A 144,179-nucleotide genomic window follows, 5' to 3' on the forward strand; every position below is an offset into this window, starting at 1 on the left:
AAATGCATAGTCATACCCTTTGGGAAAAACAAGGCTACCCCTAGCTACCATATAGGTGGCAATCCACTGAGCACAGAAAAAGTCATCAGAGATCTGGGGACCCAGGTTGACAGTAGCCTTTCGTTTGACACTCATGTTGCTAAAGTAGTTAGGAAAACCTTCTATATCACCCACCTGATCATGAAGGGATTCACATCTAGATCAAGGAGGTCATCGTCCCCTGTACTCATCACTTATTAGACCTATGATTGAGTACAATGCCCGCTCGAATGTATCTGACCAGACACCTGCTGCAGCTTGAAAGGCCCCAAAAGTTCCTCACCAAAAGGATAAAGGGTCTCAAAAATATGTCTTATGCTGCCCGACTGAAAGAACTCCAGCTCTATTCAGTCTCATACCGCTTGCTCAGAGGTGACCTGTGCCTGACATATAAGGCCATGTCAAACCCAGATTTGATGAATATGCTTCACCTCAAAAATCTAGATCCCTCAGAACCACAAGGGCGGAGACTTAAACCTTGACACGGTTATAAATAGAACGTGCTGGAGGGACAGATTCATCACCCAGAGACTCCCTATGCTGTGGAACAAAATCCCGGTACATGTGAGGCAGAGCACCTCTCTGGTCTTGTTCAAGAGGAATCTTGACCAATGGATGGGAGATTGCAGATATACCCCAGGGATTACTTCAGCGTCACTGCTTGACAGAGGCACAGCAAAATGATAGGCATAGTTTTTATTCAAACTAAAGGGGTGGCGAAAGCCACATAACTATGGGCTAGGCTTATAAATGCCCTTGGGCAGATAGCCTAGTATGAACCTATGAACCTATGAACCTATGATTATTCCTGTACAGAACTTAAGAAACTAGCTTGTTGTTTTTGTTACTAACCTGTATGCTATATGTAATTTAATGTTTTTTTTTTTTTAACATGATGTACCATGTGGAACTTTTCTCCCTGGGCCTCCGCTGAAAACCAGCAATTACTGCCCAGTTGGACTTTCCCGGTAAACAAATAAATAAATACAAATTACAGATCAACTGCCATTATTTATCTAGTATCAAGCATTCTTGCTAATTTTTAGACAAACACTCCGGCTCTGCGGCATACATGAATAAATCCCTGACTACACTGCAGGTGATGAGAGTGTTCAATTGATAGCTTGGGTGTCTGCAGAAGCTGGCCAGGGAAGATGATACTGAGAAGGCATAGCTGGAGGTAAAGAAGGTGGCTCTGACTTGCCGAAGGGTAGGCACCTAGCAGGAGCAATAGATGTTTACCTAATGAAGCTCCAAGACAGCTAAGCTCACTTCACCATTTGCACAGCTAGCATGTTGAAGCATGCTTACCTCAGGAGGTAACAACTGTTTTCTCATAAGTATGACCAAGGCTGAAGCATACCTTACCAATTGTAGGAGTTGAAGTTGAAGGTAAGTCACCTCAAGGACCATCAAGCTGACCTGCTTCCTAAAACATGATTCTTGTTAGGGATTGAAGGACTAATGGGGCTCCTGGGTATGAACAAATCACCCACAATGACCTCATCTAACCCAAGAATACCTGGCTCCTATTCTCCCAAAATGAATCGGCCAACTGATAAAAGCAGGGGAACCATCAGGCAGGATACTGGAGAGGGTGGAACTTGTTACAAGCAAATTCTGATGTTTAGTAAGGAAAACCAGATTTTAGGCCATTCAAACTGGATTTGGACTTAGATTTACTACTACTACTACTGCCTTATTTCAAACTACAAACCATATTTAGAATAATATCAATAATGCCAGTTAACAGAAGCAAGTTTAGTTAATCAAAATAAATCTTTTGAGCTTGGTTAATATTTCCCTTCTTCCATCTCAAATTTCCAGCTATGGATTTTACAAAAATGTCTTCATCTTGTTTACACATTTCCAATGCACATACTAAATTTTCTTTATAATACAGAAGTAGATGAGAAAATGTTTCCAGACAAATGCTCCTCAAGGTGCTGTTCTTGATCCTTTTCTATTTGTTTTTCATTGATAACCTCCCTTTTAATCTCTGCCCTCTAAAATACTGCTAATAAGATAAAAAATCTTGCCTGACCTGCAATCTTCTGTTGACAATAACTTTCATTAAACCTGCCACTAATTTTCTAATAATAAACTCTATCCAAGTGCTTCTAAAACCATTCTACAACATTCAGAAGACAGCAGCATCTAGCCTTGTCTTCTATATCCCTTATAAACATATGGTGATTCTCAATACCCTCTAAACCATGATATCTGACACATACTATAATTGAGTCATGTCTCCTTTACCCTTTATCTGACCATAATGATTATATTAGTTCTTCTGCTGAAACTGAAAATATCTACAAATATTTTTGTATCCCTCCCTGCCCATTTACAATCATATTGATGTGTCCTTTTCTCAACAAACTAGTAATAAAGAACAGCCACCAGTTCCAGGCACAAATAAATCAGGTCCCAAATGAAAGTAACAAGTTTAATATTCACTGAATCGCCAGCACAGAAAAAACAGATAACGTTTACAGAAACAAACGTTTTTGTCATCAACTTCCTCAGTAGTGACCACCATAATTACATTTTGCCTTATATAGTGTATTTTGCCACAATTAGTGTATGAACTGTCCAATCATGATGAACAGAGTTGAAATAACAAATGAATAATAAATGAATTAACTAAATGCACCAGCTAACCATGTGCTTTTCTCAACAAAGGATACTAAATAAAATCTGACGTCTTACTTGCCTAAATAACTCAGAATTTACCACTAGTTAGTCCAATCTCCCTCTCAATAAACAGAAAAAGCTACCTTCTTGTTGCTACAACTACTTATAAAATACTTCCATTACACTGCTGTCCTCTTCTTTTTCAAAAGGTAACCATTACAACTAATATCCCTTAACAATTCAATAAACTGTCTCAGCTACCTTATGAAGACCACATTTGTACCTTTTTCTACTGAAACTCCCTTTCATAAAACTTGCCCTAGTCATAAATGTTTTTACAAAATTGGAAATCTTTTCTCTTCCTCTCGTTACGAAAGCACTCAAGACTATTCCCATTTTTATTTTGTTATCCCTGTTCTCTGTAGCTACCCCCTTCAGTTATTTTTTACTATCCTACCTTCCTTCTAATTACATTACTTATACTGTAAATACAATATGTCATTCACATCTGTATGCATTATGTAACCTGCTCCCTCACAATATAATTGCAAGTACTTTGACTAGGTCATACATGAAAAATGGTTTTCAGTGTAGCTTAAATTCTTAGTCAAACATTATCAATAAAATACATTTAAAAAATTCCACAATGTGCTAAGAATCATTGTGCAAAGTACGGATTTGGAAGTATCTGCAGTTCTTAGATTTAGTACAATCAAAGTTTGTTTGATTTTATACAATGGAGGTGTCTTGACCTACATTAGCAGCAGGTATACCTCAAGGTTGGTTAAACAGGATGATACCATTGAGTTCATCCATGTGCAAATCACCTTAGAACCCACTATCATATCTTAATAAACTACAGGTCACAATCTATGTCTCAAAAATGCCACAACCCTTATCTAGACCTACTGAAGGCACTTTCCATTCAACCAAACACTCTCGTCATGGTAAACTTTAACAACTACTCTACAACATACACTGACAGCAACTTGCAGGCACAATGTTTCCTTGAATTTATTAACACAAACGCTTTTGATCAGTTTGTGTGCACTTCAAACAGAGGTTCAAACATACTAGACCTTTTTCTCACAGATATGAGAGAGCAGTTAACCCCCCTCCCCATCCCCCACCTCATGTCATGTCCTCACTGGTGAGGTTGGATCAAAAGTTGTCTCATTCAAAATAAAAATCAACTTGGAAAAAACAGTAAAACCTGTTACACTTAGAAACTATTCTAATGCAAACTACATCCTATTAAGCGACAGTCGGTCAAAATTCAATGCTGTACCCAACCCAGAGTTCACAACAGATTATGAAGAATTATTCACAGAAACACAGTACAAACATGTAAATGGCTGCATACAGGCTGCTGTACTTATTAGAAGTAAGCCCAAAATAAACCCCAAAAAACAAACTACAGTGGTAGAATTATAATCGTAACAGTGTATATAACAAAGGGAAAAAAGCCATGGCCAAAGTCAGAAAAAGCAATTCTCATAACGACAAAGAGCTCACTAATAAAATTAAATAGGAAACTAAGACGACTAATTAAATCCAGTAAGGCCAATTGCAAAGTCAAAATAGCTTCTCAGGCTAAAGACAACCACAAGACCTTATACAGCTATGTCTGAAACCTCAAAGGTAAAAAGCAACAGTGTGCAAAACCAATAGTAAATGGTACCATCTTCACTGAGCAGAGTGACATAGCAAATCTGCCGGGTGACAAATTCAGCTCAGACTTTACCCTCCTGCACCCCTTTTGAAACCCCTACTACCATAACCTCTCTGACTGTCAGCAGGGAGCAGGTCAGTGCAGCACTCACCAAAGCTAAAAACACTGCTTCAATGGGGCCCAACAATATCCCAGGATGCCTCCTAAATAGCCCTGAAACAAGACCTATCAGGACCACTTGAGTTACTGTTCAACTACTGCCTCAAGCCAGTCTATGCTCCAAAAGAATACAGGACAACAATGGTTAACCCCCATTAACAGGGGTGGGCCATCAACTGACCCCATAAACTACAGACCCATTAGTCTGACTAGTCCATTACTCAAAGCCATGGAACAAATTATCACGGAATTGATCAACAGACATTAGCAATCAACAGACACAGGACCCAGTTTGGTTTTGTCAAAGGAAGGTCATGCCTACTTAACCTGGTAGACTTCTCTGAGAAGGTAGCCAAGGCGATCGATGAAGGGAAAACAATGCATACCACTTACCAAGACCTGGCTAAGGCACTCAACACAATACTCCAGTCAGGTATTGTATACAAACTCAATGAACTAGGCATAAATCCCTAAATGAATCACTGGATTCTCAGCTGACTCACAGATAGGAAGTAAGAAGTCAGGATTGGTGAGACCACTTCTACCAAGAGGCATGTCACCAGTGGAGTACCACAGGGCTCTTTGCTTGGCCCACTCATCTACTTCTCAGAGGTCAAGGTTAATGTCAAGGGCCTCTGATTCACCAAGTTCACAGACAACTGCAAATTGGGAACTATCATAAATTCACTCCATGGCAATAACATCCTGCAACAGGGTCTAACACAAACAAATGACTGGTGACAAAGCCACTGATTAAAACTCGGTGCAAAGAATTGCATCATAGAGCTATCTGGGAAAATGTCTACCCAGACAAATGGGTCCATCGGTAAGACACCACTAAGAGTTAACCAAGTAGTTAGAGATCTGGGAGCATATGTAGACAGTAATCTGGCCTTTGACCAGCACATAGCCAAGGTAGTGAAAAATCATTCTGTTGCCCAACCTTATGTAAGAGTATGGCATCCAGGTTCATGGAAGGTGTAGTAGTACTCTACTCATTCCTTATCACACCCATCTTTGAGTAGAGTGCCCCATTCTGCAGGTACCTGACTAGGCATATGCAACATTTGGAACACTACGCAGGTTCCTCGCCAAGAGTATCCAGGGTATTAACGCACTATCCTATACAGATCACTTTACAGCCCTGTCTCTATACTTACTCTCTTATAGATTGTTGAGAGGTGATCTGTGTTTGACATACAAAGCATCCTTAGTACCAGCCTTGAAGTCTTTGCAAATACGCAAAAGGAGCAGCACCAGAAACACTAAATCCAAGGATATGAACTTTGCTTGCAACATAAATAAAATATGCTGGCAAGACATATATGTGACTCCAAGAATCTCCATGCTCTGGAATAGACTCCTCATCCACCGCAGGCACAGCCGATCCCTAACCCTATTCAAATGTAACCTTGACCACTAGATGGGAACTCACAAATTCATCCCCAGGTTGGGTTACAGACAGAAGCAGATAGTAAACATTCTCTAACATTGGGTGGGTAAACATAAATTCATCCCTGGACTGGCCTGCATGTTTCTTATAGACAGAGGCAGACATTAAAACATTTCCTAACTAATATACCCCCCCCAGATTAACATTTTAGCAACCTCCTAAGTAACATACCCCTCCTAAAAAACATACCCCCCCCATTAACATTCACAAGTTACCAGGTGATGCAATAGGGATGGCTTGTATGGTTAGGCTTATAAAGGCCATAGTTGTGTTTACCCTGGTATACCAATGAACCTATGAAAAACAAACGATGATTATGACTGACAGCAAGTTTTATTCAAAGTGAAACAGCAGCTTGTCTGTTTATCTGCAAGGAATGCAAAAAAGGTGCCCGCCACCTCATATTACTCTTCTCAACAAGGAGAAGCACTGGCCATACTCCAAGGTCATCCTGAACTGCTGTGCTCATCTTTCTGTCACAAACACTAAGCCCAACTACTCTGCAAAAGAACCTCCCACTCCTGCTATATTCATCAGAGAACTCATTCATCCAGTCACTACCTAAAGCTCATGACCACAGGTTTGAATAGAGCAAAGATTGACCAGAAAATTGCAAACTCTGACCTGTGATTTAGCCCTTGCTTCACCGCCACAGCCTAGCATAACATCTGCAGTATGTCTTGCTGACACATTAATTCCCCTCTACTTTCACTTATGAACAAGAACCTAATGTACGTAAAAGCTCATCCACTTCAGGAAACTGACCTCCTCCCTACCTATAAATGCCACGCCACACTTTTCCAGGACAAAACCATGACTACTTATTTTCATCTTGTATCAAACTTCTCAACTGTCCCTGATTTTTCACTCAAATTTTAACTCTATCCATCGTAATTGCTCCTAAAACTGTAGACATTTGGAGAAAAGGCAGTGAATTCCACTTAATAAATAATGACAATAATTACAGTTATAGAGTTATGTACTTCAGAAAATGTATATTAATTCACATGTACTTATTCTATGTCTAAAGTTAATAGTACTGATACTTTAAAGGTGTACCTGATTATTTCTGGGTTTGTCTCTGATTCTGTTGAGATTTGTCCCAGAATGGTTTAGAGCTATGTCCAAATACTTCAACACTGCAGCAAATCACTCCAGTGTAAGTTGGAGATAATGGTCACTAGAGGCTAACACGACATGGTCATCTCCAAACAACAAACTGCATAGTCTGATTTAGTCCGATTATACATTACACATTTAACAGCGTCACATAAAGCGGAACTCATTCTGAGTAAAGTGTGAGAACTGTCTTGAATAAACTTTGGCATCATGACAGTTTTGAGTAAATCCCACAATAATTTCCCCATTATATTAATACATAAATTAACTCCTGTAACAATCTCCCATTGTAAGTTATAGTTCTAAAAAGCATTCGGGTAATAAACAAAAAGTTCATGTGGACTCAAGAGAATATGCCCCCTTCAAACATTCCCTTTTCAAGAGTCACTGTCTAGGGAAGAGACAACTTTCAAACAGAGCAAGCACCATGAAGCAGTTATGAGAAAGGTATTCAAAATTAGGGTTACCACCTGCCCCTCTTTATGAAGGACAGGCCCTCTTTGGGCAGATGTGGCGTGAAAAAAACTAAAAAATCGCAAATGAACTGGGAATTTAGGACAAAAATATTTCCCAAGTTTTCTTTAATAGTTGCATAAAACAGTTATGTATCTGAAGCACCTAAGGATGCAATGATGTCTCACACTCAGCCCTCATCAAACCAATAATTCAGTACAATGATCCCTTTTGTATGTAACTCACCAGACACCTGCAACAACTGGAGAGACCACAAAGGTTTCTCACCAAGAAATTACAGGGTACACAAAACAAGTCTTACAATGAAAGCCCTGTCACTACATTCTGTCTCCTATAATTGGTAAGGGGTGACCTGTACCTGTCTTACAGGACAGTCTCCGGAAGTCCAGCCCTGACAGAAATGCTAAACAGTCATAAATCAAACTGCATGAGGGTCAATTGATCAAGGGATGCACAGGTCATGCTGGAGAGATGGATACATCTCCCAGACACTGCCACTTCTCTGGCACAAGCTTCTAATTCATGTGAAACAGAGTATCTCCATGCCCCTCTTCAAACACAACCTAGATCAATGGATGGATGATCGCAAATTTACTCCTGGGGTGTTGCTCATGTCCCTCCTGGGCACAGGAAGTTAACTACCATAGACTTAACTGTGAACTTCTCACCTTACCACTGAAACCGGGGCAATTTGGGATAAATATGGCTAGGCTTGTAAGGGCTTCAAGGTTGTTAGCCTAGTAACCTTCTATGAATCTAAATGTTATATGAAATGGTGTAAGCAACTCAAAGAATAAGTCTTTATTTTTGCAAAAAAAAGTGAAGTTCTGTACACCATGGGTATGTTTTTTTTTCTGCAAAATCTCACCTTTCTACACAAAATTTTCCACTCTTGGAATTTGAAAAGGAGGCAATCCTATGGTCAATTTCAAGTTGTTTTGGGGAAAAAAATTAATAAAACAATATAAATGTGACAGGGTTAGCAGACACAGCTTCAATAAACCTGCTACATATTACTCATCCTCTACTGTTAAAGCTTTCACAGCGAGAAATTTTGTTAGCTGCAGCAAAATGAGCTGCCAAATAAATTGTTTAAAAAAATCGCTCATTCCGAGTTGTATTTCATAAAACTAACCAACCACACAACAATTATGTCTCAAAAGGTTATCCTTCGCTGAGCTCTTAGAGGAAGTACATTACCGTATACTCATTAACTTGTAATTACAATTTGATAATATGTCGCAAAAGGCACGTCCTGCTTTCATTTTATATTGGAAACCCCTTGGAATACTGTAAAAAAAAAAAAAAAAAAAAGAAAAATCTTCAAAAGCTTCAAAGTGCCGGCCAAACCCAGCACGTCACCCACACAGCCCGCCCTTCCATAAATAAATGAAAGGAAAGTTCCTCTGCTGGTCTCTTTAAGTTATAAAAATGCACACAGTTTACCTTTTTAAGACAGTCACAGACAGGGACACGCTAGCCGCGACTTTACTTCACCAGGGTGAGGCAGTAATTTTGAAGGGGCATCCCCAGGTCCACACTCTAATCCATTGAAGCGTGTACCCCAGTTTTAAAGCGTGTTCTTGAAGTACCCCGACAGGGTTCACGTTTGTCACTTGCAAGTCGGAGGAGGTAACATGCACGCTATTTCTAACCATGCCAATGTTTGTTCTTCCTCAAGTTCTGCCCTTCCTCTTCAGCGTAGATAGAATTCATTTTCCAAAAGTAGGAGGGGTCGAAAGACGTTAAAATATGACACTTTGTTTATCACTTCTATGACTGTAAATCAGTGTGTGCCGTTCTGCGGATGTTGAATGTTAGGAAGCAAATTGGCACCTGGCTTACACTTCCTACACACTCACACACACCCAGAAAAGTACTTTTAAGAAGTTTTCTGGATCTGGAGCACGTTTACCCATTATAAACCAGTTCAGCCCTAGCAACAGAGGCTACTGAGTTACACATGGCTTACCACCTGTCCCACTTTATGAGGGACAGTCCCTCTTTTGGCAGTTGTGTCCTGCAAAAAAATTGTAAAAATGGCAAATGTCCTGAGATTTTAGGGCAAAATTATTTCCTATATTTTACATAATACTTGCATAAAACACATTCTGTATCTGAAACAGCTAAATGTTATAAGAAACAGAATAAGCAATGAAAATGCTACAAGAATAAGCTTTTATTTAGGCAAAAAAGTGAATTAATGTCCTTTGTACTGGCTGTGGATATGTTTTGTGTTGCAAAATCTGATGTTTGTACCACAATTGTCCAACTTTGGGCATTTGAAAAGGTGGCAACCCCAGCACATGCTCATTACATAAGTGTATTAGTCTGCTTTGAATGCATTTCAGTCAAGTACCTCAGATTTTTATTTGCCTAGAAACACTAATGTGATGTTTCTATTACAATTAGTGACTTGTGAGGAAAGTGATAATACAAATCAGTATTACAGCATAAACACACACACACACACACACACACACACATATATATATATATATATATATATATATATATATGTATATATCATAGGAGATTACTAGGCTAATGGCTCTGGAACCCTTGCAAGCCTAGCAAAGAGTTTATCCCAAAAAAAGAAACCTAAATCAGCACCTATCACCCCTGTCAATGAGGGACACACCTGGGACAAATTTGTGGTTATAGGATCATAGGAGATTACTAGGCTAATGGCTCTGGGGCCCTTACAAGCCTAGCCAAGATTTTATCCCCAAAAAGAAACCTCAGTCAGCACCTGTTTTATATATATATATATATATATATATATACACACACACACACACATATATATATATATATATATATATATATATATATATATATATATATTATGCATGTCCATGCATCATGTATAAAATATATATGCACATATATATTAATTAGAAATATAGGGATTCCCATTTAGTAAGCTGCTAACATTTTTCAAGAGATGGCATCTATGGAGTTTAGTCAATCCACAGCAAAGTGAAGAAAAAATCACCACATATCATTGCACACTTGCAGACTTGCTTTTGACTGTGTCCTGAATGGGGAGAAGTACCAAACTGCATTCTCTGGACATCACAAACTCCTAAAATAGACTATAACATGGGTTCTACAGTGAGTTTGGGGATTAAAGTTCAACAATATGCAATTAGTTGTCATTCATCATAGGTTCACAGATACCTACTAGGCTATTCAACTGTGAGGATCTGAAAAACCCTAGCCTTACATTCCTATGGAAACTTTTAGCCCTTATATTTTGCTTGCAAACAGCCCTAGTGATGTTGCCTGATATATCTAGATTGTCTTGCTCAGGTAGCCTAAGACAATCTCCACCTAGGTATCAGAATACAATGGTTCATAGGTTCATACTAGGCTATCTGCCCTAGGGCATTTATAAGCCTAGCCAGAATGTGTTTGGCTTTCACCACCCATTTTAAATTAATTTTGCTATGCCATTTTTCGAGGTTAGTATACTGTGCCTCTGTCTAACAGTGACACAGAAGTGATACCCGGAGTAAACCTACGATCTCCCATCCACTCATCAAGATTCCTCTTGAAGAGAGTCAATGAGGGACTCTGCCTAACCTGGACTGGGATTTTATTCCAGAGGGAAGGCAGCCTCTGGGTTATGAATCTGTCCTTCCAGCATGTCCTATTTATTTCAATGTTGAGGTTCAAGTCTCTCGAGCGCGTAGCTCGATGGGATTTGGATTTTCTGAGGTGCAGCATGTCCACTAATTCCGGGTTGGACATGGCTTTATATGTCAGGCACAGATTGCCTCTGAGCAGGCGGTATGCCACTGAGTAGAGCTGGAGTTTCTTTAACTGGGCAGCATATAGCATCTGTTTGAGCCCTTTGATCCTCTTGGTGAGGTACTTTTGGGGTCTTTCCAGTTGCTGCAGGTGTCTGGTAAGGTACATCCCAAACGGGGCATTGTACTCAATTATGGGCCTAATGAGGGATGAGTAAAGAGGCACGATGACCTCCCCTGATCTAGATGTGAATCCCTTCATGATTAGGTGTGCTATATAAAATGTTCTTCTAACCACTTTGGCCACATGGTTGTCAAATTAGAGATTGCTATCAACTTGGGTCCCCAGGTCCCTAATTACTTCTTCTGTATTTAATGGATTACCACCTATGTGGTAATTTGTGGGCACTTTGTTTTTGCCAAAGGGGATGACTATACACTTTTTGGTGTTTAGCTTGAGGCCATGGCTCTGGCACCAGTTGTCTGTTTCTATGAGGCCCTTTTGGAGGATGCTTGTGTCAGCTGGAGAGTCGATTATGGCGCCCAGTTTGCAGTCATCTGCGAACTTGGTCGGCCACAGTCCTTCCGTGTTGACCTGTACCTCCGAGAAATATATACCGAACAAGAGAGGTCCCAGGACTGAGCCTTGTGGGATGCCACTTGTAACTTGTTTGGAGTCTGACATGGCTCCAGCATTTCTAACCATGTGGGTTCTGTCCTTGAGCCAGTTTGCAACCCATCTAGTGACATAGGGGTTTATATTTAAGCTGGTGAGCTTATCTATAATGCCCAAGTGGGGTATTGTATCGAAGGCTTTTGCGAGGTCCAGGTAGGCTGTGTGGACCACCTTCCCCTTGTCAATGGTCTTGATGACTGTTTCAAAGAAATAGACCAGGTTTAAGAGGCAGGATCTACCCTTAACAAAGCCGAACTGGGTAGGATCCAGTGTCTGTAGGTCCCCAATATCTTTATTTATGAGGTCCATGATGATCCCTTCCATAGCTTTGCAGACCAAGCTAGTCAGGCTTATGGGGCGATAGTTTCCAGGATCCGTTGAGGCACCACCTTTGTGGAGAGGGATCACTGTTGCTGTACGCCACTCTTTGGGTACATATCCTGTAGTGAGGCTGAGATTGAACAGTAGTTTTATGTTTGGGTTTAGCTTTTCTTGGAGTTCATGTAGGACGCAGCCCGGCACACATTCTGGTCCCATTGATGCTGTGTTTTTTGCTTTGGAGAGGGCGGCTCTTACCTGAGCATCTGAGATGTCAGGGGGGCAGCACTCTGCTGGGATAGATATTTGCCCTTTTGGTGGGGGGGGGGAGTTTGCACTGAACCTGTCAGCTAGGGTGTTGGCAATGTCTGTGGGTTCGGTGTATTTTTTGTCATTTTGGACTAATTCTGAGCATATCTGGGAATTCCCACCCAGGTTTCTAACATAACTAAAGAAAGCCTTGTGATTATCCTTAGTGTCCTCTGCAATTTTTCTCTCGAAGCTGACCTTAGACGATTTTATGAGTGCCCTTAGTTTTTTGCTAATACTGATCAGAGATGCCTTCCCTTTTTGGGATTTTGCTCTATCATGTAGTAGCTTCCTCCTTCTATTGTACATTTTGTTTATGGCTGGGGTCCACCAGACAGGATGTCTGCCTTTGTAGGATTGGGTCTTGGTTTTATTTGGGATTGCATGATCCATGCATTCCTGAAGGTGTTCATAGAATATGTTTATAAAGGATTCTGCGGTCTGGGCCGTATTTTCCACAGGCCCGGGGGCTTTGAAGGATTCCACCTCGGTTTTGAGGAGTGTGAAATTTGCTTTAGAGAAGTTTTTCACTGTGGTTTTCTGGGCAGGGGGTGAGGCCGGGATGTGAATATCCAGTGAGATTAGTTTATGGTTTGATCTTACCAGTGAGGGATACACTTCTGGTCTGGAGCATAGAGTCCCCATGTTGGTGATGATCAGGTCCAGTATGTTTTCCCCTCTTGTGGGAGTGGTAACAAGTTGTTCCATAGCATTTGAGTTTATAAATTCTAGGAACCTTTGGGCTGGGGTGTTGGAGCTAGAGTAATGCTCCCAGTCTATGTTTGGGTAGTTGAAGTCGCCCAATATAATGGTGTTTGGAGAGAGACCTTCATATTTTCCAGTGTTCTCAGGAAGGCCGAGTGGGGTTCCTGGGTTTGGGAGGGTGGTCTGTAGCAGGCTATAAACTGGAAGGCAGTTTTACCCACTGTTAGTTGCACATGGATAGTCTCTGATGCTTCGTGCTGTGCCACCAACCTGGAGGTGTGGGTATCTTTGACGAATATTGATACTCCCCCTCCTTTTGTGGTTCAGTCCAAGTTTTGGGGCCGAAAGACATGGTATGAGGTATAACGTGATAGTGCTGGGGTGCTCTAATGGATGTAACTGGTCCCACTGTCTTTTCTTAGATGAGGGTGAAAACCTCTGGATGGACAGCAGATCATTCCTCATCTCCATCTGAGTAACACCCATTAAAATGTCCTCCAGATAACGTATGGTGGATTTTTCAGGAGTTGATCTTTTCGCAGCACATCTGGTTTGCCAAGCTAAAGAGCTCAGAGTGTGATCATTTTATGGACCAGCCTATAGACATTGCTTTGTCACAATATAACACAGCTCCTGGAGAGAAACCAAGTAGATGCCAATCACTGGAGCTTTACTGTTAGTGGGAACCTGTACACTGACTTATTCCTGATCTTTGCCAGTCAGAGCCTTTCATTTCCAGTTATTATGCCAACAGATTAATATAGGGTGGACTATCACATGTGATGACATTTGATTAGGATGGTTTTAATAATTTTAATACTTGACACTATTCAACAGAAGCTAGTGAAAGTCTAATTAATTTGAAGCTGCCTGGCTCTTTTCCTGGCACCAGACCTTCATATCAATCTCTTTCTATTAATATTTGCAAATGTGCTTCTTTTTACAACCTAGATTCTAAGCCAAGACATTTTTGCATCAAAGACTGCAACTTGAATATTGTAGAAAATGTTCTCTAATGAGATGAATCATCTCCTCCTTTTCACACTCTGCCATCTCCAAATGGCTTATACTAGCCCTCACATTTATTGGAGTTCATCTTTGCTTATTGTAGAATTTACCTGTCCCTCTGGATTTTGAATGCCTGGTATCATTGTTCCTGGCTTGCCCTTTATCTGCCATTCCCTCTACCTGTTACTAATTTTGCTGGATAGGAGAGTAATTGTTCATCAAGAAACCTCTTTTGAGTCGAGAAGTTGGTGCAGTACTGTATCTCTAGCTTCCTTTCTACCATGTGTAGATATTTGGATATTATGTAAAAAGCACAGTGTGTGAAGAAATGAGCAGACATACACAATGACCATTTATATTTAGCAGTGCTAATGCTCAGCAGTGTCTTTAACTGCCTTTTTTGAGTGCTTCAGTAAAAAAAAACATCCTCATCCCCCCTGAAATCTACATAGTTATCTTGGCAAGCCATGTTTTGTTTGCCTTACATCCATTTGCAGGCCTTTCCAGATAACTGTAAGCTCCATTAACTTTTTTACAGAAGTTGTATAAACAAATATCCATATTTACTGTAAGCTTTTCTGATTATCAGTATATATAATATGAGAGAAATGCTATTTTACTATGAGCAAGACAATGAAACACATGAAAGTAATGGAGCCATTTCTTTAGCCTTCAGCAACATTTCCCCTTTAAATATAAAATTGTGGCCAGTCTGACAGGGAGGCTACCACATTTTTTTCACTTGCTTCTCCTTCCTTGGAGAACAATTTTGACACATCCTTTTTTAAAATTTGCTAACCAGATAAGTGAACTGGTCATTAACAGGAATGACAGATACAATATGTATGTATATATGTATATGTATATGGGTGTGTCTACCTATTGCATCCCCTGCTTGTAGAACTCCCATGAAATTTCTCCTTTCTTCTGATCTATATCCTTCCACATCCTCAGTGCCTTTTTCCATGGATCCTGTGTCTGCTGGCATCCACAGAACATATGCATCATTCCTGCCTCTGCGTCTCTATTTCAACATCAGCAATTATTTTCTTTCATTCTATTACTTTTTTAGGAGTTGAATACCACATCTATCAGGTCTATAGTCTCATGTATCTTAGGCATTTGATGGTTTATTTGCATTACTCTTTTCCATTTCTCTGGACTAATGTTCCATCTTTCTCTTTTCTTTCCCAGATATTCCTTAATTCCTTAACCCATGCCTTTCCTTCATTTCTTCTGAAATTCTAATATATCATTCTGCATCTTTGTTTTAGCTATTATTGACATTTTTTCCATTGTGCTTCTTTTTCCACCATTTTCTCCATCTGCTTCCTATTTTCCCTCTTCCTCCTCTTCACTTTTTCCATTAGTCCTTCAGCTGTAAGTAGTTCTACAATTGTGTTTCTGATATGCTTTTTAAATTCTTTTTTCTCCACTTTCAGTCTGACAGCTGTCCCAGTGCCCGTCATTGTTTGCTGGATCTACTGGGTCACCAATCAACCCCTGGGCCTTTGCACAAATATAAACCAGGGCCACCAAGGAGTTTAGGGACATCCTGTGGTGTCACTGCTTTCCTGCTTCAAGCCAGGAAGGGTTTTCATATTTTATGAACTACCTTGTTTCACCCTTCCCTTGCGAATCCCGTGGTTGCGTGCAATGTACACATGTGATGTATTGCCACACCTCCATGCATCCCTCAGACAACTTTAGTCTCTCGTACAACTATTCCTGTGCTGGAATTGTTTGCATATTGTTTCAGCACAGCTTGGTAATTTGTTGTATACATATTATATATAGTGACTTTAAAAAGTAATGTGAGAGGTAGTTTGTAATACATCTGTCTCTATGTTAAGGCTTCGTTCAACAGGTTTATTTACTAGTAAGGAATGGCAGATGGCATTGAAAGCTTTCACTAGATTTAAAGCTATTGCAACAACAATTTCTCAGTGATTATGTTTACTATGGACATTGTCCAGAAAGGATAATATGGTTGCTGCTGTACTAGGACATGGTCTGAAAACATGCTGGGGTGTAATGAGGATGCCATTTATATTTAGGTAATAAAGGAATTGATTCTAAACATCTTTCACATATTTCTGAGAGCGAGAGTTGTGATTCATCTGTAATTTGTAAGTTGCAGGGAGGTACTACCTTTGTGAAGGGTGATGAAATTTGCCAGAGTTTTGGAAAAGAGGATTATTGGCCAGAACAGTTTTTGAATCTTAATATTGTATATAATGTCACTCAAAGATATTCAGAGAGAAGATTATCATGTGCTAATCAGGTTATTATAAGTTTCTTTAGGATTTGTCTAATAGTATTAGTAGATACTAAGAGGAAAGTAAGACAGCTTAGGACTTCCAAATTTCATTATTTTGGGTGCTCCTGAGGGTTAATGAGGGAGCTGTACATGGTTAAATAATGTGAGTTTAATTTACATGCATCATCACAGACATTTTAGTTTGGGGAGGGGGGCAAGACTGGGACATTTTCCTGGATTTATGAGTTTATCAACAGAAAACTAGTTTGTTTTGGAATATGTCTTATAATTCCATTGAATGTCAATATAATATGATATTTGGGCATCTTGAGGTGATTTTCACCTGGTTTCATAGCTGCATATAATGGCCTTATAGGGGCATAGTACCTCAGCTATATACACAATCTGCTGGATAAGCTGCACAATGTCATTTTCTATGCCAATTTAGATGTCATGAATGAAAATCCACCACTGAACCTGAAATCCACCGTCTAGGACCAGTAAATACCTCAGCAAAAAGTTATTTTTTCATTTTCCTCACACTATTGCTACTTACTGTGTCTGCTTCCACCTACCCACAGACCATGGACAGTAGGGACAATTTAACAGTTCCATCCCTTTGGAAGTTAAGATCATAAGTTCATAGGTGTATACTAAGCTAATGACTACTAGGGCCCTCATAAGACTTACCTTGAAATGCAAATGTGACCTACAAATTTGGTTTATATAGGGGGTGGTTTGCTGACTGCCTCTGTCCATAACAGGCATAGGCACCAGACCAGGAGTGAATTTCCAATTACCCATCCATTGGCCCAAGCTGTGCTTAAATAGGGGCAGGCAGAAACTCTGCTTTAAATGGACTAGGAACTTGTTCCAGAGAATGGGAATTCTCTGAAAAACATATCTGTCTCTCCAACATGTTGCAAGCAAAATTTAGGACTTTTAATTTAATAGTTCTGGTGCTATTTGTTTTGTGGATGTGAAAAAAGCTTCATCAAAACAGGGTCCAGTTACTCCTTGCATGCCACCGAAGACCACCTCTCAGAAGTCTGTATAATACTGAGTAAATAAACAGGGCTTGGAAGTGATCATCATAGGATTTTGTGCTTACTCCATGTATTCTTTTTCTAAGGAACCTTTGTGGCCATTTCAGTTGCTGCATGTGTCTAGTCAAGTACACACCAAAAGGGACTGTTATACCCTATGATAAGTCTGATGAGGGCTGAGTACAGTGATATGATGACCTCTCTGGTCCTAGATGCTATGCCCTTGCTTATAAGCTGAACAACATGGAAGGATTTTCTTACTGCCTTGGAGACATGTTGGTCAAAGGCTAGGTTACTATCTACATGAGTTCCCAGGTCCCTAATAAATGAGGCAACTTTTAGGGGTATTTCATTGATAACGTAGTGACCAATTTCACAAGGGGTACTATAACACATTTCTTGGTACTGAGTTTTAAGCCATGGCTTTGGCACCAAATGTTTGTCTGTATTAGGCCTTCCTGAAGAGTGTTCTCATCTTGGTGGGGCTTCAATGACTTCTTCCAGTTTGCAATCATCTGTGAACTTGGTTAGCCAGAGATCTTTGACATTGGATTTGACATCCAAGAAGTAGATGCCAAAGAGGAGTGGGCCTAGCACACAGCCCTGGGGACTTTGCTGGTGATTGGCCTCTTTTTGGAGGTGGCTCACTAATTCTAACCTCCTGGGACCTAACAGTAAGCCAGATGGCTATCCAGCGTGTTATAGAGGGGTTTATACCTAGTTCCATAAGTTTGTTGACAATGCCCAAGTGAGATATTATATCAAAGGCTTCAGCCAGATCAAGGTAGGTAGTATGCAGGGGATTTCCAAGATGGCTGCACATTGAGTAACAGCTTAATTTCAGCTTCCCAGTGTGAAGACAGAAACTCAGAAGACAGAGCCAGTAAACTCATATTTTGGGGTAAATTTCCATAACTGGCTAGTAAATACACTGCCTGAATGCCAGTAAAAAAGAAATTCAGAGAACATGAAAGAAAATCAGTCACAAAAGGTGTGGAAAAAAACACTGACTGAGAAGAATTCTGCAGATGTTCAGCAAAAAAGCAAATGCAAACTCCAGCTTTGGTGCAAGACATGACTTCCAGTAACCTACAGGAAAATATAAGTCAAATGTACTCAGATCTGATTCAAATAACCCAAACATTGAAGGAGTATATCAACTCATATAGCAAAAGGCTGGAAAATGTAAGAAGCTTTACAATGATATTCAGATGAGGTGAAAAAAATGCAAAACTTAGAGGTCAAAATAAAGAAAAGGCTGGCTGAACATGAGACTGCTCAAGAAAAGATGTTTTAAAAAATAACAGAATTAGAGGACAGAACATGTAGGGAAAACCAAGATTTTCTGCTGTAACAGAGAAGCTGGAAGAAACAGACTGTATTAATTTTATGAAAGTACAAATAAGCAACTGGACTGGTATTCCACATCAGGAGTTGTTAATTGAAAGGGCACATCATGCATATGCTCCAAACCTGGAAATGAGAAAGCAACCTAGACCTTTAATAGTAAAGATGCAATCCTGCAAGCAGAAGGAGTTGATTCTGACAAAACTGTGGCAAAAGAACAAAGTACTAAAAGTTGGAGATAGTAGTGTGTTTGTGGAAAATTATTACTCACTGTACACCAGGCAGAAGAGGAGTAAATTTATTTCACTAATCAGGGAATGTCAAGGAGAAGGTGTACCCAACTATCTTTGAACATTGTATCCTGGAGAGACAAAATCACTTTTTGATGTAGAACATGCTAAGGAGGAAATACAAAAGTTTGTCTTGCAAAAATTAAGTTGTGAAACAAAAGGAAATTCTGATTTTTGTTCTTCTGGTCATAAAGGCCACAGAGAGGCTGTGACAGTGAAATCTTTTCCACTGTTTCAATGGAAAACACTTCAGAGCCAGAAAAAAGTGCAAGAGTTGATTAGAAGAACAGAGAGTATGTTGGAATTGAAGCAGAGACTGGATTTGGGAGATGGAGATAAACAGGAATAAAACCAGCAACTTGGAAATTGTCAACTAAATGTGGGATCACAAGGTATTAATTATATTTATGAAATATGAGAGAACAAGAAAACCTGGAAATGTTGGACTTTTTTGACTTTGTTAAATTTGTAGGGGACTCTAAAGCACATGCCCTACTTCATGTCATTAATGTTTGGAAGAACACTCTGGAGTGGGGAAGCGCAGGGATAGAGTTAACTGTAAGCAAAACAACATTTTGTTCTTAACAGTAGTATTTTTATAATGCATGCTATAACCTGTATGGTATAAAGTAAAGTTTTCTCAATTATTGCCAAGTGTAATGGGATACTAAAGAAAACAGTTGCCTCTGTTGTTTTTCCTTCTTTTCTCTTTCTCCTTGTTCAGTTATAAGTAATGTAGGCACTGCAACATAAAAAAGTAAAATAAGAAAATTCTGATCAAAAGAGCATGATACAAGAAAATGTGATGTGCTTTTTCTCATTTTTGCATAGGGCAATGGCTGGATTAAAGCTCTTAGCTTGACCTAGTAATAAGTTTTAAGAGAAAGCAAATAAATAACTAAGAACATTGAGTATAATAAAGCTTTCGCCTAGCAAATAAATGCTTGTAGAATTAAACCTGCATCTGTTTTTTATGTCTCCATGGATTCAATCTGATAAAGATCAATAAAAACAGAATACTTATTTATTTCAATGGCTAGCAGATTATATTTTCTAAAAGCATTCAAGTGTTTTCCCAGTCTAGGAGAGCAATAAAGATAAAACAAAACCAGATACCACTTAGTAGAAGCACAGGCTGTAGCATGTGTCTTAGCATGGATAACCTTCCCTTTAGGCTAACCCAAGTCTCTGAGTGTGGCTGTCAGTTTGGGACAATTTGAAGATGTACAGTTTTGTGTGCTAGTATAAAGTTCATTTATTTATTTATTATTTATTTTATTTTACATTTGTTGACCATGATAATCCGACTGGATACATGTCCATTTTCAGCGGAGGACCGGGGAGAAAAGCTCCAAACTTACAAACAGATAAAGACAAACAAATTACAGTATTTGCACAAACATACTGCATTAACATACAAGTTACAGTCTCACATTTTAAGCTTATGAAGACTACAGTTTATATACAGAAATATATACAAATGTGTTACAGTTTCTCTTATCAAACGTATAGGTTCAGCTTATATACAGAGTATCTGCAAAGATATTACAGTTTCTCTTTTCAAACCTTTCAGTGTAAGAGGTTAGTTGCTATGAATAAGAAATTACAGGGATATGGAAGTAGATGAGGCTTTAGTCAGGGTTAGAGCAAGGACATAACCAGTGAGTTTTAAAATACTGGGTTATATATATTTTTTTTAACTGATAAAGGGAGGGGTTCAGAGTAAGGTCAGATGGGAGCGAATTCCAGGTTTGCCTACTGAATTTGCAAACAAAGATCCTTCAGATAGGTTGTTAGCTTTAACAGATTGAACCAAAAGTTTTGTAGTGGAACGAAGAGGCCTAGCATTTTTGTAGGGATGGATAATATTTTTAAGGGTGTGCATTTTTTCTGGATGGTTAATAACCTTGAATGCTACAGAAGTTTATTAAATTGAATTAGCCTGGGGAGTTCTAGCCAGCCTAAGAGGTGTAGGTTTTGACAGTGGTGTGTCCTGTAGGGAGTTCCTGTGGCAAGCCTGGCAATTTGATTGTAGCAGCTAGAGAGTTTGCTGAGATCACTTTTGTTCAAGTTAATGAGTATTGGTGAGGCATAGAGTAGAGTTGAAAGCAGATGGGTACAGGCAATGGCAATCCTAGCTAGAGGGGCGAGAAAAGGTCTGTTTTTCTATAGGGAGCCAAGTTTTTTATTAACGGTTTTAATAGTTTGGTTTACATGCATATCATATTTGAGGTTGAATGTCGCAGCTAGAGAGTTTGCTGAGATCAGTTTTGTTCAAGTTAATGAGTATTGGTGAGGCATAGAGTAGAGTTGAAAGCAGATGGGTACAGGCAATGGCAGTCCTAGCTAGAGGGGTGAGAAAAGGTCTGTTTTTGTATAGGGAGCCAAGTTTTTTATTAACGGTTTTAATAGTTTGGTTTACATGCATATCATATTTGAGGTTGGTGTCTGTTATAACACCCAGGAGTTTAGTATACATATCTGGTGAAATTATGGTCCCATTGTTAGATGTTATAGTAAACAAAGGTTGAGAGGATTTGTGAGTAGGGGAGAAGAGCAATAGCTTTGTTTTATTAGGGTTTAATATCAGCTGTTGATTAGAGATCCAGTTTTCTACTGTATTAAAGGTTTTCTGGGTTAAACTAAGGAGATCTGTAGGGGTAGAGGCTGAGCAGATCAGGGTGGAGCCATCAGCATATTGTATACAAGTTGCGTCTGGGATTACAGTGTGGAGGTCATTAGTAAAGAGGGAGAAAAGAAGGGGACCTAATATGGAGCCTTGTGGGACACCAAGGGTAATAGGGAGATGGGTGAAGAGTTTTTCTTGCCAAAGGACAGCCTGCTGTCTTCCACTAAGATAAGATTGAAACCACTGTATAGCATGGTTGTTTAGGGATATTTTATTTAGAGTAAGTAAGAGTAGCTGGTGGTTAACCATGTCAAAGGCTTTGGAAAGATCAAGAAACAGGGCAGAAGATAGTTTGTTGTTGTTACTGTTGGAATTTATGACATTAGAAAAGGAGAGGATGGTTGAGGAGGTACTGTGCTGTTCCATGCTGGGAGTTGGTCAGAAGATTATTTTGAATAAGGTAGTGTAAGAGTTGTTTGTGGATACACTTTTCCATAATTTTAGCCAGATGGGAAAGGATAGCTATTGATCTATAGTTTGACAGTTCAATGGAGCTGCCACCTTTATGGAGTGGTATGACATGGGATATTTTCCAGATAGAGGGGGTAGAGGCTTCGGTTATGGTTCTGTTTATCAAAATAGTGACAGGGTATGCTATGACATCAGCAACTTTTTGCATGTAGTCTGCAAGGATGAGGTCAGCTAAAAGGGTGGTTGGTTTGAGATTTTAATTAGAACTCTAGAGTGAAGTCATAACTTTCTGGAAGCTAAAGGAGAAATTGTGTTTAAGGGTTTCAGCGTTAGGACAAGTGGGTTTAAGTTTGCTAGCCAGGGCCTGGATGGTTTCTGTGAAGAAACTGTTGAAGGTGTTGGCAGTGGACTCTTGCGATTTTTTGGTAGAGGCTGAGGGGGTTGGAGTAGTGGATTGCCCTGGGTGGAGGAGTTTGTTAATACCTGCCCAGAACTTATGTGGCTTGTGGTGTTTCTGCTGTAGATTGCAGAAATAGCATTTTTGTCTACTAATATGGATTTTTTTGTATCACTCCTATATTGTTGAAATTTGAGTTGATCGTGTGGGGCTTTAGAGGTGTGCTGGGTGGTCCAGGCATTATTTCTATTGATGATCTTTAGTTTGGTTTCCTTAGTGAGCCAGGGGGCAACTTTTGTTTTAATTCTAGTAGAGAGTGCAGGTGCACAGTTGTCAAGGATGTCCAGGAATGTGTTATTAAAGTGTGTTACTGCCTCATCTAGTGGTAGTTGTTTTAGAATTGAACAATTGCATACTTTAAGTTCTTCTAGGAATTTATTAAGATTGAAGTTTTTATTATTTCTTATTGTTTTATATGTGGGTAGATGTGGACATTCAAATTTATGCCTAATAGTATACATTAAGAAATGGTCACTTAGATCTTCAGGGAGTGTACCTGATTTGTACATGTGGTGGGGGATATTAATTATTATCCAGTCCAGGATACTTTCTTTATTGTTAGGCTTGCTGATCCTAGTACTGGAGGTTATAGTTTGTGTAAAACCATGTATGTTTACATGGGTGGTTGGGGTATCTGAAGTGCAGGTATTCCAATCTATATTGAGGTCCCCTAGAACAATGGTCACTTGGGGTAGGCATTGGATAGCCAGTAGAGGATATATTTTAGGGTCCATGAGTTATTACCTGGGGGGAATATAGACACAAACTATGTTTATACATTTGTTTTTATTTATTTGTAGTTTGGAAATTATAATTTCTAATTTGTTAAATACAGGTGGCTGAAGGTTGTCTAGAGTAACATTTAGGGTAGTTTTATAGAATACAGCAACCCATCCCCCTTTCCTGGTAGTATGATCTAGCCTGAGTATATTACACCCTGGAGGTAGAATTTCATTATCTTGCATAGTTGGTTTTAACCATGTTTCGGTGAGACAAAGTATGATGGGGGAATAGGTTGTCAGGAGGGCATGGAGGTTGTGGACCTTATTGTTGATGCTTCTAATGTTTAAGTGGCAGGTCAATAGTGAGTTTGGAGGTCTATTTAGGCTTTGTCTTATCTTTGGGCTGTTATGATTAGAGTTGGTGTTGTTTTGGGGATGGTGTCCCAGGGTTGGGGTGGATATCCCTATCAATAGTAAGGGTATGGGGCAAACTAGCTATAAGCTTTAGAAATGTACTTATTAGTTTTTTGTAGTATTTAGTTTTTGTGTTAACATATCTGGGTATAACAGGGTGGGTGTTAGCAGGGGTAAAGGAGTTGTTGTTGATGGATATGACTGAATGAGCAGAATGGTTTGAGAAAATTGGGATGATAGCAAGGTGTTTGGGATGGTTGAATTCTATAAGAGATTGATTTTCATAGATGGTGAGAGAATAAAGGGTGACTAGTGAAGGTAGGGTGTAGAGCAGAGGTGATATTTTAAAAGACTTGGTAAGTATTAGAGCCATAATGGGAGGAATATACTCCTGGTAGGTAGGCAACTTAGGTGTAATAGTAGGTGGGGAGATAGTGGTAGGGGTGGGTTATACATTAATTCCTGTTAATGGTTGGTGAGGGAGGAGGAGGGGTGTGTATGAGGGGTTATAAATTTAGAGGTACTGGGGCCAGGTGGGAATAGGGGGCAGGGAGGGGCATGAAGTGAGCCCGGAGGGTGAATGGAGTAGGGCTTAACCACACCAGAGGAATCCTCAGAGCCTGTGATTAAAGTAAGAGTCTTTTTTCTTGCTTTTGTACTTGCTTTAAATTCTAATCTATGTTCTGTTTTTAAACACAGAGAGCAAATTTAACAGTACAATTTGGTGGAACTTTTTAGCATTAGGAGCTTAACAGGTTTTATGAGTGTATTGGGGTGTATTTTTGTTTGTTTAAGGGATTTCCATAAAACAAAATGTTTTGTAAGATATGACATAAGGTAAAATGGGTATAACAGGAAAAAGAAACAATTGCATAAAAGAAGAACTTGATAAACATTAGTGTATGCATGTAACACAAAATCTGTAACTAGAAATTTAACAAAAAAGCTGTTACACATAAAAGTTGGGAATAATACCTTTTTAACATAACATTTTTTATACTATGTTTAAATGTTAATGGACTCACAGATATATACAAAAATGAAAGAGTACTGAACTATATTAAAAATGTACAGTGCAAATAACTCTGCTGCAGGAGACATGTTTGTAAAAATGAACGTGAATTTAATAAAGAAAGGTTTCAGGATGATTATACAGTGGAATACATATGACAAAGGAAAAGGTGAGTACTTATGTCAGCTGTAAGAGGAGCTTCAGTAGTCATAGAAGAGGATAAAACATATAACAATGGTACATTTGTAGTACTAAGGGACTACTTGCAAGGGTGGAGGATTACAGTGGAATGTATTTATTTTCCACCTAAAACTGCTATAATGGAGCTTAAAAGAATTCTGGAGAAATAATCAGCTTTCATCAGGGAATATTACTTATAGATGGGAACAGGAATTTGATTTGCAGTAGTGAAGATGTGTCTGGGGGCCCAGAAGGGAAATATACCAAAGCAGCATAGATTTTTGAAGAAATTTATGAAAATAATTGCCATGTAAGATGTGAATTCAGCAGTAGGAGTTTGGACTGAATTTGCCTAATATTCTCCAAGATACAAAAACTGGGCTAGGCTAGATAGAAGATACATTTCACAGGAACATGTGCATTTAACTGAAAGTTTTGATACACATCTAATAACTATTTCCGATCCCACAACAATAATAACTAAAATAAAAAATACAGAGTAATGAAATAAAAATGAGACACTGTCTCTTTCCTATCTATGTATTTGTTAAAAAGAGAGGAATTTAAGAAACGGGTAGTTGAAATTAATGAAGAGTTATTAGAGAAGATAGAAATTTCTTCTGAAAATATAGCTAGGGGTGGGATAAAATTAAAGCAGAGTTTAAAATAGGGTGGAAATGAAAGAGCTATATGGTTAAGAAATGGCAAGAATTATTTAGACGGACTGACAAATGTAAAGTATTGCAAAACAGAGGGAATCTCACAGAACAAGAAGAGGAGCAATCGCAGAATACTAAACAGAAAATAAGATATTACCTTGATAATGTGCATGAGTTTATAAAGATTTATGTAAATCAACTGTTTTTTGATGATAACTCCTGTGATGTCCCCACACTGGGCCAGTAATCAAGGAGCTTGAATCCTCACCACTGACACTGGAGAGGGACGTGCACTTGGAATACAAATGGATACACTCAGTATTTCCAGATGCAGACATCTCTGCATCAAACACAATTTCCCTTAAGAGCACACAGGGAGCACACTCAGCCCAGGATCTGGATTTCTCTATATCTATCTCCCTCCAGGTCTTCAATAAGACTCCCCATTGGTACAGCTGTAGGGTTAGGTCATCAGCCGACTGTCCAAGCCAAGTCCTCCAACACCCTCTCTGTGAACCCAGTGCTTTGTGTCCATGCCCCAAGTAGCTGACACACACACACTTTAAGATTTAATTTCGCACACACACACACACACACACACACACACACACACACACACACACACACACACACACACACACACACACACACACACACCTGGGAAAAGCTGGCACAGATTACCCACTCTACCAACTGTGCCCAGACTATAAGGTAGATTCACTGCCACCAGTCAGTTACTATAAGACTCTTAAAAGGGTATCCAATTATGCTAAGTAAAGTTAATATTAATACAAATGATAGTAGCTGACCAAGACAGCTAGGTCTTCTAGAGTGGCCCACACAGTGTCACCAAGTAAATATAAGTACTGTCAAAGGTTAGATACCTTCTACAAGGACCAGACACAATAAACATTTTAAATATATTTAATAATAAATAATAAAAGAACATGGAAATATTGAACATATATTTACAGTAAACCACAGAGTTCAAATCACAGAAAATATTGAAATTAACATTGATGGACAAACTCGTACAAATAACGAAAAACACTCTCTAAACTAAACTTCACTATATTCTTAACTGAATCTAAGAGAATTTTCTGTTCCCTAATAACTTACTTAGACAAGACAAGATGAAATATGTGAGCAGTCTTTTTAGTCAGGGCCCTAGACAGAATACACAATATTCTGAGATTTCTCTTTGTAATATCTAAATTATAATTTCCAAGAGGACTGGCAGAATGAGCTCATCTGGTCACCTGACTCTAAGTTCTTGCAGTATTCCACTTTGTAGCTGAGGAATTTAGCATAAATGGCTACAATACACATCTAAATGTTTATGGGAGTGCTTGGAGCTTCCTTTGTTTTTACTGAGCTAATGAACAAAGGCTTTTTCCCAGAACCAGAGTCTTCAGTACTATTCATCACTGTGGGGTACTGTTTTAATGGTTTAACAGTTCATTTATTTTTCTTAAAGTAAGCTAGCTGGTACATTTAATTCAGTTGCAATATGACATGTGCATTTCTTTTCATTCCAGCAGAGTGTACTATTGATATATTTTAACATAATTAACATAAGCAAAGCTCACAAATACATTTTCAGCAAAAGCATCTGTGCAAACCAATTTGATATACAAATGACATACAGTTTTAATACATTTGTAACACAAACATCTGGTATAAATCAGTTTGATATTCAAAGGACATATCATTCTTTACAAAACTCCAGCTGGCTATGCTGGCACTTTCCCATAACATCACAACTCCAGAGAACAAAAACATTTAGCACAATGACTCAGGAAACAATAAGTAGAAGGGGTTGTCATCAAGCTTAGGGAACATATAACAAGGAAGATAACAAGAGATCCAGTAGAGGTACTAGAATATTCATAAAATTTTGAAAGTCTGTATAAAGCAGAGAAATATGAAAATGAAGAAAATGTACAAATGGAAAGGTTTATGGAAGAATTAAATATGCTAAGGTTTGAGGTAGATGAGTATCAATTACTAACAGGATAGGAGGAGATGTGATAAAAATGATGATGCATAATCAATCCACAGGAAAGTCCCCAAGAATAGATGGTATTACTATGGAAGTGTGGAAGCTAGGAGGGAAAAACTGATAAAGATGTAGAAGGTTTTGTTTTACAGTATTTTAAGAGGAGGAGAAGCACCAACATCCTGGAAGAAAGCAATGGTGGCTATAATACCTAAATACGGTAAAGACCACATTAGATCCAGCTTCATACAGGTCTTCATACAGGTCTATTTCAATCCTAAATCATGATTATAAAATGTTTATGTCTATAATGGCTAAAGAATGCAGGACTGGCCTTTGGTCAACTGGTGCTCTAGGCAACTGCCTACACCATCTGATGCCTCCATCCTAGTCTACCTACACCATTCAGATTACTTTTTCTTCCTTTTTTACACAGTTTGACTTTTCCTGTATTCATTCAACATATTTTAAAAAAGCATTTCTTCACTACAAAAAATAAACAAATAAATACTGGAAAAGCACCCATGCTAGAGTGGAACCCTAGGTGGCTGCCTAGTTGGCCAGTGCCTAAGGCTGGCTATGATAAGAATGGTAAAGGTGATGCCAAAATTGATAGATATGGATCAATGTGTTTTGTGGAGGGGAGGCAAACATTTCAGAATAGTAACAGAACATTAATGATCCAGATGGAAGCAGAATGCAAGAAAATACCACTGCTCTTAGTGGGTCTTGATGCAGAGAAAGCATTTGACAGAGTACGCTTGGAGTTTATGAGCAGGGCAATGGAAGCATTTGCATTCCCTGGTAAAATTAAAAGGTTGATTAAGAGGCTATATGAGGGATTGGAGGCAAAAGTTAAAGTGGGTAGGCTCCTGTCTGATAATTACTGATTGAGGAGATGAACCAGGCAGGGATGCCCTCTTTCCCTTTTGTTTTTTTGCATTATATTTAGAACCATTGGCACATAAGATAAGGGACTCAGAAATACAAGTATATAATTGTATGGTAGTTGTGACTCTCCACCACTGGACCAGCAACAATGGAGCCTCAATCCTCACCCCTGGCACCAGTAGGGGATGTACACTGAGAGGATGACAAGTACACACACAGTATTTCCAGATGCAGCTCTCTGCATCAAGTGCTATTTCCCTGAAGAGCACACAGAGACCACAGTCAGTCTGGGGCTGGTTTCTCCCTCTTTCTCCAGATCCCCAGTGTGACTCCCCACTGGCACAGCTATAGAGTTGAGATCTCAGCTGAGTGACCAAGACAAGACCTCCAGCCCCCTCTCTGTCCAACCAGTGCTTTGAGTCCCTGCCCAAGTAGCTGACACACACACACTCTTTATGGTTTGACTTACACACACACACACACACACACACACACACACACACACACACACACACACACACACACACACACCTGGGAAAGGCTGGCACATGTTTTCTAGCTATGCCCCCTTCTGCCCAGATTATAATATAGTTTCCACTGCCACCAGTCACTCCTTATCAGCTACTTTAATGTGTTTAACAAAGGGTGTCCAATCGTACTGTGTAATGTTACTGTTAATACAAATGGCAGCTTGACCAAGAGCAAGGCTATTAGGAGTGGTCCACAGTGTCATCAAATAAATATGCAAGTACTCTCAGAACTTAAATAGTTTTAGAAAGATCAGCTACAATGAAATGTTTAAATATATGTAATAATAAATAATAAAAGAAAAAGAAAATACTCAGTATATAATTACAGTTATATTGAAGTTCAAAATCATAGGAAATATTTAAAACAATTTTTCAGGACAGTCTTAAATAAATAAATAAAGAAAAACATATTTAAACTAAGTGTTGCTATATTCCTGACTATATCTATGAGAATTATACTGTTCCCTAGACTTACTCAGAGCAAGGCAAATGTGTGGTGAATGGATTTTGATGTTGTCAGGACCAAGACAGAATACAGAATGCTGTCTCTCTCTCAAATTAATATCTCAAATATTACTGCTAAGCTAGCTTGCAGAATGACATCATTTCTTGTCATCTGACTCTTAGTTCCCAGGCGCCAAAACAACCATTGTTGGCAGCTGGTAGCATTTAGCATCTGCCTGTAAAAATACATAGACAAGGGCTTTTCCTCATATCTTTAGCATGTGGTGGAAGTCATAAAACAATAAAACACTTCCAAGATAATACAGAAAGCTCCCTAGTTTTAGACATTGTGTCTCTTGCTACACTGAAACTGAAAGATAACATCTTTTTATGGCCTGGCCATAAAGTAATTTAATTTCAGTTATTTATTTTAAGTTTTCATCCTGTATTCCAATTTCTACTGTTAAAATATACATTTAAGCAATTATAAAAGTGCATATACATTTCTGTTCTATTCCAGCAGGGCATGCTGCGGTTACATTTTAAGCACAAACACTTTAAAAATTTCTTTTCAACAAACATTTCTGTACAAACCTAGTTTGAGGGTCTATATTAAATCACTGAATCCTTAAAAAAGCGAACGGTGATTGATCGACCCTATGTAAGCAAAAGTTTACAATGTCGAAGTGTCATAACAGTAATTTTTTTCCAAGGGAAAAAGTTGCTGTTCCAACAAAAAAATAAATAAAATCAATTCCAAACATTACAGTAAATGGGGGGTTTCGCCCTCACACCCCCCTACTTAAATATACCAACTCCGAGACTGCACTACAGTGCTGAAAACAGCAAAGTACCAATGCGGCCAAGCAAATTCTTTCCCAGGGAAAGAATTCGCTTAACAGCCGCTTCAGTATTTTGTGTTTTCAGCCTTTTAATTTTGACCAAGATGCATTTGAAAGAATGCATCTTTGGTCTTCTAATATAGACCCTAGTTTGATATATACATGGCATACAGTTCTAATACATTCGTAACACAAGCATCCCATATGAATCATGATGATATTCACAAATGACATATAATTATTTACAAAATTCCAGATAGCTGTGCTGGCAGTATCTCCCTTTGTCACACTTCTCTATAAATCATGTTGATATTCACAAATGACATATAATTCTTTACAAAATTCCAGCTAGCTGGGCTGGCATTATCTCCTTTCATTCACTCCCCCACCCCTGAAGACTCAAGCTAGGTTTTTCAAGTGACCGTTTAGAAACATTGCTTGAGAGAGATGAGCCTATCTGTCTTGAGATCCCAGCTGACTTGGCATTGTTGACTCCTGTACAGTGCTGCACTGTCCTATCATATTCCTGCAACCCTAGGTTCCACCATTGTAATTTTGGATTTTGCTGGCTGGCTCCCTGTAGCAGTAGATCCCCCTCAGACTTCTCCTGCCTTGTACTGCAAATAATTAGCACCAGGGACTCCCTATCATGGTAAGGTTTCATCATGTTCACATGATACAGTTTATGCCCCTGCCTCCTGCCTAGCAGTTCTACCATGTAGTTAACATCACTGACCTTCCTTACCACTTTGAAGGGTCCTTCCCAAACTGCCTGCAGCTTGTTGTGTCTGACAGGAATGGGAACCATAACCTGCTCCCTCACAGCATACTCTCTAGCTCGAGCATTCTTGTCATACCAGACTTTTTTCTGCTGTTTGGCATCTGTCAGGTTCTCCTGGGAAAGTTCATGAGCTCCCTGAGCCTTGTCCTGAAGTTTAGGACATATGCCACAACAGACTCCTTGTGGGATTCATACTTACCCCCCACTCATCACAAATCAAATCTAAAGGTCCCTTCACCCTCTGCTCATACAGTAATTCATAGGGTGAAAAACCTGTGGATTCCTGAGGTACCTCCCTGCAATCAAGCAACAGATGGGGCAAATATTTGTCTCATTCCTTCTTAAACTGGTCTGCAAATGTCCATAGCATGGTCTTGAGAGTAGAGTTTAAACTCTCCACCAGACCATTAGTCTGGGGGTGGTAAGGGGTGGTCTTTAGGTGCTTCACCCCATAGTACTTCCACAGACAAGCCAGCAGGTCTGACATGAAATTGGCACCTCTGTCAGTTAGTATTTCTTTTGGGAAACCTACCCTGATGAAACTCTCTAACAAAGCATTTGCCACCTTTTCTGCCTCAATGGAGGACAGAGCCACCACCTCATGGTTTCTTGTAGCATAATCTACTACCACTAAGATATACTTCTTCCCTGTGGAACTTGGGGTACTCAGCGGCCCCACAATATCCATAGCTGCCCTCTGAAATGGCTCCTCAATCACAGGCAAAGGCATCAAAGTAGCCTTGACCTTGTCTCCTGCCTTGCCTACTTTTTGGCACTGCTCACAGGTCCTGCAGTACCCTGTTACATCCTTGGAAAACCACGGCCAATAAAAGTTCTGCATCATACATCTCTTTGTATGCTTTATGCCCATATGACCTGCAAAGCAGGGACGTCGGGAGGCATACGCACTGTACTGATTTCAGTACAACTTTTGTAGAAGGGGGGTAGCTTTTTTGAAAAAAAAAATGTACGTATTTAAAGGGTGTTGGCTCCTTTAAGGAGCATACCAGCCAGTCAGAAGTGAGCTCACATCATGTCCGGCTGGCTGCGAGCGGGAAACAATCTGAGTTAGAAGGCAAGCAATGGTTTCACGAGCAGGAAACTGGAAGACAAGGATTATCGGAAGGAAGGCAAGGGCGTGTTTTTGAAGGCAAGGCAACATTTGAAGTGTGTAGGGCGTTCGGATTATTATCACAAGGCAAGGGCGCGTTTTTGAAGTAAGTGCATTTGGAAGGCTGTGTGTGTAAGTGCATTTGGAAGGCTGTGTGTGTGTTTTTGAAGTAAGTGCATTTGGAAGGCTGTGTGTGTGTGTAAGTGCATTTGGAAGGCTGTGTGTGTGTAAGTGCATTTGAAAGGCTGTGTGTGTGTGTAAGTGCATTTGAAAGGCTGTGTGTGTGTGTGTGTGTGTGTGTGTGTGTGTGTAAGTGCATTTGAAAGACTGTGTGTGTGTGTACGTGCATTTGAAAGGCTGTGTGTGTGTGTGTGTGTAAGTGCATTTTAGAGGCTGTGTGTGTGTAAGTGCATTTGAAAGGCTGTGTGTGTGTGTAAGTGCATTTGAAAGGCTGTGTGTGTGTGTAAGTGCATTTGAAAGGATGTGTGTGTGTGTGTGTAAGTGCATTTGAAAGGCCGTGTGTGTGTGTAAGTGCATTTGAAAGGCCGTGTGTGTGTGTAAGTGCATTTGAAAGGCTGTGTGTGTGTGTAAGTGCATTTGAAAGACTGTGTGTGTGTGTGCGCGCCCCCACATACTACACCTGCTGGCTATAGGTGTTCAGGCTCAAACCCTGTACCTTTGCTTCAGGGTAAGAACAGCCTAAAGTCCCAAACCACCACCATTTCTGAACTTTGTTCAGATCTGCTTTTCTAATGGTTGTGAGCTATGGTGAGAACTGAAGTTGCATTTCTCCCATTATTGTTTTTGAAGTTTGTCCAGATTTTTTGTGATAAGGTGTGAAGTGAGAACTGAATTTGTATTCCCTCATTATTGGCTTTGTTTGTCCAGGTTTTTTGTGCTAAGAGGTTGAGAGCTATCTAAATGATAGCCATTAAGTTTGTCTTCCTATTTTTCAAACTGCTGATTTAGCATAGTGGTATGTTGCACTGACTATAGTGCATATGGTTCTAGGTTCAAGACATGTATGGTGAAAACTTTGCATTTTATTCTAGCAACCTTTCAAAATTATACAAGCAATGTTTAAATTGTGTCCCTGTTTTTTGGGCTTTTGTCCCCCCCCCCAATAAATGTTGGATATTTCCAGATTTCTTGTGCTGCAAAGTTTAGAGATACAGCTGAGTGTCAACATTTTACAAGGAGCTGAGAGCTGCAGGGGAATTTAAGTTTAGTGCTGCTTATGCAGAGTCTGCTTGTACTGTTAATAGCACAACAGGTAGTGTACTTGCTTTTGATGCAGAAGGCTGTGGGTTCTTCTCCCACAGTAAGTAGATGCATTGCTGATACTGTACTGTGTTGTAAAAGGGGGTGGATGCTGTAGTCTGTTTTGGCGTAGATATCTAGTAGTAATAGTAACTATGAACCTGTTATCAGTTTGCCATCCATTCCCTATTGCAATATTACTAGTGCATCATTGTTTTTAATGCAACATAGGCAATTTATTCCTCAAGGGCAACAGGCACATTATTTGTAGATGAAACCATGAAATATAAAGTTGTTTGCTAGCAGCAGCCTCTTCATTAGTTACAGATTTCTCTAATGTGGAATTATGTAGATGGCTTTTACTAGTTCAGAGATTGTGCATATTTACTGTAGAAGTTTGAATAGACTTTTATGATGGAAGGTGTATCAAAGAGCATGTGTATGTTTCATGTGCAAGGGGCCTATGATTTGAAAACAGCCCAAAGTTAATCTTTATCTGCCACTGGCAAAATGTATTTTCTTTGAATGTGGGTTTCAATGCTGTTTCAATGAATGTGAGTTTCAAGGGCAGAGAAGTTTTAATGCTAAGTCTAGTTTCATTGTGAGACTGCATTGCTTTGTTTAGCAGATATTTATTGGTGTTTGTGCTGTAAAATGCAAAATAAAACTTTTTCTGGCAAATCATTTAGGAATGAAGTCATTAAATAATGACCGATGTTAAGTTTCAGACATCATAATCTTCAGAAAAATGCATGCTAAAGCAAGACCTGATATTCTAGCAACTGTTTTAAGTTTATACAAGGTCAATTTTTAGTACTGTTTGTATGTTCCCCCAATATATTTGGCCTTGTCCAGATTTCCTGCATTAAGAGGTTAAGAGGTATGTGCAAATAAATCACTTTATAGAATTAGGAATATCCAAACCTCTCAACTGTCCCCAATTTTGGCTCAAAATGTTGCTCTCCCCCTAATAATCTCTCCGCAAAATAGCAATTTTGGAAGAAAACGTGGAGGGTTTACAATTATAAATAACTTTAATGATCAGAGTTATACATTACTTTTATTTCAGAAATGCATGTAGATTCTCTAATTTTGTCAGCTGCTCTAAGTTAACTGTGCTCATATTAAAATGGTGTCCTTCTTTGACAGGTTCCCAGCTGTATTGTCTGGCAATTTTATATTTTTGCATCACATTTTTGGTCCGTTTTTCATAAAATTGCAGTTTTCTGGCAAATTAGTGGGAAATTGTTAAAGACTGAAGTTAGAAAATAATGGCAGACATTTGAGTTTCAGATTTCATACCTTTCAAAAAATTCGTACTAATGCAAGACCTACTACTATTCTATTATCTTTCTAAGTTTATAAGAGCAATATTTAAAAAAAAGTCCTTATTTTTGGGCCTTTGCCTCAGTTTTATTTGAGTTTGTTGCTCTAAGAGGTTGAGAGGTGTGTGTGTGTGTGTGTGTGTGTGTGTGTGTGTGTGTGTGTGTGTGTGTGTGTGTGCTAGGTAGGTAGCATACCTCTCAACTGTCCAAATTTTGCAGAATGTCCAGATTTTTGCCCCATATTTTTTGTCTGTTCCTCATAAATTTTGTGATTTTTCTAGAAAATCATTGAAGACTGAAGTTGCTAAATAATGACAGACATTTGAGTTTCAAACGTCATGTCCTTTAGAAAAATTCATACTAGCACAAATCCTGTTATTCTAGCAACTTTCTCATACTAGCACAAATCCTGTTATTCTAGCAACTTTCTAAGTTCACGCGAGCTTTATTTAATATCTGTCCCTGTTTATTTTAGGCTTTGTCCATATTTCTTGCACTAAGAGGTAGGTAGGGGTGTGTGTGTGAATGAAACATCCTAGTTAGGGGTAGCAGGTGGTTAGTAATTTACTCAAGCTCAAAATCTGTACCTTAGTTGCAGAAAACAAAAGCATAAATTCTCTACCCCAACTACCATGCTGCATTTTTCAAAGAACTGACATTTCAGGTTAATTTTCAATTCAAGGAACAGAGTTTGAGTGAATTTATATTATATTACTGAAGAGGCATTACAGCAAATGCCTCTTCATTGACACTAAAAGAGCGAACCGTGAATTACAAGAATGTCCGTAGCTTGGCTGGGGAGGGGGCTGACAGTTTGAGAGCTGTGAGTACAAATTTGAAAATCCTAGCTACACCCCTGCTGCAAAAGGAATGTCATGGGCTATGGCTAGAAGTGACAGATGGTAGGGTATGGGCAATACCAACTGCTGTATTCTGTCCCTCTAGCCCTCCCTCAGAGGTCCACTGTCTATACAGTAATCTTTTGTCCCAGTATACAGATTTCCCTTTTCCTTGAGAATCAGGTACCTCTCTGGCTACCTCCCGCAATCCCTGTAATGTAGGATCTGAGAGCTGAGACTGTCTCAGCTCTCTCTTGTTAACCCTTCACAGTTCTTCTTCCACAGGAAGTCGGGTATACTCTGACAGAGATGCCTCACTGTCAGCCTGGGTACTACCACTCCCCTCTGCCCTTACAGTCACTCTGTCCAAGGGAACATCAGTATTCACCAGCAGTTGTGTCTCACCTTCAGTCTCACTGTTACAAGGTAGCTCCCTCTCTGAAGTAACCATCACACCAGTCTTGGCTTCAAGTCTGCGGTTTGTCTGGGTGCCCCCAAGTTATCAGACCCACATGCTTGTCTCCAAGCCTGAGTGCATGTAACTGCATGCACACAAGGTACTGCATTATCGAAATCATTCCATATCAGGACATCTACAGGGATATCCTCAACCACAACTACTTGTTTGCTTCCTTCCTTTTCCACCCTCCCAGTCAAGGAGAACCCTAGCCAAAAGTATTTGGAATGGGGTCCCTCCTAAAGCTAAAGAGTCTATGCTCACAAATATTTTTTTCTATAAGCTTCCGGTATTATCTTAAAACACTCTAACAAACAATTTTAACAGTGTTGTGATTTAATCAATCAGCATCAGACAATTTAGAAATAGCAGTTACAGTTTTACCATGGAGTAAGGAGGTCAGGAGCTGTACCCAGAGCCCTTGGTCAGTGTTATAGTGTTTACATACCCTTTGAAACATATGAATAAAACTATCAAAATTATCACCCTCTGTAAATTGCGGAAGAAATTTACTAGCCTTTGTTGCTTCTGGGGTTCGATTACTTCCTTCCTCATTACTTCCATGACCCTGGCGAAGAGTCAGCATCTCCTTCTCATGTTGCCTCTACCTCTCATTTTCCTCAGCTTCCAGATGCCTTGGTCTCTCTGATGATTCTAATTCTATTTGTTTCTGTTTCTCCTTTTCTTCAGCCTCCAAATGCTGCAGTCTCAATGCTGATTCTTTTTCCAAACATCTGACCTCCAGTTCAAGTCTCTTTAACTCCAGATGGATTTTTAAGTCCTCTGATGCAAAGTTGAACTGTCCATTTTCTGAGAGTTGTACATCTCCAAGGCCAGTTTGGTTGTCCTCCTGGTTGGTGGTCTGTGATGCAGCTGTGACTAAGGCTGCAATCATTTCAAGTTGGCATGCACCAGTCCTTTGTCTTGGCACATCTCAGCCAACTGGCTCCTTGTCAGCTTGCCATACTCCTTTGCTGACATCCTTGCCTGCTCTCCCTGACTAACTAAACTAACAAAAAATAAATACAACTATTGTGATATGAAACTCTGAATTTTCACTGTGTGATGTTTGAGAGTAAAAACACCTTCTTTAGTGATCACTGTTTACAGGCTACAATAATTCAATATCCACACCACTGAATCCTAATATGTGGATATCCCACCACTGCCGACCAATAAATGTGACACCTCATCACTGGACCAGTAATCAAGGAGCCTCAATCCTCACCAATGGCACCAGTGGGAGACATACAGTGTGAGGATGACAAGTGCACACACAGTATTTCCAGATGCAGCTCTCTGCATCAAGTGCAATTTTTCTTATGAGCACACAGAGACCACAGTCAGTCTGGGGCTGGTTTCTCCCTCTTTCTCCAGATTCCCAGATAAGACTTCCCACTGGCACGGCTATAGAGTTGAGATCTCAGCTAAGTGACCAAGCCAGGACCTAAAGCACCATCTCTGTCCAACCAGTGCTTTCTGTCCCTGCCCAAATAGCTGACACGCACACACACACACGCGCACACACACACACACACACACACACACACACACACACACACACACACACACACACACACACACACACACACACACACACACTCCTTGTAATTTGATTTACCAACACACACACACACACACACACACACACACACACACACACACACACACACACACACACACACACACACACACACACACCCAAGAAAGGCTGTCACAGGTTTGCTAGTTATGCACCCTTCTGCCCAGACTATAAGGTAGTTTCCACTGCCATCAGTCACTGTTTATCAACTACTTTAAGGCCCTTAATGAAGGGTGCCCGATCTTACAGTATAATGTTACTATTAATACAAATGGTAGTTTGACCAAGAGCAAGGCTATTAGGAGTGGCTCACAGTGTCACCAAATAAATATGCAAGTACTCTCAGAACTTGAATACCTCTACAAAGGACAGCCACAATGAAATGTTTAAATATATTTAATAATAAATAATAAAAGAGCAAAAAATACTCAGTATATAATTACAGTGACATCAGAGTTCAAAATCACAGGAAATATTTAAAACAACATTGCAGGACAGTCTCAAATAAAGAAAGTATCTAAACTAGTGTTGTTATATTCCTAACTATATCTAAGAGAATTATACTGTTCCCTAGGCTGACTTACTCAGAGCAAGGCAAATGTGTGGTAAATGGATCTTGATGTTGTCAGGTCCAAGACAGAATACAGAATGCTATCTCTGCCTCAGAGAATTCTCAAATTAATATCGCAAATATTGCTGCTGGGCTAACTTGCAGAATTACATAATTTCTTGTTATCTGACTCCTAGTTTCTGGACCCCAAAACAGCCATTGATGGCAGCTGGTAGCATTTAGCATCTACCCATAAAAATGCAAAGACAAGCGCTTTTCCTCATATCTTTGGCAAATGGTGGAAGTCATAAAACAATAAAACACTTCCAAGACAATACAGAAAGCTCCCTACTTTTAGACATTCCCCATGATTCAATAAACTCCTTGCAGGAACAGTGCTATTCCTGCAAGGAGTGAACCGTGTCCATTTAGCATTAGCATTAACAGCAGCATGCCTTGCATATTCATGAAAGTACGCTACTGCTAAGGCTAAATGGACACCAAGAATACTGAGTGCAGGGGATATGTTTAAGTAGTGCGTGCACATATAACACATACCATGCACACAGAAAGTGCTGTATGACACTTTCTAAAAGTATTTCAGTGTTCACTGACACTGAAATGAAATATAAAATGAGTATTTTAGTGCCCGCAGACACTGATATAACTAGGGGAGCAATAAACAATGCAGGGGGTATGTGACAGGTTCTGCCACACACCCCTGCATTGTGAAAGTGCCATATGGCCATATCTGTCAACTGTACAGGTTTCTGCAGATTGCCCAGATGCCTGCCTCACATACTTCTCACCCTCCTAGAGCAAGAAAGCTGTACAAAGCCATAACTAGTGTTGGGGGGGGGGAGAAAGGCATAAAAATAGGGACACTTTCTAAATATTGCACTGACAAACCCGGAAAGCCAATAGAATAAAAGGTTTGCAGTAGCACAGACTTCTTGACCAATGGATAGATATAGGATACCCCCAGTGTCACCTTTCTCAAGAGGCACACAGCAAAAAGGTACAGCAAGTTCTGTTTCAAAGGGGTGGCGTGAAGCCATTAAACTAAAAACTAGGCTTGTAAGCTTGTAAATGCCCTCGGGCTAATAGCCTAGTATGCTTGAAGGGTATGAAGACTGAAACACAAATTTGTGCCATCTGAAAGTGCCGTATGGCCATAGCCATCAACTGTACAGGTTGCTGCAGGATGATCAGATGCCTTCCTCACATACTTCTCACCCTCCTAGAGCAAGAAAGCTGTACAAAGTTATAAATAGTGGGGGGGGGCATAAAAATAGGGACATTTTTCTAAATATTGCACTGATGGAAAGCCAATAGAATAAAAGGTTTGCAGTAGCAAGGATTTCATGAAGGGTATGAAGTCTGAAATCCTTAAACCCCGAGGGATTTGCAATGATTTGCTAGAAAACCACAGTCACGCTTCCTAACTTTGTAAGGCCAATAATTAAAATCTGTCCCTATGTGTCCCTTTACAATGTCCCTTACTGTGACTAAAAAGGAATAGAGATACATGTAAATAAAGTGGTTCTATGAATTTATAATTTATTTTTCCATTGTAAGGTATATTTAAGCATAGCTGAGCAGATGTGAGTGTCATGGCCCTCTGCACAGCATTGCTAAAACATCTCATAGGAGATAAATAAAAATAGACAAGTGAAAATCCCCATGCCGAGATAGCCTAGTGGTCAGAGTTCTGGCTTTGCATGCAGGCATTCACAGTTTGAGTACCAAGACAGGCACTTTATTTTTACATGGAAAATCAGTGTTAAAAGTATTTTAATTTTAAATTATGTAGTAATTGATATCTGTCAACCAGGGTAGTGTAGCTGGACTAAAATGTACATGTGAGTGCATATAACATGTGAAATCACCCATGTACACACAAGTGTCCCATACAGTATAGTCACACCCTATGATAATGTAATGAAAGCACATAGATGAACGTCATGTAAAGTAAATCATATACACTTACTAATATGTCAGTAATGATTAATGAAGTCATAACTTGATATTTTTTTTTAAATGAAAAGTGAGTGATGGTAAGCAGTGCTCAGCTATGCTTAGTTGGTGTAAGCATTGCTTAAATGTGAATGCTAAGCAGCAGTCAGCTCAGCTAAGTGGATTTGCACACTGTTAAGCAATGCTCAGCAATTACGCCTTTAAGCACTGTTCAACCCAGCTTAGCAGGTTTTTGCACTGCTTAGTTGAGCTCAGCAATTTCAAAATGGTCCAATTATGGCAAAGGGTAGGAATATGGCCTTATTTAAACTGTGCAAGTGGGAATACTGCCATAACCTGTTTAGTTTGATCTCTGCAGGAACATGTCTGGTGTTGGAGAGGGAGCGTGCTTTCGGGCACAACGCTGGGGCATCCTGGAGTCCAGGGTCATGGCTGGACTCCTCATAGAACACCATGATGACAGACTGCTGCCGGACCAGTACCAGGGCTCTCAGTACAAAGTGGAGGCCTGGGACCATCTGGCACATGACCTCACCAGTGCCACTGGAATCCCCTAAACTGGTGGGCAGCTACAGCATCATTATGCCAACCTAAAGCATAGGAAGGGGCGCTCTTGGCCCAATGGATCCAAGATACTCAGGACCGACATGCTCCAGCAGTTTGTAAGTATCCTAGATAGAGCTGTACCAAATCCTAGCCTGAATATGTGATAGACAGGTATGCACAATGTTTGTTTCTCTCCCCTACTGCTGTAGAAGTGAGGGCTATGAACATCGAGGCCCATGCTGACAGACTGACAGGGATGCGCCGACATGCTGGTGAGTACAGATCTATCTTTCAGTATATAGTGCCATAAAGTAGAAGGAGTACATTGTTTACTGCCAGTAGGTATATTGTGTATTGTGTCTAATGAATAAAAAATGTTTGTCACACTAATACTTATCCACATGATGTCTATTAATAAAAGAGTCATTTCACTATAATAAAAATATACAACAAGCTGTTATGTTTACTCTGGTATGGACTCAGCAATACCTGACAGGACAACATCATCTCCCTCAAGGTAGGGTAAATGCCCTTCGTGGATGGCAGCAATACACAAATACCATTATAGTTGGAAATAATTGCTGGACAGGCCAAAAAGGAACAGGTGCCTCATTGGAAGCAATGTCACCTTGGACTGCACAAGCAAATAAGGTCACAGGTGAATTACCCTAAGGCTATCTTTGAGTGCAAATTGGACACATCCACAAAGGCCAATCACTAGGCCTTCCACATGTGTCTGCAATTCCAGAGATAACACACAAATCTGCTCTGTAATGGTGGTCAATAACACCACATACACATATGGCATAGATATAGGCAACTGGCTGCAGACAGGTGAAGTGTAAACATCACCCCACTGTCCCACCATTGGTACACATGTGCATGCACAGTACCTGCCCCCCTCGCCTCATCATCAGTAAGCAGGTCCATAATGCCCTCTCAAAGGCAACACACAGAAGTCTCCATAGGCCTGATACCATCCCTGGCTGCATCCTACATGAACACAGGCATGGGATCTCAGATCCATTCCACACTGTAGTCAATAACAGCCTGAACACCGGTGTCATCCCTTCTGCACAGAGGACAGCCACTTTCATCCCTATACACAAAGGCAGTGCAATCCACTGACCCAGGCAGTCATATGCGCATCAGCCTAACTAGCCTGCTCTGCAAGGGCATGGAAGGCAATATCAAGGACATTATAAACAGAGACATTGGTAACATTGAAATTCCTGAGCCCACAAAATATGGTATTGTCAAAGGGAAATCTGACCTGTTAAACCTAGTCAATCTCTCTGAAGTGGTCAACAAACACAAGGATGAGGGGAAGATGGTGAACAATGCCTACCTTAACCTAGCCCAATTCTCTCACAATAATCCTCAGGTGGCCAGGATACATACGCTTACACAGCTAGGCACCAACCTGTGTGTTACCAGATGGGTAGTTAACTGGCCCAGTGATACTACCCACTTGGTCAAAGTAGTGGAACCCACCTCTAGTAGTAGATTCTTCCAAAGAGGTGTACCCCAAGGATCAGTCTGGTGGCCCCTACTGTTTGAGATATGAGTATCTGAGGTACAGGGCAAAAGCAGTGGTCTTTGGCTGCAGGTGTACAGATGCTTGCAAGCTGACCACTGTCTTACATTGCCCTACTGATGTGAGCATTCCCCAGGAAGACACTCACCCAATTAATGACTGGTGCAAGAAACATTACCGCAAACTGAATGCCAAGGTGAGGCATCATTCTCTCTGCTGTGGCAGATGTTATCCACACTAATATGACAATAATAATGTACTGAGCATGCAATCAGGTGTGAGGCAACTTGTGCACCAAGGTTGGTAGCAACCTGACAGTTTGCCATCATGTGAGCACCCTTGTACAGAAGGCTGTCTACATGGCCCACCTCACAAATATGGGTATGTCATCCAGGAACCAGGAGGTCACAACATCCCTGTACTCCACCCTCATTAGACACATTACCAAGTACAATGGCTCCTTTGGCATACCTTGCCAAGCAAATGCCATAGTTGCAGAGACCACAGAGGTTCCTGACCATGCACTTCCAGGGTATGCAACACCTATCCTGTACAGGTAGGTAGAAATCCCTGTCCCTGTACTCAGTCTCATACAGACTAATCATAGGTGACCTGTATCTGGCATACAAGGCCATGTCCAAACTAGCCTTGATGACATTCCTGCATATCTGTAAGACAAATTGCACTCATGCATTATGCACACAAGGCACTCACCTGGTCTGTGACATGTATAGTACTTGTTGGAGGGATAGTGTGGTGTCCCACATAATACACTGTTTGTAAAATACACTCCCTCCCCATGTCTAGCAGAGTACATGTATAGCCATATGGAAGAGGAAGCTGGACAACTGCATGGGAAATGGATGAGACACCCCTGGTATCCTGTGTGTATCCCAGCTGTACAGGAGAAACAGGTGCTGGCTTGGATGGGGTATGGGTGAAAGTCTGGGCCAGCTTATGAGGGCATCAGGGCCAATAACCAGGTATCATCTTATGAGGCTATGCAACTAGTACTTTACATATGTCCTGTATGTATTGAAGACTGTCCTACAATGTTAATTAAACTGCGCTATCTTCTCTTAACAACAAAATAAGAGGGAACGCAGTATCCACAGTATAAACAGCCAAGAATTTATTGAAACACTCACAACGATAGACAGTAAATCCACATAATTCACGGTTTAGCGCTTTCACCTAGCTAGTAGGCTTCTTCAGAACAAGGAAACATTTCAAATTGACAATTTAAATAACTTTTTTGGCGCGAAACAGTGTTGCTCTGTTCAAGGCTTAAAGCTATATTCATCATAAAAAGCCTTGCTATTTAAAATACTATTTAGTTGTTATTTGTTAACTAAATATATATCTTAATACTTTAATAACTGGTCTAAATGCTATTAAAATATATATGAAATTAATATGAAATGTAAAATGAAATGAATAGAATATGAAATGTATTACAACATATCCTGTGTTAGCTCATGTGGTCCAAGTAATGTAAATATTAATTATTAATAAATTCAGTACTGACAATTCGTAAACTCATTATTCTTTCACTTTATAAAGATAAAATATAGAAAATTTTTTAATAGATAGTTGGTTTTGAATCAAAGTTTTTAGGCATACATTTATACATTATTTATATATTTATGTATTTATCACAAAAACAAAGGTCATTTTCTATATTTTATCTTTATAAAGTGAAAGAATAATGAGTTTACGAATTGTCAGTACTGAATTTATTAATAATAAAAATTTACATTACTTGGACCACATGAGCGAACACAGGATATGTTGTAATACATTTCATATTCTATTCATTTAATTTTACATTTCATATTCATTTCATATATATTTTAATAGCATTTAGACCAGTTATTAAAGTATTAAGATATATATTTAGTTAACAAATAAGAACTAAATAGTATTTTAAATAGCAAGGCTTTTTATGATGAATATAGCTTTAAGCCTTGAACAGAGCAACACTGTTTCGCGCCAAAAAAGTTATTTAAATTGTCAATTTGAAATGTTTCCTTTTTCTGAAGAAGCCTACTAGCTAGGTGAAAGCGCTAAACCGTGAATTATGTGGATTTACTGCCTATCATTGTGGATACTGCGTTCCCTCTTATTTTGTTGTTAAGAGAAGATAGCGCAGTTTAATTAACCTTTTAGTTTGTTTTCTCTCGCAACTTTCTACTTCAGCAGTTGTCCTACATTGTTGTCTGAAATGAATCCCTGTGAGTCTGAACTGTATACATACTGCAGTGGTAGTGTATAGTCCTGTCCCCTCATCAGTTATCATCACATATTGTTACATCTTGTCAGTGTGTGTGGTCTGTATAACAGTAAGTCAGCTCTTACAGTACGTGCATATGCACTTGGTGACACTGTATAGCTCACTCCAATAGCCTTCGTCTTGGCCACAGTTATCATTCTTCTACCAGGCCCATCACACAGTAGGATTTGTCAACCTTTGTTGTGCGCCAAACAGTAGTAGTGATAGAGATGGATTGTGGCAGGCAGAACTAATATAAGGTCTGTGCTGAAGGGCCCATAGGTGTCACAACTGTGCCAGACTGTACCAGGAGTGTGTGTGTGTGTGTGTGTGTGTGTGTGTGTGTGTGTGTGTGTGTGTGTGTGTGTAAATATATATATATATATATATATATATATATATATATATCAGCAAACATAATACTGTAGGGTATTACTTTACATATGTTGTGTTCCCCTCGCAGGCGAACACAGGGGTTGGTGTCCCTCCCCCTCACAACCTGATGTCAGTGTCTTAGCAGACTCCCATGATGATGGTGGCCATAGTGAGGCACAGGTGGGGTCATTGGTGCCTGGACTCGTGCCAGTGTTTTGCATCCCACTTTCACCCATCATGTCCCTGCACACAGTTAGTATGCCCACACATGCCCAGTCCCCAGCAGCCATGGATAGTGGACAGGTTATGGGTGGTGGCATGGAAAGGCTAGTGTGTTGAGTATGGTGAGTGTGAGTGTAGACACCAGCCATAGACAGAGAGCAGGCAAGGTCACACACAGGCAGATGGACAAGGGTGCTCAACCAGGGACTGCTACTCATCACAACCCTGTCACAACTGCTATGGCAGGTGTCACCAGATGCATGTTATGATCCATCATGGAGGTACAGGTGTGTGTTGACTGCAATACCAGACAGATGCTCAGGGTCATGCATGCAACACTCCCTGCCATGCATGGCGATCTCCATGGAAACTGTGATGCCATACATCATCCTGGCAATATTATCGATAGACAGTGGGCTGAGACATTATCAGTGCTCAACTGTGTATTGCCTGTGCTCGAGCATGTGGTGGGAGAAGGTTATTGGCCAGGTGGATGTAGGTCGGCAACATGATCAGCTGTGAGCCCACATGGCCATGCATATTAACAGTCCCATAGTGGCAGTACCAACAGCACTACTGGAGAGTGGGTGTTGTCCACACCACACTGGAGCAGGCCATACCCACATTGTCCTGGCCAGTCCCATCAGGGATGCAGAACCAGCAGACAGCAGTCACCATCAGGGCATAGTACCACATCTGGTATGGGCCTAGCAATGCCAGTGATACTCCTGGCAGAACTGATTACCGCATCCCTGCCAGGAGACAGTGAACTGTACATCCTGCCATGTACGGTCCACAGCTGTGCAACATAGACTTGTGTTAGACATCCACATTGCTTGTAGGTATGCAGATGAACACCCACACATCCCTATCCCAGGCCAGTCACTACCAGACATGCACAGCTCCTCTGCACGGCCCAGTTGAGCATCACCCCTCCAGACACAGAGACACACACATACACACACACACACTCGCAACAGATTCAGCTATCAGCACCTGTTGCCCCTGCCATTTCTGTCACATCCACTCGACCGCCATGCAGTTAATGAGGGTTTGCCTGGTACTGTGTATGACAAGTTTGGGTTATGTATTCCTGACACAGGTCAGCCTGTATTGCCTAACCTAACAATCACCAGCGTGTGCATGTGCTATTTCATATGCATGTCTGGCCTCTCATGCTGGTAGTGCATACAGAGTCATAGTCCTATACATGGGGCAGCTGATGGGCTGAACACAGCCCCTACCTGCACAGTCTTATGAATGATAGCACAAGATACATAACACAGATAGCACAGTGGTACTGTAGTGTGGGTGACAATTGCAGGGACTGTTAGGATTGGCAATAGTGGGGTCAGAGACCCTTAATATGTTAGAGTCATCTCACACACACATGCACACCGCTGCATGGGGGCATGCATTGAGGCACACATGCGCATGGAGTTGACACTTATCAGAGTAGATTAACTATCCATCTATTAATGTACAATACACAGTGATATAACCATTGCATCACAGTGGCTTGGTGTTAGGAGCTGTGTAACTGTGCTTGTATCATGGATAACATCTGTATGGGCTGACACTAGTTTACCAATGTGGAATTCACTCGGTGGAAGAGGCAGACAACATGGTATAGCCATCACATGCACACAATGCAGACAGCCACAGGGGCTGTGCATATAGAAACACATACACAGTTGCCAATAGACATATTAGTAACCCTACATATCCACTTGTATGTACTATAGTGCTGCATACACATGCCATGCTCCACATACATTATATGCCTGGGACTTAACACAGATCCTCTTACAACAGGTAATCTTGCAAATGCAAGACAATGGTCTTGTCTACTGCTCCTACATACCTGCACAAGTGATAGTGTGACAGACTTTGTATCAGCATGATGTGTCAGTCAGGTATGATGTCTGATGATGGCATGTGTGTCAGCACTGTAACTGTGACATGTTTGGCAATGATATCACAGGAATGCTCATTGTCAGGAGACACAGACAACATATAGGTTGCAAACATGTGGCTATCCCATGTACATCTATACAGATGACTGGTATGGGCTATATAGTGTTACAAGGTGCATGTGAGGCAGATGCCATTAACAGGTTCTTTAAAGTAATGTCATGGATAGGTGTTCAACAGGCCATTAAAATGGTATAACCTACACACACACACAACAGCCATAGGGGATAAGCTTCACACATTACTATAGTTGTTGGTATTGAGATTAGCAGTCCTACCTGTCTAACTATTTCCACTATAGTATTACACAGTTATTGCACACACCACAGAGCTTAGAGGGCTAAGTGTATACAGGTACATCTAGGATGAATGACATCAGCAGGCCTTGTAAAATAGGGCAATGGGACTTGAGCTGGGTGATACATGCCTCAAAATGGTATAACTCACACCCCCAGTGGATATGATTCTCACCCAAACACACACACACACACACACACACACACACACACACACACACACACACACACACACACACACACACACACACACACACTTGCCACAACTGAGTGTGGAACCCCTGCCTATCTAGGTATTTGTACTACACTGTTGCATAGTTATTACACATGCCACCAAGCTTATACAGCTGAGTGCTGTCCAAAGGTACTTCTAAGGGCAATGACATCAGCATGACTGCCAAAGTAGGGCACTGGGAAGTTTTGTGGGTGGAAAAGTCCTCAAAATGCTTCATCCTACAAACATACACACTCTTGCAAATACACTTATACAAACAAACATTTGCCAGACCTGGGAATAGAACCTCTTCCTATCTAGTTATTTTTACTATAGTGTTACGCAGTTCTCGCACATGCTACAGGGCTTATAGGGCTGACAACTGCCCAAAGGTGATTCTAAGGGGAATGACATCAGCAGAACTGCTAAAGTAGGGCACTGGGTGGGAAAGGCCTCAAAATACTTCATCCTACAAACATACACATTTACACATATACATACACATACACACACATTTGCCAGAGCTGAAAGCAGAACCCCTGCCTATCTAGTTATTTGTACTCTAGTGTTATACAGTTATCACATGTACTACAGAGCTTACAACTGCCCAAAGGGGCTTATAAGCAGAATAACATCACCAGGACTGCTAAAGTAGGGCACTGGAAAGTGTTGTGGGTGGGAAGGTCCTCAAAATACATCATCCTATAAACACACATGCTTACACACACACACATTTGCCAGAACTGGGAATGAACCCCCTGCCTATTTGTTATTTGTACTATACGGTTACATAGTTATTGCACGTGCCACAGTGCTTATAATGCTGGGACTGTGCAAAGGTACTTCTAAGGGAAATGACATCAGCAGGACTGCTAAAGTGGGGCACTGTGAAATGTTGTGGGTGGGAATGGCCTAAAACTGTTTTACCTACAAACAAACAAACACACACTCCCTCTCTCTCTCGCACACACACACACACACACACACACACACACACACACACACACACACACACACACACACACACACACACATTTACATTTGTCAGGACTGAGATTAGAACTCCTCCCTATCTAGCAATTTGTAGTATAGTGTTATGCAGTTATCAGATGTGCTATGGAGCTTATAGGGCTGGTAGGTGTCCAATGGTACCTCTAAGGTGAATGACAGCAGCAGATCTTGTGAAGTAGGGCAAGGAGAAGTGTACTGAATGGGAACAGTCTCCTAATACTTAGACCTATGGACACTCACACACACACAGGCAGGTGATGTGATATTATAATCCCCACCTCAGTACTATTACACAGTGGGCTCAACTTTTATGCTCGCAAGTGTGACTGGTTACAACCAGTATGCCATTGTCTACAGCAGGACATCACTCTATGCCATTCAGGGTATCCATGTGTGTGACTTACTCTGTGTCCCCCTGTGTCCCTGTCTCTGTCACTGTCTGTTTCTCACTTCCCCACATCTTTGTGTGTGTATGCTTGACATATTGTCTGTTGCCCATATATATCATAGAACATAGGTTCATAGGTTAGTACTAAGCTAACTACCCTTGCAAGCCATTTCAAGCCTAGCCAATTATCCCTTGTGAGACTCAAACCCTGCACCTTGTGTTTGTAAGGCAAACACTTTAACCATTAGGCCACCCTCCCAACCCATGTATGTGTATCACATGCAACATATGCAGATATATCACATATGGGACACCTACAGTTAGCTGAGGGTAATCCTGTCTGATGGTTGTGTGCAGGGACAGTTAAGGTATACATAGCTGTCTGTATGCACAGATATATATATATATATATATACACAATACAGTCATATAGTCCGATGTGGGTTCCAACATGGCCTGTGACTCTCTAAGTGTAGGAGCATGTCCAGTGTGACCTTTTATAGTGAGAGTGGGACTCTAGGTGTACTCTGGTCCAGGGTTTTGTGTGCTACAGCAATACCTCTCAGGAGTAAACAGGACTTTCCTAGGGGTACTGGGTTTGTTTAGCAGACATTTTCTGACATATCTGTAGTCTGACACTGCAATGTATTATGTCATTACCTAGTGACAGACATCCTCAGATCATCACAGTGCTTTATCAGAGGAATACAAGATGTATGATGCACAGACCAATATTATGAGCCCATCTACCTACATTCTTGCCCAACAAGGTGAGTTGGGAGGTGTGGCTACAGTCAGTTGACTGATGATGCTGTGTAAACACTCCAGCAACTTGGTGATATACTGAGTGGGGATTTCCTGCTTGTGTGGTATCTTTCTTGCCTGAGATGTCATATCCTGGTATGGCCATACCTCTCAAATGTACATTTTTTGGCAGATTGTCCAGGTGTTTACCTAGAGGTTTCATCCAGTCTACATAAACTTGTATTTTTATGGCATGTTAGTTGCATATAATTGAAGACTGATGTTACAAAATAATGAAAGACATTACTGTTTTATACTACATAACCTTCAGACCCCTCATCCTACCAACTTTCTCAGTATGTAAGGGCAATATTCACAACACATGCCTATCATTGTGCTTTTGTCCCACTTTTATTTCTGACCTTGTCCAGATGTCTTGCTGTCAGAGGTTGGGAGGTATGGGTTTGGGTACAGAGTGCATTCTACTGTGCTGACATGTCCATTATATGTGTAGTATATTCCACATAGCACTGTGACTTCCAGGTATGTCAGTGGCAGAGCAGTAGGTCTAGCTGACATGCATAATAGGTGGCACTGCATTTATCTGTATATGGCCCTGTCAAAGACAGGACAGTACCTAGGCCACTTACAACACAACAGTTGGGAGCAAGTGCTGGACAGATCCTGACAGTATTAACCACACATACACATAGCTCATTGACCCCTGCATATTGTGGACGTGCAACATGTTTTCATGTGTATTGGGACAGCACTAGCAATGTGGGCTCTGCTGCTATTTCCCTGCAAACATACATATTACTGAATTTCTGTGGGTATATGGGGGGGCACACCTGTCAACTGTACACATTTGCACAGACTGTGTTGATAATTGGTTTACATTTTGGTTCCATTTAGCATACTATTGTGCCCTGTCTTGGGCACTAGAGGCATATCACTAAACACCACAGGTCAGATTGTAATGGCATACATTTGAGTTTCAGACTTCTTACCCTTCAGAGCCTTACTGCAACTGCAAGACCTGCTGTGCTATCACTGTGTAAGCCTGTAGGGGGGTAATTCAACATTGTTGCCATTTGTGGGCCTTTGCCAGATATTTCTTTATGGTTTTCTACAGCTGACTTGCTGGGTGAGGCTGAGGGGGTGAGTATGGGACCCACACACTGACATCCGTGCCTGTGACCTATGACCCCCCCAGTTTGTTGCCCCCCCACCTATACTGCAGTGGGATTTGCCACCTTGGATACTACTGTATAGTGTGGGGAAGCCATTATTGGGCAGACATTTCCTGGTGTCCCACATAGCTGTCAGTTGTCTGCTGTTATCACAGTAGGTCACCCCATTCCCTTGCATGCATGCAGCAATACCATAGATATGCTACCAGAACATATGATACATTCATTTATTGTTAAGAAGACTGACTTACCTTGTGCCTGCAGCAGTTGTGTGGATGGTGCTTGAAGGCTACCTATGTCGGAAACACGCAGTACACTGCCTATAAATGGTAAGTTACAGGTAGTGTGATGTGTGTGTCATCCATTTTTACTGTGCATGCGAATCAGAGAGAGGTGTCAGTCCCTGTGTGCCTACAGTGTCAGTGTATGCTTGTGCTATGTGCTGCCTCTTTGCCAAGGCTGGGCCATACTGGGCACACTTCTATCTGCCTACAGGAGCTGGCTCAGGGGGGTTCCTCTTCCAAGTCCCTCTGTGCCTGGCAATGGTGGGGTGGCTGTGTGGTCCTTCCCCGTGCTGTTCCTGCTGCAGCTGTTTCTGCAGGATCATATTGGGTAGCATGGCACATACTATGAACATGTGTGCATTTGTGGCTGGAGAATACTGCAAGGCTCTACCAGATATGTCAAGGCAGTGGAACCGTGACTTGAGCATCCCAAACACATGCTCTATAATGATCCTGGTTTGCGTGTGTGTGTGCCTCATTATGGCATTCTTGAGTGTGTGTGTGTGTGTGTGTGTGTGTGTGTGTGTGTGTGTGTGTGTGTGTTTGTGCATTTCTGATGGATGTCATCATCCATGGATCCAGTGTATAGCCAGCATCCCCCACCAGATGGCCATATGGGATGTTCCTCCTGACAAATCCCTGATACAGCTGTAAGGAATGCCAGATGTGAGAGTCATGATAGCTTCCAGGGCTGCCAGCACAAACATTCATGATAATTCCCTGGAAATTGCACATGACCTGGCAGTTGATGGAGGGGAAGCCATTGCAGTGTATGTAGACCCTACCCTGCTCACCGGGTGGTGCTTTGATGTGGATGTGCATGCATTCTATGGCACCCAGTACCTCCTGGCAGTCTGCTACATTGTGCAAGAGACACATATTGCTGGTCCTCTCCTCACAGGTGCTGGGGAAGTAAATGTGCTCACCGCCATGTGGTAGCATGGCATCCAGGATCTGGGGGAGTACCCTGAATGCAGATGCATGTGAGACCTCCATGATGTCCCCAATAGGTCTATGGAAAGTACCTGTAGCTAGTATTCTTAAGAGTACACATACCTTGGTATCCACTGGGATGGGTTCTCCTCTGCTGGCTCTAAGTCTGAATTGAGGCCAGCACAGATCGATGATTTGCTGAAGTATGTCACTGCCCACCCTGTAGTGCTCTACTATGTCCAGATCAGGTAGCCCCTGGTAGGTTACCCTGGGTCTGAACACTCTTCTCCTCCCCCTCAATCTGGAGCAGTTGTCAGCTTTATCCTCCTCACTGCCGTCAGCCTCCTGCACATACTGATGTATCAAAGCAACAGCGGCCCCTAACATTTTGTCGGTTAAAATTCCCCTGCATGTGTACACCAATGGCGCAGACTTTGTGGGAAAATCAGACCGAAAGGTGTTTGCACAGTTTATACTGTTGTGTTGCAGCTTCTGCCTATATGATTGGCCGGCTATGATACATTCCACCTGCTTGCTATTTTATTTGTACTTGATTGCTTTTATTCTGCTATTTCCCTTTTTTCCCCTTCCCATTTCCACCCCTTTTAAGCCCCAAGGCGTGCCGTACAAACCTGGTGCCCAAATGTAAACAGTTCTGCTATTTCTCGGGTTTTGTTTTTTGGCTTTAAACTGGGTTCAAGCCACACAAACCTGTTTAGCTAAAGTAAACACTTTGAAGCAGAAATGGCCTTCCCTGGATGCGAACATGCTCTTCATTTCATGGAATACATCAATACAGCCTCGGACACACACCCTTGCTTAGCTGTGCTTAGCTAAGCGCAACTGGGAGCCATGGAGCTCCAATGTGCTTATACCAAGCATGACACCCCTCCCCCCCATTTCATGTCCATTACTCCTCCTGCTTACACCACTTTCTTATAGCTCCTACACGGTTAGGAGTAGCCAGGGAATGGTCTCCCATTTAGTGATTCAGTAAAATTTGCTCATTTGCATACCCTGCTAACTTAGTCCCTAGTTACACCACTACACCACAGCCTTCCTCCTTAGTAACCAGTGTTATCTGTTATTGTTTTGATTCTGAATGCCATAGATTATAATGGCACAATGCAGATTTCACTTAGAATGGTCTTTTCACATTTTTTTATTTTTGGCACAATCCCGTTTGCACGCCGCTGCGCTGTGCTTAAATGGTCGAAATCGGCCAAAAGAAACCCTTTGATTTTTATCATTTTGCAACACTTTTCTATGCCAATGGCCATATATTTGCCCACTGGCATGTCTAAGGATTATAATACATGCTTTACTTTGAGTTGTTATGTCTCCGTTTTGATTTTTGCAGAAATGTATTCGGCTAGTAGCCGAATACATTTCTGCACCTCACACTGTTCTTGCACGGATGCCTGCCTGCTTACAGAATCATTAATTCACCTCATTTGTATGTTTTTCACCAGCAAATGAGGTAATTAGCATAATTCAGTGGTGTCCATGCAAGAATAGTGCTAGCAGGCTCATGCACGGCCCCAGCCTTGTTTACTGGATCGTTCGGTGACCATATTCAATGCAGGAGCTGCTACACTATTCCTGCACAGAAGAATCAGCTTATTGAATCCCTGGGATTGTGTCTGTTGCTGCACTGAAACTGAAAGATAACATCTCTTTATGGTCTGGCTATAAAATAATTTCATTTCAGTTATTTTTTCTGAAGTTAACTTCCTGTATTCCAGTTTCCACTGTTAAATATACATTTAAACAGTTACAACAGTGCACGTACATTTCTGTTCTTTTCCAGCAGGGCATGCTGTGGTTACATTTTAAGCACAAGCACTTTATAAAATATCTTTTCAAAAAACATGTCTGTACAAACCTAGTTTGATATATACATGACATACAGTTCTAATGCATTTGTAACAGAAGCATCTTATATGAATCATGATGATATTTACAGAAGACATATAATTATTTACAAAATTCCAGCTAGCTAGGCTGGCAGTATCCCCTTTCATCACACTAGTCAAGAAACAATGGTTCTGTTTGCAGATGATATTGTTTTATACCTGATAAAACCAAAAAAGGACATTCTGGTGTTGTGGAGTATTTTGAGGCAGTTTCAAATCTTTTTGGGATACATAATTAATGAAGCTAAAACAATGGCAATATCTGTAAATTATGTTCCCACACATTTATTTATATTTAACATTTGTTGACCGGGAAAGTCCGACTAGGTTCCACAGATCCTGTTTTCAGCGGAGGCCCAGGGAGAAACACCCCAGAAGCATGTCTTTAGAATGTGGGAGGAAACCGGAGTACCCGGAGGAAACCCACGTGAACGCAGGGAGAACATGCAAACTCCACACAGAAGGCACCCCAGCCGAGAATTGAACCGGAGAACCTCTTGCTGTGAGGTGACAGCATTAACCGCTGCACCACTGCGCCACCCGATGAATTGGTTCACCAATATCCATATTTACGGGGACATGATAAAATTAAGTACTTAGCAGTATGGATACAAGGGAAGTCTGGTATAGCAACTAAGTATATGTGGGAAGAGACTAAACAAAAGATATATAATAAGTGAGAAATTGGAAGCTGTGTTATATGGACATGGATAGCAAGATACAAGCAGTTAAAATGCTTTTAGCCCTTTACTTTTATACATGGGGCAGACATATTTTTGTCAACCAGGGGAGAAGTTGTGAATCACAACTAATAAAGAGTTGAAGGATGTTATCTGTGAGGGGAAGATGGCAAAAGTCAAGTGGGATAAGCTGATTTTTCCAATCGAGCAAGGTGGTTTGGGATTACTCAATTTGAAGGGGTATTTCAGAGCTACACAGTTAAGGCTCCTATACGCCTGTTGTACATAGCAGAAGCAGAAACCTATAATGCAAAGTGGAAAGGGATGATGAAACAAGGGGGAAACTCAAGAAACAAGGAAAGAATGAGATTTTGGATACATATCCTTAAGGAGAATATCAGTAACAATATAGAATGTTATATTCATAAAGTAGCAGAAAGTATTCTAAAAACTAAGCCAACATGGGAATGGAGCAAGGAGATTCTGTAGATAGGGATGACTGCAATTTGGGATGCAGACAGTAGACAAGAAGGAATATAATTTATTGGAGAAAACAGGCAAAAGAATCAAGGTATTGGGAGTAAATAATTAGGGAGGGAAAGGTAATAGCATCGGAAGAGGCCAAGAATTTATTTGGACTGCAGGCTAGATATTGCCTTCCATATCAAGGACTGATATCAGAGTATAGGCAAAGAAAAAGAAATAGGGGATCCTAAGTGAAAGACCAGGACTGGTAGAGGTTTTAGTAGAATCTAGAACAGAAGCTGCTGTTAAAGAAGGAGTAATTAGTAGGGCATACAAAATTATAAAATATTGCATGATAACTAAAAGAATCAGTCAGAGGAAGTTAGAAAAGATTCTTAAGAGAGATTCGATAAGCAATTCACAAAGAAACAATGGGGTGCTATATGTATGTCTCCCAAATATGCAACAAAGCCTAGAAGATTTAGAATCCTTGCTTGGAAGTGTTTACACAGGTATTTTTATACCCCAAGTTAACTCCGAAGAATTTTCCTCAGGTAGACAGCAAATGTTGGAGGTGTGATAGGAAAGAGGTAATTAGGAACATATTTTCTGGGAGTGTAATGAGTTGGCAGACTTTAAAGATTACCTGCAGACTACTTTTGTCAGGGATACTGGGTGAGCAAATTGGTGTAACTAAGGAAATTCATTTTTGAGCTATGATATAGAAATGGAATTGTCTAGACATAGTAAGGCCTTGCTGAGTCTAATTATGGTGGCTACCAAAAAAGACATTACTAGAAAATCGAAATCAAAGTTTAAAACAACTGTACTAGACATAGTGAATATAGTAGCAGAGATAAAACATCTGGAATTAAGATCTTTAGTAAAAGGCAAGAGCAAATTACATTGAAAATATGGGAATTGTGGGAACAATACATGCAGAGGAGGAACAAGGATTAAAAGAAGCCCGGATCTGAATGAGCTATGTAATGTTTGACTGAAAATGACTGGATAGATTATAAGTGATGTTTAATGTTTGTAACTAAACTTATGTTAATATGGTATGTGATGTATATTGCTTGCAACTACAATTATTTCAATATGGTTTGTTTTCATTTATATAAATGCATGATTGCCTATGTCATACGTGATCATTTAATAAAAATGCTTCTTGTTTATAAAAAAAAAGGGTAGGCAGTATGAGCAGTTTTCCCCTCAACCATTGCCTTAGTCACTTTTTCAAAGAAGTCCACCAGATTCAGTAAGTATAATCTTCCTTTGACAAAGCCAAACTGGGATGAATCCAGTGTTTGGAAATCTCATATGTCCTTGTTGATAATTTTCATAATAATTCTTTCCATAGCTTTGCAAATAGGAATAGTTAGATTAATGGGTCTATACTTTGCAAGATCTATTAAAGGTCTTCCATTATGAAGGAGGATGAATGACATAGTCCTCTATTCACATGGTATAAAGTCTATTTTAAAACTATGCTTAAATAATGACTCTTGGGGTCCTGATAAGTTATATTTTATATTGTTCAGGAGGCATCTTGGAATGTTATTGGGACAGAATGAGGCCATGTTCTTGGCTTTAGTGAGTGCAGTCAGTACCCTAGTTATAGTTGGAGGTGTTATGTTTGAGGGTGTATTTGGGGAGATGGCTGGAGTGAGAGAGGGGTAAAGTTGAGCTGAATTTGTCCACTGACAGGTTTGGTATATCACCAAGCTCACCGAATGTGGCACCATTAACCACCAGTTCAGCACATTGCTGTATACTGATCTTGATGATTCTGACATAGCTGAATAAGGTGTTATAGTTATCTTTCACCTGACAGGCTATTTTAACCTCAAAGTTAGCTTGGTTGACTTAACTAGCCCTCTTAGTTACCTATTTAATTTGATGAGAGAGTTTTTATTTTATGGGAATTACCCTTTCTGATGTTTGCTGTATTTTTTCCTTTTGTTGTATATCCTGTTTAATTTGGGATATCACCAGGGCAGTTTGTTTTTGGGGCTAGTCCTGTGCTATCTTCAGCGGCAGCCTCTATGCAGCCATTGACATGGTTGTACAGAGCTTCTGAGAGCAATTCAGCATAGGCTGGTGTGTTCAAGGGGTTGTAGGGACACTGAATTTTGAGAAACTAACACTTAATAACAACAAGTTTGCCTTGGAAGAGTTCCTTACTCTTACTGGTATTAATGGGATTATGGAGTTGACTTTGATTTTGAAGGTGGCAGCTTTATGGTCAGACCCTTACCATAGACGATGAGATATTGGGGTTGGACTGCAGTGTTCTTGCATATTTGTGAGCACAAGGTACAGTATGTTGGACCCTCTAGTGGACATATTCATTATTTGCTCAAGGGTGTTTGTATTTATGAAGTCCAGGAATCTCTGTGCCTATAGATTTGAGGCAGTGCAGGATTCCTAGTCTACAGAGGGGTAAATTAAATCTCTCCCAAGTTTGGTGTTAGGTTGATAGTGTCTCCTGTTGGACCAAGCATGCACTGTGAGCTCATTGGGACATTGAGGGTGACCTATAGCTGGCTATGATGTGGTACTGGCTTTTGTCTGTGGTGATCTGCATGTGGAGGAACTCCAGCACATCATCCTGTCTGACCACCTTAGATGTATGCTGGTTATTGATGTATATTTTAAGACACTTCCACCTTTAGCCTTTGTCTGTGAAGTTAATGGTCTAAAGGTGTGGAAGGTACTGGTAGTCTCTGGTGCTTTAAACCTTGCCTCAGTAACTGCACAGATGCCTATATTCTCAAGTGTGAGGAGGGCTTGAAGGGAGTGTAGTTTTTTTCTTTAGGCTCCTGGCATTGAGCAGTAACACCTTGATGTTCAGTTGAGTTCTTTTTGCTATGTCAGTAGGTTTGTCAATTTGGGATTGACTAAAAAAGACACTATGGGGCTGAATAGCACTTTAGCCACTATTCTAAAACCTAGAGGAGAAAGGTGCAGACCATGACAAATATTGGATCCCCTTAGAATGACACGGAAAAACAGCCAGTTGTTGAATTCAATAATTTTTTGCTCATTTTGTGGCATGATCCTCAGAGATGGCAATATGCTTCTCAGTGCTAGGCTTATACCAGCCTGAGACACATAGTATGATGTCTCTCTTTGTATAGACCAGTGAGGTATATCTAAGGTCATTTACACCTAAATGGACTATGATGGAATCATACTGGTACCTGTGGTGTAATGACTGGAGTGCATGATTTGGCAGATCCTGGATCCAAATAAGCAGCTAACAGTTATCTTCTCCCTGTTCAGCCTGGATAGAGGGGCATCTGTGTATTTTACAATGGAATCCCCAGTGAAAAGAGCCCTGGGAAGTGTGTTTGCTTGCTTTAGGGGCTTAGTGTCTGGGGCTCCACTGAGAGTTACAGTATGTACATTAGGTGTTTTTTCTGAGAGCCTTTGCGCTTACTGAAACACAGCTTTGAAAAAGGTTGGTCTAGGTGAATTTGTTGTTTAGGAAGATTATTTTATGTGCCTCAGCATATGTTAGTCTGTGTGAGGTTGCATGTTATGTTAGGTAGGTGTTGTGTGTCTGTTTTTTATAACCTGATGTGAGCTTCTATGCGAGAGTTTAGCATCCAGTGTCATTGAGTAAGCACACCTCTCACATACTATATGGGCTTCTTTAAGAATTAACTGGATGTTGGTAAACATGAGACAATTGCTACATTATCTCAAGATGCCCATATCCATCAAGCTGGCTACAGAGATGTGAGGAAGTTGTATATCCATACTGCCCAGTCCTTTAATTAGTGAGTTACAAGAGGGTGGTGTTTTAGAGTTAGAAGGCTATTAAGGATGCATCCTAGGTGCAGTCTAATAATAGTGCTTTACTGGGCCAGATTATGCTAAACAGTACTAAATTCTACTAATTTTAATGTTTGCACAAAACTGAATTCGACTAAACGTTTAGGTGTTGCCACTTGACGCTCAGCTACCTGTTCTAAGCTTGTTGGTGAGCAAGGTATTTGCTCTATATTGCTGCTTTAGAGTGTACAGTTTTATTGACCATTCTACAGGGAAAATTTGCTTTCTATATGTTTGCTACTGTACAGGGCACTGCTAACCCATACAAACATGCAACATTTATAGCAACACAGAAAAAAACAGAAAACTAACTAATGAGCCTTCTGACCAATAAAATGACTATATTATGAGTCCTTTTGTGTATTTCCCATTTCATATAGACCAGGCAAACACATCCTGCCACAAGATGAATAAACAGAGCCCTCCTAATATAAAAACAAAGTAGAAGAGACCCACAACTGCAATGTTACCACAAACAAATTAAACAGCTAGCTGGAAATCCCTTGTTGAAGGTGATTTCAAGACAGTCTTACAGCAGTAACTGTGAGAGTAAGAGCATTACAAAAAACACGGTGAAATGCAGTGGCAGCTTGTGACTTCAAATTAAAGGGGATCTGCAGGAGACAGATACATGGGTGTGGCTAACTAGAAATGGGTGTGGCCAACTACACAGGGGTGGAGCCATGTTACAGTGGAATCAACCCTGACCATGCTTACCAATTTACATAAAATAAGTGCTCTGTCACTATTCACATGCTAAATAGTCTAACAACATATTAGAAACATTTTTGAGCAAATGTTCAGCATATACACGAACGGATATGAAATAACATACATTAAGAATTACTCATAAACTTACTAATTATTTTACATTCACCTTAAAGTACAGACAGAAAAGTATTACAGTTTTGTAAAGCTGGAATTACAACAGTAAACAGCAGGGCCATTTGTTTCATTCACACATAGCCCAACTTTCCATTGCCTACACCACCCACAATATCTGATTTGATCTTGCAATAACCGTCATTAAGGTAAGTATTCTTTTTTTCATGTAAACAATGCTCAGAGTTCAGAGCTTGTGGTTGATCTTACTTCACTCAGATGCACATTAATCTTGCAAAGCAAGCCAGAGCTGTAGTCATTCCATTCGCACATAGGCATTGCCCCCCTTCTCAACTGCTTATCCATAGAAGATGCTTTGAGCCTACAAGGTTTAAAATAATAAAAATAAAAGACCATGGTTTCATTACTGTATTTTTTCACATCACATAGCCAAGAACTTGCACGTTATCTTACTTCAGTTCACCCATATGCACTTTACTCATGCAAGAGAATCAATAAAAAAAGAGTATGCAAGAGTTCAAAACTTACTAAAAGCGCACCCAAAAACATGCTGGCTATGCCCTTGCAACTCCCCCTCTAATATCACCCACCCCATCCACCCACTACCTTTCTTTCCACCGCACTAACTACCTTGATTATAGCAAGCTCGGATGCTCATAAGCCTAGCTACTTATTATACAGCAGGAACTTCTTAATGTAACAATTGTTAATGTCTATTATGTACTTCGCAGATGATAAAGATTTTAGTTGTCTACTGATGTACTATGTTCTTCATCTGTAACTATGTTTGTAATTGTTAATTGTTATGTTGATCAAATTGTTAATTGCTATGTAAATCCAATGTGACCACTGTCTGTATATTTTAACTGTGGAGCTTTTCTCCCCGGGCCTCTGCTGAAAATGGACCTATGTCCAGTCGGACACTCCCGGTCAACAAATGTAAATAATTAATTAATTAATTAAAGAGTATAGTTTGTTTCTCAATAACAAAACATTGACAACCCATCCTAATGAAGCTTGACTAACCCTGAAAAAAACAATTGGTTAAAAAAAAACATGGCATCCACAAACAGACCCTGCCAGTGTATTATGCAAAAAAAAGAAAATGATCAACAGTTCCCAAACCACATTGCCTCCTTATTATCTGTTTAACCCTGCCAGGATATTATATTTAAAAAAAAAGAAAGTCATCAACAGCCCGCAAAGCACATACTATTATCTTGGTTGACCATGCCAGAATATTTTTAGAAAAAAAACATCACAAACAGCCCTCAAAACAGCCAGCTCACTGCAGATTTCAGCCTTTTACTACTATCTGGTTGACCCTGACAGACTCCAAGCCTAGGATGTCAGAAAGAAAATGCATACAACTCCTCTGCACCATTTAAAAAGTATCTGGTTAACCCTGCCAGGAAATTATAATTAACTACAGAAATTATCTGGTCAACCCTGCCAGGAAAAATAGATAAACACAGGAAGCATCTGCTTGACCCTGCCAGAAAAACAAAATGTAGAAAGTATCTGGTTGGCTCTGCCCAAAAAAAAAAAAAAAAACACTCAGAATGTAAGTAATGATATTTTTTAAGAGAAGAGAGTTCATTTAAAAAAAAATCTTCCTTGCCAAGGAATCATTGGCTTCTTTTACTTACCTAACAAGTAAAATTTCAATGATCCAAGTTTTGATCTCAGTTTTATTTATTTTTTTTTCTCCTGCTTTCCCAGTCAACTCGTCCATCCCTCTCGCTCTGTCCCTCACAAATTAACTGTGCTAAAGCATGGAAAGAGAATGCCAGAGCAATAGAACTAATCAGCAGCCACGTCACGTACTCAGATTATGTGATGTGTCTACTGACTTAACAGTCCTATCAAGTTATAATTTACTGCGATTAAAACCACAATGGCTTCTGGGCATCTTCATTGATGCCTGCAGTCTTCCCAATCCGGACTGTTTTAAAAATACTCCAGCGACATGAAAAATATTTTTTTTCTTTTTCTTTAAAGTGAAATTCGATCATGCATGCGCAGAGCTCCAAGTTCCGTGAAACATTGCATTTTGAACTTTGCTCATTAGTTTGCAGTTCAAACTCCTACTAGTGTGTAAAAATGACAAAACTGGGGGGGGGGGTAGCTGCAGCCTAATAGTCCAATACCATGAGCCACCCCTGTGAAATGCCCACATAAAAGCAGGAAAGAGTAGTCATCACTGAAAATGACTTAAGCAGGTGTGATTTAGCAATCAAAGATACTTAACTTTGTTGGAATGGCATTGAATCCAAGTAAAACACTTCTGGAGAACAGGCTAGGACTGCAAACTTTGCTAAGCTCTAGGAAAATGAGCAGGAGACAGTATGTGGTAAAGGAGGTTTACTCAAGAACAATGCTGTTTTGCTGGATGGGCACTCAGTATCATGGATCTGTCATGACTGATCCCCCCTCATGGTAGATGTTCTGGTTGTTGAACACAGATATAAAGGACAGGTACTCAACCTACCTAAAAACTAACCAATTATCCTGGACTCTAGCCATGTGACTAACTCCTCCTGTAGTGGTTATAACCCCAAACTTAGGCTCCCTGCTGAGCCATGCCACAAAACCCTGCCTTCACCAACTAGCCTGCTATCTACAAAATGTACAAAATATCCTAGATATATGGCAAATATGTCTGTCCCAAACATTTTGTTCTATTTTTTTATTATTTTATTTTTCATCCCCTTTGAATGTCCACCAACTTGACAATGGCATCCCTAGATCTGGATACAATCCCTTTGTTTATAAATTGTGCTATAGAGAAGGACTTTCTTACAATAGACACATTGGGCAAAAGTTGCATCAATGTTTATATTTATGTTGTTCGATTAAATAATCTTATTTAATTAGTCTTATACCTACTCAAAATAGGAAAGTGAGAGACTTGCACATTCATGAAGACAATACAAAAAGACTATCTATTCAAATGTTAGCACTCAAAAGGCTGAGTGCTGACAAGCCAGAGAAAAAAGACCAAAAACCTAGAGAAGAGTGAATCTAAAAAATTGCAAATCTCTGCCATACCTCAGTGAAAAGAGAATTTTCTGAGAAATGACAAGTTGGACATTTTAAATGGTTACCGTACAAAAATACTAGCTTTTTTTGTGCCTATGTCTATGATATGTACTGGCAGACATCGGTAGCCTTATTTTATATTACTATGCCAATGTTGCCCTTCAACCTGACAAGATCAGAAGATTACATTGTTTAGGTATTTATTTATTTATTTAACTGGGGAACCACAGAATCATGGAGTCCAATCAATTATATACCATGAAAACAGCAGCAACTGCACATTTACAGAAAATCTTCCTCATGAAACCTCCTTCTTTACCAGGAACCAGAACTAATCACAGCACCACAATGCTTCCTAACAAGCCATTACCATAGCAATCTTAGAAAGTCTCTCATCTGTAGTAAGATATATTATTCATTTAATACACCAAAGCAACTTTCTTTGCCTTATAATAAGGTTAAAATAAGAAGAATGCAGATATATTTGCACTTTCTGTTTTGCAGGTAATGTTTGCGCTTTGTGTTTGGCATGTGACTGCTTAATCCTAAACACAATAATGGTCAGCCTGCTGTCTCCAATTGAACGCATTAAATACCTCTAAAAATGGAGGTACGTGTGCCAGTCAACAGACCAATACCATTTCTTTGATCAATTAAACAACCACTGCTCAAAGGTGGGCAATGGCAGCTGTGATGCATGGTCCTGCAGCTTGTCACTGAGCTGCACAATGCACAAAATCAGCAGCAGTTTTTATAGGTTTGTCACTGTAATACACAAAGTTCCACAGATCTCCGTTTCCCCTTAGTCTTACAATAATGCATGTGTTTAATGTCTTTTATCACTGATTAGCACTATGACATGCTCACATGACAGGGATAGCACAACTGCAGTTGTATACAAACACTGCAGTGCAAAACAACAACAACAACAAAATGTACACCCAATGGAGATAGGTAATAATGACATTTATTTGAGCCAGTAAAATCCAAGATTTCATTTAAAACCCTACACAAAAGCTTGAATTTTGTTCTGGTGATTACAAATTTATTATATTTTTTGTTGGTTGTACCATTTTTCTTTTATGTTAAAGATTCTGCCCAAGCATCTGCAAGCTCCTTTCTTTTTTGAGACCTAGTCTACCCTCCAAAAATATGTACTTGAATGCTATAGATTCATGATATGATATTTTATTAAAATATCTTATCCCTTCTCATGCTGTTAATCAGTTAAACCCGTCTTACCTGCTTGTCATCACTTTACCTCACTATACCGTTCTTGTTTATGTATTGAATTATTTTGTTTGCCTGGGTATTTATTGACTGTGAGGTTTAGCTGCGCAGACCCCCACTTACAGAGGGAACCTGGAGAGAAAAGTTTCAGATGTACATATTTTAGTAAGAAATAAATTCCATGATATACATTTCATTCAAAGAAAAGTTAAGAAATTAGTGTAAGCATAGGAGCATATAGGGTGTGCTATGACAACAAGGACTTCTTAAAGGGTCAATGGCAAAGTAAACAAATTTGAAGAGAAACATGGATTCAATATTTACACACTGTTAACTGTAATTTGACTTTGGTATACCATTTATGATATATGAGCTAAGCAAAATCAAAAGTAGGAGTGGAGTTTGTATATTGTTTCAGCAAAAATGCAGGTGACTTCATAACATATACAAATATTAACTATATCAAATTCAAAACTGGTGATCTGCTTGATAAATACAAGCAAAATTCAAATAAATAAATCATACCAAAGTGACAATGGAAGAGGGGTATTATGGATAAAATGCAGAAAGTGTTAGGAGCTAGAGAAAATATGATGTACCAAAGGTTGCAAAAGACTCTGATAACGATAAGAGAAGTGATGAAGAAATTGGGGAGACAGGAATTGTGTGAATACATGACAGTTAGGATGATGGAAACAGGTAACAGGAGACTAGGTGGAAGTTTAGGAGGAAAATGATGTGTAAAATGAAAAAATAGAAGGCTTATGACTGTTTAGCTAAGTCAATTAAGTTGTCTTACAATTACAAGACCTCTTGCTGGCTAGGTAAGACTTGATGGCTAGTCTAGTTTAGTGGCAAATTCCTGTATGTTCATAGGGTATTTATTTGTATGGCTATTTTGCAATCTAGGCTGAGTCTTCTCTGCTGTTTGAACTTTGACCTATTGATCAATCAATAACGACTTCAGCATTCTTCCTATCACAATATACTGCACTCTAGGAAAATAGTTATTTATTTAATTTCTTTATTTTTCTTAGCTCCTGACAAAGTAATAGCCTGTTACACTGTTTGCCATCTGATGAGTAAACAACATCAAGTAGAATTAACAATGTAACATTTCCAGGCAGTTCAGGACAGAGTTAAGGGTATGAACTGTTATATAGCTTCACCCTCTAGTTGTAACTTGTAAACTGTACAACTCTTGTCAAGTTACCTAATGAATCAGTGCTCCTGTCTTGCCCCTGAAAAGAAACTTTTAACAACTTAACTAATGAACTGTGTTCTAAGCTATTCAGAACTACATTTCCACAGTGGTTACACACACACACACACACACACACACACACACACATATATATATATATATATATATATATATATATATATATATATATATATATATATATAATTTTAACACACCTTGCATGTGACTTTATTCTATGCAAATATTCTTGGATGGCGTGATTTATTTACCTCTACATTCAGTCATTTAATTACAGTTAGCTATCATTAATATGTTGCACCATGTTTATTATCAGCTTTAAGGAATGGAACAGTAAAACAAGTTACTATGCTTCCCTACACAGATATAGGGTGTGATAAAAACATATATCTAATACACGCTGTAAGTATTTCAAGAGTAGAAAAATAATGAACAGTTTATCACTAGACAGAAGATATAATTAAATCTGCTAAAATTCCCCTTAATCCACAACATTTTTGATAATTGCTACAAAATAAACAGAGGTTTACATACTGCAGCCACAAAACAAAGACATTGACACCCTAGAACATCTTAATCCACAGCCCTCTAAACCTATACTAACCTAAGACAACCCCCCAAACAATCCTAAAAAAAAATAAAAATAAAAATAAATAAATAAATAAAATAAAATGCAACACAGACACATTTCCCATTTAATAAAAGTAAAAAAGAAATGTCAGAGACTGCACCTACAAAACATTTTTTTTTTGCATTTCTGCATAAGTGCATTTATTTAGTTCTATAGGAAACTATCTCCATAGGCACCAACTGTTGATGGCTGCTCAAAGAGCTGCCAGTTTTTGCAGAGAGCAGCACCGCTGGAGGTCATTTAATAGCATACTACTAAACACTCTCACTTAGATATTTAAGTGACTCGCCCCTACTCCCTCCCATTTACTAAGGATCTGGTATTATAGATAGGCACTTCCCTGTCATCTCTGTTTCTGGCCTGGTGGATATGAATATCATGAGGCAATGTAATAACTGCCTCATGTTCACTGATAACCATTTAATTTTAGAACATACACTGTGTGACAGATTTAGATACACAAAGTCATTGTAGGCAAAGCTCTCACATACACACATGAAAAATTCAAACCAAGTTGTAAGCATTACAACCAAAACATTCACTACCAACACTAAGAAACAAATGGGTCTATAGTAGTTAGTTGCAAGATATTTCCAGCAAACACCTCTTCATCGACACCTAACCATCGACAATCACTTCAGGGATTTGCAGAATTTTTCCAGGGCAATGAAGTAGTTGGCCAACTACACAACTTTACCCTTTTCCCTACTGTAGTGAGATCTCAGAGTTGGTATATATAGTTAGGGGGTAGAGGGCACAGCCCCCAAACATTAGGAGGTATGGGGGCTAAGCCCCCCCTCACTTGGGTGAGTTTGATTTAGTGTGTTCTGTGTTCTCTGATCTAACCCTGATGAAAATGTTATGTATTCACAAGAACAATTATACAAGGGTTATGCATTTCATGGACATGAGCCTTATTTGTGACTCTAACAGAACTTTCTGGAGAGACTGATTCATATCCCAAAGGGTACCTCATCTATGGAATAAATTTCACATCTTTGTACCTCACTGTCTTCAAAATGAATTTGGATAAATGGATTAGGAACCATAAATTAATGCCCATGGTACTGCTCAAGTACCTTATGGACAGAGGCAGTCTGTAAAATGACTCAGGGCTCCAAAATCAAAGACCCACTACCATGATACTACCCCATCCTATATCTGGGGAATTAAGATATAATATTTTCATATCCTGGATATTATTGACTAGGCTTGTAAAGGCTCTTGTGCCATTAGCATAGTAATCACCTAAGAACCTATGGCTGTAGTTTCCCACTTACATTAACAGGAGCCTCAACTTGAATAATGATTCTTCTGACACAGTTGCATGCTAATGCAGCAATCCAGGGAAGTGGCTAATGGTAATTAGTTATGTCCTCTCCCTCAGGAAATCAAAGTCGAGAATTAAGACATAGGGTAAATGAGCAGATTGGTAGGATTCCACTAGTCCATTAAATGTTAAGGGTCAGTACAAAATGCAAGCCTCTAGAAATCATTTCATTAAATATGAACATCCAGAAGTGTCTTCTTACTCCTAAAAAATGTCTTGGCTGTAGTACTCCAAATTATATTATGAGGTTTACCTTTGATCATATCATTCCCTTCTTTCCAAAGATGGATGAGCGCAATATCCATGCAAATGTCTTTCTTATATAAGTACTATAGTCAAACAATGGTGGGTTGTTTATTGCACATTCTACTGATAGGATGGAAGCCATAGCATGAGGTTGGTGGAGGTGGTTATAATGTATTTGAATAACCTTAGGTCAGGATGAAAACCTTGACATGTAATTGGTGGAGTTGGTTTTACTCTGTTTGAGTACTATTAGTAAAAACTATAAAAAAGTAGCCAAGCTAGAGTTTTCACTGTGTGATACCTTAAACCTCTTGTAATAGAGGCTTATGAGATATATGCAAATGACCCCTTAAGACATCAAGTGTTTCAGCTATAAGGCTTCTGAATGTGCATGACGTTTTACTTTTTTCTGTTTTAAGTCTTTATGGACAGATTTAGATCAAGAAAGCCAAATGTCACTAGCTGTGGACATGCATGTTTCAGCCTTCTTATGACCTCATCAGCATAGCATAAGTGGGCTGCTTTTCTATACTGTAGAAACACTGGGTTTTTAAAACCAGCTGATGTGGGGAGGTGTGTTAATGCGTGGAAGTATTTTGGATACATTCAGATATGTGTGTATGCATGTTTGTAGGAACATGAGTGAAAATGGTTGTGTGTGTATCTGTGTGTGTGTGTGTGTGTGTGTGTGTGTGTGTGTGTGTGTGTGTGTGTGTGTGTGTGCGTGCGTGTGTGTGTGTGTGTGTGTGTGTGTGTGTGTGTGTGTGTGTGTGAGTGTCTGTCTGTGTGTCTGCCTGAGTGAATGCACTAAGGGCATTAGATATGGAGTGAAGAGTGTGTGTGTGTGTGTGTGTGTGTGTGTGTGTGTGTGTGTGTGTGTGTGTGTGTGTGTGTGTGTGTGTGCATGTGTGTGTGTGATGGAGCATGCATGTGGATGAATGGATGAGTGATTGTTTGTTGAAGGGTAAATATGTGTGTATGTGTAGGAATGTCTGGGAGAATGTGTGTGGGGTATATACACAATGGTATCTAAATGCGTTTTTGTTTGTGTGCCTTTCACTTCTTGGAGTTGCCTCCAGAATCATTACTCATAAATATTTGTGAGGTAGTGTTACCTGGAAAAAAGGTGTATATGTCTGTGAAATACAGAGGCATGACTAGCTATTCTGGTGTGTGTGTGTGTGTGTGTGTCTGCACGCGTGCGTGTGTGTGCATGTGTGTGTGTGTGTGTGTGTGTGTGTGTGTGTGTGTGTGTGTGTGTGTGTGTGTGTGTGTGTGTGTGTGTAGAGAACGGGTGAAATGAGATAATGGTCCCTGAGCAGTGCAGATGCAGACCCATTTATCTCTAAGGTGTTGCTTCAGTTGGCATTAGAAATTCTTTGCAGGCAGTTCTTAAGTGGAGTGAAATTGTATTCTATCTGTTAGCCATGCAGTGTGAATACAGGGAGTATCCTGCATTGTTGTTAGTTTTTTTTATGGAGAGTAATGCTTCGGCAATGGACCATAGACATCTTTTAGTAGTGTAAGATTGAAGGAGGGACTGGAGATAGAAATTTGTCAGGGACATGCAGTAGTTTGAAGGTTGTAATTAATTGTGAGTACAATAGAGAATTGTTTGGTTCGAACCACTTTCGTTGTTTTAAAGAGACAATGATGTGATGTGATCTATATTGCTGATTGGTTGTGAAGTTAGCTACTCTATTGCAGCATTGTACTAGTTTGACTGATAGAGAGGAGAAGAGATAATTTAGGATATGAGTGGCATATAACAGGGTGCAGGAGTATAAAAGAAGTGTCTGCTTTATCTAGCAGAGTCAGTAAGGTGGTATATTACTCTGCAGAGACAGCCTAATGTTTGGTGTGTCTTCTTTATGGCTTGCTGCAGCTGGAGATAAAATTTCAGGAAGTCATCTATAATCACACCTAGTATTTTGGCATGGGATACCATTTCTTTATTGATTTTGTTGGATGGCAATATATTAAAGGTAGTTTATATGGAAGTACAGAGAGCTGGGGTGAGTAGTAGTAGCTGTTTAGTTTTTTTGGGGGGAGAGGGAGATTCAGGAGGAATTGTGAGCTGTCAAACCAAGCTTCTATGGAGGAGCAGTGTTCTAGCAGCTCATATTAGAGTGCAGTCATTGGTGTATTGTACTATGGTGGCCTCTTGGCTGCTGCGTTTAGGTCATTGATGAATAAATTAAACAGCAGTGGTCACTGGATGGAGGCCTGTGTGACTCAGAAGGATACAGGAAGGGAAAAAGAAAATCAACTTGCCATTTCACTGCTTGTGTCCTATTAGTGAGGTAATTAAGAAACCAGATAAGTGAGGAGGGTGAGAGAACTTAATTAGGATAATTTGATAACTGACTGTACCAAATGCCTTCTATAGATCCAGAAATATAGCTGAGGTAAGAAGATCTGAACTCTACTGTGATTTATAATATCTGTGAACATTAGAATGGTAGTGGTTGTACTGTGATTTGGTCTGAAGCCATGTTAGAGGGAAACAAGGTTATACAAAGTAATATATGTTGTAAGTCAAGAATGAATACATCTTTCTAAGATTTTGGATAAGTGTGGGAGAATGATAATTGATCTATAGTTTGTGAGCTCAGTTGATGAGTTCCTTTATGAAAGGATATTATATAGGATTTTTTTCATAAGGTGAGGACATATTTTTCAAGGATAGCATAGTTTATTAGAATCAAAACAGGATAAGCAAGGCTATCTGCAGCAAGTTGAAGGTTTTCAGATGAAAGTTGGGCTGGACCAGTGGTTGTTTTCTTAAGGATGCATAGGTATTTTTTAATTGTAGATATTGGCACAGGACAGAATGTGAAGGCGTTATGGCTTCAGTGATCGAAGTGGGATGGCTGGATTTGTAGTAGTTTTCTTTTGTAGGTGGGAGGTCAGTATTGTTATAAAATTTGAGTTAAACTGTAAGCAATGCTTTGCGAGTTATTGGTTGGGGATGGGCTGGGTTAGGTTGATTTTCCAGTGTTGAGCAATGTACTTATAAATTTCCAGACGTTTTTTATTTTGTTTGATGATTAATTTGGGTGTTGCTATAATAATCTTTTTTGTCCTGTTTTATGAATTGTTTGCTAGGGTTCCTTAACTGCCTATGTTGTTGCATGGATGTTTGAGTCTTGGTGTGTAGCCATGACTTCCAGAATTATCTCTAAGTTGCATGAGGTGCTTTGTTTTTCTACTCAATCAGGGAGCTGGTTTGCTTTTAATTCTTTTGTTTTTTAATGGTAAAGAATGCTAACTAAATGCTTTCAAGCAAAACTGAGTGGTTTTATCTCACTTTTATTAGAGACTTTTTCAGAATACAAACACACAGTACTGTACAAACCTTTAAATAGCCTAACAGTGTGAAGTAAGTAATTTGACCAGGAAATCATGTGACCAAACACTTATAGGTACGCACCAAATAAAATGTACTAAAACAAGCCCTTATTTTTAAAACACAATTAATAGATTTGTCATCATTTCAAACCTGGAGATGCCATAGACTTTGACCTTAGTTGCCACAACAACTCTACATATTCAATCTTATTTCCCCAGTTTCCACCTTGTACTGGATAAGGAACTTGTTGCAATACAAAAACATGAACGTTTTGAAACTGGTACATCATTGTGCATGTTTATGAATGGCATTAGTTGAATCTGGTTTTGACACTATAAATTATGCTCATAAATCCTTTATCTGATGGGCAATCTGCCTTCCTCACATAAAAACTTACCATAGGATATGCAAGAGGTTATATAAACCACCCTTTTTGTTCCACAATTATAATGTCCCACCCAATCAATGGTCATTTTATATCCTGGTATAGATATATTAGTTGTGTCATTGATAAATCTACATTGGTTGTGACAGCCACACTTAATCATTTTTCTACACTATCCGAGTAAGAGACAGATTTATTGTAATTGCTTTCAAGCTTGTCTTTAAGATTACTGTTCCTTTTACCCACTGCAAACACACATTGACTCATATATATCAATTTTGGCAACACCTTTAAAATTATTTTAGCTATTATAGACATAAAAACTTTATAATCTTGGTTTAAAATTGAAATCGGCCTATAAGAAACTGGGTCTCATGGGCTTCTACTATCTTTAGGTATTACAGCCTTCATAGCTTTCTTCCAGGATGCTGGGGCTTTCAATCCTTTTAAAATACTGTTAAACAAACCCTTCTAGATCTTTTTCACTTTCTTCCCTCCTAGCTTCCAAACTTTCACAGGAATCTCATCTATTCCTGGAGACTTTCTTGCAGATTTACTCTATGTCACAAATTTTATCTCATCTCCTACTATCTTAACTGTTAATTGTGGAGCCTCATCTACCTCTAACCTTAGCATACTTAAGTCTTCCATAAAAATGTTTCCATTTGTGCTCTATTTTTTATTTTCCACATTTCTGCTCCTCATACAAAATTTTCATAAAATTTCTGAAATATCTGTAATCCCTCTATAGGATCACTGTTTTTTTTTGGTTCCAGAAGTTTGATAGCAACTCTTTCTACTTTCTGTTTCCCAAGTCATTGTAATAAAAGCTTTCATGCTCTGGAGTTACTGTAAAAAAAAGTTGCTTAATCGCACACCTGTTGATGGTTGCGGAGGCGCGTGAGCTTCTGTCTGCTGAGGGTGATGGGGGAAATATGTAGTATTGTGTCCATCACGGCATTGCTTGGTCTTGTCCGGTTATGGACTAAGGCTGATAAGAAGCATCGAAGTGAGACCCAGAATGAAATTTTAGGGCTTCGGGTGGGGGTTGTCGTTCCCTTTGTTTACAGGACGCAGACTGAGTATCTTGGCACAGTGATTTTTCTTTTATACTTTTTGATACGAAAAGTCAAATTAGAGAAGAGGCATTTGCAAAGCTAAGTAGTGGCACAGGCACCCATAACCATGTTTATAATTGCTGATTGTTTCTTGGGTGGGCACTAGATCTTAAACCTTTCTATTTTTGAGTTGGTCTTACTGGTGTTGTGGAATCTGTACAAGGCTTTAGAGTTGTATGAGGTCCGGAATCTTCGCCTGATATCAGTTGTGTAGGGCACTTCCTTTTACGTCCTTTGTTTCTTCTGTGCTTTTAATTTGGGTAACAGTTTAATGTTTCAGACCCTTCTTTTGAGTGCATTCCCGGGTTTTCTAATCCCATCATCTGTTTTTCACGTGCACGTGATTGCGGATACGGTGGAAGAAGCAAAGTGAGAAATCAGGCAGTCTTGAGTGGTGCAAGTAACTTTTGCCCCCCCCCCCGTTCATTTTGGGAGTCAAGTTTACAATTTACAAATTTCACTGCATGCAATTATGTGATTAATGTTAAAAGCGTGTATATATATATATAAAATTTAAATGTGTGTATATATACAGATGTATGTGTATCTGTGTATACATGTAGGTACACACATATTGTAGTACATGTATTTCACGTGTTGTATTGATCAGATGTTATGCTTTTGAATGAGATCTACTTAGTAGGCCCAAAATGTCTGGAATGTAATGGTGAAGTCCAGATGAGTTGTTATATCTGTGACAGTAAATAAAGTACAATAATCCAAGTACATTTTCCTTTCCTAGGCTGTAATGTCTGATTCTAATCTAACAGCACTGGTAGCAATTATCAGCGCACTTACAATTATGTAAAAATAAAAATAACATTTGTCACTAGATGGGTTACAAACTGGCTCAAGGACAGAACCCACATGGTTAGAATTGCTGGAGCCATGTCAGACTCCAAACCAGTTACAAGTGGCGTCCCACAAGGCTCAGTCCTGGGACCTCTCTTGTTCGGTATATATTTCTCAGAGGTACAGGCCAACATGGAAGGACTGTGGCTGACCAAGTTCGCAGATGACTGCAAACTAGGCACCATAATCGACTCTCCAGCCGACACAAGCATCCTCCAAAAGGGCCTCATAGAAACAGACAACTGGTGCCAGAGCCATGGCCTTAAGCTAAATGCCAAAAAGTGTATAGTCATCCCCTTTGGCAAAAACAAAGTTCCCACAAATTACCACATAGGTGGTAATCCATTAAGTACGGAAGAAATAATTAGGGACCCGGGGACCCAAGTTGATAGCAATCTCTCATTTGACAAACATGTGGCCAAAGTGGTTAGAAAAACATTTTATATAGCCCACCTAATCATGAAGGGATTCACATCTAGATCAGGGGAGGTCATCGTGCCTCTTTACTCATCCCTCATCAGGCCCATAATTGAGTACAATGCCCCTTTTGGGATGTACCTTACCAGACACCTGCAGCAACTGGAAAGACCCCAAAAGTACCTCACCAAGAGGATCAAAGGGCTTAAACAGATCCCATATGCTGTCCGGTTAAAGAAACTCCAGCTCTACTCAGTGGCATACTGCCTGCTCAGAGGCGATCTATGCCTGACGTATAAAGCCATGTCCAACCCGGAATTAATGGACATGCTGCACCTCAGAAAATCCAAATCCCATCGAGCTACGCGCTCGAGAGACATGAACCTCAGCACTGAAATAAATAGGACATGCTGGAGGCACAGATTCATAACCCAGAGGCTTCCTTCACTCTGGAATAAAATCCCAGTCCAGGTTAGGCAGAGTCCCTCATTGACTCTCTTCAAGAGGAATCTTGATGAGTGGATGGGGGATCATAGGTTTACCCCGGGTATCACTTCTGTGTCACTGTTAGACAGAGGCACAGTATACTAACCTCGAAAAAGGACATAGCAAAATTAATTTAAAATGAGTGGTGAAAGCCAAACACACTCTGGCTAGGCTTATAAATGCCCTGGGGCAGATAGCCTAGTATGAACCTATGAACCTAAGAGCAATCTTTCTAAACTAATGCATGTTATCCAGATACTCCCTTATTTTTTCTTTAGCACTTTGAAGTTGCACCTCTTTTTGTTTTGCGAAATTCCCCTTATTCTTTAATACTTTAACCTTTGTCAGTCCCTCTAAATAATTCATGTTACTTCTTAAACATATCTCGTTTCTTTAATTTTGACCCTATTTTTAAACCCCACTTTCATTTTGTCCCACTCACTAGCTATAACTTCTGAAGAAATGTACATCTTCCCTAATAACTCTCAAATAATTTTCACTGCCGATTCCTTAAATTCCCCTCTTTTCAGCAGGTAGGTGTGGAAGTGGCTGTCTAATTTCTATTTCATTACCCTGCATTTTTATTTGACATATATTGACATACGATCTGAAATAGTTACTAGATGTGTGTCGAAGCTCTTAATTAAACATACATGTTGTGAAACATAATTTCTGTCTATTCTAGCCCAGTTATTTTACCTTGGAGAATGATGTGTAAATTCTCTATGAGTTCCTACAAGTAAATGTACATCTTCCATACCAAATATTTTCATAAATTTCTACAAAATCAGCCCTCTTTTGTTACACTTTTCTTTTTAGGTCCCTATCCTCACTGTTGCAAATAAAATTCCAGTCCCCACCTATAAGTAGTATTTCCTGCTGAATGTTTATTATTTCTCCCCAAATTTTCTTAAGCTCCATAATAGCAGTCTCATGTGGAATATAAATGCATGCCAGCATAATCCCTTTTCCTTGCCATTAGCCCTTACTACCACAAATATACCATTATTATATTTTCCCCTCTTCTGTCACTGTTAGAGCTCCTCTTGCAATTAATATAAACTCACCTTTTTCTTTGTACTTGATACTCTGATGAATATCCCTCCTGAAATCCTTTATTCATCAGATTCACATGCTCACTCACTTATTTCCACTCTGCCTTTCTAAATATAATTCAGTACTCTTTCTTTTTAGCCGTACCTGTGAGGCCATGAATATTCCAAAATAATATGGCTAGTGTAGCCATTAGGATAAGAAGTTATTATTCCCAACTATTGTATACAACAGCTTTTTTAAATCCCTGTGATACAATAAACTGGCTTTGCGTGAAGCCTACATGGAGTTTACATGTGTGTGAGGTGATGCGTGGTGACAGCAGTGTATTATGTATGCATACAGCGCACCGCATTTATACATAAACAAGCACAGTTTTGCAGCTGGCAACAGTGTTACCAGCCAGAAAACTGTGTACACCACACGGATAACAAACCTGATTACCTCAGAGCAAAGTAGGTTAGTAAGATTGAGTGTAATGCCATAGTGATTACCAGGACTTAACATATAAGTTATGTATATGGTCCAAACACAGTACAGGACAGTGTATACAGTGCAGAGTATTGTGAAGTCCCATCACATATCAATATGATACAGCATGGACTGCACAGAGAAAATGTGTATTATGTGACTTTCTCACAAGGTGATATAGCAATGGAGAAGATGTCTTTGTGAGATAAACATCCTTACGTGAACAATGCAGCGGACATCTATCAGGGATGTTATATACATCTGGGGTGAGGTGCATATTGTGAAGGTGTGCAAACTGATTTGCCTGAATATGAGTGTAGTCTCAGCAGAGGTCTCCAACAAGTGGGACACTGGTACATGGCCATGGACAACAGTAAAAGAAGCATGCATAATCATGGACAATATCAGAATAATACCACAAGTGTTCCCATGTCTCTGACATAACAAATGTGATTAAGTGTGATCAGAAATGGTTCTGCACAAACACACTTGCACAACTATTATGACATGTCAGCAGTCTGTGAGGGTAAACACATACACCTTCCTGACAGAGTAACATCTGCCGGGGGGGGGGGGGGCTTTCAAGGTTAGATTCCAGGAACCTGTTAGGGACATTAAAAATGTGCACCTTGAAAGTCCTCTGGCTCTCTGCTTTAGAGATTTTCATAATAGTGCTGTCTCTCTGTTAAAAGGTTGTGCTTTAGAACAAATAGTTTTATATATGGGGAAGGGACTAGTTTAAAAGACAGGGTGTTACATAAGGAAACAGTGTATATTTTAAAATATAATACTCTGGACCCAAAGGGGTTAAACAGAGAATGTAATTGTAAGTATGCAATTGATTAATTAATGTTAATTGTTTTATTGTTAAGACTATTTAATGTGCTCATTGAAATGTTTTTTTGTACTCCAGTGATGGCGATTTGGCCAAGGAGCTAGAGAGAAATAAAGTTTTTGGACTGATTTTCTGTCACCATTATTGTTGTTTTTACTATTGGACTTCCTTTCTTGGTGGTTTTTAGCCCTGATGTATGGACCTGATCACTGGATCTGAGGTATAGGTCACTTCACACTTTTCAACATACTTAGGTGCCACGTATGTGATCCACTGGTCTACCAACTTGGTAATATAGGTGTTTATGGGCACATCTGACAGTGTTTATTTAATACCTCAGTGTGGATTTGTATCAAATGCCCTGGCCTGGTTATGTTCAACAGAATGATAGTGTTGTCATCATCCATTACATTCCCTGTTTGCTCATAGTAATGAAGAGTGCAAATGCAAGGCTCATTGCTAAAAAAATATTTAAAAAATGAGAGTTAGTATTTAGTGCATGAAACATACTTGCTGCTTAGCTGACTCTGTGGCAGCAGGTGTAAATGCATTAACACATTTTTTTCAGCCCAGATGATACTAGTTTTAAATACAGGTGTATCTAACACTTAATAAACAGTGATGATGCAATGACATTATTCTTTATAGTACATTCAGCGTGTATTACTGTGTGTTGACATAGTGCAGCGTGGTTAAGCAGCATCAAGAGGAGGTAACCACAGCATTACAAAGTCACTCACCACTGCTTGGCATTGGTGTGTGATACTAAATTCTGTGGAAACAAAGAGGCTAAAAAGTGAAGGAATCCATTGCTTTTTCTGGTACCTATGTGTGTTGTGTATAATTCTAGTTTTTGACCAGATTATAGGTATTAAAATGGGGTAGGTAGGAATGTGTTGAAATGGGGAGCATGCATGGGTGAAGAATAAAGGGAAACTAATACAAGAATGTTCAGGAGGGAGGTAGAAAAGAACCATAGCTATCCATTTCTTCAACAGTGTAAACTGAAAATATGTGCAGAATATTAGCTGAATTTGGACTGTCACCTCCAGAAAGAGGGGTGACAAAAACACAATCATGTTGTAGAATCAAGTGTATCACAGAGACACATGTATGAAATAGAGAGCTATGTATGGGACGATATTTTTTTTTTGTGGGACAGGTGCCCATTTTTTTTTTAATTCAGTAAGAAGGGAATGCTAGATAAGGGGCATTGGTATTTCTGGGTCAGGTAAGCTGGGTAGGTGAGGAAGCAAATGTAAAGGAGACAAGACACAAGGTCGTGGGGGACACAAACAGTTGGAGGACACCATGAGTGGGTTGTGGGAGAGGACAACCCAAGCTAATGCCCATTAAACATGGGGAGAGTGAGATTCTAGTCTCACCCACTAGACTGTCATCACTGTCCCCTTACTCTGCTGGTTGCTGGAGTGCTTGATATCTTCTTCTCCTACAGACCATGATGGAGAGCAGCCTCTTTACATGGTGTAGGTGAACACCAATGGTGCAGTGCACAACCCTACACACCAACCCTAACATCTCCTGGTGGGTGATGAAATCCCCACCTCCTCCACTACTCCTAGAGGGTACCACTGCACCAGCTGCTGTGTCTGTATTACCTTAGGGCACAGGTAGTACAAGGGCAGAAGAGGCAGTGCTGTCAGGTTGGGTCCCAGATATGCTGAGCATCACTGCTGGAGCCAGTGGAGTGGGGGCAGGCTGGCCCACTGGAGCTGGACTGCCTTGCTGTGAAGTATTTATTGATTTGTTACAGATACATGACATGGAGACATTTTGACGACACATAACAGAAAATAAAAAAAAGAGATAAGGATTGGGCTGTAGAGAAAAAAAGAGATAAAATTGGTACCATCATATATGACATACAATGCAGTATCACAATTATACAACTATTTTATCTGAACTATTACATTTAGGTATACATCCTATCAACTACAAACTGTAATTATGGATTGCTCAGACGTAATCCTTGGAATGTCCATATATTTCACATATGCTTGGTTTAAGTATACAGATTACAGTTAACAGTAGGGCATTTATGCCACTTGATTAGAGTTAAATGCATGTAATATTATGAAGGGAATGCAGTACTGTATAGTTGCTATTCGTGGTATTTGAACCCACAAGCTTAATCCACAAAGAATCACCAGTAGCTTGAATACTCGGAATAATAAATACTTTATTGTGAAGTGCTTTTCGTCCAGTAGCTTCACCGGACTTCATCAGACAAACATCTATAACATTTTACACAGTATTAATACACTCCTGTTCAATCAATTAATTAAATACCTTATTAACTGCACCCAATTCACTTACAATAAATTACCAACTTCTCCCACTCATCCCACATACATATATACTTATATTATTCTATGCTTTAAATTCATTACATTTTCATTTATGTATATATAAAATCAGGTCATTGTGGAAGCTTTTGGCCAACATGGTATCTTTCTGCTCGAGAGGGGATGGGGAGAGATGTCAGGCAGAATGCAAATTTGGTAGCAGATAGTTGCTGATGTGAATGCAGTAGACACCACAGGACATATGATCAGGTGAGTCATAGGGCCATTGACATGATTTCATCTGCATGGAGAACAGCTGCAGTGGCTTGTGATCAGATGGATACTGGGGGGGGGGGGGGCTGCTACAGAGCCACCACTATCAGGAAATGAGGAGTTTCTGTCTGCTGTTAGGGATCCAGACAGCTCCCAAAAAGAGCAGAACAGCATGTCGTTGACACTGGTGCTACTGTTTTGGGGACGACAAGTACATCCCAGGAGAAGCTTCCAGGTAGGCTTATGTATCTCAGTTGCTAAATACTCATGTATAGTAAAATATTGATAGCAATACTTAAGTTCTGTTTAACAATAAATTTTTGGGGAGTGTTGTAGATTGCTACAGTTAGCAACACACTCTGATTACACATGGACGTAGTTTGGACTTGTCATCCATGTTCTTGTTAAAAGTATCATTAATGGACATATAAAGGGCAAAAAGTTTTAATCCCTGTGTTACTGTTAATTGTGATGATGTTGTCTTTAACTTTTGCTTAACTTCTTCCAAGACTATCATGCATGGGAAGCATAGCATTAACTGCACATGGTAAGCCAAATATCTTCTTTGTCACTACTGATGAGCAGACCAATGCAATATATTATTTTATCCACATGTGTGATGTGGGTGTCAGGACTGTTGTGTGTATTGCTGTACTGTCTGTAGTAGTAGCACCACTGTTCGTTTGTTAACATACATTTGACTATAGTAATGTAGCTATTAATTTTTTTCCTGTGTTTGTTGTTTATTATCGCAGGTAATCCTGACACTGGAAGTGTAGGATGCTTACCACCTGATGTCAGAGTATTGGCAGATTCTGATGACGGTGGTGGCCAAAACAGATGCACATTCAGAGGGTGAGAGGCTGAATCTGACACTGAAGTTGATATTCAGCCATCCCCTGTAGTACCACTGGACACAGCCAGTAGGCCTATGCCAACCCATTCCAGTGAGCCCTCAGATATTGGACTGGTGAAGGGTGAGACACACGATCAGGAAAGTGTGGTTACTATGACTTCAGTGCCTGTTGACTCTGGCCATAGTGTGGGCAAGGTGCCAAGCAGGAGGGTTGTTAGGGGTGCTCAGAGGAGGCCTGCTGTCCATCCTCCACCCAATCAAGCTGTGTCTTGCCCTACCACTCAACATTTGGTTAGGGCCATTATGGAGGCACAAGCAGGGTCTTACAGACCCTCCAAACAAATGCTTATGGTTGTAGGTGTGGCACAGGCTGACATGTGTAACTGTCTCCACCATGTTGTCGATTCAATGGATCAGATGAATGACACATTGGAACTGGCAGTGTCTGTGATGGAAAGTCTACTGGGAGGGGAACGGCATGCTCGTGGGTATAGGTCAGCCACATCATCCGCTGTTAGCTGATGTGGCTTTGCCTGATCATGGTACCATAGTGGTCTACTTCCACTGCTCTGTCGGTGGTTGGAGTGTCCACACCCAGACATGGCAGGCCATGGGGTCATGGTCCTGGGTGTCCTTGTGAGGGGAGCTCACTCATCAGTCATCAGTCACATTCAGGTAGCAGCAGCAGTGCATCTGACCATGGGTGTGAAAGTGCCAGTGCAACTCCTAGCAGAGCCAGTTCTCCTGGTTGGGTCTGAAAATAATGAACTGCCACCTCTCCCATGCACAGCTCACACCTGTTCAACATACCAAGATGTAGAGCTAGCACCAAACTCAGTTGTTTTCATGGAGAAACTCACACACCAATTACATCTGGAGGGCCCATACAGACACACACAACAATTACATGGCTCAGCCTTGAGGCTTAAAGCTCATTTTTGTCTCACTGGCCATTTGTTACTTTATCCAAATATCTGCCTGTCTCTCTTTCTTACTCGCACACTCTCCGACTTTTTGTGTCAGCCTAGTCTTTTTGCCCGACCCCCGAACGACTTGTGCAAGTGATGGTAACTGTGCCATATCCTTGTTTTCTATATTCTGGATTCAAGGATACATAACATTTGTGTCTGATGCTCAGGGTGCATAGCTGACTTAGTCTTTGGTATATCTGCATTTGTGTTGTTGTTTTGCTAATTGTACCTTTGACACATTTTGGTCTTAGAAAATTAGACAGTTGATAGAATCAAACATTTTTGCATCAGTATTGTTAATGATCTTGTGAGGGTTGTGAAGTCTGAAACTGAAATGTGTCTCATTACTTTCTAACTTCTCTCTTTACTGATTTTCCAGTACAATGTATGGTGCTAAACTGAGAGCATTCAGTGACCAAAAATACAATTGAGAGGTATGATTGTGTGAATCTTTGATGCCTGAGGCCAACTACTTGATACAGGACACATATTGTCACATAAGTCTCTGCTGTCACATGTGAAAGTCATTTCTGTACAAATCACCCACCTTTTACTTGCCTACATTACCAAGTAACAACATGCAAGGATATGCCATTCATTCATATTATTACACAATACACTCCAGGTTCAACAAATACCTTGTAAATCCAGCAGCTGCAACAGTTTTAGTTCAGGGCTGAATCTGTCTGATGCAAGCAGTAGAAAGCCATTACATGGGTAGGTAAATGTTGTGAGCATTGCCTGGCATCAATGTTACTATATGTATGTACGTAGGAGGAAGGTGTAGCCCCTTAGGTGGTGAGAGAGTGTACTGTGCATTGCCTCTTGGCCAGTGTAGGGGAATGTTGAGCACACCTATGTCTGCCTACACCCATAGGAGCTGCACATTCACCCTCTGACTCCTCACCTGCTTGGGGCTGTGGTGACCTTGCCATTGGTGGTGGCATGTGTGCCCCTTTCCCTTGTTGATCCTATTGAAACTGCTTTCTCAGCATGCTGTTATGTAGCATAACACAGACAGTGACTATATTTCAGTACATGTACATGGATTGTACTGCTAGGCTCCCTCAGATGTATCTAGGCACCAGAAATGCGACTTCAGCAGCCCAAACACACACTCTGTGATATTTCTGGTTTGAGTGTGTGCCTCATTACGGCTTTCTTCAGTGAATGTGTGTTCATTTCTTATGGGCATCATCAGCCACGATTTCAGTGCATAAACTGCATCTCCCAGTAAATGACCCTGTGGGATATCCCCCTAGTAAGCATCTGATGCAGTTGGGAGGTGTGCCAGATATGTGAGCTGTGGTAGCTGTCTGGGTTGCCAGCACACACATTCAAGATGATTCCCTTGGCTTTAACACATGACTTGGCAGTTAATAGAGTGGAAGTCCTTTCTATTTATGTAGAGTCTTCCCTGTTTCCCGGGTGGTGCCTTAATTTCTATATGTGTGCAATCTATGACACCCAGTATTTCAGGGTAGTGTGCTACAGGGCAGAACTGCTGCATATATGTGGCACTGTTTTAAGGAGTATGGGGAAAATATATGTGTTCACTGGCATGTTGGAGCATAGCATTCAGGAATTGATGAAGGATCCTGGGTGCTGATGCCTGTGTCAATCCCAGCATGCCCCCTGTTGGCCTCTGAAAACTATCTGTAGCTCAAATTCTAAGTGATGTACATAACTTTGTCTCTAATGGTGTTGGTTCCCCTTTGTTTGCCCTGGGTCTGAGTTGAGGATGACAGAAGTTGCAGAGTTCCTGTAGTGTGTCTCTATCCACCCTGTAGCATGCTATAATTTACATATCATTCAGTTTGTGATAAGTTAAATGGGGTCTGAAAACTCTTCTCCTTCTTGGCCTTGGTTTACTAGCAGTGGCGGCATAGACTTCAGCCGGTTGCACATACACATGAATTAAAGCAACAGCAGTCCCTAACATTCTTTCTGTGTAGACTCCTTTCTGTGACTATCTTCCAATAGGTTTTGGAATTAGCAGGGGAAACTTAGTCTACACAGTTGCTTTATAGCTTTTTGAATAGATCCTCTATCTTGGATTGGTTAATTAGCATACAATTCAGCTAGTTATACTGTAATTCACATGCCACAGTGTTTACCTTGTTTGCATGGTGCTACATACAGTGTAGAGCCACTTACTGAATACAAAATAGTGCAGTACTGTGTCTGTGTGTCACATAAACAGACCAAGTAGGGTTTATTAAATCTGGCTGATTGCCTATTTCCAGCTTTTGTGTTACATGCTCCCACTAATGCTTGGAAGGCTGATCTTTTATACAGTTGTTTTTGTCATCCCCATTTGAACTTATGTCACCTTTTACAAGTCTTTTTGTTTTAATGAAAACCCTAAAAAATGACACACCCCCAGAACACCCCCAAACCTATTAACTTAAAACAAACACACAAATCTAGGTACATCTTCAGATAATGAAGTTTAACTCTCCTGATAAGAACAATTGTTCCAAACTGACAACTATATACACAGGCACTACCTATCAAAAATCAAGGTTATCCATGGTAAGATGCATGTTACAGCCTGTGCTCCTACTTACACTAATTGCAGTCTGTTCTTGTCTTATCATTATTCCCCTCCTAGATGTGAGAACAGCTTATATGCTTTCAGAAAATATTAACTTTTGGCCTTAAAAAGTGTTGTGGCATTTACTGCCTAGCCCTGTAGTTAACCTGTCTCCATGCAAACATAAGAACAAAATGTACAGCTGCCCTCAGTTGCAGACTTTTCAACTCCAATGAACTTTTATTTCCTAAAAGAAAACCTTTCACTACTTTCACTGTTTTTTTTTACTTATTTACTTCCTTACACAAAAATGTGTTATTAGATTAAGCCAACAGTCTTATCCAGAAATTTGCCTATGCAAAAGTAAGAGAAAACATATAATCTCTACTTATATTATAATCTGTACACTTTTACACCCTATTCCCCAGCTCAGTTATCCTGCTCATATTATCATGAACATGCTTTTGTCCAGCATTTATTTTTTTACATTATAATGCTTACATTTCTTATAACTAAAAAGAAGAAAAGGGCATTTGTTTGCTTTAGTAACTTTACCACATACAATAATATTTGAAAATGATTTACTGTATAGCATGCTATTTATATCATGAAATGTTTTATACAAATACTGTTAAGAACAAAAATTGTTTTACTTACAGTTACTTTTTGCATTTTCCTTTTAGTGTCCTTCCAAACATTAATGACATGAAGTGGGATATTCACTTTGCAGTCTTCCACAACTTTAACAGGTAAGAGCCGCCCTCTCCAAAGCAAAAAACACAGCATCAATGGGACCAGACGGTGTCCCGGGCTGCGTCCTACACGAACTCCAAGAAGAGCTAAACCCAAACATAAAACTACTGTTCAATCTCAGCCTTACTACAGGATATGTACCCAAAGAGTGGCATACAGCAACAGTGGTCCCTCTCCACAAAGGTGGTGCCTCAACGGATCCTGGAAACTATCTCCCCATAAGCCTGACTAGCTTGGTCTGCAAAGCTATGGAAAGGATCATTATGGACCTCATAAATAAAGATATTGGGGACCTACAGACACTGGATCCTACCCAGTTCGGCTTTGCCTCTTAAACCTGGTTGATTTCTTTGAAACAGTCACCAAGGCCATTGATGAGGGGAAGGTGGTCCACACCGCCTACCTGGACCTCACAAAAGCCTTCGATACAATACCCCACTTGGGCATTATAGATAAGCTCACCAGCTTAAATATAAACCCCTATGTCACTAGATGGGTTGCAAACTGGCTCAGGAACAGAACCCACATGGTTAGAATTGCTGGAGCCATGTCAGACTCCAAACCAGTTACAAGTGGCATCCCACAAGGCTCAGTCCTGGGACCTCTCTTGTTTGGTATATATTTCTTGGAGGTACAGGCCAACATGGAAGGACTGTGGCTGACCAAGTTCGCAGATGACTGCAAACTGGGCACCATAATCGACTCTCCAGCCGACACAAGCATCCTCCAAAAGGGCCTCATAGAAACAGACAACTGGTGCCAGAGCCATGGCCTCAAGCTAAACGCCAAAAAGTGTATAGTCATCCCCTTTGGCAAAAACAAAGTGCCTACAAATTACCACATAGGTGGTAATCCATTAAGCACAGAAGAAGTAATTAGGGACATGGGGACCCAAGCTGATAGCAGTCTCTCATTTGACAACCACGTGGCCAATGTGGTTAGAAAAACATTTTATATAGCCCACCTAATCATGACGGGATTCACATCTAGATCAGGGGAGGTCATCGTGCCTCTTTACTCATCCCTCATCAGGCTCATAATTGAGTACAATGCCCCTTTTGGGATGTACCTTACCAGACACCTGCAGCAACTGGAAAGACCCCAAAAGTACCTCACCAAGAGGATCAAAGGGCTCAAACAGATGCCATATGCTGCCCGGTTAAAGAAACTCCAGCTCTACTCAGTGGCATACCGCCTGTTCAGGGGCGATCTGTGCCTGACGTATAAAGCCATGTCCAACCCAGAATTAATGGACATGCTGCACCTCAGAAAATCCAAACCCCATTGAGCACGCGCTCGAGAGACTTGAACCTCAGCACTGAAATAAATAGGACATGCTGGAGGGACAGATTCATAACCCAGAGGCTCCCTTCACTCTGGAATAAAATCCCAGTCCAGGTTAGGCAGAGTCCCTCATTGACTCCCTTCAAGCGGAATCTTGATGAGTGGATGGGAGATCGTAGGTTTACCCCGGGTATCACTTCTGTGTCACTGTTAGACAGAGGCACAGTATACTAACTTCAAAAAAGGGCATAGCAAAATTAATTTAAAATGAGTGGCGAAAGCCAAACACACTCTGGCTAGGCTTATAAATGCCCTAGGGCAGATAGCCTAGTATGAACCTATGAACCTATGAACAAAGGTAAAAAAAGTAGAATCTGTCCACCTTTTCTTGCAAAGATTGATGCTTTATAGTCTCTCATTTATTCACTGATTGCTTTATTGCTAGTCTTCTTCCCATTGAGCTTCATCTCCCAAACCCAGACTCTGGTTCAGTTCCAAGGTACTCCCAGTTCTTCTAGTTAAGTCCTGTATTTTCCTTTGGAACCTTGTAAAATGTTTCACTGGCAAAGTCTCTCTATGAGTTTTATTATCAGAAGAATGAGAAGCAGAGTCTCTTTCTGTTTTGCTGGCTTACTTATTATTGGACAAATTTTGCATTTCTTCCTCAGCCTGTTCTGCATTAAAAATGATTTTGAACCTCTAGGTAAAAATATTCTGAAGACAGGTGGATGCAGCCGCTTGAATCTCACACCTGCCTCTTGAATTTCTCTGATTGCTGGGCTACATTCGATTCTCTTCTACCTGATGTGCATAATAATAATATATACTCTCTGCTGTCTCCAATTTTGTAAAAACAAAATGAGTCCATATTACAGTACATCACTGCTGGAACTAATAGAATGATTATGTCAGACTGATGTATTTTCTCAAATGGTGTTTCAAATCTTGAGGTGTGTCCATTTCTTTCTAGAGGTGTTTTTGCCCATGGCTGCCAACCACTGAGCCTTTTCTCACAGACTAAAGCCCATTTCTTTCTTAAAGCTGGGGAACATGGTTCAGACAGCCATGCGAGTTGATTTCACCCTTGCCAGCATCCTGGCTATAAGAGTGTTTGTATTTAATAACCTGCCCCCCTCCTTTGAGTGCATGACCTGCATCACTGCACGGGCACAATGCCTTCCCCTCATGCAAGTGCATGCTGCCGTACACTTGCTCAGAGAAGGCTACCATCTGTCATCAGCCTGATGCACTACACACCTGCCCCAGGTTGCATGCCCTGCCCCTTCCACCAGTGATTGCTACAGCACATGACCAGTACTATACTCCTTCCCCAGGATGACCCCACCCATTCTCCCTGCCAGCTCTGTCATGTGCTTGAGCCACTGACTGATCTTGGATCGCCATGGCCACAGTGACAGGTTTATACCTCTATGTCACCAGGCCTGGTTTGAGTTGTCCTTCTTTTCCTTATATTATGCTGATATGTTTTTTCTAAACAATGTTACTTTACCTGAGCTGTGTGGTTTGTTGTTGTGCCTGACTCTGGATGTGACACCTAATACCTCATTTTTTAAAAAGCAGGAATAACTTTAAAAAGCAGTGCAAAAGAAATGTAATGGCTGAATCTGGAAAATCACGCTGATGTGAAAATGCAGCTTTCTTTATGAGGCAGCTGCTAGCTATTTACTAAATTTAGCCTGTTGCAGTTGTTTGTCATTCGCAGCAAGTTGCTAAAAAATACTGGTATTTTAAGTTCTTAAAGAGCAGCTTTTTGCAAGAATGTAACACTACAAAACAAAATATAATTCTTCCTTTTAACCTCATTCTTAAATTCCTGTAAAACTTGTTCCGCAGAGACATCAGTCTAATAAAAATATTTGAAGAAGGGAGGCATGAAGTTACATTCTTTTACAACTACATGTTTGAACTATGTCAAAATGTTCCCTGAAATATGAATGACATGGACATTACAGCTGCATCTGAGAATGTTTTATCCAGATAAAATTTATTTAGCCACATTTTGTTAAGACTTTGAAGACATCAATTGAACTAGGCATACCCAATGGAACAGATCACATCTAGATACACAACATCCAGGTGGGACTCCAAATTTTGTAGAAGACATATTTTTAAAATGTATTCTAATGACTTACACATTTCTCTGTTCCTAATGCCTGTTTATTTTTCCCTCCCTTCCTCTGTCCCCTTACATTTTTGTGATCATTTTCATTCAGCATCAAAAACAGCATTAATATTTGAACCTGAGCATTTCCAATAATATGCAGAGTAGTTTATTTGGTATAGTAGATGTATCATGTCCAGATATTGTAGAGGAATTCATATTTATATACAACATTTCCATAGTGTTACTTCCTCTCAGAATAACTGCCCTTCGCTGTAAGACATATGTCCTAAAAATGTAATTAAAGATTCAGTACACATATTAAAATTTGTCATACTTGAATCCACAGTACAGTTAGTAACATAATAAAAATAAATCAGAGTGGGCACATTTACTTTCTTTCCTGGCTCACTTTTTATTCTTTTTATTTAAATTATTTGTCTGAATATTGTACATTTAATTTGAGTAGTAAAATGCTAATGTCACAGAAATGAGTCTGTACACCATTATTACAGTGTACGGTTTGACTACACCCTTGATCTTGTGTGGTAAAACTTTCTAAGCCTTCCTGTGGTCCTAGTAACATCATCTTCTTGGAGTCAGATGACCAATCTGACTATCTGTTTTTATTAGTTCCATAATTTTGGATAAGTCGTGTTGATGCAGCCACTTTGATTAATCTTTAACCAATCAACGTGCAGTTAATCACTACAAAATCATGTGCAGCCCTCAAAAATCACATCGCTGTGTAACTGGCATGACAAAACTCACAAAACATGGTAAACAATACATGCACCCTGTATCAATATGGGGAGCAGGATCCAACTCCTCCATCTGTATGTATAGATAGATAGATAGATAGACAGATAGATAGATAGTTATAACTCTCTCTCTCTCTCTCTCTCTCTATATATATATATATATATATATATATATGTATTTATGTATACTGATGTCAGTCTAAACTTCAGTAGACTGGCATTAAAAGCATCAATCACAAAAGGTTGGAAGAAAAGATTAACATCTCGGACCATGCAAACAAAATCTGTATTTTATGGGGGGAAGCAAGCCTCACTGCACGCTCACTGTTAATTATAAATATACTACCTCTGAAATTGCATAATCCCCAGGAGAAATGGCATATTCCCCAAACCAGTGGATTGTCGATCTCACACACCTATCAACCATCTGTTTTGTTGATAAAAGTATGTTGACAAAACAGATGTTGACATTTGGAAGTTTAGCTTATTATATGCCATCCTATATATACATATGTATGATTTACTATCAAAATGTGGAATGGCACTTACAAGAAACTGGGATGGTCAAATGCGACTTTTTCAGTTTCTGTAATGCCATTCTGAAAAATGCTCAAATGCACATTAGCAAATGGTAGTGTACATTTGCTAATGAACATTCTGATAAGAGATTGCATTACAGTGGGGATCGGGAAATGTACCCTTTTCCTCATTGTAGGAGTTGGAATATATAATATGCAGGGGGTGTGGGGGGCACAGACCCCCACATGGGGGGTGCGGGGGGGGTTGCCCCCCTACAAAAACATTCCTGGTAACGGGATTTCAACACTGAAACTGCTGATGTTTTAATGTCGATTCTGTGGTTACCATTTCCAAAATTTTGGTAATTTTGTATTACCAAATTTGGAAAATGGAATGGATCAAAATATGGGAAATTGTTTTGATTTTCCACATTTTGATAATAAACCAATATATATATGTGTGTGTATAAAACTCTAAGGTCTCAAGCTCTGAGAAGAGGGAAAAAGTGGAAAGCAAACATAAAATTCACTTTTACCCTATTCTTTGAGTCTAACACAGCTCAGCATCTGTAACTTAACCATTTCCAGCAAGTCGAAACCTTGACTACAGGAACCTAAATATCTTCCTGTGGTGACATTGTGAGAAATGCTCAGTTAGTGAGAGACAAATTGTAAGTTTTATCTTGTTGATCTTTCATTAATAGGTTCATAGGTTCATAGGTTGGTACTAGGTTATCAGCCCTAGGGCCTATACAAGACTAGCCATAACAATTCCCTGGCTATTTCTTCCCACACTATTTACTTGCCTGGACCCCTGTCTAGCAGGGCGACTGACGTGATCCCCGGGGTGAATTTCCTTTCTCCCAACCAATCGTCAAGGTTCCTTTTGAAGAGGACCAAAGAGGCACTCTGCTTGTCATGTATGGGCAATCTATTCTAGAGTCTGAGGAGTCTCTGGGTCAGGAACCTATCCCTCCAGCATGTTTTGTTTATTGTGATGACAAGGTTTAGATCCCTGGAGCATGTGGCTCTGAGGGATTGGGATTTCTTTAAGTGTAGCATGTCCAACAGCTCTGGGTTTGACATGGCCTTGTATGTTAAGCAAAGATTGCCTCTGAGTAGACGATATGCGACAGAGTATAGCTGGAGTTTTTTTAAGGCAGTCAGCGTAGGGCATCTGCTTTAAGCCTGTGATTCTTTTAGTGAGGTATTTCTGTGGCCTTTCCAGTTGTTGCAGATGTCTTGAGAGGTACATACCAAACGGGGCATTGTATTCTATAATGGGTCTAATGAGGGATGAGTACAGTGGGACAATGACCTCCTTTTTTCTGGATGAAAAGCCCTTAGTCATGAGGTGTGCCACATAGAAGGATTTCCTGACTGTTGTGGCGATGTGGTTATCGAAGGTGAGACCACTGTCCGCCTGTGTCCCTAAGTCTCTTATCAAACTTTCGGTGTTTAGTGTACTGCCACCTATATGGTAATTCACGGATACATGTTTTTTTCCCAAAGGGGATAACTATACATTTCTTGGCATTGAGCTTGAGCCCATGGCTCTGGCACCAAGCATCTGTTTCTGTAAGGCCCTTTTGTAGAGTATCCACATCATTTGGGGATTCAATAATGGCTCCCAGTTTGCAGTCATCTGCAAACTTTGTTATCCAGAGTCCCTTAGTGTTGGCCTGTACTTCAGAGAAGTAGATGCCAAACAAGAGCGGTCCCAGGACTGAACCCTGAGGTATTCCACTTGTCACTTGTCTGGAGCTGGATTTGGAGTTGGCTACTTTTACAGTGTGGGTTCTATCAGTAAGCCAGTTAGCAACCCTTTGGGTGATGTAGGGATTTATGCCCAGCTTAGTAAGTTTATCTATGATTCCAGAGTGGGGGATGGTGTCAAAGGTCTTGGCAAGGTCTAGATAGGCTGTGTGGACCACCTTACCCTTGTCCATGGCTCTGGAGACTGATTCGATGAAGTCAATCAAGTTCAGGAGACAAGATCGGCCCTTCACGAACCCAAACTGGGTGGGGTCCAGTATTTGTAGGTTGCCAATGTCTTTGTTTATAAGTTCCATGATAATACACTCCATGGCCTTGCAGATAAGGCTTGTCAGACTGATGGGATTGTAGTTTCCGGGATCCAAGGTGGATCCTCCCTTGTGGAGTGGGATAACTGTAGCTGTGCGCCACTCAGTGGGCACAAAACCTGAGGTGAGGCTATGATTAAACATGACACTTAGGTGAGGTGCCAGTTCATATTGTAGTTCATGTAGTACATAGCCCGGGATGTCATCTGGTCCCATGGATGCTGTATTCTTAGCTTTGGAGAGTGCGTTTTTTACCTGTGTGGCCATTCTTACCGGAATTTGGCAATCTTCCGGTATTGAGATGGGCCATTTAGGGGGTGAGAGGGGGTGAAGTTGGCACTGAATCGATCTGCCAGGATATTGGCAGTATTCTTGGGATCAGTATATTTAATGCCATTCTGTTTTAGCTCAGAGCAGATCTGAGCATTGCCATTTAGATTCTTGACATAATTATAGAATGCCTTGTTGTTGTCTTTGGAATCTTTGGCAATTTTATTTTCGTAACTAGCTTTGGAGGATTTTATGAGGGATCTCAGTTTCTTACTGAGGCTGGTAAGGAAGTTTATCCTGGGATTTTCCTCTTTTCTGCAACAGTTTCTTCCTTTTGTTGTAAAGTTTGTTTATGGCAGGGGACCACCAGATTGTCTTCTTTTTTTGGATGAGAGCATCTTGGTTCTATTTGGGATGGCACGATTTATGCATGAGTGGATGTGCTCGTATGGTGCCTTAGTGTAGGATTCAGCAGTTGAACTGTCAGCTCCCATCTGCATGGGTGTCATGAAGTTTGTCACTTCTGACTTGAGTAGCATTTTTTAAACTTTCTGATCTCTAGTTAAAGTTTACAGAACTTTTTGAAAAAAATGCAGTCTAAAATGTATAATAAATCCTATGAAGACTATTGTAAATGTTCATAGTCTCATAGGTTCTAACTAAACTTACAGAAAATAAGACCAATAACAAGCTCAGGCACATAACGCAGTACTGGTTGTAGACTAATCATATAAATTTTAATCACACATCATAGGTGAAAATTTGTGATCACCCTTCCAGTCATGAAGACTGTTTTTAATGGTTGCTGGGGAAGTACTTTGCTTGATATGTAAGGGCATTCCAGAAGCAGAGTTACGTTTGGTTAAGTATCTGTTGCACCATCTGGTGTTGTTGATGTAGTAGTGTAGGTGCATATAGTGGGTGTTTGCTTTGCCACTAGTTATATTAAGGTGAAGAAGTTCAAAAATGATAGGTTATTCACAGAAAGCATGTAAGCCAAAGAAGAGATCACTTATCAGGAGCTGGTATGACACTAAGTAGAAAAATATGCCTTTTGCTCTTTCAGAGTTACTAAGGGTACTGCAGTAGCAGCTGATGGCTTGAAATCAAAGGGGGGCTGCAGGAGACAGCTAAATAGGTGGGGCCAATGGGAAGGGGCATGTTCAACTGGAGGTGGGGCTATGCAAAAAAATGCAAAAACTGGGACTTTAATTAAATACGCTGCCCTGGGTGCCAAACCATCATTATGAGAGTCTAATCAAGAACAAAATAAAGTGTAGAAGAAAAAAAATATTTCAATGCATTGGCTACATGACAGCTTACTTAATATCTAGATGAAAACAAAAAGGTTGTGAGGCATGAAAAAATAAATTACTTTTTAAATACATTACTGGAATGCCAGTCAAGATCAAGTATAAAAAAAAACAAAGCAGCACTCAACTCAAACCACTTCTCCTTGAACCGCAGTTCTAATTATAATTTATATTCAGCTTTATGAAAGTACCAAGTAACATGCTGAAAGTAGCAATCTCTGTGATACCTCCACTTGGAAAAATGTTTCTTATCCAAAAAAGACCTGCTGCCTGACAACAACTATCTACTTGTTTCATGGGGAAAATATGATCAAAGTAAAAAATGAAAAGCAAACAAGAAACAAGCTCAAGATACATTGCTTAAAGGATTACTGCGCAGGTTATGGACCACACACGATAGATTGGCATTCTGTTTGGTTTACTGGTAGAGCCTGCAAAGATGACTGCAAGTCTCCAAAAAATGTAATGAGTTTCAGAAAATACTGTAATCCTGTCCTTTATTACAAATACTGTCATATGCATTTCAATACCCAAGGCTTATACGCTATCTAGTTATGTAAATATTCTCTGTTGGCAACAACAAAAAGGCTTTCAATGTTGGTAATTCATTAACAGTATGCTTATTAAAGCTTACTTGCATCTTACAGTCTCAGACAAGCTCACCTGATGGTCATTAAAGCATTGCTACTTAAACAGAGAGCAACAGGCACTGCAATAACATGCATTGTCTGAATAAAAAGCATAAATCAACAGCATAAAAATATGACAGAAAACCAGAATATTCTGTAAAATCAAGGACAGATGACAACCCATTGTAGTACTTGTGTCTACCTTGGATGGGGGATACTCTGCATACTTAACACTGCATAACTGCTCCTTGCCTTGCTTGGACACATCCAGAGTCACTACATGGGGGAGTGGGGTGCAACAAGTATGTCACAATTTGAAATGTCTCTGGCTGATGGTGATGGCCCTGACACATTTGTCATACCTCTCAAACCTCAGAACAAGAAATCTGGAAAAAGCCATAAACAGAAGTGGGAGAAAGGCTCAAAAATTAGGACAATTTTTAAATATATAATTAAGTCTTTCATTAGTATGAATTGTCTGAAGGGTATGAAATCTGAAACTCAAATGTCTATCATTATTTTCTAACTTCAATCTTTAATGATTTACCACTAATTTGCCAGAAAACCACAATTGTATGAAAAACAGACCAAAATGTGATGCAAAATATAAAATAGCCACACAATACAGCTGGGAAACTGTCAAAGAAGGGACACTTTTTAATATTAGTACTGTTAACTTGAGCAGCTGACAAAATAAGAGAATCTACATGCATTTCTGAAATTAAAAGTAATCTATAACTCTGATCATTACAATTATTTACTAACTGTAAACCCTCCACATTTTCTTCCAAATTTGACATTTTACAGAGGGATTATTAGGGGGAGAGCAACATTTTGAGCCAAAATCTGGGAAAGTTGAGAGGTTTGGATACCCAATTCTATAAAGTGATTTATTTGCACTTACCTCTTAGCGTAGGAAATTTGGACAGGGCCAAATATATTGGGGGAACATACAAATGGTACTAAAAATTGCTCATGTACAAACTTAGACAGTTGACAGAATAACAGGTCTTGCATGCATTTTTCTGAAGGGTATGAAGTCTGAAACTCAATGTCTGTCATTATTTAGTTACTTCATTCCTAAATGATTTGTGAGAAAACCAGAAATGTTATGAGGAACAAACCAAAAATAAGAAGTAAAAATCTGGCCAGTTGAGAGGTATAGTTCAGCCAGTGCTGTCTGAGTTTGCAGCCCTTCCCCCCTCACAAAATCATGGTCGAATGGGGCCTTCCCCCTGCACCTATTCCAATGTCCAATTACTTGACTATTTGCCCCATTTACCATAAACACTGCAATGTGCATACTGCTTTACTTCTACGATGATTTGGATTTCATTTAAAAGTTTTATTTTACATTTTACAGCACAAACACTAATAGACATATGCTAAACAAAGCAATGCAGTCTCACAATGAAAACAGACTTAGCATTAAAACTTCTCTGCCCTTGAATCTCACATTCATTGAAACAACATTGAAACCCACATTCAAAGAAAATACATCTGGCCAGTGGCAGATAAAGATTAACTTTGGACTGTTTTCAAATCATAGGCCCCTTGCACAGGAAACATACATGTGTTCTTTGATACACCTTCCTGACTGTATTAAATTATATTCCTTGTATAATACAATACAGTTGTTAGAAGGTGTTTTAAATTTATTATTTGGAACATTTTTTTCAGTAAACAGTGAAACAAAATGCATGCATCAATAATGACAAAGCTGCCCGGTTCAGAACATTTCCATTATAAAAGTCTACTCAAACTTCTACAGTCCACCAGTATCAGTAAATATGCACAATCTCTGCAGAAGTAAAAGTCATCTAAATAATTCCACATTAAAGAGATCTGTAACTGATGAAGAGGTTGCTCTAGCTAACAACTTTATATTTCATTGTTTCATCTACAAATATAGTGCCTGTTGCCCTTGATGAATAAATTTCATATGTTACATAAAAATGATAAGCTAGTAATATTGCAATAGGGAATGGATGGCAAACTGATAACAGGTTCATCATTACTAGGTATCTCTGCCAAAGAAGACATTCTCAGGACTGCAGCATCCACCCACTTTAAAAGTAAAACACAGTACAGTATCAGCAATGCATTTATATACTGGGGGAGTAGAACCCATAGCCTTCTGCATCAAAAGCATGTACACTACCTGTTGTGCTATTATCAATGCGAGCAGACTCAGCATAAGCAGCACTAAACTTCTCTTCAAGCTCTCAGCTCCTTGTAAAATCCACTTGACACTTAACTGTATCTCTCAACTTTGAAGCACAAGAAATCTGGAAAAGGCCAAAATTTATTAGGGGGGACAAAAGCCCAACAACTAGGGACATATTTTAAACATTGCTTGCATAACCTTGGAAAGTTGCTAGAATAAAATGTTGGGTTACCACCATGCATTTCACTGCCAAGTCTTGAACCCAGGACCGTGTGCACAACAGTCAGTGCAACATACCATTATGCTAAATCAGCTACTTCTTGAAATACAGCTAGTCTGAAACTTAAATGGCTATCATTTACTGAATTCAGTTCTAACCATAGCTCTCAACTTCTTAGCACAAAACACCTAGACAAAGCCAGGTATGGAGGAATACAGCCCTGCAAACATATTCAGTGAATGCAGTTCTCACCGTAGCTCTCAACCTTTTAGCACAAAAAAAACCTGGACAAAGCCAACAATGATCTTATAAACAGAAAATTGCTAGAATAAAAGGTTTTGTGTTACCATGTACTTTCTGAAGAATATGAAGTCTGAAATTCAAATGTCTGTCATTATTTTCCAGAAAAAAACACAGATTTTATGAGGAACAGAACAGCAATATGAAGCAAAGCTTTTACAAGTGGTGGTGGGTAGAGAATTCAAGCTCCTGCTACCTACTGCCAAGGTACAGGGTTTAAGTCTAGCCACTACCAGGTCGATTTCCTGAGTTGTTGTAGTCACTGGGGCATTTCATACACACATGCACTGCTGTGCTTCAGGAATAAAACAGTACCTGTCCACAAATAAATTTTATGAATATGCTTCACCTCAAAATTTTATGAATATGCTTCACCTCAAAAAATCTAGATCCGTCAGAGCCACAAGGGCGGGAGACTTAAACCTTGACACGGCTATTAATAGGACGTGCTGGAGGGATAGATTCATCACGCAAAGACTCCCTATGCTGTGGAATAAAATCCCGGTATATGTGAGGCAGAGCACCTCGCTGGCCTTGTTCAAGAGAAATCTTGACCAATGGATGGGAGATCGCAGATATACCCCAGGGATTACCTCAGTGTCACTGCTCAACAGAGGCACAGCAAAATAATGGGTATAGTTCCCCATACTAAAGGGGTGGCATAAGCCACAAAACTATGGGCTAGGCTTGTAAATGCCCTCGGGCAGATAGCCTAGTATGAACCTATGAACCTATAAATAAAGACATAAGCATATCCCACTGTTTCTATAAAGCAGTACCTGCCATTTCTCAAGATATCTGGTTTCAGAGTGCTGAGCATGAGCACAGACTGCTGACCTTGCAGTCTGATCCCTCTCCAGTCTATGCAGCTGTAACTGCATAGACTTCTGGGGCATCTGTGAGACTGCCTTATTCCAAATCCGGACTGGTTAAGCAGCAGTCCGGATTTGAGTTTTCCACTCACGCATGTGTGAGTTTTGGGATTTCGGGATTTTTTTTTTGGTTTTCAGTGGGTGGGGGAGACTGCAGTCCTGCAGTCCAATAGGACGAGCTGCCACTGGGGTACTGTGACCTGTGATTTTGGCAAGGAAAACTAAGGAGACCTGTCAAATTGATTTAGATGTTTATTGAGGTACATTTTGAAGGGGGATTATATTAAATGTCGGACTTAATAAGGAAGAAATAAAGTGGGACTATAATTACTTTGGACCTTGAGAAGATACCATGAATAATAAGCGTGGGTTAGAAGGATTTTCTGGACTCTAACAAACATGTAGTGATCAAAAGAGAATTTGTTATCAGTATAGATACCCAAGTCTTTTATGACTCTGTCAAATTTATGTAGAATGTTATCTATCTGGTATGCAGTAATGATGCTTGATGTACCAAAGCAAAGTATGCTTTGTTTCCGGTCATTCAGGGTAAGTCCTAGATTATCACACCAAACATTTGTTTGATCCAGCTGTTGCTGGAAAATTTGAGTATCAGAATTGAGGTGCACCTTGCTGCATGCCTGAGTCTCTATACTACTCATCAGGACTACCTGACCCCTCTGCCACTAGGAAAGTAAATATTTTTATTTATGCTGAGTACGTTTGAGCTGAATAAACTGCAAAATGGTTTACTAACTAAAGCATTTTTATTTTACAAACTCTACTGAATGGTCTGACTTCTGCATGCCATGGAAATACACTTTGCCCTCACTTCATCCAACATGAGCCTACTAGCCCTAGCTTCTTTAAGGCAATGGCTTATGCTCATTGTTACTAAACATTACACTGATACTTTATGTGAGTGGTGCAAATACATGCCTAAACTTCTCTAACCTCAGAGGGGGTAAAAAGTCCACATCCACAGCATTGCAGCAACACATCACCAGCACTATATTCACATATACTGAGGTACTAAAAAAAGCCTTACCAAAACCTCAGGGGCTTTCAAAGTACCATTTTACTGCATCCAGACCTCAGCAGCATGAAGACATGAAAGCCTGCAGTGTACACAACAGTGACTTTTATTAGCTAGTGTCTTATTTATACGCAACTCCATAGTGAAACACACCGTTGCACTGTTCACTAAGATGAATAATGCTAGGTTGATAGCTGCCTCTCTTGTACCAGGAAATGTGATGTCACCCAGGCAGTTAAGGCCTTCACCCTCATTATGCGTATAACAAGGTCATTGCATTATGCTCATGTGAGTGTGAATGCCACAGCATTGCATCTCATTGGAACACATTAAGGGGGACAAGGTTGGGCTCCATGAGCCTACTAGCAATGACTGCAGAAAACTAGTCTTGAGCATTGTATTGCTATCACTGTCAATGATGTCACAATACAGACAGAAAATAATTGAATTTAACAACTGGTGCCATTTCAAGGGGGTGCAATGACTGTCAACCTGGGGTGGGATGGTTGATTGTCCTATCTGTTTTATTTAGGATGGCATGCATCTCTCCTGCCAGGGATTTTACATATCAGCTAAAATGTTTTTCTGCTCCATAATGTCCTTCTTAGGGAAAGATGCTCTCCATTATCCCCCAAACTAGCAAATTCAAATCAGACTTACACCAACGTGGCATTTCTTAATGCTAGTTGCCTAACAAAGAAGATCCCCATTCTTGAGGCTTTCTTAACCCTTGAAAACAGACATTTGCATAGTCATAGAAATTTAGTTTCAGTATTGTGATAACACTACTCATATATTTGTTTTTACCGCCTACCTTTCCTTTAGGCCCTCATATGAGGATGGTCCTACCTTTGGTGGAAGTGTCTCAGATTTTATTTGTAATACAATCATCTCAGTACTATTCTTGCTAGATAATAACCAGAAAATGGGTTTATGGTTAATCGCCGAACAGACTAACCATCAAATGGCACATCATTGAATCCTAATCATCGAACATCCAATCATCAAAACAGCACTTTCTCAAACCTGTGAGATGAGAGAAGTGACTAAAACACTTCCCTGTCTCACTTCTCCCCATTGTAGTGTGACCTTGACATCAGTATATATAATTATGGGGGTGTGGGGGTGAAACCCTCCACATGGATGGTTTTGAAATAGTGGCATTTGTAAGATGGAGAAGTGTTGCCCAACTAGTTACTTTCCCCATCTCACAGGTTCAGTGAAGTACTGGTTCAATGGATGGACATTCAATGATTAGGGTTCGATGATGTGCCATTCAGTGGTTAGCCCATTTGACAATTAACCATAGACCCGCAGAAAGCATACATATACTGATAAATGCAGGAACAATGACCTTTCTATAATGCTTGTAGCCCATGAAGACAACCTAATTAAATTAGAGTCTCTCTAACCACAGAACCGAAGACATAGCCCATGAAGACTCCCTAATTAATTTAGAGTCTTTAACCACAGAACCGAAGACACTCATGTTGGGCAATTTCAGCTATTAATCCATTAACTGGCCAACATACACCACTAAAAATAAATATGCACAGTGGTTCCAGGATATCAGCAATGTCTGCTCCTTAGGCCAATTAATGACTACCCTTACTAGGGACTCACAACTTCCTGACTTGGTCCTCACAAATGTGGCACCATTATGGACCACACCCATAGTTATCATTTTATTGGTCAACTCTAGCCATCATGTTCTAAAACTTTCTGCAAGGTCTCAGATATAGCTGCACACAAACTTTGCTGTCTTCATAGACTTTTCCAAGGCAGAGTTATTAATGCTAGCTGCAGACCTTGTGAAGGCTAAAAGCATTCCACCACATGATGACCCCTTTAAAATGGAGACAGATTTCTACTCTCACCTAAGCTCCTTCACTGAAGCCTCTATTCCCATCTGCTACAAATATAATGCAAGGTTTAGAAACAAATCACCTTGTTGGAAATTCAGCATAAACAAACTAAAACAAAAGAAAAAATACTCTTCAGGTCCTACCACTCTAAAAATAAACTTAAAAGAGTAAACTGGGAACAATTGCATGAGATCAAATGAAACAAGTCCAAATATGAGTTGAATGTTGGTAGCACATACAGAGATAACCATGAATCCTTCTTTATTCGTATCTGTAATCTCAGAAATAACATTCAACATTGCGTTGAGTTGGAATGTGATGGTGTCACATAGTCCAACCCAGACATCATTATTATCATCATTAATCACATTTTCCCATTTTTTTACATACGAGTGATGTGTGGCATTAATTCTTGCCACCTTGCTCAAGTTCAGTACCACTCTCCTACCTTCTTCAGCAATCAAACCTAATTGTCACAGGACTTCTCTCATGCAATCCATCTACCTGTTAAATGGACATCCTCATTTCCCCTTTCCTTCTTCATGTTTCGCACCAATAATCTTCACCAAATCATCCTGTTTTTCTGCACATGTGCCCACTCCACCATAATCTGTATTCTTTGACCATCTCTGCAATTGTTACTACTATGGCTTCCTTTTGGTGTTATAATTTCTTCATCGGTCTCACAGTGTACATGCAGTCAACCATCTTAGATACTGTATCTCCATCACCTCCTCAATTACTCTGCCTTAACTACCCAGGCTTCCGTACTATAAAGAAGTACAGGTCACATGACTGTTATGTAGACATTACTTTTCAGCTTCTTTGGCATTCTTCTGTCACACTCTACCCCTGACACTCTGTGCCATTTGACTGTAGCACCTCAGACTCTAGCTTTGACCTTCTCAATAAAACTTCCCTTCTCTTTAATCTTCCCTCCCAGATACTTGAAGTTGTTAACCCATTCCAGTATTTTCCCTTTTGTCTCAATATTTATCTGTCCTGATTTCCTTTATGTGCTGACATGACAACTGTCCTGTCTGCACTCATTTTCATCCCATGTGTCTTTAGTTTTGCATTCCATTCTCTTATAATTTGCTGTAGCTTCTGTTCAGAGTCTACTTGTAGTTCCACATCATCTGCATACAGCAGTGTTGTTGAGCCCTCCCTTCTAACTTGTTTGCTTATGTAGTCCATCAGCAGTATGACCAGCAGATGGATCAGTGATGAACCCCGATGCAGATCCAGTCTCACCTGGAATCCTTATGTGAGCTTGATGACTGTCTGTATGTGTCATTAGGTAGATACACATAGTCTACATTAACACTACCTGTTTTCAGGGACTTCAAGCCATCACAAGGTTGCCCAAACATGCTTTCATAACACCTTGTCATCCAAGTCTAGGAATGCCCATTTGGACTTTTTCCTGTTATCAAACTCCTTCTCCACTGTCTGTCTCACTGCAAACATCTGTTCAGATGAGCTGAATCCTAATCTGAATCAGAAATGCTCACCTCCCATTTTACTTTCTACTACTCTGCATATTCATTTATCAGTCACCCTCTCTAGCACCTTCATGCAGTCAGATAGGTGTTTGATATCTCTATACTGCCTGCAGTTGCAAATGTCCCCTTTGTTCTTCTACACTGGCACTAAAATGCTTGTCCTCTAGTTTTCTGGGATAGACCTTTTTCTCCACAATGTTATGAGTACCCTCTGGAGCCATTTGTTTACTTAACTCACCCAACATCTTGATCATGCCTGCCCTACCTTCATATTAGCCTGCTGCTTTTCCTGACTTCATTTGCCTTAGTGCTGTTCATCTGCTTGGATGGGGTTCTTCTTCTTTTATCTTTGGCTCTGTATGTGGACAGTACAGCTTCTGTGGGTTTCCTTCATTCAGTAGTTGCTGCAAGTACTCCTTTCATCTACCTTGATGTCCTGGGGCTGGTGAGTAGATTGTTCTTGCCATCCCTAATGAATGATATCTGATCTCTGTCTTCTTTTTCTTCCTGTCTGCATTGCAGCCTGATAGAGTTTTTTTGTGCCATCCGCTGAGTCACTTTCCAAAAGCTGGTAGATTGTTCATTTCTATTGCAACTGCCATATTCCTGTCAGCCAACCAGTATTCCTTCATAGTTGATCTATCTTTTCTATCTCCCACTTTTCCCTGCACCCCTTCTTTCTTTTGATAACTTCCTGGCCTTCTAAATTTCCCAACAATATGGCAAATATCCTTATGGAAAAATTCATCTTAAATTTTTCCAACAATTCCCTCCCTACTCTTCTCTCATACTTTCATATAGACATCCTTCATATAATTTCCATAGAACACATATTAAGGGCTCTCTTCAAAACAAAGAATACTGTCACTAATGGTTCAGGTGATACATCAGGCTAGATTCCTGTAACCTTGAAACACGGCTTCACTGACTCCCCTGTAGACCTGTTTAACCTTGTCTGGACAGCTGGCTATGTTCCTAAGTTTGGGAGATCAGCAGTAATGGCCTCTCTACAATTGTGTTGTTGAAGCATTGACCCTGGGAACTATAGGTTTATTAGCTTTACCAGCCTCATATGTAAGGTTATGAAATGTATCATCATAGATTTTATTAACAGAGATGTTGGTAGTCTACAGTCAACTCTAACCAATTTGCCATTTTGAGGGACAGATCATGCTTACTTAACCTAACTGAATTTTTTGAAAGAATCACTGAGACACTGGGCAAAGACAGATTTCTTCCTCCTGCATACCTTGACTTGGTAAAAGCCTTTGACAATATCCCACATTTTGGCATCATTGATAAACTGAACTGAAAGTAAATATCTCTGAAACCAATTATTTAGCAAACTGGTTAACAAACAGTACCTATTCTGGGGTCTACTTCACAACATAGAAATGCCACATCATCGAAAACTGGTTCATCGAGATGACATCACTGAATCCTCTAAACATTTAACACCCAGACCAGGAAACCTAACCCCAGGAACTCAACCACTTGGCCACCAGGAAAAGAAAAAAAACGCAGCAGGTAAAACCTACCAATAGGGAGGCTTCACCCCCTGTTGTGGGGCGATGCACCCCCCACCCCCCAACTAAATATTCCTACTCTGGGATCGCACTACAATGGGGGAAGGGCAAGTTTCACCATGGTGGCCAAATGGTTCACTTCCTGGGGTTAGGATTTGCGGTTCTGAGTGTTCAATGTTTAGTGGATTTAGCGATGTTGTCTTCTTGAACAACTGGTCTTTGATGATCTGGCATTTAAATACTTTCAAGTAGACTCCTATTCTAATTATGTAGGTAGGATGGTTTCCTCAAAAAAATAAGTGTATGTGTACCCATGTCATAGTTCAATATGAGACATTAATAAAGGTGTTTGAAAAACACTCATTTACTAGTGGCATCCCTTAAGGGTCCATTAAGGGACTGCTATTCTTCAGCTTATACTTTGCTGATCTAAAAGCTGACATTGAGGGTCTCTGGCTGACCAAGTTTTCTGATGAGTTCAAGCTCAGAACTGTCATAAACACCTCAAATGGCACATATTTTCCTACAGGACCTAATCCATACAAATACATAGTGTCTTGACTATGCACTAAAGCTCAGTGCTAAAAATAGCATAATTTTGTGCTCTGTTAAAAAAAGAATTATCCCTATAAATAACTTATAAATGTACCCTCTTAAAATCGATACTGTCATCAGAGATAAAGATATGTTCTTAAAAAAGAAGATCACTCAACACCATGTATCAACTTTAGTTAGAAAATCTTTACACCTAGCCCACCTAATATCTAAAGGAATATCCTGCAGGGCGAAGGAAGTTATAGTTGACTTCTACTCCACTGTTATTAGACCCATAATTGAATATAATGCCTTCTCTGACATGAATCTATCCAATCACATGACTCAGTTTAAAAGACACAGTGTTTCTAGAAAATGTATAGGCATGACAGTCCTAAGCCTCACAGAATGTCTGATAGCTCTGTCTCTCTTTTCTGCACTTATAGACTTATTTGTTGCAATCCCTTCCTGATTTACAGGGTGACAAATGACCCTGAGTTGCTTGACATTTTATATATTCATAAAACTGCTAACCACTATAACTACCCACTCTGGATAACTGTATCTACATTGCAATGCAATCAGGACCTGCTAGCAGATTTTAGACCATTAACAATCAAATGCTGCTTTGGAATCTATCATTAAATTAATTTTAACTGTCGCATTTATTTTAACATTTGTTTGCCAGGAAAGTCTGACCTGGAACAAAGTCAATTTTCAGTGGAGGCCCGAGAAGAAATACTCCAGATGCATGTCTTTGTAACATGGTAGGAAACCAGAACACCCAGAGGAAACCCACACGAATGCAAAAAAGACATGTAGACTCTGCACAGAAGGCACTCCAGAAGAGAACCAAACCAGAGAACTTTTTGCTGTGAGGCAACAATGCTACAGCTGCACCACTGTATCATCCAGGTTAGCAAGATGATTGAAATCCAGAAAGATGATAGCGAGCCTGATTTGTAAAACTTGACTTTGAGTGTGAACAGTGATATGTAATAAAATTAACAAAAATGTGTCGCAGTTTGAAGAACATCTCTAAAAAAGTTGGTGAATATATATTGGATGTTGCAGCTGTTGAATGAATTTAGAGGAAGATTGTAATACATGTCTGAGGATCAAGGGCTTCTACAATCTCCTGTAAGTTATGAGACTTTCTGAATAAAATTGGTATTAGTGTTGCAGTCATTCTAATGCTACACTCAGCTTAGAATGGTTTATTTATTTGTTTATTTAAACTTATTAACCATTAAAGTCACATGAGGGAAAAGTTTATTTCCAAAGAAGTGCAAGAGAGACATGAAGTATTAGTTTCTACTGTGTGCATCAAGCTACTGAACTGCAATGTGACAATCAGAAAGAAAAAGACTTGCTTAGTACACAGCGAGATGTGTGTATGTGTGTGTGTGTTTCTGGGGGGGGGGGGTGTCAAACATTTTAGACCCCTAAAAAGAAAGAAAAGAACTTCCAGATTTTATTGTGGGTAAATAAATACTGCCATGTTACATCACACATCATTATAAGATAAATCTATAAACTTTTGACATATATCTCAAGTATCTGCTATTTTATAAAATCCAGATGCTCACATTAAACACACTTCCTCGACGGATATATATATATATATATATATATATATATATATATATATATATATATATATATATATATATATATATAGCTTAATCATCCTTTGTTCAGTCACATTAGCACAGTACTCTGACTCTCTAGCTGGTGCTATTTGTTATGGTTAATCTAGACCTGAGTTTAGAGAGTGACCAGACCTAGTGAAACAGAATATTTTCATTCATTTTCTTAACCAGATAGCTTGCCTTCAACTTTAAATTATATTATTTCTCTCATATCATTACTACTCTTGCCCAAAAATTGTGAGCAATAGAGGCCATCAGAACACTCATGTTTACATTTAAAAGTTAAAACTCTTTTAGTGTTATATCACATGAAGTCTTCAGATGAAAGCACTTATCTAAGATAAATAAAGCCAAATTATCCAAGAAGAATGGGAAGCCGCAGACTCATGTTTTTTTTATATATATGGGACTGAGTTCTTCTTCTTTTTCTTCTTCTTCTTTCAGCTGCTCCCATGAGGGGTTGCCACAGCAGATCATCTGTTTCCATTTCTTCCTGTCCTCTGCATCCTGCTCTGTCACACCACCCACCTGCATGTCCTCTCTCACCACATCCATAAACCTTATCTTAGACCTTCCTCTTTTCCTGTTACTTGGTAGCTTCATCCTTAGCATCTTTTTCCCAATATACTCTGCATCCCTCCTCAGCACATGTCCAAACCAGCATAATCTTGCCTCTCTGGCTTTGTCTTCAAACCTTCCAACCTGGGCTGACCCTCTAATATACTTATTCCTAATCCTGTCCATCCTCGTCACACCCAGTGCAAATCTTAACATCTTCATCTCTGCCATGTCAAGCTCTGACTCCTGCATTTTTGTCAATGCCACTGTCTCCAACCCATATAACATAGCTGGTCTCACTACCCTGTTGTAGACCTTCCCTTTCACTCTTACTGGTACTCGCCTGTCACAAATCACTTCTGACACTCTTCTCCACTCGCTCCATCCTGCCTGTACTCTCTTCTTCACCTCTCTTCCACACACCATTACTCTGAACTGTTGATCTCAAGTATTTAAACTCATCCACCTTCGCCACCTCTACTCCCTGCATCCAAACCATTCCTCTATCCCCCCTCTAATTCACACACATATATTCTGTCTTAGTCCTGCTGACCTTTATTCCTCTTCTCTCTAGAGCATATCTCCACCTCTCCAGGGTCTCTTCCACCTGTTCCCTACTCTCACTACAGATCACAATGTCATCTGCAAACATCATAGTCAACGGGGACTCCTGTCTGATCTTGTCTGTCAACCTGTCCATCACCATTGCAAATAAAAAAGGGCTCAAAGCTGATCCTTGATGTAATCCCACCTCCACCTTAAACGCATCCATCACTCCCACCGCAGACCTCACCACTGTCACACTACCCTCGTATATATCCTGTACCACTCTTACATACTTCTCTGACACTCCCGACTTCCTCATAAAATACCACAACTCCTCTCTAGGCACCCTGTCATATGCTTTCTCTAAATCCACAAAGTCACAATGCAGCTCCTTCTGACCTTCTCTGTACTTCTCCATCAACACTCACAGAGCAAACACTGCATCTGTAGTGCTCTTTCCTGGCATGAAACCATACTGCTGATCACTAATCATCACCACCCTTCTTAACCTAGCTTCCACTACTCTTGCCCATAACTTCATGCTGTGACTGATCAGTTTAATCCTTCTGTAGTTACTACAGCTCTGCTCATCACCCTTATTCTTAAAAATCGGTACCAAAACACTTTTTCTCCATTCCTCAGGCATCCTCTCACTTTCCAACATTTCATTAAACAATCTAGTTAAAAACTCTACTGCCATTTCACCTAAACACCTCCATGCTTCCACAGGTATGTCATCTGGACCAACAGCCTTTCCATTCTTTATCATCTTCATAGCTATCCTTACTTCCTCTTTGTAATCCACTGCACTTCATGATTCACTATCCGCACATCATCCAACCTTCTCTCCCTTTTATTCTCTTCATTCATCAACCCCTCAAAGTACTCTTTCCATCTGCTCAACACACTCTCCTCACTTGTGAGTACATTTCCCTCATTATCCTTTATCACCTTTACCTGCTGCACATCTTTACTAGCTCGGTCCCTCTGTCTAGCCAATTGGTACAGGCAGCAGCAGCCTTAGGTCAGCTGGTTCCCTAGGGAAAAGGGCTCCACGGTGCCCCCCCACACCACCCAGGTGCCCCCATCCTGGTCTACCTACAGCAAATAAATACTGGAAAAGCGCCCCTGCTACAGCGGCACCCTAGGCAGCCGCCTAGTTGTCCTATGCCTAAGGCCGGCTATGGGTGCAGGTCCTTTTCTCCCTCCTTAGTGTCCAACCTTTTATACAACTCTTCATACACCATCTCCTTAGCCTTCGCCACCTCTCTTTTTGCCATGCACCTCATCTCCTTATACTCTTGTCTACTTTCTTCATCTTTTTGACAATCCCACTTTTTCTTCGCCAACCTCTTTCTCTGTATACTCTCCTGCACTTCTTCATTCCACCACCAAGTCTCCTTGTCCTCCTTCCTCTTTCCAGATGTCATACCAAGCACCTTTCTAGCCATCTCTCTTACTAGCTCTGCTGTAGTTACCCAGCTATTTGGTAACTCTTCACTGCCACCCAGTGCCTGTCTTAACTCTTCCCTGAACTCCACCTCACAATTACCCTTTTTCAATTTCCACCATCTGATCCTTGGTGATGCCCTCACACTCACCCTTCTTTTCTTGATCACCAATATCATCCTACAAACCACCATCCTATGCTGCCTAACTACTCTTTCCCCTGCCACCACTTTACAGTCTCCAATCTCCTTCAGACTGGCCCTTCTACGTAAGATATAATCCACCTGTGTGCATCTTTCTCCACTCTTGTATGTCACTCTATGCTCCTCCCTCTTGTTAAAATACGTATTCATCACAGCCATGTTCATCCTTTTTGCAAAATCCACTACCATCTGACCTTCTGCATTCATTTGTTTAACACCATACCTACCCATCACGTCCTCATCCCCTCTGTTCCCTTCACCAACATGCCCATTGAAATCTGCTCCAATCACCAGTCTCACACCCTTGGGTACAGTCATCATCACTTCATCCAACTCGCTCCAAAATTTTTCATTCTCATCCATCGCACACCCAACTTGTGGAGCATATACACTAACAACATTCATCATACACCATCAATTTCCAGCTTCATAAACATCACTCTATCCGACACTCTTTTCACCTCCAAAACACTCTTAGCATACTGTTCCTTCAGGATAATGCCTATGCCATTTCTCCTCCCATCCACACCATGAGAAAACAATTTGAAACCACCTCTGATACACCTAGCCTTGCTCCCCTTCCATCTGGTCTCTTGCACACACAATATACCAACCTTCCTTCGGTCCATCATATCAGCTAGCTCTCTCCCTATACCAGTCATACTGCCAACATTTAAAGTTCCGACCCTCACTGTCACAGTCCTAGCCTTTACCTGCCTTCGGGCATGCCTTCCCCCTCTTCTCCTCCTTCGGCCAACAGTAGCCCAATTTCCACCAGCACCCTGTTGGCCAACAGTACTGGTGGCTGTTGTTGTTAACCCGGGCCTTGACCGATCCGGTATGTATTTCTGGGACTAAGTAATGAAGATTATTTGCTTAGCCCTTCTGCAGATACACAGTTTTGGATATCTGTATTAACAGGCAGTGCACCAAAGTACTGACAAGGATTTTACTTCTTAACATTAACATCTTAAAGAAGCTGAGGGTGAGGCTAGCTCCAGCTTGGAGATTTCAAAATAAGAGATATTTAAGAATAAGGAACTTCAATTTGAAATAGCAGCTGGGGAAGGGTGAACTACAGCAGTACAAGGAATAATTTTATTTCCTCAGTGTCAGTTCTGCTCATACTGTGCAGTCTCATGTCGCTGACGGAGAAATGGAGGGGAACACAATAGCTGAATTTAGGAATGCATTTAATTGACACATGAAACTTCTTCGGAAGTTCACAAGAAAAAGGGTGTTGGTATTTTAAAATCAAAACTCAAAATAACTTGCAGGAAAGATAACAAGCAGCTAGAGCCCATATGTTTATATTTAAACCTGCCACTATACTAACAGCCTGCAAGATGTCATTCTCAACACTTTATAAATAAACATATATATATATACATATATATATATATATATATATATATATATATATATATATATATATATACAGAGAGAGAGGGAGAGTGGAGAGTCAAGAGGTAAACCATTTTTATACCTGGTCCATAATGCAGTCAAAACAACCTCAGTTTCTAAATATCAGCCAGAGTGAAGGTTTTTTTATTATTATTATTATTATTATTATTAACAAAAACCATAAAACCATGATATTCTTGCAACATGCTCTCAAATGGTTAACAGTTTTTGTGGTATAAGAAGGTTGCACGTGGTATTTTTTTCCACAAGCTAAAGGTTATTTTGGAATCGCACTGTTGAAATTTTCAGTGAACTTTAAACCCCTACACCAAATACTCGTATAAACTCAGCAGATACTGAAAAAAGCTAATACTGGGACAGAGAAAGGTAAGTAGATCCAACACCTATAATTTGCAGTTAGTCTGATTTTTTTTTACTACCATTGCTGTATATCAAAGCTAAAAATTTAATTCTTCCAATGCCTGTAACATTTATTTTGCGCCTGTGCCACACATTTTTGAATTCCTTCCCCATTTTTTATTTTCACATTCCTTCTTGCAAAGGCTGTCCACCATATTTATGACTACCACTGTAAATACTTAATTCCTCACATTGCCCCAAGCACTTAGTTTCAGCCCTCAAATGATGCTTTTTTGTTCTGAAACATTATTAGCTGAAAGATGTATTCATGAAGTTCGGCGCAAGGACGGTTTTAGCCTTGCACCGAGCGTCCTCCTTAGAGATGGTGCAGCAGCACCATAAGAATATTTATGAGGGTGCGCTGCTGCACCCTCTACGTGGACAGGAAATGTGTGTGAGTGCAGGGGGGCATGTTTAAGTGTAGCATGGAGGCTTTAACATGCCCCCACAGTTGCACAACCTACAATGTTTACTATTAGAGCCCGCCTGTAATAGTAAGCAATTAATTCAGTGTCCGTGGATACTGAAATGTATGCAATGCATACAAGAGTGTCCACAAACACTGAAATAAAATCAAAGTAGTAAACACAGAAGCAGGTAGTGGAATGTTGAGCACCTGTCCTTAGAACGATTACATTTAAATTTCCTGTATCCCTATTTTACATTTGTATTGCTTCGTTATTGAAAGTGTAAGTGAAGCGTAGCGTGTTTGCGCATTGTTGCCCTTTGCTTAGTGTAGCTTACACGTCAAAATCATCCAAATAGAAAAAAAACATAATGAGTCAATGTTAATGTCAATAGTGTAGTGGTTAGAGCATCTGCCTCACAAGCAGGCATTCACGGTTTGAGTCCCACTACAGCACGCATTATTTTCCATGTGGAATGTGTATATGAACATATTTTTAAATCTTTTTGCTGTATAACTGACATAATAACATGTAAATGTGAACTGGAGTACTGCATTAAATGTTATAACTAATTTAATTTAATTAAAGTGGTAGTGTCATAATGAATAAGGCACTAGTAAGCAGGTGTAAGCACAAATAAGCAGTAGTAAACATATACAAGTACTAGTAAGCATGTTTAAGTCCATTTGCACGGGTGTAAGCAATGCCTACACACATTAAGCATAGAATTTAAGAAACTGTAATCAGAAGTTAGCACAGCTTACAGTCTCGCAAACCCGCACACACCTGCTCACGACTGCTTAAAAGTGCTTTAATCACTCTGTATCCAATAGCCTGTGTTCTGCCCAGCAACAAATTAAATGGCCTCTGCAAAGGTCAAACCCAGGACCCTGCACAACACAGCCAATATGATTTACCACTAAGCCACAGCATATATGCATAATCTGATGTTATCACAAAAATATCATCCAGCACAGTCATGCAACAGCATAGGAAAGGTATATAATTATGTAGATGTATGTGCATGTGTATGTACAAATATATAATACATTATATATATATATATATATATATATATATATATATATATATATATATATATGAAGCATGAACGTCGTGACAATAAACATACAAAAAGAATGAGAAGGAAAACAACAGCAACACCTGTATTATTTAGTGCTGTCACCTGATGTCATATCAAGCTGGGCAGGGGTGAGCAAATCACTGCTACTCAAACCACAGGCAAGATACTACCAGTGGGAGTAACCTTGTCGATCTAAGTCTACTTTACAAACAATTACAGGGTAGTCTCTCGTGGGACTACCCAAAAATTGCTAGGATGTTTGGACTTCTGACCATTACACAAGCAAGGTCAGGTATGTTCAAGGACTAAATGATGGGAGAGCCTGATGATACATGGGTTGGGACAACATACGTGTAGGGTCCCTAATGCTGGGGAGAGGGCAATGTGTGGAGGTGTGTTATGGCTGTGATAGCAACTGGAGAATGGATGGTTTGCGTGTATGCTGAACTCGGGTGGGAGTGGAGGAACCATAGGTATGCAATTATGGATCCAGGTATGTTAGGGTTGGATGGCCCGGTTCTAATTGGACTGCCTTGTGGAGGTCAGTGAGTTTGTTATAAGTTTATATGCATACACACATACATACAGCTATATGTAGAAGTACATTCCTGTACCACATTCACTCCTTTTGCAGACATAAATAACATGAAAGTGCCCCTACAAACCTTGACAGTAGATCGAATAATAGGTTGTGCATAACCATAAATGTAATAGGTTCATAGGTAGGTACTAGGCAATCCGCCCTAGAGCATGTATAAGCCTAGCCAAGGTGTGTTGGCATATGCCACCCCATTGATCGATTTACTGAGCCTCTGTCAAGCAGAGCTACTGAATTGATCCCAGTATGTCCCAATCTTTGCCACCCCTCAATTATATTTGGCTTTGGCTAGACTTCTTACATTAAGAGGTTGAGAGGTATGATTCTCATGTATGTTTAGTTGTATTGTTTGGCCTCTAAGGCTCAAGTCATGACTGAATGGAGTCCTGACTCATTGGAACAGTCTGCATACTCGGTTAACAGATGTTAAATAAATAAACATTTATGTATAGTGCATTACAGAAAAGATGCTGACCCCCTTCTCTGCACTGTGGTTTATATATCCTAACTCAATTTGTTTGTTTCTTTTGGCTTTTCCCGGTTAGGGGTCGCCACAGTGGAACTCTGGTCCGCTAATGATTGGCAGTAGATTTTAACATGCTGGCTTGCCGGGCCTAATGCACAACCTTCAACGAAGGAACACCCATTCATGCATGTCGCCACACAGAAGCTGCTCTAACTGAGAATCGAACGGGCAATGCCTAACTGTGAGGCGACAATGCTACCGCAGCACCACCACCGCAGTATATATATCCTGACTCAATAACATCCAAAATGCATGGCCTTTGTAACAATGCAGGCCTTACTTAGACTGTCATGAAATGCTTGTCATCTATATATATATATATATATATATATATATTCACATTTCTGTGCGACATTTGGCACAATTTTGCTGGGTTATACAATTCCAAGGCAAAATAAGTTGTTGTTTTGTTTCCGTTGTATATTGCAGTACTATAGTATTAGACTTACGGGAAGATAGAGGGAAGGGACGAATCTGCAAAAATGCAGAAGTGTATATTTTGTTTGAAGTCAGTGCTGTGCTCAAAAAATAAAATGTGAGGACTTTCTCAGTATGAAATAGCGGAATCATTCCTGTGATTTGTCGGCTACATCAACGCCAATCACTAAACCGGTCTTATTTGTAATATAATTTCGCAGAACTCGTACATTATTAGTTTTCATGTGTAACGTGTGCATTATCACATAGTCATAGTTATTAATTTATTGTAGTGGCTTGTTAATGAGAGTAATGAAGTAATGAAGTATACAGTCTAATCTTGAAATAAAGACATGTGTGTCCCAGGGGGGACAACCCAAAAATTGGGAATAGTGTCCTATTGGTCACCCATTTCACCGACGTTTGTGGACTAAAAGGTTGGGATGTCTGAGGATATGTGGAGTAAGTCAACCCATGGGATAGGTCTACAGGAGTAGGGAGTGGTCAATGTATAGTCGTGTGGATACACCATGTCTCCAACTGTAGAATGGATGACTGCTGTGTCAGTGAAGTGTTGGGGTGGGTGTTTGGGGAACTAGGATCCATGGGTATATGGGTATATATAGAAATGAAGCAGCACAGCGATAGTGTGGTAGTTAGAACATCTGCCTAATGAACAGACATTCCTGGTTCGAATCCCACTGTAGCACATATCATTTTCCATTGGAAATCTGTATATGAACATATTTTGACATCCGTCTGCTGTATAACCTGCATAATGACAATTAAAAGTGAACTGGAGTGAAGTGTCAGTGTCATAATGAATAAGGCACTAGTAAGCAGGTATAAGCATAAATAAGCAGTAGTAAGCATATGTAATTACTAGTTAGCGAGTTTGCCCATCAAGATTCAGTGCTAACAGCCGGTTACAGTTTCTCACACTCAGTTTCTAGATTACTTAACCTGTGTAGGCAGTGCTAACCCTCGCGCAAACAGGCTGAAACTCGCCTACTGATGCTTAAAAGTGCTTACTCCTGCTTACCCCATGCAAACAGGTGTAGACACGCTTATTCCAGGAAGGTGGTGAAAAGGGGCACAAAGACGGAAAGACAATAGGCAAGATAGCTAGGGATGTGCAGGAAAGGTATAGGGGAGGTCCATACCTGCCCATTTGTACTACAAATGTGCTGGTGCTCAGTGCCACCTGCATTGATAGCATGATACAGGTATTCCCTGGTATCAGTGGCATCTATCCATCCAGGGCATGTGTGTAAGGCATTGTATGTCCTTTGTGAATCAAATTTGATGGCACCACATATGTTGTAGGCATCTAGTGGGGAACAAAGTGACAGTACATTTTCTGCAATTATGTGCCTATTGTACTGGTGGACAGGGTGCCATGCCCTCTGCAGCCCACTGCAATCACACCGTGCTTACTATCTGTCAACAATATGCAGGGTACTAGGAATGTAGCGGCAGTCATGCAAATTTGTTTCTGTATGAGACATCGGTTCAGACTGGATTCCGGGTAATATTAGGGTTGCTTACTTTGTTCACTAGGCCTTTTATCAGAGGTAGGGTTATGGCTTGTCAACCCAGTCTCTTGGCTGATTGAAATCTGTAATCCTCATCAGGTGGGCATTGTGACATATAATATGGCCACCATATAGTAAAAGTACAAGACCCACTCCTCAACAAGTCCAGTTGTGCGATACTGACAGCCACCTCTACACAAGATATGACTGAGAAATACACACAAACACACACACCTGCCATGTTTTGGAATGGAACTCCTATCGAACTAGTTCATCACACTACAGCATTACGCAGTTATAGCATGCACTATAGAGATTACTGGGCTACAAGGTTCCCAGATGTGTATTTCCATGTGGTTGACATCAGCAGAACTAATCCTGAATGCCTTGGCAATGCTGGGTATGTGAATTGTATGGAGTGTGACTACTCTAAAAAGCATTGTTCTCTACTCAGGCAGAGAGATGGATGCACACACACACACACAGCTGCTGGGTTTGGGATTAGAATACCTAACTAACTACTTTACCACACTACAGCAGTACGCAGTTACAGGACATGCTATGGAGATTACTGGGTTGCAGCATCCCCAGAGGTGTATATCTAGGTGGGTGACATCAGCAGGATTGCCAAAGTAGGGCCAATGAATTGTAGTGAGTGTGACTAGCCAAAAATGCAGTGCTCTCCGTACAGGCATAGGAACAGACACAAAAGCATCCCCAACTCCCATGTGTGGGACTAGAACCCCTACCAGAGTTTTATATCAGACTACAGCATTACACTGTTATAGCACGCACCACAGAGATTGCTGGAGTACTCCTTTCCCCAAAGGTCTACTCCCCAGTGATTGACATCAGTAGGATTGCCAATGTAGGGCATTTGAATTGTATTGAGTGTGACTAACCTAAATTGCCACAAGTAGTCTGTATGCATTAACTGCTGTCCTGGCCAGACCAAAATACCCACCTTTGCAGGTCATGAACCCAGGACTCTGTATATCATAGTCACAGTAACTAACCACTAAGTCATCACAACAGTACATGAGACTGAGGTTTCACCACAGTAATCCCACCTAGGCTAATCAAAGTGAACATGTGAAAGGAATGTATATACAGTTGTCCATAAAAGACCTCTCCAATGCCAACTTCATGCTACACAAGGCAGAAGTGACAATGTTTGTGACACCCATGGAGACAGGAGCTGACAATTCTACTGATGACTCCTACACGAAGGTACTGTATGAGCACATCCACTTATGCATGATTCCTGACATCCCACATGGAACCACAACACTCATCTCCCAAATTAACAAGTCAGTCTGGTGGTCTCCTGCCATTAACAGAGTATACAACAGAAGGTAGACACTGTTGAAGCAAAATGGATACTCCAAGGATGCAAACAACTCCCTTACCAGCCACAGTAAGATGATGAGATCCCTCATGGAATCTTCCAAAGCTGGTTATGTAACTAAAATCACCACAGATTCCATAGACAACCACACAGCATTCTATAGTTATGTCAGGAATCTAACTGGCAATGCTGAGAAGTGCTCTGAGCTATGACAGAATGGCATTACACAGAGTGCTCCCACGGATTGTGCCAATATCCTGGTGGATTTGTTTAGTGCCACAGTCACCCCCTCTCACCCCCAAAAGGGCCCATGGCAAAATGAACAGAGTTCCATTGGCCAGTGATCATGGTCACACAGGCAGAAACCGCACTATCCACAGCTAAGAATACAGTATCCATGGGAACTGTCATGTGTAATCATAACCTCGCATCAGGCCTGGTGCCCACTGAGTGGTGCACAGCTGCAGTTATCCCACTCCACAAGGGGGGATCCCCCTTGAATCCCAGGAACTACTGTCACATCAGTCTGATGAGCCTGATCTGCATGGCCATGGAATGCATTATCAGGGAGGTTTGGAACACAGACATTGGAAACCCTCAAACACTGGACCCCACACAGATTAGGCTCATGGAAGGTCACTCTTGCCTCCTGAAACCAATTGTCTGCTTTGACTCAGTCTGCATAGCTGTTGAAGAGGGTAAGGCAGTGCACAATGCCTATGTGGACCTCGCCAAGCCCTTCAATACCATACACCAGTCTGAAAACATAGAATAACATACTAATCTGGCCATACATCCCTATGCCACTTGATGGTGTGCCATATGGCTTACTGACAGGACCCAAACTGTAGGTGTAACTGTCTCCAAAGCCATCCCCAGACAAGTGACAGGTGGAGTACCTCAGGGTTCAGTCCTGGGACCACTGTTGTTTGAAATCTACATCTCTGTAGTTCAGGCCAACAGCATGGGACTCTGGCTAACAAAGGTAACAGATGACTGCAAAATGAGAGACATAATGAGCCTGACTGTACTGCATGATATGTTACTGATACCAGCCTGACATCATACATGTGGGATGGGGTACTGCCAACATCTTGTGGCCTTCTTGTGTAAGGTCCTGATTATGGGATCTGCAACAGGTGGTAGTGTATTGCAGGGCAGACAAGTTTGGCTGTGGGTAGAATACCTATTCATGCATGACGTATGTTGTTTGTGCCTGTCACCCCCATTCATTGTACATGTGGACATATATGTTCTGCTATGTTCCCACCTTACCTACAGATGTATGTCCATATATACCAATATAGATATAAATATCTGCTCACACATATGTGTGTGTGTATATATATATATATATATATATATATATATTATATATATATATATATATACAGATTTGTATCTGTGCAGACATTAATATATTCTCAAACACACATACATTTACAGTTGGAATACATTCTATGTACTGTTTAATGACTGGCCGGATGATATGTTTCTAAATACAGCAGGGTTATGTATATCTGAGGTGGCTTAGAGGTAAATCACATTGGCTATGTTGTGCATGGTCCTTGTTTCAAGTCTACCAGAGGTTGTTTATTTTGTTGCTAGGCAGAATAAGGGCCGATGGATACAGAGTGATTAAGGCATTGTAAAGCAGTTGTAAGCATGTGGTCAGGCATGGTATGTCCCTTGTGAGTCACATGTGAAGGCACCATAGGTGGTACAGGTCTCCATTGGGGAACATGGTGGAGATGCACTGTGTGCATGTATGTGCACACTGGACAGATGGCCAGGGTGACATTCCCCTGTAGCCCACTGCTATCACTGCATAGTTACTATCAGTGGCCAATATGCAGTGTACTACCCACATATTGGCTGTTGCCTAGGTATGTGTGTGTGTATGACACATGGGTTGAGTGTGTGCTCTGGGTAATAGTGGGGTTGCTAACTGTGATGGGCTGGCCTTGATGTCACATGTATGGGTATGACTTTGCACCCCAGCCGCACAGCTAATGTACATCTGTTATCCCTGTATGGTTGACATTGTGATATAGAGTACGGCCAATATACAAAATATGCAAAACCCCCACCACATTGCCCACAGGTGTCACACACTTACAACCACCACTACAGAGGATACAAGTCACACACACACTCTCACACACCTGTCATCTGTGGTATTCGAATCCCTACCTAACTAGTTTATTACACTACAGCAGTATACAGTCATAGTACATGCCACAGACATTACTGAAGTACCTCTTCCCCAAAGGTGTATTTCACAATGAGTGACATCAGCAGGATTATCAAAGAAGGGCATTGCAAGTGTACTGCAAGTTTTACATTTCTTTTAAACATGTTTACCCACTGCTTACGGTCGTGAAAACACATTTACACCTGCCTCATTCTGGTCTAAACAAAGTTATTAATAACCTTCACATGTCTTGAACCCTGGACCATGCACACCATAGTCACTGGAATTGCCACTAAGCCATCTGAGTTATATACATGTTGCATGGTTTTTAGAATACACCGTTTACTACAGGTATACCACAGTACTGAAAACACATGGGACAGTCACTTTGTGTACATATGTACAGTACATTTTAATGTACTGTACTTTGTGAAATGATATAGACAAGTCTACATATGTACAACTGTTTTAAATGCATACTATATATATATATATATATATATATATATATATATATATATATATATATACATTTCTGTGATGTGTAAACACACACACACACACACACACACACATATATATATATATATATATATATATATATATATATATATATATGGGTCCCCTTTACATTACCGACATGACACTTCATCGACACGCAGAAGACCGAGACAAAACGACCGACAAGCAAGTTGATCGAAAAGGTGATTTGCCGACAGCCGAAAGACTGACAAGGGTAATGTGTGAGCGCGACTCGGTAAGTGTGCGATAGTTGCGGAGTTAGGAGTGGTCAGGTAAGTGTGCGATATTGTGGGATTTTGGGTTAGGGTGTGGGAAAGGTGAGTGTGTGGTAGTGTCGGAGTGAGGGTTTGGGTAAGGTAAGTGTGTGATAGTGACGGACTGTAGTTTAGGGACGGGTTAAGTGAGTTAGGTTTAGAGTGCGGGTAGGGTGAGTGTGCGATAGTGACGGGTTTTATGCTTTAGGGTGGGTTAAGTGAGTTAGGGTTAGGGTGCAGGTAGGTTAAGTGTGCGATAGTGACAGTCTTTAGGTGTAGGGGTGGGTTAAGTGAGTTAGGGTTAGGGTGCGGGTAGGGTAACTGTGCGGTAGTGTCGGACCTTAGGGTTAGGGTTTGGGTTAGGGTTAGTGATTATGTCATTGTGTGTCATGTGTAGTTTACGTTGTTTGTGTCGGTGTAATTGTGTTCGGTTTTGTGAGTTGTCGGTGTTGTGTGGTTTCGGTTATTTGGGGTCGGTGTTTTGTGTGTCGGTGAAGTGTTGTTTCGGTAGTGTAAAGTAGACCCATATATATATATATATATATATATATATATATATATATATATATATATATATATATACACACACACAGACACATGTATAGCTATATATATAAACATCTCTGAACACCCTTTGTGACACAGAAGGATTCCGAAGGAATTGAAGTGTACACAAAGCACAGGCAACTCTTGTATTATAACATTCAAATTTTAATTAGTACACCAGAGAAGGGATGGCTGTTGTGTATGTGGAGTTTGGTATTGGGACTGATGGGTAAGGAAATATACCCCGGGGATTGAGGAATTTTGGGGGGAATGATGGGTAAGGAAATACACCTCAGGCATCACTTCTGTGTCACTGCTCGACAGTGGCACAGGAAAATAACATACCCAACAGTAGTCATTCTTGACTGTCTATTCTTTTCTATTCCTACCTATGTAATATTCTGTAGAGTCCACTCACCACAGATGACTACCATGGTGTGCAGCATGTTAAAAGACATAACACATGTGTATGCCTGGCTACATGGTAGTCACACACACACAAACACTTGCCAGTATTGTGCCTACAGGTCTTGCCTATGTAAATGTTACTAGTAGAGTGGTAAGCAGTTGGGGGATGTGGCACAGAACCCATACAATTACAGTTAATCTGATTATGCGTCTGAGCTGGGTGACATCACAGGAATGATTACTTGGAGTGGGGAGGGGGGAAAGGGTGGTTTAGCAGATGACAATGGTAAAGGTCAGTGCAAAAGGTGGTTTCTCTTTGGAAAGCAGTAAAACCCACTCTCATGACAGGATGCAGATGCAAATACACACACACACACACACACACACACACACACACACACACACACAGACACACAAACACTCAGGGATTTGCAGAGATACACACAGTTGCCAGTGGTGGGATTAGAATTCCTGCCTATCTACAAATCACTATTACAGTGCTACGCAGTTACACGACACATCACAGAGATTACACATTTCCAGGCAGTTAGAATGCCCTTCTAAGATTGAGGACATCAATAGGGATACTGACAGTTAAGATGTACATAGCTGTAAACCTGTATGTTTAAAGTAGGACTCCATTACAACCTGTATGCATAAACAAGACACATCATCTGCAGGTAAGACTTAGGTAGGCCTGAGAGGTGTATTTGTAGCACAACAATTGTGTAATTAGAGTTAATGCATCCAAGCAAGTCCTGTGTTTGTAAGTGTATGAGCATGCCCACTGTAACTCTGTACTGGAGTATGTCCATCTGTGGAATGGACTACTACTATCACTATACAGGGTTACAGTGGGCATGCTCATACACTTAGAAATACAGGACATGCTTGGATGCATAAACTCTAATTACACAAGGTGACAGTGGGCATGCTCATAAACTGATATGTACAGAACACATTGTAATGGACTCCTATTGTAAACACACAGGTTTACAGCTATGTACATCTTAACTGTCAGTATATATGCATATCATACAGGTTTACTAACAGATACCTGTATGTGGCCCATAAATGATATATCTGCGTCTGTGCTGTGTGATACAGATGCATTCATGTACATGAAGTACTGCCATATATATGTGAAGCATGCACAATCATGCATGTGTGGAAGTGACAGACAATTGGTTAACTGGGGCACACAGGTGGATGCAAAGTACAACATGTGTCACACGCATAGCTGCCCTGAAAGGCATACATTGATATCAGGTTGTGGACAGTGGCATCATAGTTGGAACAGTGGCATGTGCAAACATAATATGTGAGCCCCATTGTCTAATGGTACTGAGGTGCAGATGTCAAGAATACCTCGGCTGCCTGTGTTAGTAGTTGTCATTATTAGCAGGACTGTTCCACTAAGAATATCTCACATTGGTCATCTACACAACGTCTGCTGCTGTCCATCACCTTAGATGTAGCATGTGATACCAAGCACAATACTGCCACTCACAGTGATGTCATGGTATGAGTGGCAACTGCTTCACCAATACAATGAGCCAATGTCCTGCTGTAATTATGAGGTTGTCCAGTGTCTGTCATTCTGGGATGACATGAGTGAAAGAAGACAAGCCTTTGTGACATATCACATGCAGCCATCTTTCAAGGGAGTGTGGATAATATCTAGGTTGCATTTACCCATATAGTGCCATTCCAAGGCAAATGTCCTAAACACAGAAGTAACACCCTGATACCTACAAGTCAATTGCATTGGATGCTTATGCTAACCAGTGCTAGATGTGTGGCTTTCATAATCCACTTGCTCGATGTAGAACCTACAGTGGGGAATACTGACATCTGTGCAGTGAGGAACACCTGGCTGAAGGCTCTGTAGTCCACAATAGCACTACCACCATATAACTCAGATCCAAACATGTGGGCCATAACACTGGTATGGACCACTCCTGGTGGTGGTGTCCCCATATTCATACAGGCTACTCACAAGTAAAGACCACTACTCCAACATAATTCATCACAGATGAGTCAGGTACAGGTGACAGTGGCAAAAGCTGCATTCTAGCTTGTATCCTCATATACATCCCCCACCCTGTCCTTAGACTACCAACACACATCCATAAATGTGGTATGAAATAATATGGTACAACAGCAAATAACCTTTGACTGGTCTGTACCTAGTCCTACATCAACTGTGCAAAGTACCCATGTACTGACACAGTTGCATGATGTGTTATGAAATTCAGTAATACCACTGTTTTTAACCAGGTCATTGTACACATACCAGGCCCCTTGGATGTTGTCAGCAGTAACACAGTTGACTGTTGCTATACACCAGTAAACAACACCCTCATGGTTGGATATGACCTAGACTTACCTGCCCTGGATATGTGCATCCAACACTCATACACCATATATGTAAATACCATAGCTGTTGTTGTCCTTTGTACATATAGGTGGCTACATTCATTACACACATGCACATGGAAGATAGGTCCATGGCTGCTGAATGCTAACAGTACATAATGTTAGATATCTATGTTGGCAGAGGTAAAAATCCCTCTCTACTGGTCACCCATGACAACTATCATATCATACAACACTCCATGTGGCATGTATGTCATTAGACATGCCCACCAAATGTAATGCCTACAAACATACACAAATAACAAGACCGTAGGCCTTACACACATGACCTGTATTGACAGACTCAGGGAAATACAGCTATGCTCTGTATGTTCCTGAATAGTAATAGGTGATATGTCCATGACATGTAAAACCATGTGTGACCCACAGCTCCTACATATACCCCATGTCAACCATTGCAAGCCATGCATGCTGTGTGCTGTCTGGACATGCACCTTATTAACACAATAGCCATAACGTCCTGGGGTGAGATGTTCATAAGCCACAGACCTCACACATGCTTGAACAAGTGTAATGCCTAGCTCAAACAGAGCACATTACTGGCACTCTTTCAGTAATCATGAGGTGTGTGTGGCAAATATGATGTGATCACTGTTGACCATTACAGTGCCCTGGCAACACAGTGGAACTGTCAACTAACAGTTTGTGGCATCATGACATGGAATATTGCTGTGTGTGTCGCTTGCTGATATGTGCTGTTGGCGTGAATGCCCACTTAGCTACTCAGTGAAGGTGATTGTGTGTCCTACTGGTACATGAATAGAACATCCAATATAGTGTAATGCTCAGCTAGATTTCACTTATGGTGTGGGGAAGGTATGGAATGTATCCTCTTGACCTGATAGACCACTTACTGATGGAGACTGCATATGTGTAGATGTATTGATGTGTGTTTAGATTCCATGTGTGTGGAGTGTCTGATGTTTGAAAGTGACTGTTGTCTTAGTACAGCATGCAGTTGCAATGCAGCCTCAACATTGCCTCGTGTATATGGTGATATGCTCAAAGTACAGTAAGATGTACGTTAGGTATGGACAGATGTTTGGACATAACTACTAAGTGGTGGGGCTACATTGCAGATGAATGATTACTGAAGACAGCTCACAGGTGTGTTACAACCATTCCTACAATAACCTATGTAACTGCTAAGCTCTGGTGTTGTTGAGTGAAGGGGAAGACACACACAGTAGAATGCAGTAAGGGTGACACTGAAGGAAAACCTCTTGACACCTGTAACAGAAACACCTCCCCTGTGCATATCTTGTGCATATGTCAGCACAGTTGGCAAAGGTAAGAGTCAGTCAGCTGTGTAGCACGTGTGATAGTGATGTGACTCTGTAATACCTATGATGAGATAGGCAGGTGTTTGATTCCCAGTACTGGCAAGTGTGTGTGTGTCCATATATGTCACATATGGTGGGGGAATACATCCCCAATGTCTTTTACTCTCCTGTACACTGTTGTAGACATATGTACAGAGTGACATGTAGAAAGCAAGACATAGGCAGGGGTGTGAATCGCACACATTTCAAGTGTCTGTATGTGTGTGTGACTTATGTGTATATCTTTGTGAATGCCACAGTGTGTGTGTGTATGTGTGTGTGTGTGTGTGTGTGTGTGTGTGTGTGTGTATGTGTGTGTGTGTGTATGTGTGTTTGTGTGTATGGCTGTCTGATCCCTGGAGTGAGGCTGTATTTTACCATACGCAAGAGATAAAACCCCCTCCCCACATACAATCACTGCAATCTAGTATCCCTGTTGAATTCATCAATCTTAGAAGGGCATTCTAACTGACTGTAAATTTGTAAGCCCTGGGGTGATGCTTGTTTACCATAGTCTACTGATATACCCCCTCCCCACATACACTCACTGCAATCTAGTATCCCTGTGGATGTCCTCAATCATAGAAGGTCATTCTGACTGCATATAGATGTGCAATCTCTGTGGCGCATCTGGTAACTGTGTAGTACTATAATAATGATTTGTACATGGAAAGGGGTTCTAATCCCAACATTGGCAACTGTGTGTGTTTCTGTGTCTGTGAATCCCTGGGTGTGTATGTGTGTTTGCATCCTCTCATGAGAGCGGGTATAACTGCTTTCCAAAGAGAAATCACTTTTTCAACTGGCCTTTACCCTTGTCTTCTCCTGCACCACTCTTTTACCTCCTCCTCGCTCCAGGTAACTATACCTGTGATGTCACCCAGTATGGATGTGAGGCTCTGGCCACAGTAACTTACTACACAGCTATCATGCTCTTGGACCATTATATCAGTAAATATGTTTGAAACTTGGGAGATTATAACTGTGATGTGGAAGCTACGAAGTGCATGCAGGTATTGTCATATAGACCTGTGCATAATCTAATGTTACATATGGGACACTAACTGAAAACACTGACATCCCCTTGTAGTCTTTATGCACACATTTGGCGCATGCAATAACACCTGCAAGAGAAAGGCAGAACATCAAGATTAACATGCCGTTACTGGTGTTATACATGACACATACTGTGAACAGTACAAAATGCATTCTAAAACTGTAGTACATGGTATTTCTGCTGCCTATCAACACTACTCAACAATGGTAATCTACAATTGTCTTCCTAGGTTCACCCTGTGCATCAGACCATATGACCATGTCCCTGCACCGATGGTATGGATGACAGGGAAGCGCACAGGCATCATCATATGCACAGGGTGATAATTTTTGCCAGAGGCCTGGGCTGCACCATTGGATGACATCATGTGTATGGGTTAAGGCCTTTTATCTCATTGGGCGTGTGTGGATGTTATGCATGTGTGTGTTGAGGTGCCCTCCATTTGTTTCTGGTGTGTGTGTGTATGTATGCACTCTGGACTGGCATGTGGCTGGCCTACCCAGGGGTATTATTAACAGCTGCAGACTGTACAGGGCAGGTTGTATAGTTCACAGTGTCCGTCCATGGCCATGTGACCTGCACCTGCCCAGGAGTTGCACGGCCACTACCAGGCAGAGGTCCAGATTGGTTACTGTCTGATGACACATGTCCACCAGTACCGTGTCCCTGTTGAAACCATCCAGGACCATGTGCACGTGGCCTGCTGTGTCCTGGTGTGGACAGCACAGCACCAGATGCACTGCTGCTGCTACCGCCACTATGGGAGCGGGCATGTGAAGTAGCATGTTCACATACACCTTCAACAGTTGGTGTAGATGGCCTACGTCCACATGCCCGATGCCTTACTCACACTAGATGTTCTAGCACAGACATTCCACACTCGAAAATTGACATGCCACGGTCATGGACTCCCACCATGTCACACATTCGTCCATCCAAAACATCTGCAAGCTGATGACGAGCATTTGCAATTGCCTGGATGCTGTCTGTTAAAGAACGGACAGCAGCCCTATGAAGCCTCAGACCTTCTCTGTTGTGCCGTTCAAAACATGCCTGTGCCTCCATTACAGCCTGTAACTTGTGTCTGGTGACACCAACTGATGTGCTATGTCTTGTAGGGGCATGTTGGCCAGAAGCCCCCTACAAGCAGCCCTGGGCACATTCCTGTGTGGGACATCACCAGTCAGTTGGCTGGGATCATGGTGTGCAGACACACCTTCCATAGTCTCCACACTTTCCTGTTCCATGCTGCTACATGCCACCTGTCCTTTCACTATGGCCGCTGGTGATGAGGTATGTGCAGGCATGGCAACTGTGTGTGGGGATGAGGGGGGTACAAGTAGAATGCCAACCAATGGCACAGATTCAGCCCCTGACAACCCTTCCTTTGCCTCAATCATACTTTCATTATCACTGCTAGAGTCTGTGGGGACACTAACAGCAGGTGGACCGCAGGAGGCCAGCACACCTACATCAACATCTGTGAGGGGCAGGCTAGAACTGTACATTACCAGTTATACATCACAGTACAGACACACAGAGACAGACACACAGACACACCAGCAGACACACAGACAGACACATGATATGGCATGCAATGGCATGCAACATGCATGTGATATTGCAGAAGGCATTCAGCTTAGAAATTTATAGTGGTAGTTATCATACATCTCTGAGATGCACACAACAGCATACATGTGTTATGGCAGAAGGCATGCAGCCTACACAATTATAGTAGTAGTTAGCATACATCCCTGTGTTGCACAATTTGTGTTAGTAGGTTATGTCCCAAACCTGCAACACAATGCATGCAATATGCACCATTGCACCACACTGCCATGTTTTGTGCACCATACCCCACATCATAACAGACCATCACTGACCTGGGTACATCTGCCAGTGATGCTTTGTGTTGGCCACTGCCCCTATGTGTGAGGAAGTCATGAGCAGAAGGGTATGTTGAGTGAATACTATGGTTGCCAGAGCCCTAGCTTGCATATCTCCCCATAAACAGTGCATGTCTGTTCAACATTATTCTGCTTACCCCTGAGTTGAGTCTACAGACAATGTGCATGTGGCTGTACACACATGTTTGACATGGCTGTCCCTACTTTGTAATGGTGCCACAGACCAGCACAGGTTAACAGTACACCAACCTGATGTGTGGCATATGACCTTGCCAATCACATGTAGTATGACATGTCTTATGCTGAAGTGATGACTGACATGCATACATGTTTAACACAATGGTGTCCTTTCAAATATATAGTGGTGTACTGGTGTCCCAATGCAGGGGCGTGTTATATTAGTATGGATCTTCAACTGATGCAATGCTGTCAGTCTGACCTACAGATATACAGTGACATACTGCACATTGAGCTGATGTGAATAGCCATTGCAGGGCATCATGTGGCTTCACTATTGCTATACAGTGTGAGTTACAGACATAATTCATAGCCATGACTGTGTTCAGATACAATACATATCTAATGTGGAATATGACCCACGTCACTGAGGTGTATACACACTAAGCCCTAATGTGGAATGTGTCACACAGGTCATTGAAGGGTATATAGATAACACCCCTGCACATCTGCAATCATATTGTGGATGCCTGGAAACTATGCCCAGACATGGGTAATTTTGCAGTACGCCATGTTCCACATGCCATCTGTGTACCTCACACACATGAGGAGCAACCATGACAGTGATGTCTGACACCAGCAAGGTGAATGTACTGTAACTGTGGCCTGCTGTGGTTGTATGTGTATGTTGTGCAACACATGTATGTATTTGGATACTGTATAGGTTAAAGCTTTCATGTCGTGACACATTCAAAATGTTCAAGACATGTTTTGGGGTGCTTTGATGTCATGCCTACACAATGTGTGCACAGCCCTGTATGATGTTTAGTGTGTCACATCTGCAATATAATCATTACACAAAGGCTATAGTTGTATTGGGTCGAGCCAATGTACAACAGGGTGTACACACATGTACATTCCTCCTACTTTGTGTGCTGCTTCATGTCTCTGGCCATCCTCCATGGCTATGTGTAAACATGTTTTGTCCAATGGTTGTGATGGGCATATATTTCATATGTCAGTGTTGTCCCATATGACATACACTTGTAGATGTTATATGCTCCACTGAGGACAGGTTTATGCAGACAAAGGGTGGTCCATTTGGGATGTGGGATATCATGTTTTGCACGATAGTTAACCAGTGTTGCAGTCAGCCCACAAAATGTCATGGACATGTCAGATAGTAGATGACATTGTGTGACATTCATAGCAAAAGTATACTCCACAAGGGTTACTCCTGTCGGTTTGTCATAATCAAGCTCCAAAACATATAGAGTGTGTGCACACATATGTTCTCTGAAAAGTACTGTTTGTATTCCCCACATGTGTGATGCTGATCTGTAGTACATGTCCCTACAGTGAACCACACCTCCACCATTGTATTTACAGCTATCCACACATCTGGCAATGACAGTCTATAAGGTTTAGTGTAGGTGTTTCATAAGGTCTTTAAATATTCCACATGGGTAACCACTGTGATGCATTGCGGGTCTGACCTGTATATATTAACAGGATCACCATACATTATGTGTTAGTGTGTTAAATGGCCACATGGCAGATAGCATGCAGCTAATGTGATATGTGCGTTATCAAGCTGGATAAGTAAAATAAACTCACCAGCAACAGGCTGCTGCCACTGTGAAATGCCAGAGGTATCTAAATAGGAGTGTCAGAGCAGTATGATCATCATCCACACCTGTGTGATAGCTACAGTGTGCAATGTGCATGTTGGCACATAAGCCAATACAATAGACTATGCTATGCTGTATGCACATCTGTACATACATAGAGTAGCAAACTATAGTATGTGGCTTGTGTACATACATGTCTTGCATATGATGTTAAGTTAAATATTGTACAGTAACACATGTATCTATATTAAATATACCTGTGTTATATGTGCAGTCAGTTCTCACTTCTCACCATAGCTCTCAAGTCAACCTGTTAGCACAAAAAACCCGGACAAAGCCAATAATAGGGGAATACATAGGGGAATACATTTACAGCCCTAAAATAGGGACACATTTCAAATACTGACCTTATAAATTTAGAAAATTGCTAGAATAAAAGGTTTTGTGTTATTTATTTTATGAAGAGTATGAAGTCTGAAATTCAAATGCCTGTCATTATTTATTGAATTCAATCCTTCACTGACTTGCCACAAAAAGCCATAAAACCACAGATTTTATGAGGAACAGAACAAATATGAGGCATAAATGAAGAGCTTTCACAAGGGGCTCTTGTCACTTGTACCAAAGGTTTAATTTGCTATTGTTATTAAATGTTCGTTTGCAATGTGCTGCTAACTCCTATTTTAAAAATAAATAAATAAAAAAAAGAAGATCAAAATTGAATGAAAAAGTTGCTTCGATTAAAAAAAAAAGGTATTTGCAAACTTTGCCTGAAATTAATCACATAAACAGGTTGTACTGAAAGCAAAGTTGAACTGTTCAAAAATAAAAATATGTTACTCCTGGTTTAACCACTTCAAAACAATCAAGCTCTAACTGCAGGGATCATTTAAACATGTAGCCTTTCCTGTTAAATGGCTGTCAGTCCTAACCCTTCTAGCCTGACTTCTACCAATTAGGCAGTCTTGCTAAGTGCTTGAGAGTTCATTAATTACCCGGTGTTAATTTGTGCTGCATGGACTAAATAGAGTCCTTAATCAAACCGTCAGCATGTCTAGATGATTAAACCTGAAATAGAGCAAAGCTGAGAACGACAGAAGCGTACAGAAGCAGACTTGCTTCTTCCCATAAGGTGAGAACCTACAGTCTGCTCATGCTGTACAACTTTTACCACTATATACCTTTTCCTGACTGTATTTCTAACTGATGTCCTAGCTTGAACATTAGGAAACAATGCAGTGCTTGCAATACGATTAAATGAAAGTATCATGTGAAAACACTAAAAATGCACGCGTCGCATCGCACGTTATAATACATGTATGCAGAAAAAGAAAATACAGTTTTGACTTTTAAACAATAAAAAATGCTGTATATTTGAACTGAAAAACATAGCAAGATGAACAGCAAACATCCACATACAAGCTATGCATCAATTGAATGCCATCTGTCACATAATTGCTATAAATATGTACTCGGTACAAATGCATTTATCTTACCAGACAAGATGATTTAGTAGGTTAACTGCTATCAAAATCAGTTTGAAACAAACTGCTTCATTTAACTATTAATGAGCTGGGGATAAAAGATAATAGGTACTGTAATTTGGTTCCAATGATCATTCAAAAGCCTTGCAAAGGCAGATGGTACACACACACAAGGTTTCCTTTGCTTACTTGTGTTACTTGCTTGCAGTCTACTGTTCCTACATACACACACCAGCCAGGTTTCATTTTCTTATAGGTCTGGGAACTCCATTCAGTGCTGTTGCTGCTGCCGTTCCTGCACACACAAGGTTTCATCAGAGCTGCTGTTTCTGACCTGCACACTCATACGCATCAAGGTTTCATTTCCTTATACCTGCAGTACTCAGCGCTCACTGTTTGCATTTATAATCCATTTCTGGTGGCCGTTCCCGCTCGCATTTGAACAGTTTTTTGCATGAATTACGTGAGCTCCAAGGAGCTCAGTTCCGACAGGCTGGTAGCCCTGATGGACCTGATGTCATTGTGTACGTGATGACGTCAGCTCCATCAGCGCGAAAATTAAAAAACAAAGAAAAAAATCGGAAATGAAGGGATGCCACTCAGGAATCGTGGCACCCCTTCATTTGAACCCCCAAACTCGGTAAAAAATGAGTAATTCGATACGGTTGGGAGGTATGGTGTCAAGTGATGACATTGCTCATACTCCATTGTGTGTTGTCTTGATGTGGGCATGTCTGTTTGCCTGTACTGGTGTCTATACCTATTAACACATGCCTGGATGTGTTGACATTAATGCAAGAGACATTAATGCTGTGTATATGTCACATTTATAGTCATATACAACCTTAAAGGACATGACCTGTGACCCTGCAGAATTGCTCACAGCAAGTTGTACATGTATGTGTTTTGCCATATGCATCTACATGGCACTGTACAGCAGTTTAGCATCCTGCCATATATTACCTGTGTTGCACATGTGAAACACATGGGACAGTGGCTAGCTTGATGGTATTTGCAGGGTTGGATATCAACTATAGCATGTTTAGTCATAGTGAACTAGTAGGCTATATGCCCTGGCCATGTATGAGCATAGGCTGAAAGGTTATCTAGCTGTAGCCAACAGACAGGTAACTTTCACTGACCAGTTTGAGCAGTGCCACAGAACTGATCCACAGGTTTACTGATATATTTGCCATGCGGTCATCACACCATGTCTCAAAGAGGGGCAATGTGCAGCTATGCTGCACAGGGATGCATAGTATGGCAGGAGTATGTAATGTGTATGGGACAGGGATCTGTCAGGCATGTTATGATCCTTGTACTAGGCAGATGGATGTCCATGATGTATGTGTTTATTTGGAATCAGGATGTGTAAGTGTAGCATGTCCAGCATCTCTGGGTTGGACATGGCTTTATTCAGGGTAGGCATCATGGTATGTAGTGGAGCTAGGGTTTGGGAAGGCCAGTGTACGCCATCTGAACATGGCCACTAACACTTAAAGGAAATATGCAAACTAGTATGGGTCAATTGAGTGTTGAGTATGGGTGAGCAATAATCTCTATATTCATGGATGACACCCTGTCATGATTCGGGGTGGCACTTACAACTACCTGACTGGTGTGGTGAAGTGACTATCAAAGGAAATACTACTGTCCATCTGGATCCCATACACGCACAGTTTCCATTATGTTGCTCACTGCCTAGGTGGTAGTTTATGGGTACAAGGTTTTTAACATAGGGGATGACAATGCAATACTTTGTAGTGAGATTGTGGCCATACGACAGACGACAGACATCTGATCCACAAAGGCCCTTCCGTATGTTGCCCACAGCACTCATTGAGTCAACTATAGCTCCTAGTTCATAGTCATTTGCAAACTTCAATAGGCAGATGCCTTTTGTGTTAGTCTATGTGGTATAGATTTAGATAACAGAGAGGGGGACTACCAGCACTGAACCCTGTATTACTGTAGTTGGCACTGGTTTGCTGTGCGTGTATTAGTCAGACACCTTCTGTAGTGTTGGTTCTGCCAGCGGTCCAGTTGCCAACTAATCATGTGACATAGGTATATACACCTAGTTTACTGAGTGTAGCTGGAACCCAGTATGGGTGATGGTGTCCTAAGACCTGGCAAGGTCGAGATATGCTGTGTGAATCAACCTTACTGTCATCTACATCTGTACTGACTACATCAAATACGTTGATCAAGGCTCATAGCCTTACAGACCAGACCCAGCAGGGTTGTAGTGCACTATTTCCCATTATCAGTGGTGTCTCCCCCTTTGTGGGGTGTGATAACTGTTGCTGTGCACCATTCAGTGTGTACACAGCCTGACATGCAGTTATGATTGAACATGATGTCTAGGTGGAGAGCTAATTGTTCTGACATTTCTGTAAAATACACCCTGTGATGTTGACAGGTCCCATGCAAGCTGTATGTATGGATTTAGAGAGTGCAGCTTGTACCTGCATAGTTGTTATTACAGGGACTCTGTAGTGTACATGTATCTATACACTTCTGATGAAGACTCTGAACGGAGACGAAAGCGCTTAATCCACGACTTTTTATGGTCATTATGTGTTTTGAGTCCAGTAATTTTACTACTCTGTGGAACAATTGTACTGAATAAATTATTTTGGGTGTATACAAGGCAGTACCGTTTTCGATTATTGAAGGCCTCCTTCATTGTTTACCGGTTCACACTATTATTTATAAATATATGTACCTGTTGGGGGGGTGAGAGTGGGTTTAAGTTATCATAGACCCTATCTGGATGAACAAATACTAGTCCTGTAGGTGCAGTACTTCTCATGCCATAGTGCTGTGAAGCAGGGTGTTGTCATTGCCATTACGATTCATGACACAGCTATAGAATGCTCTGTGGTTGGCCTCATAATATGTGGCTGGTTAGTTTCACAGTGGCTTTTATATGGTGTATCTAAATCTTACTGATGCTGACCAGGGATCACCTCCACATGTGTGCTCACTCTTGCAACAGTTTCTACCTTCTGTGGTACAGTTTATGGCAGGGTACCACCAGTTTGCCTTCCTGTTTGTGTTTGGATGAATCTTGGTTCTGTTTCAATAGCACAATCACTGCAATAATGTGAGTGCTTAAAGTGCATTTGTGTAGGATTCAGCATTTGCACATGCATTGTCCATCTGCATGGGTGCCATGACATTCACCATGTCTGTCGTAAGAAGCATAACATTGGCTTTGGAGACTGACTATGTGTAGCATACTGTTAGCCCTGTTTGTGTGACTATGGTGATCCAGGTCATTGTGGTGATGAAATCAAACATGCATTGAGCACAGGAGTATGAGGAGTCTTCCAAGTTAATAGTGGGATAGTTGAGAGTAGCCATTATTATGGTTTTCTGTCTCAAACCTATTATTCCCCATTACAGCACAATATGACAGTTGGTAATTCAGAGGCATGGTGGGTGATCTGTAGCAAGGTGCAATTTGGCTTCCATTTTAGCACAGAGGTAGTTGCTCAGCATAATGCATCTGAAGTTATGCAAGTGCAACTAGCGTGGGGGTGTACATATCTTTCAGAAATATGGACACACCTGTGGCCTGTGTGTTCTAATAAAGGATAATGGGCAAGAGGTGAGGTATGTGTTATAACATGGTCATGCATGGGTGCCCTCTGGAGCCTTGAACCATATCTCAGTCACTGCACAGATATGTTGTCCATGTTAAGGATTGACGAATATGAGTCCATACTGAGTTTCCAAAATGTATCATTGAGTAGCTAGACATGCAGTTTATTGCTTGGCTGTCCCTGTTACAGCAGTGGAATTGTCACTTGAACCTTGCATGATGAAGGCACTATAGGGGAAGCATGAGCCCTAGTCAGTATCCAGATTCCCAGAGGTGACAGGTGCAGGCCCTGTCTGGCAAAGCATCATGGTCTGTCAACCATGTTATCCCAGGCAGAGAGATACTGGATACCCTTTGGATTACACCAGTACATTAGACAAGTGGGGAATACAATCCTTTTGTCCATGTACTGCAGTATCATTCTGGGCAATGGCAGACTGCTACCAAGGCCTTGGGACATACCTGCATGGGCTACAAGACCTGACAGTTCCTACATGTCTGTTTCCATGCAGGCCAGGCTACGGCATCCCAGGTCCTGCACAACATCATGGAATATGCCAGAGCCATGTGTACAGTTTGAAAGGTGGTCTGAGTGTATGGGTATGTGGCTAATCATGGCAGACAGACAGCTGATGGTATGTTTGCCCTCATATAGCTTGGTGTGTGACATAGTGCTGGACTTTGCATTCACATATGAGTACTGTTGGGCATGTTTCCGGCCACGTGTTCTGAGGAGTGGCATAGTTTTGTAACCTATGTCATACAGTTTGTGTACTTTGTTGTCTGACTATTCCAGCTTGGGAGGTCCCTTACTTGGCCAGGTACTTGGAAACCTCTGTAAATGTGTGTGCTTTCTGGTGGTATGTGTGGGTGTCCTTATTGTGTTCTGGTAAGGGTATGTGATGCGTGTGGTGATGAGATGCATGTGTTAACCTACACTGCATGACTGTCTGGTAAAGTCATAGCTGTAGACTGGACTGGCTTCCAGCTAGCCTCTGTAGCTGCATCCCAGACAATGTGTGGGATGTGGTGTTAGGTGGGTTTGGCAGTGTACATGGCATAGAGATTACATTCCCCAGGATGGCCACATACACAAAGCTGACATTACTAAACACCAGTAGCTGACTAGTGGACATGCCTGTATAAGCATTCAGTACTGCAGGTACCAAGTACTGTATTCAGTTTACTTATTGCTTACGAAGATGTTTTAGATGGTGATGCTCACAAGTACATATTTGAGTTATGGACATATAAACACTGGCTATTACAGAAACATAGTAGCTAACTTTAGCAGCAGTCCTCATCTGAGGAGCAAATCACATCCTGATAGTTGATTACAGATGATGCAAGTGTCAACAGGTCTGTATCCTTTTCTGGCTATATACACACATATCCACCAGATCCATGAGGTCTGTTGGGCACGGACAGCCCTCCCCAAACAGAGTCAAGTATCAATAGACTCTACTGCCACTATCAACATGAGCAGGATATAATCAGATAGTGTAAGCCATCACCTATGAAGCAGCTATTACACATGAGCAGCAGTCTCCTACATCCTACACTCCCTACTGCAGATGTTACACTGGAGTTAAAGATGATATGCAACTTGTTTCATTAGCAGTACTGTGCACAACCTTACATACAGTATTTGTAAGCGGCTGTTAGGTTGGCAATGAGAGGTTAGGCTACACAAACATGAATGTTCAACCAGTGGATCTCTACTCTCAATATCCACTCTATGTAGTTGTGCACATAGTCATTTGTCCCAACACTGTAACAAGGGTCACAACACATTTGCATAACATGTACACATGCACAGCTGTTATTGCTTGCAAACGATACTAGAGAGATGGATATTACATGTCTTATGTGCATGGATAGTTACCTAGCTTTTCCAGTTGTCTTTGCTATCATGCTGCTAAACTGTCAGATGAATACAATTCATATGTATCCTGTTATTGAGTATTGTAATTGCCAACAGACATAACTAATGTTTGCATAACAACACAAATGCTATGTAAGATGGAATACAGATGGGACAGATCTGCCTAGGATACTGTACTTTACATAGTTATTAGCACATTATCCCACAATGCAAATCATATTTGCAAAGTAAGCCCACCATTGACATGTTCATCTCACTAATACACCCATACATATGACTACTGTTACAATATATCAACATATACTATCCCCTGTTATAACCCGCGGTGGTGGTGCTGTGGTAGTGTTGTCGCCTCACAGTAAGACGCTGTCCGGTTCGATTCTCAGCTAGAGCATCTTCTGCGTGGAGACATGCGTAAATGGGCGTACCTTCGTTGAAGGATGTGTGTCAGGCCTGGCAGGCCGGTACGTAAAAATCAACTGCCAATCATTAGCGGACCGGACTTCCGCTGTGGCGACCCCAAACCGGGAAAAGCTGAAAGACACAAACAATACTATCCCCTGCTGTAGAACATACTTGTTGGACCAACCCTGACACAGACAGTGGCTGGAAAAGACTTTATGAATTCCAAGCCCAAATATATCATCCCTTGTGGTGTACGAGGAGTTTGCCTTGTGACCTACAGCAGTACACACATAGAATACTACAGGCATAACTACTGCTCAACAATACATTACTACAAGATAGCTATTTCCACTATATGCATTGATTACACTGTAATTATTACAGAACAGGTACTACATACACAGACATACTACAATGTATACATACCTTATTGGTAACTGGAGGAGTTATTGAGTGGTATTTTGTTTATTTCGGTCTTTGTTTTATTTCTTTTTGGGGTATTTTGTAATGTTCTGCAGGTATATACAGATGGTTTGAATGTGTGATACAACATCCTTTTATAGTTAGAGATCAGTACCATGTGCTAGCCTGGTCACCAATTGGTGTTCCAAAGTAGTTAATTACATGCACATCAGCTGTGTAGCTACTACATTAGCCAATACCATGACAACAGTGGAGTATAATTGAGTGCTCCAATTGGGCGTTGTCCCTTTGCCTTACTTGTGAGAAAGACAGCCTGGAAGTGTGGTCTGAAATCTATTGCAACAGCTGTATGGAGACAAACTCAACTATATTGTGTGTAATGTCTAGAAGTTTTGGTCTACATGTGAGTACTGCTGTTATATTTCTGAAAATTGCTACTTGTGCAGGGTTCGTCTGTACCTAATACTTCTGCGTATGTTTCAGTCTGGCCAGGTTGCTTGACCAGCTCAAGACTGTATTACTATGCATATCATGTTAGGGGGTCTACAGTGTGCTCACAAGACATCTTTAGTTTGGTGTTAATGTGTATCATACTGTGCTGATAATCAGTAATTGGTAACACATCCTGGTGTAATTACTTTTCAACCCTCTGACACATGATTCGTTCAAACAACCCCTGTCACATCAGCAACTGTTCCTTTGTATAACAGCAACTATTTCACATAGGGCCATGTTAGTGTGACTCTGTCCAGGTATGTCAAGGTTTCAGCAGATGTCGTATAGTGGGTGAATAACTGGTAATGGTTTGACAGTATGTATTAGTGTAATTAGTTTGGGTGTGGGGGAGATGTTGGGGGAAGTATATGTGCTCACTGGCATGTGGTAACATGGCATCCAGGAACTGGTGGAGTACCCTGGATGCTGATGCCTGTGAGATCCCCATGTTCAAATGTTCTTCATCATGCTACCTTACTAATGGCTCCAAGCTAGCTTAATGTACAGATACTTACAGCTACATTCCTCATATTAGACAGGAGTACACATAGGAAGAATTTCTGAAGAGTTGCTTACAAAAAAGTAAACGTTGAGAGATGTGTGGAAATGTAAAAATAATCCAAGATGATTGCAGTTTCATTCTTGCCTTGTGACATCTCAGACTTCAGTCTCTGAACATCTCCCAGTATAATACTGTACTTATATGCAAATATCTTGTATTTGTCAGCATTTTTAACATTACTCATTGCTGAATATCTTTTGTGACTGGGGTAAGACAGCAGTCAACAATGCGTTGAAGGATGGGCATTTTTGCTGTTGTGGCATTTTTGCATTGTAAAAATTAAGTCTACTTTTTGTTGGTAAAATTAAGAAAAAAGTACAGCTGACATGAGACAGACAATAAACAGCCACTGGTTTAATCCTAATGTACTAACAATATTAAGATGAAAGTGTATCTAATATCCCCAAGAACTGCACCCCACTTCATTTCCAGAACAGAAATAATTGAATAAACATTTATTAATAATTTAATGTTTTACTCCCTATGATTCAAACTGAAGGACACCACCAAATGCTGTGCTCCACAGATTATTGAATGGTTGTACAGCAGCAAGGGTTTATTTCTATTGAAGCTTACTGCACTCCATTTTCGATATAAAGCTCAATATAGTCTAACAATCAGTTCAGTAATTACACTGAAACACAAATCGCTATCAAAACACTTATAGCTGCTATCATTTTTTTCTCTGCTAAGCACTGCCTTTCCACGTACATGGTTGTAGATCTCTACCCAGCTGGGTATCAACCCATATATCGTCAGGTGGGTTGCAAACTGGCTCACAGATTGAACTCATACAGTCAAAATAGGAGACTCCACCACCTCCAGCAGACCTGTAATCAGTGGTGTTCCACTGGGATCAGTTCTGGGATCCCTACTGTTTGGAATCTACTTCTGCAAAGTAAAGGTTAAAACTAAAGGACTGTGGCTCACAAACTTTGCTGGTGGCTACAAACTGGGAGCAATTATTGAAAACCCTGGTGATGTCAACATCTTGCAAGAAGGCCTTACGCAGACTAATGACTGGTGCCAAAGTCATGGTCTTAAACTTAATGCAAAAAATGCATTATCAGCTCCTTCGGCAAGGGTGATGTTCCTGCAAACTATCACATCAATAGCAATACACTAAACCCACAATCAGTGGTGAGAGATTTGGGCATACAGGTTGACAGCAACCTTAGCTTCGATCACCATGTCTCCACAGTGGTAAGAAGGGCATTTTATATTGCTCACCCCATAAATAAGGGCATTGCCTCCAGAAAAAAGAAGTTATAATCCCCCTGTACTCTTCCTTCATCAGGCCAATAATAGAGCATAATGCTCCCTTTAATATGTTTCTTTCCATACACCTGCAGCAACTAGAGAGACCACAAAAGGTCCTTACAAAGAAAATTTGGGGTCTTCAAGATTTGTCTTATGTAAACAGACTGAAATCATTGTCACTTTACTCTGTGTTGTACAGACTGCTCACAGGCGACCTGTGCCTTGCATATAGAGCAGTCTCTGACCCAGCTTTAATGGAAATGCTGCACATTCGCAAGTCAAATGACACATGGGTCACTCGCTCAAAGGACATTAACCTGGTATATGACAGGAAAAGAACTTGCTAGAGAGACAGATTTGTCTCACAGAGGTTGCTCCACCTTTAGAACAGACTTTCTATTCTAGTTAAACAAAGCCCCTTGTTGGCCCTATTTAAGAGTAATTTGGATGATTGTATGGGTAACTGAAAATTCACCCTGAGGTGTCACCTATGTCCCTCTCGGACAGAAGCTGCTGATTTTAATGTCTGCTTGAACCAGACAACCATGGGAACATGGGTTGAACTTGGCTAGGCTTGTACGGGCCCTGGAGCTGTTAGTCCAGTGATTTCCTTTGATCCTATGATCCTATAATTACATCTCTAAACCACACAGTCGAAACCTCTAAACTGTTAATTCAATATCACGTGTAAACAGCTTTAATATAATTACTTTAAATAAGTGTTTTTACAAGCTGGCAAGCACTTCTCCATCTCTAAACATGCTATAACCTCACGTATTCCTCCAGGCAAGGAGAATTTCTTTACCCCACAGCTCACAAGCTTGCCAAATCTATTCATAGCCCTTGAGTAAATCTAGTAGTCAAATTAAAAAAAAAACTAATTATTCTCATTTCATTCCTGCATGATGTGGTTTTTACTATATATATATCCCCACAAGTGTGTGCATACCAATTGCATCACTAAACAGCTTTTCCTTATTTACATCGGCTCAGAGAGACAGAGAGAGAGAGAGAGACAGAGAGAGAGAGAGAGAGAGAGAGGCAGAAAGGGAATAAATCTGAAGAATGCAATGTCATTATTTCAAAATAAAGGTAATAGATTACAATGTCATTTTATACCAGCAATGTACTATATTAAAACTATGGTTAATTCATATTCTTTTACTCACAGTCAGTGGTGGTGGGGGACTTTTATTTGGTCGCCCATACTGTCTTCAGCTTTGTGATCCACTGCTCTAGCAGTGAATAAATTATACATGACTTTCTCCCTACAGTGCTGTGCTGCCATGTTTACCACTAATATCAAGAAGATCTTCCAGTTATCAATAAAACTGTACAAGAATTTAGAATTCAATCTGGTTACCCTTGGACCTGTGAATAAATGAGTCCACATATTTTATTTTGTAAGAAGTAGAGATGAGGTGTTAAGCTTCTGTACACTTGTGGCCTCCATTGGATCAAAGTCCCTCTGTGGCATAACTACCTTTCCTAAAATCACCCAGCTTACACTATATTGTCTGAGGTGTAAATGACTTAAAGAAGATTAATGATGTTCTAAAAGAAGGCAAAAAATGATTATCACTATGCAGTACTTCAGATTATATATGAAGGCAAAAAATGATTATCACTATGCAGTACTTCAGATTATAGATGAATCAACTACCTCATTAGGGGTATGGGAATTCTTGCATTTATTTAACATTTGTTGACAGGGAAAGTCCAACTAGGACAGAGTCTATTTTCAGCAGAGTGCTGGGGAGAAACTCTCCACATGCATGTCTTTGGAATGTGGGAGACAACTGTAATACCTGGAGGAAAGGAAACCCACACGGATGTAGGTGGGACATGCAGACTCGGCACAGAAGGCACCCCAGCCAAGCATCGGACCAGAGAATCTCTTGCTGTGAGGTGACAATGTTAACTGCTGCACCACTGCACTTCCCTGTAATCCAAAAAGTAAAAAAAAAATAAATAAATAAAATCATCGTTTCCTGTCATGTAAGTTATTTTCAAACTCCAGTGGTAACAATACTGGTTAACCCTGGAGTAAACTTATAGAGTCCCCTCCCCCCACACACACTAAAAGACATGCAGGGTGCTATAGCAACATTTTTCAAGAAGTAGATGGGTACATATCAGAGGTCCATAGGATGACAGGCCTTGCGTTACTTAATCTAAGGGGCAAGAACACCTAACTTCACTTTCCTTCTGTTAGTTATTGCCAAATCCATGATGTATTCAGTGCAGTAAAGTAAACTTCACTGGGGCACTTCTCACGTTTCTAGGCTCATCAGGATTAGTAGCTGTTGGCAATGTGGAAATTCAGTAACTGCACTGTTACTCGTGTCACATAAGTGTAAACCTTTAGTTCACAAACATAATGAGTTTTTACACTGTTTGACTCTATTCTGGGTGCATCTGTAATCTAGCCTCAATCCCATAAATTTGTAGGAGCTTCTGTTATTTATTTATTAAGTTAGTTAGTTCATTATTTGATGACCAGGATAGCCCGACTGGGCAAAAATTCCTTTTCGTTGGAGGCCTGGGGAGAAAAGCTTCACAATACTCTTAATTTGTACAGAAATACAAAGAAACAGTCCAAAAACAACAGCATATCTACATAGTACAGTTATAGTAATGGTAATAAAATGGAAGAAGTTTATAATAATGGCAATAAAATGGAGACGGGTAAATGTATCTTAGCAGAATATAATATAATGCACAAATAATAGAAATAAGTACAGATGTGTACGTAATTAGTAGTCCATAGTCAACTGTTATTGATATTGCACTCATAAAGATGCAATAAATTAAATGGTACCATTATAAACAATGGACACTTCCTCAGCCTATCTGGGGTGCGGCAACGTATACCATAATTTGTCCAGAAATGCCAGTACAGTTGTAAACACAAGACAAAAAGAAAACACTTAAAAGGGTAAACAAAAGTCTCTTTCTTCATATTCTTCCTCTGAAGGTAATGTAAACCACAACAGTCTATTATTAATTTTATCTGTGGTTGTTTGTTCTGCAGTATGGTATACCGGACTAGGCTTACAACTCTTTTGTCACCTTTGAAGACTGATAAGAGTTGCTATGTTAATATGTTAGTGTTTTATGTGTCCCATACTTTTTTTTCTCTTCTAGGGTATACTTTCCTATTCAAGCATTGCTGGACTTCCTCTGGTGGTTCTGACACATGCATTACTTCAGATAATGTATTACCATTTATCATAATTTTTTTACTTCTGCTGTTATCCTTACATAAAATTATTTGCTGTATTTTTTTAACTTTTTATTTGCCATTAATTTCCTGTGAATTGCTTCACCTTAACTGCAGTCAGTTTTGATCAGTACACTGCCCTGGTAAACAAACATAAATAAAAATAAATAAAAAATAAATAAATAGGATTATGTAAAAAATATTATTTAAAAAAGTGACCATGTTGTCAAAAAAATCTATATGTGACAGTTTGGTGAACGGCTAGCAGAACACGTTAAAATGTAGAATGACGAACTGCAAAGAAGCCAGAAAACAGCATTGATTTGTACAATCTCTGTTAATGTAAGAGCAAGTCAATTAAGTATTCTTGAAAGCAGGTGCTTGAGTCTGTCTTATCTGTTACATAGATCAGAATCAAAAGTGTTTAACAAAATTCAATGTACTTAATATAGCAATGTTTTCTGTAGCTATTGCAGCAACATTGCATTAGTCGCTTAAAATGCATGAATAGATAAGAATTAAGTAAAACAAAAAAGAATCATTTATATCACTAAGCAGCTGAGTATCAATGTTAATACACATTTGCCAATAAGCTTGCATCCAAAGACAGCAGAGTGGTTAACCTTGCTGTCTCACAGATCTTACTTCTGTAGTTTGGTTATTTGCCGGAAAGCCTTTTGTGTTGAGTCTGCATAATCATACCTCTCAGCCTCTAAATGTTAAACATCATAACACTGGTCTTTAAAAATTGTGGCAGAAGGCCAAGAAGAAGAGCACTTTCTTATATTTTGGAAGAAAGACATTCACTTCCTCTTCCCCATATAGTTAATAGTAGTCAAGATTTGCGCAGATTTATTTCAGTTGTTTAATGATGCATACACACTTGAATAGGTCTATCTTTATGAGAGAAATTCGAAGGTGATCAGTAAATCTAAGAGGAGCAAGAAAAATATGAGGTTGCAAAGCATAATGCTGTGCTTAAATCATAACAGTTTAAAGGTACGTTGCATACCCCCACAGTGCCCACATGGATTTTTACCTGGGTTAGCAGTTTCACTCAGCATTCACAAGAGATGCTAACAGGTGTACTAGAGATGGTCCAATTTGTCCAGAGACGTGTGAGTGTATATACATCATGAAGAGTACTTGTGCCCCATCCAGGACTCGTTCTTTGGTTTATAAATGTTAGCTGCTGGTATAGACCACCCACTGCCTTGAACAGGATAAAACAAGTGTCATAAAATTAATGAATTAAAACAAAAAAACAAAACTTCAATATAGTTATAAGTTATGAGACAATGAGCAGAAAAAAAAAACATGTAAAACAAGCAACGTTTTAATGATTACCTTCTAGAGATTACAGGGCAAGCTGTGAGCACCAAAAGACAAACACACCGACTTTGTAAAGAGAAGGGCAGATATATACACCTTCTGCTGAAATTTCTGTCCATGATTTGTGATGTAGTCCTGCTTTTTTTTTCTTTTCAAAACATATATTTGTCAGTCTCTTGGACCAATTTATAATGTTTTTCAGGAAACACATTTTTATGCTTTCTTACTCTTCTGACTGTGTTCGCAGGTGCCAATGATGAAGTATATTTCTATATATATAATCACTCTAATGTCTCTCTTCATATGTTTTATTCTGATGTATTTTAGGTTACTCACACAGAAGTCATAAAACTGAACATCTGAACAAGGCAGTAATGTATACAATTTCCATTTTCTGTCACATAATTAAGTAACTAAAATGCATCCACTCAACAAAATAGAAAAACATAAAGTAACGGAATATACCCCAGTAATGGGATGTGACTTACCTGTAAGACAGTAGATAGCCAACTTTCAATATACATTCCTAATATTTAAATTCATGTTAAAAAAGGGCCTTCTCATTTTTAGCATATTTTTGTATGTTTTTTGAAGTGACAGTTACATGTGAGTATTCACAGAGCTGAATATTTCCATAGTAAATGAATGTTTACTGAACACTATGCCAATATATAGTCATTTGTATGCCCTGATAAAATAAATGAACACTAGTCTGGTGATCTTGTTCATTCCTACCTGTCCATGTCTCTTGATTCTGGTCAGAGTACTGTGTACTTCTTGTTGGTTGTATGACAGCTAGTTCCTGTTACCAGAGCAGACCATCAGGCAATCGGCCAGGTGGTGCTTGTTCCCTCCTCTAGAAGGATGAAGCTAACATTGGCCTTGCACTCCCATCCATCGCTGACCAGCTCCTCTGATGCTTGGGTCAGCAGCTGGTACATAACTAGAGCTTTATCTCTATGCTCCACAAACCAGAAAAATGTCACCAGCCTTTATCTCTACCTTTCATTTCGTATAAGCCACTTACTAGTGCCACCCTGGTGTCTCCTAGTGATTATTGGATATGACAATTTTGGACAGAAATTAAAAATAAGCAGTAAGAAGGTTAGAATCAGCATCTGTGGTGTTGAATGCAGAACCACAATCACGAAGGGATACAACCATTACAACGTTAGTGAGTGATATCCACTAAGCTTAAGATTAGATGCTAACATTGGTAGGTGGGAGATGATATGGGAGGTAAAGGAATAGTTTCTCTATAGATTACAGGGGACTGATCAGAAATTGATTTCCGTAACACTGTGGGAAGGCAAATACTTTGGAAATGAAGGAATGAAATAAGAAGAAAAATAAATCAGTCAGCCTGAGGTGAACCGGGTGCACTCCCCCCCCC

At 40.3% G+C, this 144,179-nt stretch overlaps 1 protein-coding gene across 1 annotated transcript in view; it reads right to left on the bottom strand.

Moving 5' to 3' along the window:
- The window catches only part of LRRK1 (leucine rich repeat kinase 1), a 2,417,153-nt gene extending 2,407,863 nt beyond the window's left edge, over nucleotides 1-9,290 (bottom strand). The window contains exon 1 of the mRNA XM_044078686.1: nucleotides 8,997-9,290. The gene's annotated coding sequence lies outside the window, so the exon portion shown is untranslated. The remainder of the gene's footprint in view (nucleotides 1-8,996) is intronic.
- Nucleotides 9,291-144,179: the final 134,889 nt, after the last annotated feature.

The sequence above is a fragment of the Protopterus annectens genome, chromosome 7.part1 (genome assembly GCF_019279795.1).
Source record: "Protopterus annectens isolate FY-2018-M chromosome 7.part1, PAN1.0, whole genome shotgun sequence".
Classification (NCBI taxonomy): Eukaryota; Metazoa; Chordata; order Ceratodontiformes; family Protopteridae; genus Protopterus; species Protopterus annectens.